Genomic DNA, 130,267 nt, shown 5'->3' on the forward strand with positions numbered 1-130,267 from the left:
GGGGGCGTCCGGGTGGCGTAGCGGTCTGTTCCGTTGCCTACAAACACGGGGATCGCCGGTTCGAATCCCCGTGTTACCTCCGGCTTGGTCGGGCGTCCCTACAGACATAACCGGCCGTGTCTGCGGGTGGGAGGGCCGGATGTGGGTATGTGTCTTGGTCGCTGCACTAGCGCCTCCTCTGGTCGGTCGGAGGAGGCATGTGGTAGTCTGCAGCCCTCCCCGGATCGACAGAGGGGGTGGAGCAGCAACTGGGACAGCTCGGAAGAGTGGGGTAATTGGCCGGATACAATTGCCGGGGAAAAGAGGTTGGTTGGTTGGTTGGTTGGTTGGGGGTTGGGATGGAAAAAAAAAAAAGCAACCGATAAAGAATAGTAGTATCGATAAAATGCTAATGATACCCTCCCAACTCCTAACGGTATTCAGAAAAGCACAAATGTAAAAGGGAGGGTTCCCATCTCATTTTCAAATATTTTAAGAATGATTAGTTTCGGGAAGAAGAAAAGAAAACATGTCAACTAACAGCGCAGGTCTCCGTCCCTCCGCTCCGCTGTCTGTCTCTGTGTCTGGAGGAGCTGAGCTTTGGCTGAGTCGTCAGCGCAGTCGTCCGTGGTCTGGGAGACGGAAACCCTCCCTTGCTACAATAGTTTATTGAAGAACACTTATTTCAACACTTTAATATCTTAAAATTAGAAGTACAGTAATAACAAAAAACAGGATTGTTATGCCTATTTCCACATTTATTCAAATACAAATAATTTTGCTGCCTCAACAAATACAGGGCTTTCTGCACATGTCTATTATCCACTGATGAGAAGCTCTGCTCAATGAGGCGACCTAACGTTACCTACTACAGTTAGAACAACTATTTGGTCTACTGTAGGCTATATCAAACGACTTGTAGCCTACTAGTCCAAATCATAATTTAAATGTGCTTATAAATAAATATGAATAATGCCCTATAATATGTATTATTGTATTAGGAAGTCGGGCGTTGCGGAGAAGTATGTAGGAGTGGTGCAGGATATGTATGAGGGAATTGTGACAATGGTGAGGTGTGCGGTTGGAATGGCAGATGGGTTCAAGGTGGAGGTGGGATTACATCAAGGATCAGCTCTGAGCCCTTTCCTTTTTTTGCAACTTTCACAAATCAGAGACGGCCCACACGCAGAATCACTGAGCAGAGGCAGGAGTTAGGCAAAAGAGTGACTTTACTGAATACATACAATCAGGGGGGATACGAAGCAGGCAGGGAGCACAAACTACGATCTGGCAAACAACAAGGGCCAACCGACCAGAATATATACTGGGGTAATGAAACAGACAAGCAACAAGTGTGGCAGAATGAACAACTGATAGGCTGACAGATAATGCAGGGGGCGTGCCAGTGGATGGAGACAGTGTACTGGTGGGAAAACTGGCAGGTGCTGATTGGAGAATGAGCGGAGGGGTGTGTGCAGGAGAAGCAGCAGGAGGGAGGGGGCTAAGAGGAGCAGGAACCTCCAGCAGAGTCCATGACAGCAATGGTGATGGACAGGTTGACGGACAAGATCAGGCAGGAGTTTCTGTGGAAAATGATGTTTGCGGATGACATTGTGATCTGTAGCGAGAGTAGGGTGCAGGTTGAGGAGAGCCTGGAGAGGTGGGGGTATGCACTGGAGAGAAGAGGAGTGAACGTCAGTAGGAGCAAGACGGAATACCTATGCGTGAATGAGAGGGAGGACAGTGGGAATGGTGAGGACGCAAGGAGTGGAGGTGACGAAGGCGTATGAGTTTAAATACTTGGGGTCAACTGTCCAAAGTATGTATGAAATGACTGCCATGTTTTGTATGTTACATAAACACATTGTTAATAAACACTTTTGATACACAATATTAAGGGTATTTAGTGTTTTTCATGTTCACATGTAAGTGCTAAGATCTGATAATTACTCTGGAGAAAAAAAAGTTTGGCCCCCTTACCATTTACATTTGAATAAGTTGGCCCTCATAAGAAAGTAGTTGACTAGCCCTGACTAAGGGCAACGCACTGCAAATACTCATCAAACTTGACCACAACGCAACCCGTCTTTTCTTAAGGGCACATGCAGGCGACATAAAGAATATAATAGTCCCTTAAACAGTCCCCTTCCCCGGTAACATGGTGGCATAAACTGCTTAGAGTAAAAGTGGCCAGACAAACGAGACAAAACAACCAACACTAACAAAATAATGAAAGCAGTCGTTTGAAAGACTTTGCTTGCCCTGGGTTCGAGACCCTCCATCGGGGTCTGAGCGTTGGCGCTCGTCCGGCCCTTGCCAAAGCTTGAAGTGGGAAGCATGCCGGTCCGTCGCTAAGAGGTCTTCACATGCAGCAGGAGAGCCTCTTACACAACCTGAGAAGTGGCTATCGCACCCCTAATTCCCCGCCTCAACTAATCTGGGCTATCTGGCCCTGGTCCACCCAGGAACATCGACCTACGCCCGGCTACCTGTCTTCACCGTCGGCAGCCCTAAATGGCATGCGAACGGCACCTACCCCAGCAATGAGTGCCCTGTTGGGCTTGACTGCCAGCACCAAGGGCCGCTCATCATAATCACCTGCCTGCACCCAGCTCTCTCACTTTCAACACTTTCTAGTCCATCCTCCCAGTCCTCACCTTGCATAGGGGCAGCCCTTTATTCCAATTAATATCCGCAGCAGCTCCCCTCCCTGACCGCAGTCACTCCGTTACACTATTCTTAAAATGATTGCCTATGTACCATGCTTGTTTTTAAGATATGACGGGCAGTTGTAAATCCTGTTCCCTGCATTCATTTGTTTACCATCTACAACATCAGCAGCAAGGGTCAATAGGCACATTTGTTTGCATCTTCAAGATTTTAGGCATAGCAAAAATATTAAACTACTGCGGAGCCGGACCTGTAAAGCACAACTCAAAAAAAAATTTTTTTTTTTACTGAATTACTGTTTTTTTAGATAGATCCTCTAACAAAGATACGTTGGCAACCAATGTGTGAACATAAAGGTTTATGTTCAGTTAGCGAAATGCCAGATTTAAACCAAAGGGCCTTCATGTTGTCTACTGTTAGTGCCAGTCATTAAGGACAAAGCTGGTAAAGTATGCAGCCTAGATAACTACAGACCTATAGCTCTAGCCAGCATACTGTCAAAAGTCCTAGAAAGAATACTGCTGGATAGAGTGCATGAATTTATCAACTCCACAGATAACCAATTTGGTTTTAAAGCTAGACATGGCACTGACTTATGTATTGTAGCGACTTCGGGGGACAACGCAACCACAGGAACTGCCGCGGCCGGGAAGCGAACCGGTAGCGCCCGCACCGCAGGAGACATCGCTAACCGCTCGACTAAAGGGTCAGACCCGCGAGCCAGCGGCCAGCGTGTCTTCTTATCCATGCACGTTATAGTATATATGCCTTAAAGGAAATTGTAAACAAATACAGAGGCCAAAACTCGTCGGTTCTTATGTGTTTTATTGATGCTTCTAAAGCTTTCGATCGTGTTAATCATAGAAAGTTGTTTGTTAAATTGAGTCAAAGAGGGGTCCCTAAATACATTGTGAGAATTCTGGCTTATTGGTATGCCCACCAGACTATGCAAGTGAAATGGGGTAATAGTGTTTCAGCCCCATTTGGGGTTATCAGTGGTGTCAGACAAGGGTGAATTATGTCTCCGGCTCTCTACAATTTATATATTGATGATTTGTCCAAGCAGCTGAAAGCCTGTAACACTGGGTGCATGACTGGCAATACCTTGGTGAACCATATTATGTTTGCAGATGACCTTGTCATTCTTAGTCCCTGTAGCGCTGGTCTCCAGCAGCTCCTTGATATATGTTCTATGTATGGTGTGAAGCATGACATCAAATACAATGCTAGTAAGAGTGTTATCATGATCTGCAGAACCAAATGGGTCAATCATCTAAAATTTCCTGATTTTAAATAGTCTGATAATAATCTTGTGGTATGTAATAAGGTGAAATATTTTGGGCACTATATCATTGAACAAATGACAGATAATGATGATATTTATAGGCAATGCCGCATGATGTATGCACAAGCAAACACTCTGCCACACAAGTTTGGTATGTGTTCAGTTAGTGTGAAGATGTCTCTGTTCAGAGCATACTGTACAACACTCTATACTGCACGCCTGTGGTCAAACTACAGAAAAGCAAGTTTACAGAGGCTTCGAGTAGCTTATAATGATGCTATGAGAATACTGCTAAAAAGACCTAGATGGTGTAGTGCAAGTGAAATGTTTGTGGCTGCAGGAGTCAGTACCTTTCAAGCTCTTCTAAGAAATCTTATGTATAAATTTATTTGCCGGCTTAATGACTCTGATAATGTAATCATCAACAGTTTAACTAATGTAAGATTCGGTGCCGCACGCTACCAATCCCGGCAGTGGGACCACTGGTATAGCTGCCTTCTTTTAACACACTGACTTGTTCCATTTATGTAATTTTATTGTGTTTACTCTGTGTATTGTCTAGGGATTGTCTTTTACCTATTTGTCTTTGTCTGCTATGGACCCTGAGTCTGCAATAAAGTTTGAATTGAATTGAATTGAATTCATAACACTTTGGTTGAATCGCCAGTCATCGATTTATCCTGGTTTGACTAGCTTTGCCTGCGTGCGCAGGCTTATAATTCAAGTTTGAATAATAGATTGAAACCAAACGATTGATTCAGGTTTGAGATTTATTCCTCTAACCTTAACACTATTCTATGGATCGACTGGCATCTTTTGGAAGTAAGTCGTGTCAATAACCAAATCAAGATGAAAATGAACATACAGGCTGATCCTCTGCTAGGTTGCTTGTGGCTAGCTACGCTCCAGGCGTAAATGAAGCTATGCGAGTTAGCTAATGTGTTGTTTGTGTGAACGTTGCCTGGCGATTTTAACGAAACACCAGTCCATGGCTGTGTTAACAGTGAACGACAATAATTTGTCGGCCTTAACAAGGAGGCTGTGGTGATATTGTTTTAGATATCTGATGTGTCACGCATCCGTGTGTGCTTTATTGAATAAAAATGTGTTCATATCCATCAGGCTGAGGCACACCGATAACGTATTGACAATCACAGCTTTTATTATCACTGCTGGAGTGGTCACAGTGATTGTTAGCTCGGCACAGTCTGCTTACATTTGCTATACTGAATTAGGATGTTGCCTTTGGCTAAATTACGCAGCATTTTCCGCATTTAGGAGGGGCTTTTGGTTTTGATATACTTTATTAATCCCCATGTGGAAATTATGCTCTGCATTTAACCATCCCGGCTTGTGTAGCTAGGAACAGTGGGCAGCCGCCGTGCAGCACTCGGGAAAAGCTTTAAAGCTTTTGTTAAAAATAGTTGGGGGGGGGTTAATGAATTAAGCGAAATGAGTCGTTTGCATTTTAACATTATGGAAAAGTTGATTTTATTTTCTCAGGCATAACTAGATGTTCATCTTGAACATCTATACATCTATATGTAAAACCCCAGTGCTTTATCTGTGTTTTAAGCATACAAATGCTTCTTGTTTCAGATGATCCTTTTGATAAGCCACCATGCAGGGGCTGCTCATCATATCTTACTGAGCCCTACATCAAATGTGCCGAGTGTGGACCCTCACCATTCCTGCTATGTCTTCAGGTAAGTGGAGGCCGTTGTACAAGTATCATAGCAGTCTCTGTTGATTAACCAACCACTTGTTCTTACTGTAAAGTATTCAAAACATTTTCTTTAGTGTTTCACCAGAGGATTTGAATATAAGAAACATCAGAGTGATCACAAATATGAAATCATGGTGAGTAAACAAAAAAGGCATTGGCATGTCTCTTGTTGTTCTCCAAATTAATACACACATATACACTCGGGGACATACTTTCAGCGCATTTACCAATCTGCTTCTATCATGCAGACATCAGACTTCCCTGTACTGGACCCTGGATGGACAGCACAAGAAGAGATGGCCCTGTTGGAAGCAGTTATGGACTGTGGTTTTGGAAACTGGTTAGTCTGCTCTTTACAGACTGTTACAGACTGAGGCTAGTCTTTCAAATGTGTCACCAGGACATCCTCTAGTGATAGGCCAATGTCAAGCTATTATTCAGGTGAAATACAGAATGAAATACAAATTTATATATATCATCCATGGATTAAATTGGGTCAGGGCCAGCCAGGAGCTTCACCACCTAGGTTTCCAAACATCATCAGATGGAGCTTGAGCCCTTGTACATCAGGATATGAATGATACAAATGAAATTTTACATTTTGTTGAAAATCTTTAATTCTTGTATTTATTCAGAATTTAAAAAAAATGCAATTAAAGGCTTTATATATTATTTATTATGTTATAGGTCTGTATACAATTTATAAAACATAATATTCAGCATCCATGCACATAGCCAACCCCCTTGAAACAAGGCACCCCCACCTCACAAATCCCATTTTAACCTGTGATGCCATCTAATATTTTTTTAATAGGAACTGGCAATTGTAAAACAGTTTGCACATTGAAACTGTTATAATGACAATTGTATTTATAATTACATTTCTTACTCTTTCTTAGGCAAGATGTGGCTTACCAGATGCGCACCAAGAGCAAGGAGGAGTGTGAGAGCCACTACATGAAGAACTTCATCAATAATCCTCTGTTCTCCTCTACCTTGCTCAGCCTCCGACAAATGGAGGAGTCTCGTTCTGCAGACAGTGCGATTCCCTTCAAATGTCAGTATACATGTAAACCACTAGCTTTAATTGTGTTTGTTGAAAACTGTTGTTTCATAAATTGTGAATTTGACGAAAAGAATATGAAGTGATTGTATTCTCTAAAGGACTTAATACCTTTGTAGAATTTCAAGAGCCGTCAAACTGAGGCATTTAATTGTTACGGAGATTTGTCTCCAACTCTTAGTATTTATCATAATTGCTGTATTTTAGACTAAGCTTTCAAGTTAGCATGTTGCAGACTATTGCTAACTAGAGTATCTTGTTTAGCTGGTTGACCATGCATCATCTCTGAAAGATAATAAAGAAAAATATCCCTTTTACCTAAAAATTACTAGCCCATCATGATGGCTGATCAATATGTCAGCCAGTAGTTTGTGCCAATCTGCCTCGGTTCTACATCTGTAAGTGTTTATTTGCCTGACAAACCATCCTCAGTTACCAAAGACAGATTTCAAACACAGAAAGCTAAGCAATCATTAGAACAAATTTGACATTTCTAAATATAGTATTAGGTCTTGTAAAATCAAGTGTGCCTCAAAGGAAGTAGGTGATACTGAGAGATGTATTAAAAATCTTTAAATATCCTCTTACAGTGTACCTCATGTCCATTCTGACATTTCCTGTATACCTGAAATTTTGTGGGTTTTCTTGAGTTTGTTTCTTCACAGTACAGAGGACATATTAACATTTAAATGTGTACATACTTTCTCTGGTCACAGCTACAGATGATCCTCCTAGGCCCACATTTGACTCGGTGCTGTCTCGGGATATGGCTGGATACATGCCTGCCAGAGCAGACTTTATGGAGGTGAGGGGAGATCTAGATTTCGGATTAAGTCATACGTCTACTACGAGAGTACTTTTTGAATGTTATTCCAGTGCCAAAGTAATGCGATGATGAATTGCCTGCTTTATTCTGAAGTAATTTGGTGATGTCATGTTATTTGCTTTAAAGCTAAGACATAGATAGCCACTAGATGGCTCTATATTGTCTCATTTAAAGACCACATGAAACATAATTTAGAGTGTTAAGGGCTTCCAAGATGTGAAAAATCTCCGGAAGAAACAAGCAGTTGGGCTAGGATTTAAGAAGGGACGGATGGTGGATGTGATTGGGATTCTAAAGAGAATTGAAATCGCATTACTACTGGACATTTTTCTTGATGCCCACCCACAGCTGTAAAAAGATGCAACTATGAATTTACTGTCTTTAAGCAAGAGAAAACATGAAAACTTTTTTGTGTGAATCTTTTGGCAAAAAAAATCCACTACTACTACTTTCGGCTACTCCTGTTAGGGGTCACCACAGCAGATCGTCCGTTTCCATGTCTTCCTGTCCTCTGCATCTTCCTCTGTCACACCAGCCACCTGCATGTCCTCCCTCACCACATCCATAAACCTGCTTTTGGCAAAAAATAATGACGGAAAATTGAGAACTTGGTGCAGATAAAGGGGTAAAATGGAATAAAATACATTTTATTTCATGTGGTCTTAAAATGTTGACACATACCTTGCCTTACCCTTGCTGTTGTCTTTGAAATGAGTGATTCAGTCCTTAACCCTTTGAAAACTTGACTTGGGGTGTTCATCATGGTGGACGGCAGTAAAAACTCCACTGTTTCAGATAATCGCTCTTATTCTAAGACTATTTAAACGCTTTTTTGTTGGCCTATGTAGGAGTTTGACAACTATGCTGAGTGGGATTTGAAAGACATTGACTTTGTGGATGATGATTCAGATATCCTACATGGTGGGTATAATCTTATTGTTTGTTTGTTTGTTTGTTTGTTTTTAAATGGGAATATTTGTGAATGTTCTCATTCCTCCAGGTCATAGTTATCCAAAGGAATTGAATCAAGTGCAACTGGACTTTGTTATATATTCGTGTGTCAAGTTGCACTTGATTAAATTCCTTTGGATAATTGGGAATATTGGTAATTAGTTGTAGGCAGCTCCTTTACTAACCCCCTGCATTTTGTCATGTCTTTCCTCTTTAGCACTCAAGGTTGCAGTTGTCGACATATATCATTCAAGATTAAAAGAGAGACAACGCAGGAAGAAGTACGTTTTTTTCACTTATTTTCTTATGATGGATGATGTAATGACCCCAGTCTATCAATAGATGGCAATATAAGACAATGCTGTTTTTGATCGCTCAAAACAAGACTTGCTGAATAACATTTAAGTTGTATTTTTGAACATCTATCTATGCCTCTAGAATGTGTCTTCCTCTTTCTAGAAATTAAATAATTCCAGAAGTATCATCACTAACAGGGGAAAAAACCAATAGCACTATTAGAAAAAGCATATTTGAGAAGCTCAGACTGTTTAAAGTTAAACTTTACAGCTGTTATTACTGACACTGAGCTTTTTAAAATGTCCTATACCATCTACATGAGCTCTTGTCCAACACATTGATAGTTTGACTGGGGAGAAACATGTCCGCCCCTTCATAAAATTATGCTTGCACTTGAGAGTAAAGCACCGAGTTGGTCAGTTGTCTTTAAAACACAGTTGCTGTGAACTCACGCCAGCGTATGATATCTATTCAGAATCCGGGCTGTACTCAAACTGGTTGTAGACATTTATGACATATAGTGAGCTAATTTATCCGATTAAATTGGATGCATTTTTCTATTAAACACTTTAAATTATATTAAACATTATGGGTTGGTCAGTCACTTTAAAGGGGGCAATGTGTAAGAATCAGCCAACTGTCGAATTCATACTCCAAACAAATAGGGGGCAGCATATTACCAGAAAGTTGGGGTGAAATTCACAGTCCCTCCCAAAGGGACTTCACTCAAGAGGTTTCCTATGGGAATTTAGGGTGCTTTCACACTAGAGCTTTTTTTATTTTTTTATTTCCCCCCCTTTTTCTCCCCAATTGTATCTGGCCAATTACTCCACTCTTCCGAGCCGTGCTGGTTGCTGCTCCAACCCCTCTGCCGAATTGGGGAGGGCTGCAGACTACCACATGCCTCCTCTGATACATGTGGAGTCATCAGCCACTTCTTTTCACCTGACAGTGAGGAGTTTTGCCAGGGGGACTAGCACTTGGGAGGATCACGCTATTCCCCCCAGTTCCCTCTCCCCCCATGAACAGGTGCCCCAACCGACCAGAGGAGGTGCTAGTGTGGTGACCAGGACACATACCCACATACGGCGTCCCACCCATAGACACGGCCAATTGTGACTGTAGGGACGCCTGACCAAGCCGGAGGTAACACGGAGATTCGAACCGGCGATCGGTGTTTGCTTGTATCAGAGAGCGCACATTAGTGAGTGTGCATGAGATAGATATTGGTGTCCGTCTCTGGTCAGGCTTGGGCTGAGAATTGCAGACTTTGTTGGCCTGGGGCGGGCTAGGGCTTGATCACCACGGCCTAGTGCTGGGGTTTTTGGCCTGTGCAGGGCTCTGCTGTTCATGTACACGTCCACTTGGTAATATATTCAAGCCTTTAGAGTGCGTGGGACAGAACTGCACTTTTGCCATAAGGGTTTCTAACTCACCACTGTTCAAACAATTTTGCATGCATTATACACAAAAAAAAAAAAAACATAAAATATAGGAAGATTTGTCGAGCCACTCGCAAAGAAAAACTATCGGACCTAAAGTTTATCATTTTTTGAGATATGAGTGTTCAGAGGGTATGCGTCCCATAGACTAACATTACATGACCATATATGGTGCACTCTGACACACTAAGTCTTCCAAATTTCCGATATTTTTACATCGCTGTAGCATCCTCAATTCTTTGCGGATGACATTGTGATCTGTAGCGAGAGTAGGGTGCAGGTTGAGGAGAGCCTGGAGAGGTGGGGGTATGCTCTGGAGAGAAGAGGAATGAAAGTCAGAAGGAGCAAGATGGAATACCTGTGCATGAATGACAGGGAGGACAGTGGAATGGTGAGGATGCAAGGAGTAGAGGGGACAAAGTCGTATGAGTTTAAATACTTGAGGTCAACTGTACAAAGTAACAGGGAGTGCAGGAGAGAGGTGAAGAAGAGAGTGCAGGCAGGGTGGAGTGGGTGGAAAAGAGTGTCAGGAGGGATTTGCGGCAGAAGGGTTAAAGGGAATGTTTACAAGATGGTTGTGAGACCAGCTATGTTATATGGTTTGGAGACAGTGGCACTGACGAAAAGACAGGAGGCGGAGCTGGAGGTGGCAGAGTTGAAGATGCTAAGATTTGCATTGGGAGTGACGAGGAAGGACAGGATTAGGACCAATTATAGAGGGACAGCTCAGGTTGGACGGTTTGGAGACAAAGCAAGAGAGGCAAGATTGAGATGGCTTGGACATGTGTGGAGGAGAGATTCTGGGTATATTGGCAGAAGGATGCTGAATATGAAGCTGCCAGGGAAGAGGAAAAGAGGAATGCCAAAGAGGAGGTTTATGGATGTGGTGAGAGAGGACATGCAGGTGGCTAGTGTGACAGAGGAAGATGTAGAGGACAGGAAGAAATGGAAACGGATGACCCACTGTGGCAACCCCTAACGGGAGCAGCCAAAAGTAATAGTAGTAGTAGTAGTTGTATACATCAAAATTTTTGCTGGCACTCAACGATGTAAAAATCTAAGCTGTGCGATCTACAGTTTTTGAGATATGAGCATTTGTTCGGGGGGGTGCCTGCCCTTACCCTCAGAGAAGCGCTACTCCCTCATCCTCTCGTGTTGGACTGAGGGCAGACTGGATGCTACACTGACTCACTATCGCTTCTTGAGGTACAAAGTGGTATTACAAGATGGTACGGGCCAGGGTTAGTTGGTTAGCATGCTAACTTCAGTAGATATCGCTGCAACACAATACATAGACATGTTTAACATAACATTTCTTCACATTCTGTTGATAATTTTATTTTATTTTTTAAACTAAAATAATCACATATTTCCTCTTTAAAATAATCCCTTTCCACTAAATTGTTAGTCTTGGTTGCACTTCCTTCATTAATACATACATTAGTAAATCATCTCTAATTATATCCTGCTCCCAGGGCACTGTGGAATGGTATGTCTGGCTGGGAAGGCACGTGTGTTGTCCAGCTCCCCTTTCCATCCAGTGCTCCTACTGTTTTCTCTCTTAGCTTGCAACCAAGTCAAAGTACATCAAAGCGGTGTAAAAGCCCAGTCCAGAAAGCTGAAGTCCTAACCGTGTATTTGATTCACCCATGTACTAAACCAGCAGATCGCACAGACTAGTTTCCCACATCAGCTAGCTCCCTAAATTGATGGAGTAAAGGCACAGTTAGGGTTTTTACTTTCTGGACTGGGTTTTTAGCAACCCCAAGTGCTAACCTGTGAGCTGTAGAGTGCAGTTTTGGAAGAGCCACGAAAAGTCTCTCAGAGTAATTTGCCAGTCAGTTAGACCATTGTGACCCTTTTTGAATTGCTCAACACCTTTATTACTAAATTCGTTTTGTTAGCCGAGCTGAATTGTTTGGTCACATTAAATCTAACAACTAAAATGATAGATGAAGAATAAAATAAACTCCATGCTGAGGGGTTTATACCTTGGAAAGGTGATTCTATTAAGGTCACCAGAAACGACACTAGAACAAACAAAACCGATAGGAGCACCAAACTTTGGGAGAAGACCAGAGTGTCATTTAGATTGCTTTAATGAACAGACTTAATATTTCAAAAAGAAATTATATCTACACAAGCTAAGTTTCAGTTTGTATAATTTCAGTTACAAGGCTAGACATACAAGTCTGGTATTAAAAGTTTCTGTTGTCTTGCAGGATAATTCGAGACCATGGACTAATCAACCTGAGGAAATTCCAGAGTAAGTCCTTGTCTGAAAGCTGCTTGCGCTTGGCTGCTGTTGCAATCATAACCCCTGGGAGAAGCATCTGATATCTAACAGAGATTAGTTTTGTGTTTGTTTGTGTTTCTATGGCCGCAGTGTGTTTGTGTTTCTCTGGTGCAATAACTACCATTGACCTCCATGGCCCCCCTGGGTAGCTCAAATGTTGGTGTCTGACAGTGCTTGTGTTTACAGTCGAGACTGGGAATAGTCCACGGGGCACCTGTGCCAGCATGAGCTATGAAATGATTACCTCACTATGAGTAGATCCCTATGCAATGAACACCTCAAGTCTAACAGGAGGGACCTTTATGAGGTTCTATTGATCCACACCTCACAGGTTGGATTTCATCCAAGCCTGGTAACGCTTCCATGCCTTGGATTTATGCACTGGGGGTCAGACGGCAAAGGTACTGCATACTATATGTATGTAGTCATCCAATTTGCCAGGTTTTTACCTCTAACTGACAAACCCTTTGTTATCTCCAGGTGTTGCCCTGTGAAATTGGTTGTGGTTTTGGGGATTTCAAGAGCACTCCCCTCATGTTTTATTTATCCATCCTCCAGCCTCCAGTCAGCCCTCCTCCCTCTCTCCCTCCTTCCCCTTATCTCTGTAGTGTTTCAAGACAAAAGGGAACCTAAAGTAGCTTTGGAGCTGCAGACTGGTTGTCATGGAGACTGTCAAGAGTGCATAAGTGTGTGTGTGTGTGTGTGCGCGCACGCGCACACAAATGTAAATTGTGTGTGTGTGTGTGTGTGTGTGTGTGTGTGTGTGTGTGTGTTCACATTTATGTCATACACAATAATAGAAGGAGTATGCCAGTCTGGAAAGCTCACGGTGTCATGCTTTGGCTATTGCTGGAGGCAGTTTGACCGACAGTGTTATTATACTCGCAGGGCAATTGTCTATCTGAAGCCCATTGTGACTAGTCTGAGGCCTGTCACATTAAATGATTCAAGTCATTGTTTTGGTCCAACAGCACGTTGAATCCCCTGTTGCTTTTATTATTATTTATTTCCTCTCAGCTGTGCAATTGGTGTCCTGTCACACAAGAAGTTGCACACATTAAAAGATGCCATTCATGTCGATTTGGTCAACTCCTTCAGAGGTTGAGCTCTGTACTTTATTCTTCGCCTACTATTAAGTGTCTTTGTTGCATTGCAGAGTGCAAACATGACTTTTATGGGGGGGGGGTGCAGTCAGACGGCGATGATAAATGCTAGTTAGAGCATGGATACAAAGAGGCTAATGAGAGAATTTGGCAGAAGCTCAGGTCCATTCTTCTCATCCATCCCTGACAGCTTTCCTTTTTGGCTTTTACACTTTTCTGTTACTCAGCAACACTGGTGATGCTTTTGAGTCCAGCACGTAAGAGGGGGGTTGTGGCGGGTTGGTGGTGAAATGCCCATTGGGGGAGCTTTTACACTGTTACCAGCCTCATCAGGGTGCGTATGACATGCAATAAGGTTGCTCGATAGAAGATTTTAACTTCTCCTTTGTGTTCCTTGGAAGGCCTCTTATCTAAGCTAAGATGAATCAATATGATACAGTGTACCAATACAGCAGTTACCATGTTTCCCCAGGCCCTGTGTTCCTTTCCATCACCTGCTCAATACCCTACATGTGTTTATCTGTCTATCTCTCTCTATACTCTCTTTCTCTTGCTCTCTGTCTCAGTACTCGAGCGATGCTACCCAAAGGAAGTGCAAGAACTGTATGATGTCATGAGACGATTTGCAAGAGTAGTTGGGCCTATTGAGCATGACAAATTCATCGAAAGTCACGCGTGTGAGTATAAGCTGTGTACACACTGTTATGTTCACAGGCTGGTTGAAAGCTTGACATGAATGCCTACAACCTGTTTTTATTTCTACAGTAAACTAATCACCACGCTGTGAACCTGTTGACTAATTATCCTAGCTGCAGGCTCCAAATATGTGTGAATGTGTGCAAATTATTATGTGAATGTGTTTTAACTCACATACACAACATTAGCATGAATTGGTTGACGTGAGCTATTTAGCTCTGATAGATCATTTTTGTTTGTGGCAGTTAGTTTGTGTTGTAATAATGAAACGAAGGGCAGCACGGTTGTGCAGTGGTTAGCGCAGTCGCCTCACAGCAAGAAGGTTCTTGGTTCAAGCCCCAGGGTAGTCCAACCTTGGGGGTTGTCCCGGTTGTCCTCTGTGTGGAGTTTGCATGGGTTTCTTCCGGGTGCTCCCGTTTCCTCCCAAAGTCCAAAGACACATGCAGGTCAGGTGAATCGGCCATACTAAATTGTCCCTAGGTGTGTGTGTGTGTGTGTGTGTGTGTGTGTGTGTGTGTGTGTGTGTGTGTGTGTGTGTGTGTGTGTGTGTGTGTGTGTGTTGGCCCTGTGATGGACTGGCGACCTGTCCAAGGTGTCTCTCCACCTGTCACCCAATGACTGCTGGGATCGGCTCCAGCATCCCCGCAACCCTGAGAGCAGGATAAGCGGTTTGGATAATGGGTGGATGAATGGATTAATGACACAGTTTGCATTCAAAGGTATATATTTCTTTATGGAAATGTTTAAATTACACAAACACACAGGCACATTGTGCCATCATGTATTGTCAAGCCCAGTGGAAAGGATCTGCTCGAAACAATGCTTGAGGTGTGTTTGGTTCTGACATCAGTAAGCACATATCTAAAGCTCAGGTGTCCTCTATCTTTGCAACGGTGTGTTCAGGTGCACCTCTGACTGCTGCTGTGTCCATCTCTTTCAGTGGAATTTGACCTGAGGAGAGAAATCCATAGGCTGCAGGAGTACAGAAAGGCTGGGATCAAGTCTTTCTGCAGTAAGTTTAGCCTCACTTTTCATGCCTTGCCATCACTGTTTTTACTGTGAATCAAATCACTGGCCCATTCAGAAGGCTCCTACTTATAGTTGTCTGACTGAAGCTACGTACCCAAGCAGAGTGACATTTGTGTTTTCAGACGTGGGCTTCACAGGTATTTAACTCCTAACTTATTTTTCAGCAAAAGCTCCCGAGGCTAAAGTTTTTGTTGTCAGAGCATTTGGGGTTGAGTATATTCTGTGGGTTGTGGCCCCTTAAAAAAAGCACTTGCTAGCTTTGCAAAATTGGCATTCAGGTTTCTGTTACAATGCATGAGTCATAGTGGAGCAAACAAATACTCTATTAAAAGTTGATCATTTTTAGACACATTAGGGGATAGAGGAGAGGACAGCTGACATCTAATGTTGGTAGTGTCGTGTAGTTCTGGCTCTACTTTGGGCTACTTTTGCTGAAGTGCCAGAGAACAATTAGCCTAGTGTATAAAAGATAGAATACACAGGGTGTTTTTAACCCTAAATCGTCCCATCAGGACCTCTGGATTACCTGTCAACCAGGACATCACTCTTCTAAGTAGACCTAGTGCTTAGAAGTAGCTAGCAAGGCTAAAATAGGGGATAGTAGCAAGCTTTAACGCTGAGGTAGGCAACTGTCTTTCAGTGTTATTTGGCAAAAAAAAATCATATCCTTCTTACAGCTATGAGTTATTTAAATAGTCTGAGGAAGAAAAAAATGGTCTGAGAGAAAATCAAGCCTCTGTGTTTAACCCTATGTATCTACTCAGCATCTCAAAATCTCACCTGAGCTCCCCTGATTGGTTGAGATGGCCCTCAACCAATCAGGGGGGTTCTCTGTGACGGGGCGGTCCTACTGCCTGTCAGTCAGTCATGTACACAGCCTCACTCAGATTTTTTTGTCACCATGGATCTTGCAGATGTGAATAGACTAAATAGCATTCATCTAAATAGTGTTCATCTTAATAAATACTTCACCTACTTTAACCATCAATCTAAGAGTAACTAAAAAATATAATTTTTACATGCATAGATTATTATTGATGAAAATACAAGTTTTGTCAGTGATAACTTCCAAACTTAGGAAAGCGTGTGAACCTGGTTTGCGGGAGGGAAGGAGGAGTTATTGCAAAGGGTGAGAGGATTTTTTTGGGGCGGTTCAATTTCGAAATTGCTCACTTCTCCAAAGTTGCCTACCCCAGCTTTAAAGAGTAAGCACTCGTTTGTCACTCACAATTTGGAAAAGGCCAGAACATGTGTTTAGATGAAGAGGACAGTGATGGGGGCTGAAGCTGGTAGTGGTGTCATTAAACACCACACCACAGCTTCTCACAAGTCCACCCAGAGAGTTTAGTCTGCTAATGCTGGCGTGTCTCGTTTCTGCTAGACTCATTTATTGGTCTAACGCGCTGGACCCCACAAGTGTTGGCTATGCAGTATTGAGAAGCATCATCTTTTTGTTGACTTTGTCACCAAGCCAATCTGTTTTACCACCCTAGGGAAAACTTAACACACTTGGAGGTCCAAAAAAAATGAGATTAAAGGTTTACTATGCCTTTAAAGAACTGATTAACTGTTGTTTTTTTAAATGTAGAGATTTGAAGGCTTCCATCCTCCATTAACCTCCAGGCACTGTGTATCCCTCCCTGGCAGGTGCCAAGGTTTATGAGCGGGTGAAGCGAGTGCGGGAGGATGAGCAAAGGAAGAGAACCATGTTGTGTGATGTGCTACAGTACATCCAGGATGGCCGGGCATGCCAGCAGTGGCTCAGTAAACAGGCTGCAATGTGAGACCACACTTTTTTTTTTCTTCCAGTTTTAAACCGTGTGTGGGATAGAGGGGCTAGTGTAGCCTTGCTCTCCGGAGATCCCAACTACTAACTTCATATAAACACTAGATTTGGTAAGATGAACAAGGCTAGATTTGGTTCTTATGTCTCAACTCCACTGTAGTCCTCTCCTTGTGCAACATTTATGCCCAAATTATAAATTTTGTCTTTTTAACACAATGCTACTCTTGTAAATTATATTTTTCATCCAAAGCCTTTTGTCTGGTTCAGTCTTTGCAGTGGTTCGTGCTCAGGTAGGAGGAGGATGCCACTAAGTGAGAATAACAAACAAAGTCTGAAAGTGGTGTGCTTATGTTGGTAGCATGTGTGTGGCGTGCATTTGCTTAATGTGTAGTGTCAGTAACATTTTTCCCTTTGAACACAGAGACGCTGGCATCACTCCTGTTGTTACGACCATCACCATGTCAAGTAAGTAGCCTCACCCTGACTCCCTGTCCCTCAGCAGCTCCCTCCCAATGCTCTCTGATCTATTTTCTTAGCAAGGTACTCAGGCAGGCACTCTTACATTAATGTATTCTCAGAGATATTAATATTTGGGAAAATGGGTTTGGCATGCATGTTTATCTGTTGTTGTTTTCCCCTTATATTCGTTTCTTCCCCTTAACCTGAAGCAAACAAATAGGATACTTAGACCCCAGGTATATTAACACGTTTTGCGCAGCATAAATATTTGTGCCAATGTCATATCCAACAAAGGGATTAACAGTTTATTTTGTCAAGCCGCCATTATGTTATCTGAGGTGTGGACCAGTGTCGCTGGCCAGTTCAGACTGTTTTATCAAATTGCTGTTCCACAGCAACAGGTAGAAGAAGCGCCCCTCCCCTCAACCTGACCGGACTTCCAGGAACCGAGAAGCTCAATGAGCGTGAAAAAGAGGTACAGCTGCTTTTTCTTCTCCGGGTTTTCATACTGAAAGTTTAGAGAAGTGCACCATATGCTATCATAACTGCCACTATGTCTGTATAACCTCCACATTTGTCTTGTGCTTGTAGCTGTGCCAGGTAGTACGGCTGGTTCCAGGGGCCTACCTGGAATATAAGCAGGCCCTGCTTAATGAATGCAGGCGGCAGGGTGGCTTGAGGCTAGCACAGGCCCGGGCTCTGATCAAGATTGATGTCAACAAGACACGCAAAATATATGATTTCCTTATCAAGGAGGGCTACATTAATAAGGCCTAGGGCCACTGGAGGATGTTCTGTGACTACAGAGACGATTGGATTCCAGTTGGCGGTACATGTTTTGTGTTTTTGTTCTTTTCACTGATGTTGTCATTGTGATATTATGCTCTATTTTGTCCTGATGAGAGGTTTCATCGCTGCTGCTTCCACTGCAAGATTTGAACACTTGGATCAATCTTGTATGAACTTACAGGAGTCATAAAACCAAAACTAATCTCTTTGCAATTTCCAACATCTTAGAATCCCACACAAAATGTCATCATTTCGCCTGTAATAATAAAAACACATTTCCATAAGAAGAATTAATGGGTGTTTTATTATTTATCTCTATCTCTATTTTATGCTGTTCATTCTACTAGGATTATCAACATCTGCAGAACCATTCAACTCTATATTTCATTACACTGCAATAAAAAATTTCAATGCATTTCTGATAAGAACCTGCTGGAGAAAATGTAAAATTGAAGGAGAGGAGGAAAGAGAAAATGTTTATTCAGTTGTGAGGCAGGGCAACAAATTTTGTCAGCTCCAAGTGCATAACATTTATTCTACACTCACCTTGAAAGCGTTCTGACCCTTAAAAAAGGAAAATGTCTGTGCACTTCAAATCTGGAAGCTACTTTACACTATGATGAATCTGAAGCGAGTTCTTTTCGTGCTTGAATCATTTAAGCACACATTGCAAAGAGCAAAGCATTTATAAAGAAATGGGTCTTTTTTTTTAAACGTTCACAGTCAAAATAGAGACCATTACGAAGTCCCTTTCACTGATGTACAATGATGAGGTTTATTGTGAAGCTCATCTAGATGCTGCTGTAATTCAACAGCATCAGCGCTGAGTCAAATCGTACAAAAGTTTCCCCCATAGATGCCCTCATCCTTGGCATCTGTCTCCTCCTCTCCCTCTCCGTCGGTGGAGTGTGGGTCCGGTGTGACGTGGGATAACTGTGACTAATGCTACGCAAGCAGGCAGGCAGCTATACCAGTCCCTGACAGCCTTATCAGAGCAGTGCCGAGCAAATGAGTCAGCCTGAGTTAACATCCTGATAAGGACATCAGATGCAACCTTTGATGATAAGGCCAAGATGGCACGGGGGGAGCCTCCACGATGTAATTCAGGACCTCTATCTGGATTTGGGAGCATGAGGAATACAGAAATTGACAGATGTCATCTCCCCCCACCGCCCATATATTTCAGTGTCGTACTAAACCATGGTTCAAAAAGATGAGACTGCTGACATTGCTCAGTCACTTGGCTCCCCTGCTTGTGCTCTTTTTACAGAATAATGGTTTCCTCGTGTTACACTTGACTCTTTTTTTACCCCACATCTTCTCTCGCTAGTCTTGTAAGCTTGACCCTGCTAACCATGAGGTCAAACAGCAAACAGGGATTTAAGAAGTCAGTCCTCCCAGCCGTTGTATGACTGATGGCGATGAGCGAAGTTTGGCGTGTTCATTAAAGGGAGTCACGGGCTATACTCGAGTTACATAGAATAAATACGACCTCCACATTAAAAGTGAGCAGTGGCATATGAAGCAACGCCGTCTCATACAATACCAAAAGAGTTGTGGTTAATATGTGGCCTTAGCCATTTTTTGGGGGGACCCTTGCAGAATAAAGTATATGTCCTTTAGGCTACTCTTGTAGGATGCACATGCTGTGTAAAGTACCTTGCAAAGCTCAATGTATTTCCCCCCGCACGGTGTTGTTTTGGACGCGATGTAATGTCATTAAGTTGTTCGGCTCGGAGGCTCGCTGGTCTATTAGTGTACATCAACGGTGGCAGCTAGTCTGATCACGTGTTCCCCCCCTAAGGACGCGTGTTAGTGTGCCACCTGCTTCGCTATACCTCCTTTGACAAGACATAAGAGAAGTGTGAAAAACAGGAGCTGATGTCGCATGCCAGGACCAGGTGCTGTAAGTCTAGAACAAAATTAATGAAGCAGTATGGAGGATAACGTGAGAGAACTACACATTTGCATTTACAACCTCTTGCACCTAATGGCTTTTAAACATAAGCCCATGTTTTATTTTGTCATACTGTTGTGTGTGTGTGTGTGTGTGTGTGTGTGTGTGTGTGTGTGTGTGTGTGTGTAGACTAATATATAAATGTATCGTAACATACCTGGACAGACTCCTTGTGCCGACACCTGCACCTGACACGTGTAACGGCATGGCCCCCTCTTCCTCACTTCTTGTCGTTTTCTGCTGTGGCAGATGGAGTACGTGTTGGTGTCGATGCTCTGTGTGGGGCCTGGGATGCACTATTTCTCACCCGTCCTGCACAGCAGCACCACTCGCCTGCCTCTCTTTTCCGTCGCTCCGTCTCCCTGCAAAGTTGAACAGTCCTACCGACAAGAAAGCCTGTATCTATGTGACTCCATTACAGCCCATCAAATGTGTGTGTGCTCCTACAGCTGACAGACCTACGCCATGTCCTCGTCTACCCCATTAACCATCTGTGTGTTTTGCATAAGGTGCTTAAGAGTACTAATTTACAATTTACACATTTTCAAGATGTGTATCAGGGTCATACAGTTTTATAAAAATGTGAATAAGAGACAATTTCTGACCAAACTTACGTGTTTCCTATATTGTTTTACATGATCGTCTTCATTATTTGGGGGGGGGGGGTATAAAATGCACACTATACAGGAGAGAGGTGACTTGGTAAAGGTTGTGATCTGGACACAAGAACAAGCTAACAAAGTCACAAGTACATAACATGCTGTACAATCTATACTAGTCTGCCTGGATTCCCCTTTCCATAGAAAAATTGTGTTCATTGAGTCATTCATTCATCTTCAGCCGCTTCCCCAGGATTGGGTCGTGGTGGCAGCAAGCTCAGTAGGGCACTCCAGACGTCCCTCTCCCCAGCAACGCCCTCCAGCTCCTCCTGGGGGATCCCAAGGCGTTCCCAGGCCAGATTGGGCATGTAGTCCCTCCAGCGAGTTCTGGGTCTCCTTCCATTTGGCCGTGCCCGGTAAACCTCCAAAGGAAAGCGCCCAGAAGGCATCCTAACCACATGCCCGAACCACCTCAACTGGCTCCTTTCGACGCGAAGGAGCAGCAATTCTATGCCGAGCTCTCTCCGGATGTATTTTTGTTTGTTTGTTTGTTTTTACCAGAGATGCCAAAGTAGGCTGTATCTTAGTGAGAACACAGCTTCCTAAAAACCACAATTCCCCTGATGAAAACAGGGCTACTGGTGCCAGAGTTCCTCTTTGTGCCTTACTGAGTTTTAACTACGCCGCTATTCACTGTGACATGGTGGTGGGGGTATTGGGGCAGTTGCTGCAAGCCATCCTGTCCTTGTATAATCAAAGTGAGGAGCTGTGTCCGCATACTCGGCACAAAGTCAAACACATTTTCGGTGGGTGCCGGACTCCGCCAGGGTTGTCCCTTGTCTCCTATTCTGTTTGTGATATTCATTGACAGGATCTCAAGGCGCAGCTAAGGTGAGGAGTGTGTCCGTTTTGGAAACCTCAGAATTGCATCTCCGCTCTTTGCAGATGATGTGGTTTTGTTGGCTTCATCGGAACGTGACCTCCAGCACGCACTGGGGCGGTTTGCAGCTGAGTGTGAAATGGCCGGGATGCGAGTCAGCACCTCCAAGTCTGAGGCCATGGTTCTCTACCAGAAAATGGTGTATTGCTCCCTCCGAGTTGGGGATGAGTTGTTGCCTCAAGTGAAGGAGTTCAAGTATCTCGGGGTCTTGTTCACGAGTGAGGGTAGGATGGAGCAGGAGATTGACAGGTGGATTGGTGCAGCATCAGCAGTAATGCGGACGTTGTACCGGACCATTGTGGTGAAGAAGGAGCTGAGCCGGAATGCAAAGCTCTCAATTTACCAGTCAATCTTCGTTCCAGCCTTCAGGTATGATCATGAGTTTTGGGTGGTGACCGAAAGGGTGAGATCGCGGATACAAACGGCTGAAATTAGTTTCCTCTGTAGGGTGTCTGGGCTCAGCCTCAGAGACAGAGAAATTGTGTCTTCTATGCTTTCGTTATCCTCCTTTTTGCATGCTTCAACAGCAGTAGTAATACAATGATGTTTTCCTCTAAAGGTCTGAGATCATACAACATACAGGAGGGGATTTTATAGAAGGAATGTTTGGCGTGATTGTTAGCTCAGTGGTTACACAGTCTTGCTCTGAACTGTATTTTTTGTGTTTTTGTTTGTTTGTTTGTTTGTTTATTTTTTTTTACCAGAACTACCAAAGTAGGCTACTGTATCTTAGTAAGAACACAGCTTCGCTAAAACCACAATTCTCCTGGTGAAAACAGGGCTATTGGTGCCAGAGTTCCTCTTTGTGCCTTATTGAGTTTTAACTGCACCGCTATTCAGTGTGACATGGGGGGGGGGGGGTATTTCCTTCTACTTGGTTACCGAGTACACTGCCGGCAGGTTCCTGACATGTCTCCTGCCGCATCTTTGCAGTAGCCCGTTTAACACTAGAACGACCGGAATTTTACTCCTACCTAAAATGACAATGGGCCGTCAAAATGACGGCCGGTTTTTAAACTCTAAATTCTGTCAAGATAAATACAACATTTAGATATCAATGCATTGCGTATGTTAGTTTGTCTGTTAGGAAACGACTGGCCCCGAAATTAACATTTTAACAACTATAATACTATTTTTAAACAATTTAAACTTCAGAGAGACATGGTCGAACTGGAATAGCAAAATTGAAAAAGTCAAGTCAAGTCAGTTTTTTTCTATAGCCCAATATCACAAATTTGCCTCAAGGGGCTTTACAGCAACACAACGTCCTTAAACCCCCCGGGGGGGACGAAAAACACATATTGCTAATCTAACAAACGTAACAAGGCCTATAAAACGTGAAATGTAAAAAAAGAACTGAAAATAACAATCAAAACAGTCCCAAACAACGACCGGGACTTAAAAACTACTAGAACGACCATGGGCAGTCACGATTTTTAAACATTCTGTCCAGATAAATACCCAGTTGATCTATTAATGCATTGCAAATGTTAGTGTGTCTGTTAAGAAACGACTGACACCAACATTTAAATCGCCGCTGTCCAACGACGCCTCGGTGGACAGCGAGGCAAATCAAGCTCAGCCTATTATTCTGCACTGGAGAACGCTCGTGCTTCTAGAACAGAGTAACGAATTTCGCGAAAGAAATGGTGCGACATGACGCGCACGGTCATGAGCAAAATACCAGCCGTCTTTTTGACGGCTCATGTTCGTTGTGCTGTTACAGCTATAATATTGTAGCGAATTCGGGGGGGGGGGGGGGGGGACAGTCCGGGAACCGCCACAGCCGGGGCGCGAACCCGTGTCTCCCACTCCGCAAGCGACAACGTTGGAGTGGGAGACACGGGTTCGCGTCGCGGCTGTGGCGACGGTTCCTGTCGTTATCCCGAATTCGCTACAATATTTAGTACTTTCTGCCATCTAATGGTGGATTCTAGTCATGCAGTTTGCCTACAGTTGCCATGACACAGGACGTTAAAACCAGGAAGGATGTGTATTTACATTGAGATGACATGTTGACGGACCTCGCCGCAATCCATTATATCTGCTTTCATCTTTCGTCTTTCGTGGCATCGTCTGTGTGTATATTCTTGTTTTGATACTTATCTTTACTTGCATTTAGATATTCGCTAAGTTTATACCATTCAGTCACCATGCTGTTTCAATAATTAGAACATAAGGAGGAACCACGTGTGCGCTGTAATCCAAGTTAACTGTTATTATGCACTGCTAGTGTGAGGCTAGCTTTCATATTATTTAGTGCTGCAGTGAAAAACTTATTCATGTACAGGACTATGAATGAGTACGTTCCAATAATTTGAGATTCGTGTTTCTTTTTGTAGTTTCACAACTTCCAACTTTGTTAAACCTGTGGACAACACTAACCGTCTTCAGAGTCGTAATGTAAGGAAGGTGTTGGCACTTGCTGCCAGTGCCCTTGCTCAGTAGCGAGAAGAGGGAAAGACAGTACAGTCGTTTCAGGTAAGTCTTATAGTAACTTTTTTTGTGTGCAATTGATGTTAAACTCGTTTGCAATTTTAGGCGCATTCAGCGAGCGGTAGGTCTACCCCCCCCCCACAAAGTTGTTAAACTTTGAAAATCAAAACGGTCAAAATGACAAACTCCAGCTACTGCTCCCCCCGCATCTCCACCACAAGCACCACCCCCCTTCAGCCATTATCGTCAGGCAGTGATTAACACAGAGGTAAACCTGTCTTCTATTGTCAACAAGCCACGTTCCCTTGGCAACCAGGTCTCTGGCATTCTGAAGTCTAAAAGAAAGGTGGGCTGAGGGGGAGAGAAGGAGAGAGAGACACACACACATACACACACATGCACACACTCTCTGATGCACGCACACGCGCGCACACACACGCACACACACTAACTCACACTTCTCGCCCTGTTGCTCATCTGTTGGGCAGAGGAGTCGTGACTAACTGGAGCGGTGCACAGAATTGAAGTCTGCTGTAGCACTGACCCGGCTCCCCTCCCCTCCCCCATCTATCTGTGTACGTGCGTTTTCTCACTGAGCTGCTCTCATCAAAGAAAAGCAGGGGGAAAAGATGCAGCCCATTCAAACGCTTGATAAGGTTGGTATTAGCTTCTTCCAAGCCCCTCCACCCCAGCCCGCCGCATATTCATCCGAACGGCACTGAACACAAAGCAGGGATGTCAGAGGAAGCCGCCTCTTCTTGAGCCGTTTGATTCGGTCGAGGCATCTCAGGTTCCTTTGTGCAATGGCAAATGTGCGTTTGATGTGAGAGCAGCGCTGATTAGAGCGACGGGGGGACTCCATGCTGCGCTCAGCTGCTCTCCTGCTCTTGCGTGTTGCCACAGCAAACACTTAGATCCCACGTCTATTTACCACTGTCACAGCTGGAGCAATGGAGCCGCCTGTGGGATCAGGAGTAGCTTTATTTAGACCGACCCCCCTCCACGAGCCACGTCCTGCATCTCTGCCACTGACCACAAAACACTTTCCAGCCGTTTCACCTTACCAGCTCTCTGCCAAATTGTAGAACCCCTTGACGCAGCCTAAAATAAAAGGCTCTACAATTACGGTCTCGCCTGAGACATTTTCACTCAGGCAATTTGCAGTGCATTTTTGGACCCTGTTGTTTATTTTCCCAGGTTTACTAATTCGTTAAGCAATTAGCAGCTGGCATGGATACTCCACCCAAGCTGGAAACAGACACCCCTGTTAAGTTCTCAAGGCCAGTCTCCTGATACAGCAGTCTCTTGCTCCACTCATGCCCAAGGAGATTTCCTCCTGGCCGGAGAGGAGGCGGAAAGCTCTTATGAGGTTTGCACGTATGGGACAACCTAATTTCTCTTAGCCGGTACCAACCTTTCTATCTACCATGCAGTACTGGGCGATATGGAAAATAGTATTGTCAAAATAATCATATGGAATTTGATCACCGTATCTGCATAGATACACAGATGGGTGACAAATTAAAGGAAAGACCTGAATGCTTGACCCCTACAGTGAGGGGGTCATGGGTCTGTGTTAAGCTGTGGGGACATTTTCCTGGCATGGTTTGGGTCCACTTGTCCCCTTAGAGGGAAGGGTCACTGTAAATCAATATAAGGTAATTCTGAGTGACCACCTCTATGATGAAAGATCTCTTTCCTGATGGGAGGGGTCTCTTCCAGGATGACAATGCCCCCATCCACAGGACACGAGGGGTGACTGAATGGTTTGATGAGTATGAAAATGATGTAAATCATATGACCGGATCTCAACCCAGCTGAACACCTATGGAAGATGCTGGACTGACGTGTCAGACAGCACTCTCCTCCACCATCATCAAAACACCAAATGAGGGAATATGTTTTGGAAGAATGGTGTCCATCCCTCCAGTAGAGTTCAGACACTTGTAGACTCCATGATAAAGAGCACTGAAGCTGTTCTGGAGGCTCCTGGTGGCACTAACACCTTACTAAAGCACGTCATGTTGGTTTTTCCCTTTAATTTGTCACCTGTCTGTATTTACATATATCCAAAAATAGAATATTTATGAATACAAATGAGGTTCATCACATTGGTAATGGAAAGCATAAAGTACAATATCAAACCAAAACTATTTTTGAAATAATACTCTCAAAAATTCTTCACGTCATTTTTGTGAGAACTTTTAGTTCATAGATTCTTGTCATCTTTAATCTCTAGACAACAAAATTGTGTATCAGGATATGAAAATATCCAAGTTTCATCCCGGTACAATACCATTTAAAGACTATGAATAATAATTTTGAGTTATTGCCAAGTCCAACTACCATACTTTGTAATTTCTTTCATTTCTACTTGCACTTTCACACCGAGACACTGACATGTTCTCATTGTCACATTCAGCATTCTTAAAGAAAGAAGGGAATTATTGCAACGAATGTGTTCTTAATTTCCTTATTTGGATAAACACATTTCTACTCTAGGTTATCTAAAGTAGTCATATCTGTATTGCATGGCTTATTAAATGTCCACATAGTTGAATAATGTGTAAGGAAAATGAAAATATGCGGTGGAATCATTGTGGCTCCTCCACACTGTCAAGCCCATCAGTTATCCTGTTTGAGAGGCGGTCAGGGTTAATCAATGTCACTGCCCAATCATTTGGAACAGACAGCTCCGTTAAAACATGGCTGCAGGTGCTTGTTGTTGGGGTGATGGTGTCATTGTAAATTTTCAGTCCTCCATGATGAGCGAGCCATGGCACCGTATTAAACAGCAGCATCTTACCAGAATGCTTCTGACTCATCTGACATTTCAGTCTCTCTCTGGTTCCTGTCCCTGCAGCCTCAAGCTCTCGCTCTCTCGCTCTCTCTCTCTCTCTCTCTCTCTCTCTCTCTCTCTCTCTCTCTCTCTCTCTCTCTCTCTCTCTCTCTCTCTCTCTCTCTCTCTCTCTCTCTCTCTCTCTCTCTCTCCCTATATTTTTTTGATGCTACACTTCCAGGCTAATGCTTCCTATGGTACATCTCACCGTCCACATCTCCCCGATTCTATTTACAGATATTAACTATTCCCCTTGCTGTCACTGTGTGCTCCCCTCCTTGCACATTCATCAGGTGATTTCTAATCAACGCTGACACTTAGCATAAGACATTATCTCTCTTCTGAACGTAGCCTGTAAAATCATTCACAGCACATTGCAAGTGCAGGGATAAAGATTAGAGTTATTGACTGGCTGTCTTTCTCATCCCTGTTTTTTTTTTTTTTGTGATTCTATCTCTTTATTCTCCCTAGAGAGGCAGCCGTCCTTGCATTAGTTTTCATTTTGGGAGGGTATGGGCGTGGGGGTGGTGGCGGCGGTGGAGCTGTCCGGTGCACTGTTTGTTTTCAGTTGATCAAATGTGAAATGTAATTAGCAGTGACTGTGAGGCAGAGGCCATGGGTTTATGGATAGTATAACAGCTCCCTCAGGACCTCATTGAAATCGGACTCACTTTGGAAGGCATTTCTAATTATGGTTTTGTACACGGATGCAGCTTCTATGAGCAAGACTTTGTGGAAGCTTTGCAGGGGGAAAGGCTCTGAAAGACTTCAGCCACATGGCAAAGCAACTGTGGGTTGTGCACGGCCCACACACACTGACCAGTCCTGGCGCACAGCTTGAGCTCAATGGGGCAATCATGCAGTTGCTCACAGCCTCGGCATAATAAGGTTTGCATCAGTAGATGTAAGTACGGAACATTTGGCTGTCTTCTTCATCCTGTTTGGGCTGCATTTCTTTGTATGCTCTCTGGATAAACCTGGATCCTGTCATTCAAATCAACTATTTAAGCAAATACTAAATCAATAGGTCTAGTTAAATATCAGTTCAATTCAAGCATATATACCAATCAGGGATTGATACATACTCTGCCCTAAGTCAGTGGTTCCCAAATGTGAAAAGGGTCTTGAGCAAAATGAGTATTAGTTCAATCTAATTGAGTCCAAGTTGAGCCATCTTTGCAGGAAAGACTATTCTGGTGTTCAGAGATAGCTGAGCAGTGTCTGCCAGAGTCACGTGTGTGTTCTCTGTTCATTTTGGATCAAATCCCACAAGGAACTTTCTTTTTTTTTGCCCATCCCCTATTTTGTCTCCCTCTCAGCCTTCCTGCAGTCTGAAGGAATAGATAAGAAACACACAGGTGAAGGGACTGCCCATGCTCCATGAAGAAAAGAATGACTATTCTGATCAAGTCATTTTTTTGTATAGCCCAATATCACAAATTACAAATTTGCCTCAAGGGGCTTTACAGCAACACAACATCCTCTCCTTAGACCCTCGCATCGGATAAGGTATAACTCCCTAAAACAAATAAATAAATTAAATTAAAAAAACCAACCCTTTAACAGGGAGAAAAAATAGGAAGAAACATCAGGGAGAGCAACAGAGGAGGGATCTCTCTACCAAGATGGATAACGTGCAATGGATGTTGTGTTTACACAATTTACAGAATACAACATTGAAAGGGTAACAGAATTATAATGCAATTATAAAATATATGAAGAAAGTTTTCCTGCTTCCTAACTTAAATGCAGTTGGATAAAAAACATAAAATACAGGCTTTCTCAAAAGGAAAAAAAACCCTTATCAGATCGGGTTCTGTGGTCTGAGATGTATTTATATCAGCGTCCTTCACATAAAAAAGTCTATGGCGTTGATCTATGACACAGTACATGGGCACTGACAGTATCTTTGTCCCTGCCTCCCAGTTCAGTATGTGAATTTGATAGGTTCACAAAATGCAACATGATCACACAGCCCACCCAGGTGGGTTAGTTGGCAGCATTCAAAGAATATTCACAGACAGCCCACTTTGTATTTGAGACTTGCTGAAGCTATCAGGTGTTCCCATGACCTTTTCTCCGTCTTTGTTTTCTTTGATTTCAGGAAACTTGTGAGCGACATACTACTGATGCAGAAATACCAGTTATATGTTCGGCTGTTGATTCAGAGGGTCTTAAATTGAGGTATGTCTATAGTGGCAGCTTTCAAGTTTTTTTTTTTACAAAGAGATCTGCTTTACAAAATTGTCCCTGTGTGAGCTTTTGAATGGCTGTTCGTTTCAAGCTACAACGATGTTATTGGGCCAGTGATCATTCATTCATTCATGTATTTTTCATAAGGTAACAGACACCAGGTAATTCCCATCAATTGGACATTTTTGCATATTTGTCTTCTGCGCACACACACACACACACACACACACACACACACACACACACACACATACGCACGCATATTTTTGTTTTTGAAAATTCATAATGAAAATTTATAAAGCTTCGACAGGCAGAGCAAGGTCACTGGCTACAGATATCAAATCTGCCCCCACCCCACACATGTTCAAATCCTGTTTAAAAGCCCGTCTGTATTCCTTTGCATTTCAGTCTACTTGTTTGTCCTGTATAGTCTTGTCCTCGCTATTTTTGCTGCCCTATATATTGTTATAGTAGAGCATTTTGTCCACTTTTTTACTTGGATATCGTTTAGATATTAATGTATCTGGTCGAAATTGGTTGTTTTTAAATGTGCTCTATGAATAAACTTGACATGACTTGATGAAATACCTTGTTAAAACAAATAGCTTCTTAGGCTATACTGTAGGTGTGCTATGCACTATGTAGGTAAGTTAGAAAATCAAATGCAGCACAATGACAACATAAACTACGTTATCTTTTGACCTTTTGACATCAGTATTTACGGCTAGAAGTAAAATGCACACTTCCCTCCATACTCAGAAACTGCAGGAATCATAGAAATAACAGCAGTTTTCTTTTTCAAAATTGTCAAGGGTATCACCGAATTTCATGAAGGGGTTATAAATGGTTATAACTCATTCATTAACGTGTTAGTAATCAGTACGTAATAAGATGTTTATAACACATCAATAACACGAGTTTTTGGGTTGCCAGGTTGTGAGCTCATATTTTAGCACGAGTGCCTTCATAAGGTATTTTCTCTGAAACCACGTGACCGGCAAGACCTTCACACATTCTCGGGAAGTGACGTACAAATAACACGACGTGACGGTGTTGTAGAGTGTATATGCAAAAGTCAATTTTTTGCAGAAGCGACAGCGACTTTATTGTGTCTAAGTTCAGGCTTAAGGTTAGGTAATGGTTAAAGGTAGGGTTAGGTAGCGGTGTGTGGCGTTTCTATACATGCGTTCGGGTAGCTTCGTTTAATCGTGTCAATTTCCGAGGTCATTTCCTCCAAGATTTCCCCACGTGGGGCTCTCAAACCTGGCAACCCAAACGTATTGTAACGTATTTTCCAAACGACGGTTGGTTTACGCTGCAGCCTTCCATGGGGTTGCATTGCAACTGTTGTCAACGGGCTTAAAGTCATAGCGTAAACATGTCATCGAAAATAATTGTATGTACGGTAACATTGTTATAAACACGACAGCCTACTCGATTATCCCGTTTGTGACATGTTCAGACATACACTAATTGAAATCGAAGCTTTCACTTAATTCTCGCTGAGCGTTTTTGAACTCAGAATTAAACGGTTACGAAGCAGAAGTTAGCCGCTAAGCAAACCTAACGTTCGCCGAATCAATCAATTGCCATGGTTACAAAAGCAACGCCGCGACCGGCGCATGAATTTAGAACCGTGATTAAACTTTAGCCGAACTACGTGTGTGTGTGTTATACGGTTTCAACGCGCACAATCCAGCCAATCAGAAACCAGCTATACTCCGCGACCAACGGCATACTTACTGATAAACCCCGAAAAAATAAATGTTTACATGTGCTCTCCAAATAATAATAATAGTACTACTAGATGGAAGCTAGTTAAAACTGTCATAACGCATCCGTTTGACGAAACTGAATATTTAAAGAAGTGTTGCATCCCTCTGGAGTAACCCCTCCGCACCCTATTTGTGTAGAGATGGCGAAGAAATAAAACGCACGCCACGCCGCGTTTAAGCGTGTTCGCACCGTAATTGCCGACATATAACGCATGAATAAATGAGTTACACGCATTCACGAAGAAATAAAGAAATTACAAACCACATGTATGTATGTATGAATGTATGTATGTATGTATGTATGTATGTATGTATGTATGTATGTATGTATGTATGTATGTATGTATGTATGTATGTATGTGTGTGTGTGTGTGTGTGTGTGTGTGTGTGTGTACGCCTTATCATCCAGCGCTGTGCCGTGTTAGACATCACTGATACGTTCAGAGCGCTCGGAGTGTCCTGTGTGCCCGGTGGGGAGGCGCTTGTCTCCAGTGCGGCTCGTTTCTCACTGCACGCCGTCTCCGCTGGCGCACCCCGGGCGGAGATGTTGACATTACGTCGCTATGTGCAACGTTTTCTGCTCTCCGCGGTCTCTCGTTTTCCGTGGGATCGCCCCTGTTGTCCGACGAGCTGCTGCTAAATGTCCAGAGAGCGACGAGCAACAAACCCGAAGCCCACCGGAGTGCTGCGTGCTTTAAAACACGCTTTGAAACCCACCACCTCGGCCGAAGTGAGGTTTGGTAAGTTGATTTTCTTTTCTTTTTTTCTTTTCTCTTTGCCCGTCTTTGACGAAGGCTAGTTTCATTGTCACATTTCTTTTGACCAGAAATGACAAAACAAACACATCTGGGTAGTTTTTTCTTTTCTTTCAGGACAATAATGAGTGAATTTCGCGAAATACGCAGCAAAAAAGTGGTCTGCTTGATGATGGGCTGGTCTCCGTAGGGAGGAAATGGTCTCACCTGCCTCACTTCTCAATACTGCGAGAAATGATGCATGGATTCAGTTGAATCTCGTTGTGTAATTTGACAGTGTAATTAAACAGCAGCTCGGAGAGAATATTTAATCCCATTAGTTGTGCCAGAGGCTCGTCCACACAGGGGACCTGCAGAGGAACAGCTGTCATTCATGAGCACAACGTTCACTGTTAAACTCGCAGTCATCCTCTACGGCTCCGCACCCTGACACGCTGGGTCCGCAGAGAGGACGGGGCTTGACACCTTCCAGCAAGAAATAGTCTTTATCCTCTTATTGAGAGTTTCTAAAACAACCCCCCCCTCCCACCCCTTCCCCTCCGAAGCGATATAATTACATTTAAGGCTTGGGTAAGGGGAAATTAATATCACTTCACTAAGTAAAAAACAATATTTAATGGTGTCCAATGCAATACATAAAGATATGCTCTGATAACCACGTTACACTCCATTAAGATAGACGATGCAATTCATATGCAGAGGTTGAAGTCGAGGTTATGGGTTCGGACGGGTAAACTCTGATTATCATTGACTTGGGGAAGGGATATCTTGACTTGTGTGTAATTCTTTGAAATTCTCTAGAATGATAATGAATATATACTGTAAGCGATCTGTTAATACCACAGTCGTTAACTGTCACAGACTTAGAACAATAATCAAGATGTAACATCCTTCTACTGAATGATATGATGCAGCATATACTACATACACTCCCCCTGCTCGCACTACAACATAAGCAGCTGTAGGTTTTGTCTCGCCTTCCTGTACAGTAACAGTTGAAGTGGACCAGTACGTGACAGCCTGTCTGGTTTAGGTTAACACTGTAGTGTTAATGAGCAGCCAGTCAGCTGTTCCAGGAACTACCACTCTGTTGGGACAGCCTAACCCTGTCCTCACGTGGAATTTGTCCTCTCGGTTGGTAAAGCATAATTAAACCCACTGTGTTGTACTTGCTCAACTTCTAACTATCCATGCCATGTGGAAACGTTTCTCTAATAATAGCTTTTTGAAATAGTGCGCTTAACCCCTGAAAAAGAACAGCACTGTCATCACTGTTCATTTGCGCCTGATTATTTTCTTCATTATAGACCATGTAGTTGCTCCTGGAGAACACAAATGTAAGGACTGCATTCGTTGCAGTGGTTTGACAGACAGTACTGCTCACACCTTCTCTGCTTACTTGCACCTTTCCTTATTTGACCCAGGCAGCCTCCTGCTGATTTGAGCAATCCAATATTTTCAAACACGTCTTATTCTGTGCTGCAAGTGTTGACGAGGAATGAGCTGCTAACCCAGTCAAATGAGTCCAGGTCGGATCAGATACCCGAGTTCCATTTGGTGTGTGGAAGAAAGGATGCTTTGGTTTCACTGCAGGTGGCTCACATTTCCGATACGGGTTAGTAGAGGTGAAACCAGACTCCTGTTTGATCTCCCCATCGAGAGAGAACGGATCGCAGATGCGCATTAGGAAGATTTGTGAAGCTGGCCCACCTGTTGACAGATAGAAATCTGCCCCGAGTGATGGGGCTGCATTTTCGTAATGTAATCTGGTGAGGAATCTGTTGCTGCTATGGCTGGGGTAAAGCAAGTTTCGACACTGTCAGCAGCATGGCTTGATATTTCACAGAGGGAATGCAAATATGACGCCAAACACAGTGGAAGATGCCGGTCACTGGTCAGTGTCCCATTGTTGCTATGTACCTTTCTCAGTGTTTATTTGGAAAGATAATCATCCGAGCAAATTTGATTGACAGTGAACTGCAGTATATCTATGCCAGCATACAGTAGATTTTTCTGTGGCGACAGCCTCTGCATAATTCTTCTTCCTCCTCCTCCTCCTCCTCCTCCTCCACTCTGTGCACCCTCGCTCCTTCTGCCCAGCCTTGGGTATAAATAACTATGTGGATGGAGTGAATCTCTGCAAAGGCAGTCCTGTGATACATCAGCACTCTGGGAAGGGCAAGAGATTATTTTGTTCTCTTATCTCGTCCATCTCATTGTTGTATTGGCCAGCATAGTCTCACTCTGGTCAGTAGATTGCTGCAGCCAGTGGGGAGTTTTTCTCGTCTCTGCCAATGGATTATATTCCACCATGAATGATGCATAAAAAATGTGCCCTAACAGCAACAGCCTGGGTGAAATTAGATTGCTCTTTCTCTGATAAATGCAAATACATAGCCAACGTGACACCCTCCCCCTCTTCCCCTAGTTAATGCAAAATTATCCCCTCATTTATCATTTTTTTGGAAAATCTCATGGGTGCCACCAGTGTTCCCGTGTTTTACCTCCTTTAACTTTTACTTCAAAACTTTGGGAATTACCATATCATAAAGATCAATTGGTTCACCATACTCCACTCGTGCGCTGCTGCCACCAAGATCGCTAAAAACCACATATGTTCCACCACCGCCCAAGGCCACGCCCCCCCTTCAGTCTTTTTCTGTAATATATGTGTTCTTTATCACCTACTTTGCATAATATAAAACACAACAGCAAGAATAACTTCTATGAGATTTTTATCATGCTAATCTTTTACACACAGCCAACGTGTGCATATAAAATCAGAATCACCATTGCAGAGAAGCAACTCAGAAAAGGGGTTCTGCGCCGCCGTAGCATACATGTTAGGTTTCCTGAAGTGGTTCAGGAAAACCAGTGGGCTTCCACACTGAAGCAGCTCCCAGTGTCCCTGTATTCATGGTCTCATCACCAATGGCAACTGCGCGGAGGAAAGTGGAATCGGCTGCACCGCCGTGTGATCCATGGCAGCCATTTCAGAGGCAAGGTGCAGAGTGATTGGCAACCAAGAGCAAGCACAGGATACGGTGTCTGGAGGCAAGGAAGACACTTTTTTATTCTGTGCTCATTCTTTGGGATGGAGAGGCGTAGCCATACAGAGCAGGCAGGCAAACTGTGCTGACGAGGAGAAGTGGGCATGAGGTAGATAGGCAACTTGCACCAATATGAATGGGTTTTCCACCAATGGAAAAGGAAATGAAACAAGCCAAAATAGCCATCACACTCAACCACACTTTGTTTACTTAATAGTAAATCCTGAACAGTAAAATAATAATCATAAAAAAAATCACAACCATTCCACAAACCGGGACGAACGTGTTGATTAATGTAAAGGCAGCGTGGACCGTTGGGGAGATAGGCATTTATGTTTTGTATAAAAAGAGGGATGTTTCTGCTACTCATAATGAAGCTTATCTTTTCAGTAGCGTGCCAGTTGGTACCACAGTAATATTCATCATTGCAATGTCATAGCTTTAATTTGTATTTGGCATTTCATAAAAATATCCTGTAGGGCCGTGGATAAATGACATTTGTGTTCTGATAATACTCAAACACCTCAGCGATCTGACCTTTTACAAGGAAAAAGAGGTTAGATTCAAAACCCTTTTGTTGATGGTTAAGTACCTGAGCACTACTGTCATATTGGCCTTATGATTCTGATCCTCTCAAATATCACCCGATCACCGTGATGCACGTTCAGTCAGCACCAAATACTATGTTCCCTGGCCAGGGTGCAAGTATCACAGTGAAATATGAAGATATAATGGGCACGATTTAATGGAAATGTTCAAGAAATACAAGGAGCATCCAGCCTCCGCAGGTAATCCCATATCTTCCACATTCTCTTGCAGGATTTGGGGAATCAAAACTACAAAAGTGGGGATTTGAAACATGAAACGTTGTAGCGGATAGAAACTCTCTAGGCAGGCAGGGGGGTTATTTTTTTTATGGTGTGAGGTTATTTAAATTACTTATAAGAATCAGATTCATGTTTATTGGCCATGTAGGCTTGCATATACATGAAATTTGCCTCTGGTTTTGTGGCTCTCTCGGTCTACTTAACATAGCATAATAACACTACGACACAACAATCTTCAGATATATACATAAGGATTGACTATATACAGGTGAAATAAGAGGCGATAAGGTGCAGTGGTGCAGAGAATATATCAGAGATGCTGAAATAGATGTTAGCAGGTTACTTACATACATGCCTGAGGTAGACGGACATGACAGAGCGTACCAGTATATACGTACAATGTACAGTATATGTACAAAATGGTTGGATTTATGATGATGACGGATTGATGCCTAACAATTTTGTTCCACACTGAGTATAAAAATGTACTTGCTGGCAGCCATTAGAAATTGTGGGTTAAGTTTTGTCAGTTTTGTGCATGCATATTATTTAAACTACATTTCTTGCTGCCAGTGTTTTCAGTTCATTTTCAGAACTGGTGACATATTTTGGATGTGCAACAAGCTGAATTTTGATGGTCTTTTTTCTTTCAACAGCTACTGCTTGTATTTGTGTTTATGTGCTTGGCTGCCGTAGGTAACAGCGACTTTGAGCTTGAGGGTGATAGCAGCTGTGCAGAGATAGCAGGTTTAATTCATATTTAATGTGGTTGATTCGTGTGGCTTGTTAACCACACTATGGCAGGAAAGAAGAGAAATATTCCCGCCGACCAGACTAGTGTGTAAGGTGGGGGTGATGCATGACAAGTGCAACAGTGTGAAGCAGTGCTTCGAGGTGTGGGGCCGACCCAGATGAATTAAATATTAATACAGATTTCTGTTTAAAAAAAAAAAAACAAATCGCCAAAATTGATATCAAAATGTTTTGCTTTTGACCTTAAAACTGTGATGCTGTTACATAATTTGAAAATGATACAGACAGTTCTGATAATTCAGATCATTGTTTTGGAAGAAAATACTACAGCACATACTCAATGTTAAAATCTGCAAGCAGCAATCATGCAACAGTGCTTAAACTGTCATCATGGGACTACAGCATCTAATGGCCAATAACCGAATATTTCATGTCTACTCTTTGACTTGATCATAATTAAATTTGGCTGCTTTCCACCCTCCGACCTGGTATCATTCAAAATGACATTACCAGTGGCATACAGGTACCACCCAAATTGACATTTACAGTGGCGGTAGCCGGAGGGATGAGAAATGTGATCTCCATGCAGGAATCACAGATGGATGAGCACGAGATGAGATGCGTGCATGCCTCCTGGGGATGTGCGCCCCCATAGCAGAGGGAGGCGCATCTTATAATACACTGGGTTCCAGAAAGGGCAGATAAAGATGGGGGCTGCAACACTGATGCAGGTTCACCTGTCATCAGAACCGAGTTTCTATTGGTGCCCATAGTTACCCAGACTTTCACCTGGTTATCTGTCACTCACAAAACCCCATACCTGCATTCCCTGTACATTTTGTAAGAACACAAGAATAGGTCTTTCATACAATTCTGTTTTGTAAAATGTGAATAATCAGGCCATGGTTTCACAACAGTACATTTGTGAATTAGACCATTTAAAGTAACATTATTATAAGATGAGTTGTTCTAAGTCTTAACACACAGGACTGACGGGGTTAATCCGGTTTCTATTCAAGAATTTGCCTGTGAAACATTCCTGGGTTTCTGGCTGGGACAAATAGTTCACGACAGCATTTTCCAGAAATGACTGTCTCAGCACAATGCAATCCAAAAAAAAAAAAAAAAATCCAACACTTTAATTTTATCGTCACTGTGTAAAGTGTTGTTGGGTCTCCTCCAGCCTAGAGGCTGAACCTACAGTAAGGTTGATTGCATTTTAGTTCAGTTTGAAATTGAAATGTATCTCTGCTTGGTTTTCAGGCATGTCCGGCGTTGTCTGATCCCTCCACACTGCTATGACTTCAAGCATCTGAAGATCCCCCCCACCCCCCTTCGTCTGGTCTTTATTTTCTGTCGCTGCCACACCCACCCGTTTCCTCAATGGGTTCCCGTAGCCAAGGTTTTTTTCACCACCACCATCGTAGCACCTTGGTGCCCACAGCAGTTCCCAGACTACTGCCAGAGAGCAGCAGTTTGCTGGGGGGCATCGCACAAATCACCCCCAACCTTTTCCTCAGCAGAGGGAATGTGGCATCCAATCGCAGCCTGCTCCTGTCCAAGGGCATCACGTGTGTGGTCAATGCCACCATCGAGCTACCCAATTTCAACTGGCCCCATGTGGAGTATGTCAAGGTCCCCCTAGCAGACATGCCCCACTCCCCCATCTCATTGTATTTCGACAGTGTGGCCGATAAGATTCACAGCGTTGGCCGCAAGCGGGGGGCGGTGTTGGTGCACTGTGCAGCAGGGGTGAGCCGCTCAGCATCTCTGTGCCTGGCTTACCTCATGAAGTATCACCGTGTGTCCCTGGCGGAGGCCCATGCCTGGGTCAAGGCCCGCAGGCCTGTCATCAGGCCCAATGGGGGTTTCTGGCGCCAGCTCATCGAGTATGAGAGGAAGCTGTTTGGCAGAAACTCTGTAAAGATGGTGCAGACACCCTATGGAGTTATACCTGATGTCTATGAGAGGGACCGCAGGAACCTGGCTCCATACTGGGGCCTGTGAGAGAGGCGTGGAAACTCATTATTGTGGAGATGGATATAGGAGGAACGTGAACAGAGGTGGTGGTCAGCTCTGTCGCATTCTAGTCCTTTTTCCTCTCCCGGGGGCTGCAGATCAATGTGTGTTCTCCCAACCAGTTAGGCAAAGTGAGTGTGTGCGTGTCCCGTCTACTGTATGTGAAGCTTAATTAATGAGTCCCGCTGCATTTGGACGGAGAGAGTTTTAATAATCACAGTGCTGCTCAATGGAGGTTGATGGTAGGCTGCTCTGTGCCCAACCGACCCACACTTTTACCTGTGAGAGAGAGAGAGAGAACAAGGTCCCTCTTCGCCCAGAATCCTTGGGACCAAAGGATGGATGGGATCACAACGTTGGCAGACACTTGAGCCGGATGTGGTGCTGGGAGAGAGTGCAGAGGGCGCTGCTCTGTACCTCCTCGTTTGCTTTTTCCATTGAACTCTGACGAAAGGGAGCATTCTGGGAAATGGGTTTACCTGAGACTCAGCATTTCTGACAGTGGTGTGACTGAAGTCCTCTCCCCGACGTAATGTCATGTGATGGTATTGTGCCAGTTTTGCAGTTATCTTTAATGTGGGGGGGGGGGGGGGAGTAGGCTCTCAGTTTATGGGAGCATTGAAGATACTTAAGGTAGATATAACTGTGTAAAAATGATGACAAGTTCTCTTTTTTTGGACTGTATTAATGTTGGGGGAAAACCTGGTTATGGTGCACTTTAAATCAACATTTAACAGTGTTCCTATATCCACCCCTTAAGGTCTCAGTGATCTAAGCTGTAAATCAAGGATTAGGGAAAAAAAATCCCCATTTAGCAAAAGGGTTAACTGTGTGGTTCTGTGATTATACTATACTAGAATGGATAAAATGTGACATGATGCTATATTAAAAAGACATTTGCTTTCTCCAAGGCGTGGGCAGCTCTGTGAGAGATGCTTGGGAGGATACACTATTTATTCTACCCGCTGTTTTTACCTTGTGTCCCTGTCCACTTCAAGTGAAAGTTAAAGAGCAGCGCAGTACAGCATAAAACTCAATAAATGATGTTATTCTATTATTCAACCGTCCTACTCTTGATGTGTGGAAGAGGCAGGAGTAAAGGACTGTAGCAGCAGAATCATGTCCTTGTCATAGGCATCAACAGCAAGCTGGCCTTAAGCTTTGCTGCATGCCCAAATACGGTGATATTTTAATGTAATAAAAGAGCTCACGCCACTGCTTGTGTTCAAATTTGATAGTAAAATAATAAAAAAAACACTAATATGAAAACGTTGTCTTTATTTTACCTGAAACACGAGTGCAGGCAATTACACAGAGAAACATATTTTGAGTCTTGAATAGCACTCTAGGGAAAGTCACCACAGCATCTATACTGCTTGCAAAAATATAGCTCTTTTATAAGCGCATCCTACATACTATGTCTATGGATGCATTGTCAGGCAAGGCAACCTAACTATCTGATGTCATTTTGTCAAAACTACGACTGACGGCATCCTTTGCAGAGTGTTTTCACATGGATGGGCTGCACTGTTTGGGTTCAACAAAGGACTATTGATGTTCCACATGAGCGTTTTCCACCAGAGATGTGTTCAGATGTCATAGAGAGATTCGCCCATTCATTTTCATTTGGTAGGGTTACAGCGCAGGGCACAGGCAATGATGACTGTTATTTTGCTTGTGCCTGCACTTCTAAGGGACCCCTGGTTTGGTCTACACAACAAACACCATTTCCCACAGTCACAGGGCTCATCTGACAACAGGCCAAGCATGATAGAGATACACAAGTGATGGGCCCAAATTATACATTCTGCACCATTTTCCCTGCGAGTGTTCTTCCTCTCTCACTGTTAATGCGAGTGCATGCATGACTCTTAGGGCATAGCAAAGCGCTAAGTGTAAACACATCCTTCACCAGTGGCAGGAATATTATCATCTATCACTGAACCAGTAAGCACAGCCATTTACATCATCTTTAACATCAGAGGCAGGGCAGCTGCCAAGCATACAGAACGAACTGCTGCGATGAACTTGGAGGAGATGTCATAAGGCAGCATCCTCCAAACAGGAAGGATATCAGACTCGGGCACTGACACAGAACTGGGTCTGTCCCTATTTTGGGCCAAGATTGAAGAGTCAAGATCTCCCTCGGATCACTTGTCATTCTACCGACTTTTCATCTCGACCGCAGGGCACAGTGCAAACATGGTATGCCAAGGTTTCTGTCATCAGTTAAAAAAAAGACTGTTTCATTCCTGGTGTCTTAAAAGAGTTATTAAATTTGAGGTACAATTTTATCCTCGTTTTTCCCCCTTTTAGGCCTGGAGTATGCTGCCTTTTGCAATTCATCGTAATTAGCATACGTACATATTTCATATCATGCATCAGTCCTTTAGATTTTAACAGCGCAAGTTATTGGGTGTGTATCAGACATTGTTTTTGGGCATCCTCACTGCTGCTTCAAATCTAGTTATATCTACAACATTATGGAATAATTTTCACCACCTAACTCCCCCAAACCACAGCAGCGCACCCAAGGAACCGTTGGATGCAGTTTAAACATTTATAAGTACTTTCCTCCCCTTATTAGACTGTGTACAAGAACTATTTCAATCTAAATAAGATGCAAAGCTGCCGCAGGCATTGAAATGGAAGTAACCCTGGCAAACCCTCTCTCTCAACAATGGTCCCGCATACATTTTAAGAAGCAGGTTGGAGGTCACGACGCAGGACATCATTGTGCACTGCTCAGTTCTGTTAAGGCTCGCTGGGAGAAGGCGAACATGTACTTCAGATGAACGTCATGATTGCAAATGGAAAGTATTGTGACCTCGATAACCGTCACGTAGGGCAGCCCGAGCGCTGATGTATGTGGGATTCGCTTAGTCCAAAGATAGTGAAAATAAAACAGATGTGAAAAGAATGCATAAAAAAAGGACATACGTGGAAAAAGAAACACGCCCTTTCAATGTCATTCATTCTCACAAAAGACCTGGGGCACAACCTAAGATGGGAAGGGAGACCTTGGGTAATACAATTTGGACAGTGGCAAAATAAATCATTCTTTCTCGGAGAGCAGTTGAATGAGCGCGATTGTGTCTTTTCTCTGGTGTAACAGTGACTCGACTGTCCATTGCCCTCAAAACCGGAGCTGTCTAAATTGATTGATAGAAGAGACACTGGAGCGGAATATCAGCAGTAATGGAACTGCCTTCTATTTGTAATGAACATTTCAACGGCGGGAGGAGTGTCTTGATAGTCTCATCCGGGTCATTAATAGTGAAAGTGCGGGGCAAATTTCATAAATCGTGTCGATACATTCAATCTAGAGTTACTAGTGGACGACACGCTGATGAAACAAAGGATGGGTTTTTGGCTGCCTCTTAAAATGCACACGGTATTAAATCCTCTGAATATCCCTCCACGCATCACAGGCTCTCTCTCTCTCCCCCTTAAGACCACCTTCTGTAAACCCACAGGTTTGCAATCCGGGCAGCTGCTTAAACGAGTTTTTGGACCTTGTTACTTTAATATAGGGAGAGATTGTCTTCTGGATAAATAGAAAAGGACACAATGATGGCAAAAGAAATCAAAGCAAGAAAACGGCAAAGAAAACTATTGACAATAAAGGGCGCAAGCAATCACTGGAGCCTCAGGTGAAAAAACAGTCGGGTTTAATCAGCGCTGTGATTGACAATAACTGTGAGATACCAAAGAGCGGGAATCAATACCAGGGAGTCATGCCAATCTCCTCTCTCTCTCTCTCCCAGAGTGATTATTTGAGCCGCGGTGCCACAGACAATAGGCATGAAGATGACAGGCGAGGTAGACGGCGAGGGAAGGATAAGAGATGGTCTGCATTTCAAATTACACGGCCGTATCCTGTAATTGATTTGAGCTTTTGTAATTTTCTGTAATCCCAGCGCTCACTGTGAGGGGAAAGGAATTCATTTTCTGCAGGATGTTCAATTAGGGAGGGGGGGAAGAGGAATAAAATGAATGTTGGAAAACATACCTGAACACAAGAGTGAGAATAATAACGAGAGTGGTTCCACACCGCCCCCTGACGCCTCATTTGATTGGCTGCGCCAAACCACCAACAAAAGCCCAGCAGGCCCATTTAAGGAGAATTTATTCCTTTCCGCTACATGGTGATGGAGATGAAGCCTCTCCGGCCTAAGACAATGCTTTATCGAGTAAAATGACAGCGGGAATACGTGAGACGATCTCTACACATTTGGAACATGAAGCCTCCCAACGTCCATCTCTGAGCAGAAAGGAAACGATCAAAAGCTACCCAATTTACATGGCAGCCTTTCTTTCCAGAGCTGTACCTTCACTCACATCGCCTCGTTCTTTTAATCACAGAAAACACGTCAAACGTGTGTGTTCACGTCAACAATACACAGGGGCGGATCTACAGGGTGGCAAGGGGTGGCAGCTGCCACCTCTGGGACACAGTCTTGCCACCCCTTTGCCACCCCAGGAAAAAATCTCTTGATCCACCACTGACAATACAGTTAACCTAACCCAAATGTTTTGTTGTACAATTGGATGTAACAGACAGACAATGTCGACAAATATTCATGCGAACTCATTTATTTACATTTCACTTTAGATTAATTACAATACTTAAAGACACTGTAATACTCAAAGTGCTGCAGCAATTTCACCTCTAGATCAGTTGACTTCACTCCAGACTCACATCTACCAAAGCATCATGATAAGCGCTACTGTGCACACCAGTATAGCAAGAGAGAAAAACACAAACGCAACTTGAATTGAGTTGCTAGATTCCATTTTGTTTCTTAGAAAAGCTTTAATGCAAACACCTAGATGTCCCATTTAAATATCCCATAAACCTCTGAAAGCTGGAGAAATCCCCACCAAACAACAAAACAACAAAAGACACCAACGCAAACATAAAACAGTAGATATCTCTGGCTTCCAGCACAGCAGTCGGTTTGAATGTTAAAAGAAAAAAAAATCTATTTAAATGTTAAGTATCATGGGACATCATTTAAGAGAGCAGGCCATCAAAGCGATTAAATTTCAGCAACAGACCGAGGATTTGACAGCTCTGGTCGAACAGGGAAAAAAGACAGCAGAACAGACTTCAAATCATCCTTGAATAAAATCCCTTTTAGCCAATCTCATCAAATGGAGGTAAAGCGATAAATGGTATAAAAGAAGAGTGAAGGTAAGTTTACATTTCATCGCACTTTAAAAGGTCCTCCTTCTGCCAGTGTCTTCTCATATTGCACAGTTCTAATAATGTCAGGCCGTCGGACATGAGACCCGGTCAGTAATTTTGACATTGACTGTTGTTTCATAGAAGATTATCACTAAAAACATTGCTGATGCAATATTCAGCAATAAAAAAAAAGGGTGACTTATAAGTATAGAAGTATTTCAGGGAGATGGATATACGGAGCAAAAGGGAAATAATGACACCACAGTGTACTTCACCACATCGGAAAAAAAGGCTTTGTAAAATACCTTGAATTTGAACAGACCGCCCGTAGTCACCGAGCACACGGCCTCAGTCCCAAACAGTTGAGTCCGCTTCTGTGTTTGACTGAGGAGAAGATAATGGGGTCAAATAAATAGGGGGAGGGGCTCCAGTGTCTCTTAAGGTCCTTCAATGTTCTTGCTCTCTGCCCAAGGTGAGAGTCCATGCAGCGTGAGGCAGCTGGCTGAACGCCGACGCGCCCTATCTGATGCTAACTGCCGTAAGTGCCCGTTGCCATGGCAGCAGCGGCCGAAACTCAGAGCAGGTCGGGCAGTATGAGGCCTGGGGGTTTAGGCTCCACACAGTTAATCCAGAAATTTGCACAGCTGGCATGGTACTGGTGGCCCCCGTAAAGCAGCTTGAAGTTGTCCGTCTCCGAGTTAAAAGCCTGTTGAAGCAAATCACGAGATGGGTTGAAACATTAAGGGGACCCATTCTGGCACTTGACACCCCATTTGGGTAAAAAAAAAAAAGAAGAAGAAAAAAAGAGGCAGGTACAGAGGAAGAAAAAGGCAGGTATATAGGGAAAAGAAACAAAAAGGAAACACCATCATGTCCCTATTAACACACACAAGGGCTCGGGTGGCACCGTGATAGGATGGGGTTCTCTTCCTGGCTATTCATTCATATTCATACTACCTTAACAGATGGTCACTAGCTGTAAGACACCCCTTGATGCATTTGCTTTCTTTGGTGTCAAATATAGGAGTAAAAGCACAATTGGTCATTTTGAACACAGTTCAGATTTTAACTTAAAGCCACATAACAGAACATAATTCACTCTTTATTTATATGCTCCTCACTGTGCTTACAAAGCCCATGAGTGAGACTGTCTCCTTTGAGAGAGAAAAAAAAATCAAGACTAAAACCTCTTACAATGTAAGGCATGAACGATAAATTGCACCTACTGAATATACTAAATTGAAATTTAGAGATGCATCAAAGTTTATATGTCAGTCTATAGAGGTGATACAGCTACAACACAGCCTGAAAACCTGCCCGTGTAGCTTTGAAAAGCATGACAGTCATATTGGTCATTTGCCAGTATTTTATTCATCAGATCTGAACCTAAAAGGGTTTTTTTGAGAGTTGGTCAGAAAATGCAAATGGGTTATACCACAGGCCTGCTTCTGATCAGATGTCATTTTCTTAAGCAAAGTTTAGGCTAGGTTGTTTCTCGATATAGTTTAAGAAGCTCAATTTTAAAGATAGGAGCTGCTTATTACTGCAAAGAACGATAACCGCATGAGTGCAGAGCTACCTTGTGTGCAGTATTAATTTGCCGTGGGAAAAAGGTGTAGGACAAGTCAGTGTTTCCATTATTATGCCTTCATGCCACGCATGAACAGCCACTGAGGATGCACAAGCCAGTGCATCCTTAGTGCCGGTCCCAAGCCCGGACAAATGGGGAGGGTTGCGTCAGGAAGGGCATCCGGCGTAAAATCTTTGCCAAATCAAATATGTGGATCATAAATAAGACTTACATACCGGATCGGTCGAGGCCTGGGTTACCAACGACCGCCACCGGTACTGTTAACCAGCAGGGTGTCGGTGGAAACTATGCTACTGTTGGGCGAAGGAGAAGGAGAGGGGGAAAGCATGTCCAGAGGCAGCTAGAGAGGAGGAAGGGTAGGCATGTGGAGGTGAGAGTTGGAACTTTGAATGTTGGCACTATGACTGGTAAAGGGAGAGAGCTGGCTGACATGATGGAAAGAAGAAAGGTAGGCATACTGTGTGTGCAAGAGACCAGGTGGAAGGGGAGTAAGGCCAGGAGTATCGGAGGTGGGTTCAAACTCTTCTACCATGGTGTGAATGGGAGGAGTAATGGGGTAGGGGTAATTCTGAAGGAAGAGTATGTCAAGAGCGTGCTGGAGGTGAACAGAGTGTCAGACAGAGTGATGAGTATGAAGCTGGAAATTGAAGGTTTATTGCTGAATGTTATCAGCGCATATGCCCCGCAAGTTGGGTGTGAGATGGATGAAAAAGAAGAATTCTGGAGTGAGTTGGACGACATGGTGGAGAGGGTACCCAAGGAGGAGAGAGTGGTGATTGGAGCGGACTTCCATGGATATGTTGGTGAAGGGAACAGAGGTGATGAGGAGGTGATGGGAAGGTATGGAGTCAAGAAGAGAAATGTGGAAGGAGAGATGGTGGTCGATTTTGCGAAAAGGATGGAAATGGCTGTGGTGAATACATATTTCAAGAAGAGGGAGGAACACAGGAAAGTGCACACAGGTGGACTATATCTTATGTAGAAGGTGCCATCTAAAAGGGATTGGAGACTGCAAGGTGGTGACAGGGGAGAACGTAGCTAGGCAGCATCGGATGGTGGTCTGTAGGATGACTTTGGAGACCAAGAAGAGGAAGCGAGTGAAGACACAGCCGAAGATCAAATGGTGGAAGTTGAAGAAGGAAGACTGTTGTGTGGAGTTCAGGCAGGAGTTAAGACAGGCACTGGGTGGTAGTGAAGAGTTGCCAGATGGCTGGACAACCACTGCAGAAATAGTGAGGGAGACAGCTAGGAAGGTACTTGGTGTGTCATCAGGACAGAGGAAGGAAGACAAGGAGACTTGGTGGTGGAATGAGAAAGTACAGCAAAATATACAGAGGAAAAGGTTGGCAAAGAAGAAGTGGGATAGTAAGAGAGATGAAGAAAGTAGACAGGAGTACAAGGAGATGCAGCGTAAAGCAAAGAGAGAGGTGGCAAAGGCAAAGGAAAAGGCGTATGGTGAGTTGTATGACAGATTAGACACTAAGGAAGGAGAAAAGGACTTGTAACGATTGGCTAGACAGAGGGACCAAGCTGCAAAGGATGTGCAGCAAGTTAGGGCGATCAAAGATAGAGATGGAAATGTGCTGACAAGCGAGGAGAGTGTGCTAAGAAGGTGGAAGGAATACTTTGAGGGGCTGATGAATGAAGAAAATGAGAGAGAGAGAAGGTTGGATGATGTAGGGATAGTGAATCAGGAAGTTCAGCAGATTAGCAAGGAGGAAGTGAGGGCAGCTATGAAGAGGATGAAGAGTGGAAAGGCAGTTGGTCCTGATGACATACGTGTGGAGGCATGGAGACGTTTAGGAGAGATGGCAGTGGAGTTTTTAACTAGATTGTTTAACACAATCCTGGAAAGTGAGAGGATGCCTGAGGAGTGGAGAAGAAGCATACTGGTACCGATTTTCAAGAACAAGGGCGATGTGCAGAACTGTAACAACTACAGAGGTATAAAGTTGATCAGCCACAGCATGAAGATTTGGGAAAGAGTAATAGAAGCTAGGTTAAGAGGAGAGGTGATGATCAGCGAGCAGCAGTATGGGTTCATGCCACGAAAGAGCACCACAGATGCAATGTTTGCTTTCAGAATGTTGATTGAGAAGTATAGAGAAGGCCAGAAAGAGTTGCATTGTGTCTTTGTAGATTTAGAGAAAGCTTATGACGAAGTGCCGAGAGAGGAGGAATGGTATTGTATGAGGAAGTCAGGAGTTGCAGAGAAGTATGTAGGAGTGGTGCAGGATACGTATGAGGGAAGTGTGACAATGGTGAGGTGTGCGGTTGGAATGACAGATGGGTTCAAGGTGGAGGTTGGATTACATCAAGGATCGGCTCTGAGCCCTTTCTTGTTTGCAATGGTGATGGACAGGTTGACGGACAAGATCAGGCAGGAGTCTCCATGGACGATGATGTTCGCGGATGACATTGTGATCTGTAGCGAGAGTAGGGTGCAGGTTGAGGAGAGCCTGGAGAGGTGTAGGTATAAACTGGAGAGAAGAGGAATGAAAGTCAGTAGGAGCAAGACGGAATACCTATGCGTGAATGAGAGAGAGGACAGTGGAATGGTCAGGATGCAAGGAGTGGAGGTGACAAAGGCATTTGAGTTTAAATACTTGGGGTCAACTGTCCAAAGTAACGGGGAGTGCAGTAGAGAGGTGAAAAAGAGAGTGCAGGCAGGTTGGAGTGGATGGAGAAGTGTGTCAGGAGTGATTTGCGACAGAAGGGTACCAGCAAGAGTTAAAGGGAAGGTTTACAAGATGGTTGTGAGACCAGCTATGTTATATGGTTTGGAGACAGTGGCACTGACGAAAAGACAGGAGGTGGAGCTGGAGGTGGCAGAGTTGAAGATGCTAAGATTTTCACTGGGAGTAACGAAGAAGGACAGGATTAGGAACGATTATATTAGAGGGACCGCTCAGGTTGGATGGTTTGGAGACAAAGCAAGAGAGGCAAGATTGAGATGGCTTGGACATGTGTGGAGGAGAGATGCTGAGTATATTGGGAGAAGGATGCTGAATATGGAGCTGCCAGGGAAGAGGAGAGAAGAGGAAGGCCAAAGAGGAGGTTTATGGATGTGGTGAGGGAAGACATGCAGGTGGCTGGTGTGACAGAGGAAGACGCAGAAGACAGGAAGAAATGGAAACGGATGATCCGCTGTGGCAACCCCTAACGGGAGCAGCCGAAAGTAGTAGTAGTAGTAGTAGTAGCCACGCATGAACAGATATACCTGAGCACCTTAAACTGCTACTTCTTCTGCTAAACAGCACTAACAACAAAGAAAGAAGGGTACATCTCTGCAACCACGTCAGTCTAACCTCCTAAGGGAAGGATCTGTACTAGGATCACCATTCTGTATAAAGCAATAAGACTATACTTTTGGTTTGACACATTTCCTTTAGCCTATTATAAAAACCTAAAAAGTCCTCTCACCAACACCTGAAGGAATTAGAGAAGAGAAAAGATTAACTCGGTAAATCTGACCTCCCCAGCAGAGTGCTGTGATGTGAGCTTGCATTTTTCTACCAGCCCAGCTGTGGCACACTGCATTTGCGATAAGGAGACGCAAATGTGTGTGTTATGCAGTTTAAGAGTTTGCTTCCCTGTAGAAATACTGGAGATAAAGCTGGAAAGCAAAATGAGTCATGTGTGGTGAATCATAGCCTCCCACACAGAAGGAGAGGGAGACATATGCATAAAGCAACAACTGCACGCAGAAACCCAGAAACACACCATTAAATCAAATACGTCTCAGCCTGCATGGATGCTGTCTGCCCCAAAATGCGCTCATAGTCGAAGGGCTTTCTTGTGCAAAGTGGGAGACTAATTTTCCCTATGCCACTCTCACAGAACTCAGATTTCACAGCCGTAGTCAATTCTTTCTTAGCGCTTTTGTGCCTCATCCTACTTTGTGTCAAAACCTGCACTTTAGACCAGTGTTTCTCAACCGGGGGTCCGCGGACCCCTAGTGGTCCGTGGTGTAATTGCAAGGAGTCCATGAAAATAAAATATCTTTAAAAAAAAGATCCTAGGACATTTATAGAAATAGGATTATTTTACTCAAATGTGACTGAGACCTTTATCTACCTAAACTATAAAGGGTAACAGGACTTTTTTCTCTAATTACATCTGTTTCACAAGTGTAATTTATTGTATTTTAATAAGAGATCTCGCTCCCGTTTGCATTGTTAAAAGTTACTGCATAAAAATTCTGTTGTTACATGTATCTGAAAGTTACTGAATACATATTCTGTTTTGTTACATATATCTGAAAGTTACTTCATAAGAATTCTGTTTTGTTAAATATATCTAAGTTACAACTGAAAGCTCTTATTTTTGCCCCAAAGAGTGAATAAATGCTATAATGCAATTTAAAATGCAGTTTCTACTGTTTCTATCAAATTGCAACCCCCCTCTCCCAAGATCAGGTGGAGGGGTCCTCAGGGTAGATCAAAAATACGCAGGGGGTCCAGGACCCCAAAAAGGTTGAGAACCACTGCTTTAGACCACTGGTTCATGGGTGGGGGAGAAACAATATATATATATATATATATATATATATATAGCAGCTGGGTAGCTCAGTAGGTAAGAACGCTGGCTTTTCCACTGGAGATCAGGGGTTCAAACAGATGAGTCTCAAGTAAGAGTCTGTGGCTTAGACTCCTAATGCTATACAAGCCAACTACATTAGACACGAGTGAGAGTAACACGATAGAGTTATACCATGGCTCGGACGTCACCCGGGTTAACAAGATCCGCACCAGGTGTTGGGGAACCACAACAACCTGATGAGAAATAAGCTACTGGAACAAGACATTCATGGACAAGGACCGAGAACCTGGAACTGATGGAATGCAACTTTAACAGCAGACTCCAGGAGAGGGGCTATATGCAGCATATGTGGGAACTGTGGACCGGTAGGAGATTTACTTCCACACTGACTCAGAAGCAGCAAGTGGCTCAGTGCTGGAACATCAATAGAAGGAACTATTGTCACAACTTGAGATGGAGAGGCTCCAACACGATGACTATAAAATTCAGTACCCTGAATGGCCACTCAGTAGGCAGGAGATACATGAGGAAAGATTCTAACCAGTTGAAACAATCCTACCAGCCATGACAGCTGAAACTATTGAGGTTCAAATGAGAATCATGGCCAGACTAAAGACAGTCAATCCCCAGGCTCGGCTTCCACGACTCAGTGACAAAGTACCATCACAAAGCCTGCTTGCGGATGTGAAAACAGCCTTATGCAATATTTTGACTGCCACCATAACAGAGACCAATGAGCTTGTATATGCCACTGCAACCATAATCCTGGAGATACTTGGGTACAGGATTAAGAACACAGGTCACCAACAGTACCCTCCACAGAAGAGAAAGCTGGAAGCCAAGATCAAAGCAGCATGGAGAGATATTTGCCAGTTAACAGAGGTGCAGAAAGGTGTGATGAAAACGGGCCCTGGTTGAGGAAGTACAGCAAGCTGTCCATAAGTGAGGCCCTGGAAGCTGCCAAACAAAGACTCAAAGCTCTGGCTGCCAGGCTGAAGAGATACACTAAAGAAGCAGAAGCCAAAAGAGTAAATGGCCTGTTCCTCAAAGAACCATCCAAAGTGTACTCCCAGCAGCAGAGTAACAAGGGAACAACATCAGACCTACCCAGAGCAGAGACGGAGCGTTACTGGAAGGATATATCGGAAAAGGAGGCATCAGACAACACCAATGCCCAGTGGCTGGTGGACCTAACAGCAGACTGCAGCAATATACCAGAACAAAACCAGTCATCATCACAGTGGCCAACATCCTATGACGAGTCTCAAACATGAAGAGCTGGACTGCACTAGGCCCTGACATGGATCATGCCTACTGGTTGAAAAAGCTAATGGCACTCCATGAACGCCTGGCGACACAGATGAACTAGCTGCTAACATTAGGGTCTCACCCTGACTGGCTAACACAGGGGAGAACAATACTGATCATGATGGATCCCCACAAGGGTACAACAACTTCAAATTACCAGCCGATAACCTGCCTTTCCACAACATGGAAGATCCTGTCAGGCATCATAGCCGCTAAGCTGAATCGGCTCATGAGTCAATATATGAGTGAAACTCAGAAGGGCAGCTGATGATTGTGTATGGGATGACATAGGCTTGTACTGTCTCAAAGAATTTACTTGACTCACTGGATTATGTATGTATGTACATATATATATATAAAATCCAGTGAGTCAAGTAAATTCTTTCAAGTCAAGAATTTACTTGACTCACTGGATTATTTTGCTCCTTATTTATTGAGCACCTTCCCTACCGTTGAGTGTTTATTTTAACAAAGTTTTATATATATAGTGCTTTTTTTCGGAAACCGTCAATGGTGTTGATAAAAGTGCTCAACAAAAGAGGAGCGGAATATTAAGAATATCTTAATATATATATTATTGTCTATATATAACCATCCGGTCCTTGTATAATCAAAGTGAGAGCTGTGTCCGCATCCTCTGCACAAAGTCAAACACGTTTTCAGTGGGTGTCGGACTCCGCCAAGGTTGTCCCTTGTCTTCGATTCTGTTTGTGATATTCATGGACAGGATCTCAAGGCGCAGCCAAGGTGAGGAGTGTGTCTGTTTTGGGAACCTCAGAATTGCATCTCTGCTCTTCGCAGATGATGTGGTTTTGTTGGCTTCATCAGAACGCGACCTCCAGCATGCACTGGGGCGGTTTGCAGCTGAGTGTGAAACGGCCAGGATGAGAGTCAGCACCTCCAAGTCTGAGGCCATGGTTCTCTACCGGAATATGGTGGATTGCTCCCTCCGGGTTGGGGATGAGCTGTTGCCTCAAGTGAAAGAGTTCAAGTATCTCGGGGTCTTGTTCACCAGTGAGGGTAATAATAATAATAATACATTTTATTTGTGGGCGCCTTTCAGAGCACTCAAGGACACCTTAAAGAACACAGTAAAAAAAACAAAAAAAAACAAAACAACAAGCAGCACTGTATCAGACAGCATAAAATCAAAACAAAGCAGGGTACACAATAAAAGTTAATACAACAGTTAAGTATAAAATCAACATCTGCACAAAACTCAGCGAAGCGTGGATCAGACTGAATATGCCAGTATGAAAAGGTACAGTGCATCCGGAAAGTATTCACACCCCTTCACTTTCCCCACATTTTGTTATGTTACAGCCTTATTCCAAAATGGATTAAATTCCTTTTTTTTCCTCATCAATCTACACACAGTACCCCATAATGACAAAGTGAAAAAGGTTTTGAAGAAATTTGTGCTAATTTATTAAAAATAAAAAACTGAAATATTCCATGTACATAAGTATTCACACCCTTTGCTATGACACTCAAAATTGAGCTCAGGTTCATCCTGTTTCCACTGATCATCCTTGAGATGTTTCTACATCTTCATTGGGTCCACCTCTAGTAAATTCAATTGATTGGACATGATTTGGAAAGGCACACACCTGTCTATATAAGGTCCCACTGTTGACAGTGCATGTCAGAGCAGAAACCAAGCCATGAAGTCAAAGGAATTGTCTGTGGACCTCCGAGACAGGATTGTATCAAGGCACAGATCTGGGGAAGGGTACAAAAAAATTTCTACAGCTTTGAAGGTCCCGAAGAGCACAGTGGTCTCCATCATTCGTAAATGGAAGAAGTTTGGATCCACCAGGACTCTTCCTAGAGCTGGCCGCCCAGCCAAACTGAGTAATCGGGGGAGAAGAGCCTTGGTCAGGGAGGTGACCAAGAACCCGATGGTCACTCTGACAGAGCTCCAGCATTCCTCTGTGGAGATGGGAGAACCTTCCAGAAGGACAACCATCTCTGCAGCACTCCACCAATCAGGCCTTTATGGTAGAATGGCCAGACGGAAGCCTCTGCTCAGTAAAAGGCACATGACAGCCCGCTTGGAGTTTGCCAGAAAGTACCTAAAGGACTCTCAGACCATGAGAAACAAGATTCTCTGGTCTGATGAAACCAAGATTGAACTCTTTGGCCTGAATGCCAAACGTCACGGCTGGAGGAAACCAGGCACCTCTCATCACCTTGCTAATACCATCCCTACAGTGAGGCATGGTGGTGGCAGCATCATGCTGTGGGGATGTTTTTCAGCGGCAGGAACTGGGAGACTAGTCAGGATCAAGGGAAAGATGAATGGAGCAAAGTAGAGAGATCCTTGATGAAAACCTGCTCCAGAGTGCTCAGGACCTCCGACTGGGGCGAAGGTTTACCTTTCAACACGACAACAACCTTAAGCACACAGTCAAGACAACGAAGGAGTGGCTTCGGGACAAGTCTGTGAATGTCCTTGAGTGGCCCAGCCAGAGCCCAGACTGGAACCCCATTGAACATCTCTGGAAAGACCTGAAAATAGCTGTGCAATGACGCTCCCCATCTAACCTTACAGAGCTGGGGAGGATCTGCAGAGAAGAATGGGAGAAATACCCCAAATATAGGTGTGCCAAGCTTGTAGCTTCATACCCAAGAAGACTTGAGGCTGTAATCGCTGCCAAGGGTGCCTCAACCAAGTACTGAGTAATGCGGGATTTATACTATTATGTCGTGGCAATTTATACCCGAGCGTTCACCCATTACGTCCTTGCGCCCCCCCCCTTACGTCCACCGCAAGGGCCTGACATGTGCCTCCCCGAAATCCTAGACGCATGTCGAGGCGACGTAGCCCGAGCGCAGCAGCATTGGTTGTGATTGGTCCACTAACCACATCCGCTGGAGGCCGCTTTTCTGGTTTCTGCTCGAGAAACACCGCCATTTTTAAACGTCTTCGAGTCAGCTGGTTGGTTTTGTAGCACATTGTTTGAGTTGTATTCAGTGTAGAGTTATCTTCTGCATTTGGAGCACATTCTTTCATTCAGCTATCAAGTCGATAGAATCCAGAGTATAGAATGAACAACTTGGAAGAGCGTCTGGCGGAGGAAGTTCGCAAGCACGCGAACTTGTACGAGGTGTCCGCGAGAAATTATAAGGACCATCAGATGTCCACCAACTCGTGGGAACAGATCTCTTAGAACACCGGGTTGTCGGTCGATGAATGCAAGCTGAAGTGGAAGAATCTGAGGGACCGGTTCACACGTGTGAAAAAATCAATGGCGACAAGCAGCGGTGATGCAGGCGGCAAGAAAGTCCCTAATTTACCATATGCTCTCCTGGATGGGACCGCATATCAAACACCGGACCACCTCATCGAAGAGTCTCGGTCGGTCGGTCAGTCTTTACAAAAAAAAACAACACAGCGCCCTCTACCGGTGTGGCATTGAATTGCATCTCGACACGTAAACCCCACGCAGAACCATCACGGTCTCATGACGGCGTCCAAGCAACGGCGTGGTTCTTATGAGGCCATTACGTGATCACCATGGACGACCATAAAACAAGCTTAAAGGGTGTGAATACTTATGTACATGCAATATTTCAGTTTTTTATTTTTAATAAATTTGCAAAAATTTCTACAAAACCTTTTTCGCTTTGCCATTATAGGGTATTATTGTATGTAGATTGATGAGAAAAAAAAGGAATTAAATACATTTTGGAATAAGGCTGTAACATAACAAAATGTGGGGAAAGTGAAGGGGTGTGAATACTTTCCGGATGCACTGTACGTTTTGAGATGGGATTTGAAGGTTGAGAGAGAGTCAATGTTGCAAATTTCTTGTGGGAGAGAGTTCTATAGGCGGGGGGCAGAATGACTGAAGGCTCTAGTCCCCATGGTAGTCAAGCAGGCCGATGGTGTAGTGAGTTGGAGAGCAGAAGAGGATCTGAGAGTGCGGGAGGGCGTGTGGATATGGAGTTCGGAAAGATATGAAGGAGCTAAGTTATTAAGGGCCTTAAAGGTGAGGAGCAGGATTTTGAAGTCAATACGGTATTTAACAGGGAGCCAGTGGAGTTGCTGAAGAACAGGAGTGATATGATCTATGGAAGGAGTTCTGGTACTGATACAGGCAGCTGAATTCTGGACCAACTGAAGTAGGATGGAGCGGGAGATGGACAGGCGGATTGGTGCAGCATCAGCAGTAATGCGGACGTTGTACCGGACCGTTGTGGTGAAGAGGGAGCTGAGCCAGAAGGCAAAGCTCTCAATTTACCAGTCAATCTTCGTTTCAACTATGGTCATGAGCTTTGGGTAGTGATCGAAAGGGTGAGATTGTGGATACAAGCGACTGAAATGAGTTTCCTCCGCAGGGTGTCTGGGCTCAGCCTTAGCGATAGGGTGAGTAACTCGGACATCCGGAGGGAGCTTGGAGTAGAGCCGCTGCTCCTTCAAGTCGAAAGGAGTCAGTTGAGGTGGTTCGGGCATCTGATTAGGATGCCTCCTGGGCGCCTTCCTTTGGAGGTTTTCCAGGCTAGGCCAATTGGGAGGAGACCCCGGGGTAGACCCAGAACTCGCTGGAGAGACTACATGACCAACCTGGCCTGGGAATGCCTTGGGATCCCCCAGGAGGAGCTGGAAGGCGTTGCTGGGGAGAGGGATGTTTGGAGTGCCCTACTTAGCTTGCTGCCACCGCGACCCGGCCCCGGAGAAGCAGTTGAAGATGAATGAATGAATATATAACTTGTTTAGCTAACAAGTTGTTTAGCCAACTTGGCAGCTGACGAGTGCGTGATGCATGAAAAAGGCTTGTACCGCTTTGTATTAAAAAAATGTTCCTAATTCTATCTTTACATATATATAATATATATATATATATACATACACACACACACACACACATATAATATTTGTATATATTAACTATATAATAATACAATAATATAATAATTGTAGCTTTAGTAGCTTTATTGACAGCTGATGATTGCTTATGGCATGAAACAGGCTTGTACTGTCTCATAAAGAATTTACTCGAACTTTTTATCAGAACGTTTTTCCCTGTAAGTATATTGATATATATATATATATATATATATGAGAGATATGAAAGGGATGCGGAATGAAAGGATAGTATACAAAGACAAACTGTTGCACTCCCCCTTGCACTGTGGTCCCTTCTATTTTCTATTTCACTCTCTACATAATCTTTTTCTTTCATTTTCTCACTGACCACACCCCAACTTTTACAATTACTGTGTTTGCATGAAGGACCACTGCCAAACAGGTCCAGCTCAGCCAACAAGGCTTTTTGCCATGACCAACTACAGTGAAACCTTAATGTGAATATCAATCCTGGCCAGCTGTCCAGATAAGACAAAGGTCAGCATTACTAATTCACCACAGTCTTTGCAGTTGTAGCTAAAGGTTAGGCTCTTCTCTTACTAAACAAAGACACTAAGACGTTACCTAATTACACAAGATCTAATTTTAATGAATAGACAGGTTAGAGTCTGCCATCCTGTACTTTCCTCCTAGCTTCAAAATAGTTAAAAATAAATTATGCATAATTACCCTCAACCTCCACTCATTGTCTTTAGCCAGTGCCTGTAAGTAGCACAAAAGGTGTCAGCATATTCTGGGACATTTGTGCATTGCCCGGAGCAAATAAACTGTGCAATGTGCAGAGAATGAGGAACAAGCCGACAGACAGTTCAATTGCTGAGGCAAGAGAAGAATTCCTGCAGAATGTTCAAGGGCCCAAACATGAAAGAAACCAAGATACCAACCCCACCACCACAGGGCTCCTACACATCTTCCATTTCCTTTTTCAAGACCTTAATTTCTTGTCTTGATTTTAAGATTTGGGTCCGTGTTCAGTGGAGAAAATGCTGATAAATGGCAGAGCAATTTAACCGTCAACTGGGCCACTACAGTCTATAATTAAGACAGTTTCTTTAAAGCAGCAAAAATCACAGGAAATGACAGTACACAACCAAATGTGAATGGAAGATTATTGTCCATCTGCATGGAAAAGCACCCTTTCCCTCAATTTTTCCAACAATATTTGCAAGTCTCAGACCTTTCAAGACCTGGAAATCATAGAATTCACTTGTTTCCAGATTTCCCAAATGTGTGTAGGAACCCTGTCACTCTATATTTTGTTAATGCAGGCAGTGATGGGCAAAGCGATAGCAATTTCCAGAATCCAAGCAATTTATGGAAGAAACAGGCCTTTACAGAGACTGAACTGATGAAGTTTAGGTTGAATAAACTACTGTTAGCAGTGCTTTTTCACGAGTTAAAGACAAAATTACACAGCCTCAACAATCAATATAAATCCTCAAGTTAGTTAAGAATCAAGCATTTCATATAAACAGTTGGAACTGCTAAATTATTCAACTAAAAATCCTTTGCAGTCCTTGTAATTGCCACATTAGCATTTATCATTCAGCGGAGATACTGCGGCATCATTGGCCCAAAAGTATCCATAACGACGTAACATAAAATGACTGACATCTTTGAGTCACAAACTATGATTAGATCTGGCTGCTGCCATTTGCCCATCCCTGCCCCACACCGTAAGGATGCAGGATGAGACACAATAGGTATTAGTTGCTCATTTGTTGGCATGAACATACACTTTGTGAGAGTGAGAACTTTTGTGAGAGCGACACTGTAAACATGTATTATGGACAGCTCAAATTCAAATTCAACGAACATTAGAAATATTGGAAACATTTTAAGGTTAAGAGTGCCATGGTGAAGGCAGTGTGCTGCAGAACTAATCATCATATTCCCAAATTTAACAGGTTACGACGACACTATTTTCTGCTGCATTGTGATTCTGTGCAACAGCCAAAACAGGCAAACACCTTGGGATTAGGTTCATTGGAGAGGACAGACATCGTCACCTCAGTACATCAGAGATAGCAATGACGGCCAATGCTACTTGCTGCATTTAGCACATTTCACTCCACACAAATCTTAAAACTCATTCTATCATCAGAATCAACTTTATTGGCCAAGTGTGCCTATGCACATGAGGAATTTGACTATGGTTCACAGCAGCTTGCATACCTCTCTCTCTCTCTCTCTCTCTCTCTCTCTCTCTCTCTCTCTCTCTCTCTCTCTCTCTCTCTCTCTCTCTCTCTCTCTCTCTCACTCACACACACACACACAAGGATCGTGGATTGAAAAAAGAATACAAGACCCTGCCTCTTCAAAAGAAGGACAATACTATTACTATTATCAGTGCTGTCTGCTGAAAGGCTTCTGTGATATTATTCTGCTCTTAGGGGCTGTTATTCTGCTCTTGGCTTTTGCGCTTTGCAACCAACTTGCCTCTGCCCAAATTGTAAATAAGACATTGATTACATTGATTATTAATCTAATGCCACAGGGCCAAAGCCAAAAAAAAAAGCATTCAATTCAGCAGCATGGCTCTGTCCACACTAGAGTGAGAGATGTGGGATTAGAAAGAAGGGGGGCGAGAGAGAGAGAGAGAGAGAGAGAGAGAGAGAGAGAGAGAGAGAGAGAGAGAGAGAGAGAGAGAGAGAGAGAGAGAGAGAGGGAGAGAGAGAGAGAGATCTATTAACAGCTGTACTACCTGCTTATGACTAATGTGTAAGGCACATCTGCTCTGAGCCTCAGTGAGCCATAATTTGCCATGGTCCCTGAATCTGGCAGAACAATATAAGGTGCATAAGAAACAATCAAAAAAACAATTTAGCCCTCTCAACCCCAGGCTCCAGTAATGGTGTTAATGGCTCATTCCAATAAGCTTCATAGCCACCAAAGGCAAGGGGTTGACATACAGCAATGCTGCACATATTGTGCCTGAGTCAATTTTAATGATGAAATGGACAGTTGTGAGACAGAAAGAGAATCCAAATGTAAAGACCCTGGACTGCTGTTAGCAAGACATGGTGAGGTGAGTGGTTGCCTTCAGATGGAGCCAACAAAGAAAGCAACCCTTTTCAATGAGGGGAGTTGTAGACTACTCACACCCAGCAGAAACCTCCCCAGAGTGCCACAGCGCAATCTCAAGTGCCAAAGTGACAACTCTGCTCCTCTCACATCAATTCTCCAATTGGTCTGTCCTCTTTTAGGTTCCCCCCCTTTTTTTTCTCCGTTCCATTCTTAACAGCCCGTGGTCTCATTCATTGCAGTTGCCATATCAACCTTGCTATTTCATCATCCTTCCACGTATAATGTCCAAACAAGGACAACCTACAACGATTATGCAGAATATCTGAAAATGGAAACATCATCTGTGTGTCACGTGACAGCACGTTCTTGGCAGTGAAAGAGGAGCAGTGGAGAGAAGAGAAACCTGTCACTTTGGCCCCCTTGCTGTGTCTGTCTATAAGTGAAGAAAAGACCCCCAAGGCCCCCAGTTGGAAAGATTGAAACGAGATTGGGTTGACAGTTGAAAGTCTCATACTCGTTTAAACAGACGTCCAATAGTGCTCTCCTCTTTATTCTGCAAAATGTTTCAAAGTCAAAAAAATTGTCATTTACAATGGGCTGTGGATAAACACATCTTTGTAAGAGAAAAAAAAATCCAATAAGAAATATTCGTTATGTGTGTGAGAGCACCGCGTACGCATGTGATTCACAAACCTTGCTGCGGGAGTCAACATTGAGCAGGCACACCCCACAAGCCAACTCCTTGGCATTCTTGATGCCATGCCGCAGGATACAGGAGGAGAAGTCTAGGGAGCTTTCATCAGGCTACACACACACACACACACACACACACACACACACACACACACACACACACACACACACACACACACACACACACACACACACACACACACACACACACACACACACATCACTTTCTGCTGCAGGGAAAGACGTAGTTAATCTCATTGTAGAAGCGGTGACAACATTTTTTCTTATAATAACAATCTATATATGTACGTATGTGCATCACCGACTTTTCCTCTACGTCAACTCTACGGGATAAAAAGTCATCCATCCAGCAACTGCTTCTTCAGCTAAAACAAGTGAAGGAAATATCTTCCTCATAGTGTTTCAATTAATGTCTGATTCAGACACTCAGACTCTTTCTTTCTGTCACCCTGTGTTCTTCTTTCACCCTCCATCGTCTTAACACCATGTTGGTATTATCTTTTGGTACTTGAGAAGTGATATTTCTCCACTTGCTAGCTCTGAGACTAAAGGAACATCCATTTCCTCTCAGCTTGTTTTTCATGCACTGTTACATGGATGACTGGATGACTGAATAAATCTAGATGGCACTTGTCATTCCTGCTGATGTGAACACTACCCTATTAAAAGGCCACAGCTACAAAATGAATGGGTTTACCAATTTAAATATACGAACTGACAACGGAAAATTCACTCAAATATTTATTGGTCACCAGTTTATTGGCATTTCTGCATGATGCCAGTCTCTGATTAGCACATGTGTAGGGTACACAAGTGTTTAATCTTCATCCATTATGTAAACATGTTTGAATCATACTGCAGGGAGTTTGGGAGACAACTAGGGGCATAAAACTATTTGTGTGTTCTTGGTTGTAGGAGTGTGTTCCATCTGAGCTGTATATGATTCTGTGCACTAGCACGTGTGTATGTTTGAGTGTTGGCTTACGTGCGGCCATCTTACCGCTAGGTTGGCCAGGGACATGAAGCCCATGAGGTTGTTCCACACACGGCTGATATCCTTCAACAGCTGCTGCAGCTTCTCGGAGCACACAGCCGTTGCCTTGATGCCCAGCTCGACACGCCTCGTAACACGATACACCTCTACCACACCTGCCAGAGAAAAAGGTGTGCATGCACGCACACACGGACACACAAAGAAACCCCCCCCCACACACACACATACACATATATACACTTTCATGACGTTTTCTATCTTCGTTTTGGAGGACGGCACAGAGAACGCACTAGATAAGTCCCTCACTGTGACATGTTTGCCACTACCAGCTCATTAAAAGGAGACAAACACTGAGGGGTGCAGGACCTTGTCAGGTCAGGAAGAGATAAGCCATCACATGTGGGCTGGCATCCACAGCCAACACCACTAATTCAATCTTTCACTTATCCAATATTTTCCTTTCACTGCCTCTGCATTTTGTGGATGAAAGGCTGCATATGAGGTTCTGGGAGAGGGCTACATGTGTGAATTAAAAGGCTCAGAAAAGCCTAGTCTTTACCAAGCGGTGCATGCTTTTAGTCTGTGTCAGCGCACACCTTTTGATAATGGCTTTTGGTGAATGTATGAGCTAGCATTTCCATAAGCCCGTAGGTTTGTTTGTCCTCACCCAGCAGATACTCCATGCCTTGAGCAGACTGGATGACCTCAGTGCAGACAGAGGAGCTGCTGATACCATTCAGGGTATTATTGGCTTTGGTGATGACCTGAAGATGAATAGACAAAGGCAGGCCTAAGTAACTGATTGTTATTATGCTAATTACACCCTTACTAATGATTAATACTACAACTAACAGTAATGTTAATCATAACAGTTACAGTTAATGTATCATTATACTTCTGGTATGATTCATTACCTTTTCAACATTTGTGCAATGCACCTTGTACTAAAGTATATACAGACATCACAACAACTGGTTGCACTTAAAACCAACCACCACTACACAGCAGCATAAGGTAACAAACAGGAGAACATAAACACACCTCCAGGGCACTTTTCAGACACCTCTGCCACTCGTACGCATAACGCTCGCTCTCCTAAGACAACACAACAGGGAGTTATTAAAATCAATGCAAAGGCAAAACAGGAAGAGAAGAGTCATTTCCATTTTGGAGAAGTAAACCTGTCTAATCCACAACCATTAGGACACATTGGTGCTGTGCCAAATACCCTGTACAGAGCATCTGGTGGATAATGACAGCGCCAACAGGTGGTGTAGTCAGCATGGCTGTAACAGAGCAGTGCTGAGCTGGCCTCACCTCCACCTCCCCAGTCAGATCCTTGTATTTGTCCCTGATTACAGGCAAAGCGGGCTTCTCATTTAGGGTGTTGGAGCGGTCCCTGAAGGGCTGCTCTGGGGCAGGCGATGGGGGGGAACGCCAAATCTCCTTCTCCCCCAGACTGTGACTTCGCTTGTGGGAGCCTAGAGAAAGGACAGGGGAGAGAAATTAGAAATGTTGGAGAAAACAGTTTATGTATACACACACAAACAAGTTCTTTTTTCTTTTTAGTAGTCATTTCAAAAACGTAGTGATGATTAACATGAGATATAGCACCTGTTTCTTGACCATCAAGTAACAGAAGGCTTTTATTTTCACTACCACTTTGACTAATACCACCCAGACAAGGACATTAACAAATACTCAATTTGCAACAAACAATAATTATGTACAAAACAGTGCCACAGCACTGCGGGTATGAATTATTCATAGGGGCTCATAGACACGAAGAAAATCCTGGCAGGGTACCACAACAAATGCAGGCACACATAGGCACACTAAGCCCAAGCTATTCCACTGAGGCTGGCAGTGACTTAGTGTGTATGTGTGTGTGTACGCGCGGACAGGACAGAGACAACTACTACCCATGCTAGCCCCCCCACAGGCATGCATCATCTTAACCACACTATGAGAGGGCTACCCCCCCACCTCATATCCAGAAGCCTTACTGATCAGATTACCTTTCCCGACTTGCAGGAAAAATGAGTAGAAGTCCTCTCACTCACACAAATTACATTCAAAACATGGAGAAAACTCTATGAGCCAAATGAGCTTTTATCACATTGGATGAAATGCTAATAAATTCTACGTGAAAAATAACACCAGAAAATAGTGTTTAAAAAAATGAACAGCCTCTAAGTGGTTACGGTTAATTTCTCTTTATGAATCTGCTGGCCAGTGCTAATCCATCTCACCAGTCAGCCATTGGAACAGGGATGTAGTCACAACACTGCCATCTAATGTCTGATGGCTTTACCGCAGATCTAATATAGCTGCAAGTGGGGACCACAGATGCTCTGCAGTCAGACATGAATGATAAATACAGTGATACTATGATGCATTACGGCCTGGGGCGAATGACTGCTAAAGTCAGTTGGAAATTTCAAAAATTAACAAATGGGGATTGAACACACCTTTGGTGTAACCTTCTCATCTAGTGACAGAGTGGGAGGACTAAAGTGATTAAAAAAAAATAGACTTGATATGCGTTTGAAGGTTGTGACTCACCTTGAACAGATAAATCAAAGGTTGCAAGTTCATTCTTGATCATCTCTTCACTGGACTTGACCTTGGCCTGAGAGCTGGCCTTGAGGAAGTCAGATTTGCCAAACTTCGGCTTATCCCCCTGGAAGGCCCCAAACTCATCAGAGGCTTCATCCTGGTTCCCCTCACTGCCTGCCTCAGTCGCGGCAGCTGGAGAGTCAGACTTCTCTGACACAGTACTTGCAAAGTCCCCAAAATCATCATCGTCATCGCCACCTTGCTCACCAGAGCCAAAGTCAGCGAAAGCTCCAAACTTGTGGCCTCCTGACAAGCCATCCTCTGTGGGGAAGGAAGTGGTGATCTTGGCTATGGAGGTGTTCGTGATGTTCTCGCTGCTCCCAAAGGACAGCTCCTTCCTGTGGGCAGGGGCCAAGGAGGAAAGGGCTGCCCCTTCCAGACCCTGAGGCTTCCTGGCCTCACCAGACAGACATTCCTCCCTGTCTGACCAATCATAGGTAGCCAGGCTGCTGATGGATGATGTTCCAAAGGGGTCAAATTTCATGTCGTCTCCTTCTGTAATGACAACACAAACATACCGTGGTTCCTAGGAATAGCATAGGTGCTGAAATGAATGAAAGGTTTTGGTGTAATGAACCTTGCCAAAGAAGTATGGCTTCTGTCCAATATAAACATCACCATGTGAAATATCTACCATTCAAGCGATGTTAGGTTTCATTTTGACGACTTGGTAGCATACCTACAGCTAAGACTACGAAACTAAACTCTACTGGCAGTCTGTGTTGAGCTAAATGCAGGGCACCCACAGGCCTGTGCTGTGTGGTCTACGATGTTAAACAACAAGGAACAATCAGAAACTCAGTACTTTAGAGCATAGACAGGAACGACCCCCCCCCCCACACACATACACACAATTCTCCAACAATTTCCTACAAAAGACTTTAAACTGCGAAGACTAACTTGCGCCAGCAACAGATTGTGTTACAAATCACTATGGAGATCTTATTTCCAGTTTGAAAATATTCATGAGTTTGTAATTGTAAGCTGTTTCATACTCTTACAGGCAAGTGATTATTAGAATGCATAGGCACGTGCGATTCACTTGCTTCTCCAAATCGATGTCTTTGAAAAGACATAATTTGTCTTTGAAAAGACATACTTTGTCTTTGCGATTTCTCTGCTGCTTGATGAGGTCTGAAAGAAGGATCCTGCCAACTGCATCTTATTGGGTACCGGCACAAAACAGTGTAGTGGACTGCTCTACTGCATGAGAATAGGTACCCATTGGAGGCAAACAGCCTCACTAACAATAATGGCAGTTGATCTGCTAAACTGATGGCAACATGAGGGATTCATTGTATGACACACTGCCAAGGCAGCATCCACAAAGGAGAATTTATTTTTCTTCAACAATTGTCTGTTTCTTCAAACGTTTTGGTCTACTCTAACTTTAGGGCTAATGGTAACTCACATACTTGCATAAGTTGTACACATTTATCAATGTACACTCACAATACTCCCGTTCTTCCCCTCTCATTCCTCCCAATTTGCACCCCCCCCCCACACACACACACAGGTAACCTAAACAAACACCAAAATAAATTGATGGAATAGAAGAGCCCTACTCGTCATGTTGCTTGACAGATTGCTCAGACACAAAAAGCAATTTGTGAAATTGACAAGGATCTAGTGCAGTTAGCCATGTGTTATTTAATTACTATCTGGCCACACAGGGTAAGAAAAGGAGGAAATGAGACGGTACGCATTTCAGCAATACCAAGAGCAATATTTTATTACGACAACACCAGCAGAGATATAGAAAGAGAGGAGAGAGAGAGAGAGAGATCACAAAATACTGTGAAAGAGGTCTATTATTACATGAAAGTTGTCAAACGTAACACTTGAAAAACTAAAGTTCAGTCATTTAGAATACAAGGGCATGCAAAGTCAGGGAAGAAGAGGAGAAAAACAATCAGCAAAAGGTCAAATAAAGATAATCCCAGAATATAGAAGCAGAAACCAGAATGAGAAGGCACATTCACAGACTTAAATTAGTAATTCTGGGGAGAAGACACACCGTATGTTTTACTATTAGGACGTAAAGCAACAGGCTGCTTTGGAAGAGAATTGAATACAGAACATTTGAAAAAACAGTTTGAAAGGATAATTCAAGAGGACAAGCTCAAAGCAGGATGCACTAACCCTTTGAGGGCCTGAGAAATTCTCTGGAATATAACTGATCGGACATAATAGGTCCATGACGTCTGTAGCAACTTGGGGAGCCATCACCTATCCCATAGGGCAGGGTTGCTTAAGCACCCCCCCCCCCCAAAAAAAGAGAGCATACTGCTTGGTATCTCTGAGTGCTCAATATTCTCTGAACAGGGCGGTAAACACTAATGGGCGTCAGCCCAAAACGGCACCCTTATGCTCTTTCTTTTACGGAAAAGGCATACATATATATTTCAAATACTGTCATACACCATGCAAATAAACATGGTTATCATTTGGACCCAAATCATTTCCTTTTTCACTGTGTTATTTTGGAGAGATCACTTCAACCAGCTCTTTGAATGTAAACATATGAAGTGATCTTGGTCAAGCTCTCAAAGGGTTACAGTAGAAAATAGGGCTATTCTTACACCTGACATCTAAGAAGGTCCAATCTTAAAATATGATATAGATTTAAAGAGACAGTATCCTTTTTCCACTTGCTACAGTCACTGTTTGCATTGCACACTAATGTGCACAAACTTGTATCGTCCCCTCAACAAATGTACATTAGTAGTACTCAAGATAAATCTGTTTACCTCTGAGTCTTATCGTAAATGATTTATACAGAAATTTCATCTGAATAAATAAGCTACAATTTATGAACATATTACACAATTGTCAGATCAAAACACAATCAGGGAGTCTGTCTTATCTCAAAATTAGAGTTCCTGTAATAAAAATACACTATCAAATCTGTAAGTACACATTTTCCCTTGGATAAAAACAACTTGCAACACTGTTAGGTGAAAAATGGCATCCTATAATATGTTCTTGTCAATTTCACAAATTGAAAAAGCAGGCACACTGCTGCAAAATGCAAGGCAGGAAGGGTAATATTAAGTTCAGTATGTTTTCAGAGAGCCCATCCCAAACTCACACATGGTAATTCATGCTGGCCAATGATACATCACAGGTAAAATACTCTATTTGTGCCGTATACTTAAAATGAACCTTACAAAAGAGATACTGTCTCTTTAATAAGACTAAATGTCCAGTAACATACTGTAAGCATGGTGAGGTGTTCATACAGATTGGCCTGCTACACTTTCTGAAACAATTTGTCCTAGAGCTCAGAACAAGAACAACGAATAAACAGTTGTGAAGGGAAAAGGTGGAGCAGCGATAACTGTAGCCTGAAAGCATCCTCGGAATGTGTCAATGCTAGACTGGGCAGCGTCTTTGTCGTATCAATTGCAGCCTATCTGTTTTTGCAGTTATTAAAACGTGCCATCTTATTCTCTCAGTTCACTAATAAGCAACAGCTTTTCTATTGCACAGAAACTGAAATAAGACATCAGGGCCATTAACATTTGATTCCTTGTGAACAAGAAAGTCAAACATCACTTTGTCGGGTGACGTGTCTGTGCCCAATTTTTCAGTGAGGATTAACTGATATGTTGAAAGACTTAAAGCTTCAAGCCAACTGAACTGCTGCCCATGCAGTCTGGTGCTCGAGTGTTTGACAAAACCATTGGAAAAAAAAAGATAAGAAAAACAGCATGTCTTGCACTGAGCACAAGGAATGACCTCAAATGTATGCCATTTCATCACACGTGATATGGAAGGCGAAATGCTTTGTGGATAAATGATGGCAATTGGAGAGGAGAGGAAGGTGTTTTGACATAGACGGGTGCCTTAATATGAACCACAGAAATGACACTCCCATTTAACAAATAATCCAACATTAGCTAAGTCTTTAGTGAGGTTAAGGTAAACTTTAACTCCTCTCACTGAGGTGAGGTAGGGGACAAAATGGCTGACATAATTGGAAAAGTAAATATTCTATAATCATTTGGCCACCTGATGATGATGATGACGATAATAATAACAATAACAATAATAATAACAACACAGGGATACTTTGAAAAAACACTGAAAGTCAAACCTAGCTAGAGACAGCTATGAGGCAGATATAAAAACACACACTCCCTCAGACACACTGGCCTACCACTCCACATACACCAAAGTTCCAACTATATTGTTCAGTTCACCTAACCCATTAGCTTTTTTGTGTCGAACTTTCATGTCACTTCAGTTTGAAGGAACTTGTTCCAGGTTTCGGTAACAAGCCATTTTTAAACTTGCCAAAACCATTTGGTTTGTTGTACATTCAGTGCAAACCAAATATCAACAGTTTAAAATGTGAATAACGGCTTTCAGATGGAGTCTGTGCAGCACTCAGTGTGTGAAGCCAGCGGTTGGGATAAACAGCATTTTTCCCCCTGAAAAGGCGCATCATCACACCAAGCTCAAGCATTCATCTGTATTCAACGTTTTCTATGCGCATCACTTAACACATAAACAGCACACACAATTTGAGAGCTGGGGGGAGGGGGTATGGAGACAAAAGGTATTCTGGGGGAATGAAATATGTCTGTTTTGGCAGCACAGACACGACAACACTGCGGAGAGGGAGTTGGGATAGGGTAGTTGCATTTTGGAACTGAGCAGACAGTAACTGGGACCTCTTGAGTAAACTATGACCTGCCATCAAATCTACATGATCCAATAATTATTTCTGAATAAATGGCAGGAGGGGCAAGGACTTGTCTTTTCTGTCTGCGATAAAATCCACAAACACATGCGTCACTCATAACGATAACAACGACTCATGCGGGGAGGAAGGGAAAGGGTGGGAAGAAATGGATGAACAAACGGATGAATGAACAAATAAATAAATAGAAAAATCAAATTAATAAATATGTAGAGATGAATTGTGGAATGTTAAAAGCGGCAATAGACAACTTTTTTGCTTTAACATATCATAATGAAGTAAATGTTGATCGCACAGTGTCATGGCTATAGAATGACGACACCATCAGCATTTAGACTGGTTCCCTATAAACCTCGCCTTCAGGCTTATAGGGAGCCAAATTTTGTCTGCCACCAGGTACCATCTTGCAGGAAAATGAAGGCTCAATTTATGGCACAAAGGAAGGCATCAACCATCGCGCAACCAAAATAGGAAAAGGATAGTGCTTTTGTTTTCCCTGGTAGCTATACCCCAGTAGTGGAAATGGAGGACAGTGGAACAACCGAAGTGACTGAAAACTCTACCCAGCAAGAGAAAAAGAACCCTGTTAATGGAGGAGGCAAAGAAGGTGAAGAGGGAGAGGGATAGAAATAGAGGTAAAACCAGAGTGAACGTTGGACTGGCATTCACTCGATGGAGTGAGCTCCAGTGTTGTATCGAACTCTGTTTTCCCTGTCGAGATCTGGTTCCTCCTAGCCAGACGAAAGCATTTGCATGGAAACAGGTTAGCTATCGGTTACGATTAGATTAAGGTAAGCGTTAGGTTAAGCTTAAGAGTTAGGTTGAAGTTAGGTTAAGGTTAGGTTGAGGTTAATCAAGCATCCCAGTGTTGTATCGAACACTGGCTAGGGTGGAACAGATCTCAATGGGGAAAAATAATAATAATTTTATTTATATAGCACTTTTCTAAAACAATGTTACAAAGTGCTTTACAAAGAAATAAAACCAGACAAGGCAAAAATAAGAATAAGACCAAATAAGTAAGAGTAAAAATAAAAACACTATAAATAAATAAAAAGAAATATCAAACATTTGTAAAAGCTTTCACAAAAAGAAAAGTTTTAAGACGAGATTGAAGCTAGAGACTTGATTAGTCTTAGTTTGACAGGAAGAGAGTTCCACAGTGTGGGGGCTCTGACAGCAAAAGCCTGACCACCCTTTGTGACAAACCAAGACCTGGGAATAACCAGCAGGGCTCCAACTGTGGATCTTAATGGTCGAGAGTGCGTATACCAGGTCAATAAATCAGAAATATATGTAGGAGCAAGACCTTTTAAGGCCTTAAAAGCGAGCAATAAAATCTTAAAATCAATTTGAAATATAACAGGGAGCCAGCATAGGGACGCAAGCACAGGAGTGATAAGGTCATGTTCGATACAACACCCTGGACTTTAGAGGGTTCCAAATCGACATTTAGTTGTCATTCTTTCTACTGGATCACTAAGTAACACAACCTGCCTACTTATTAATACTACCAGATGTTTTACTCTGCCTTTATCATAGCACTGAGATCGGGTTTCTAGTTCAAACTGGGGTTCTTAAGGTTCTTTCTTGCTTTGGACAGTAGCCAGGCTGCTAATAAACAGAAAGTAACCCAGTTGTCTTTGCAACATTGGCGCAAACAATAAACACACTTGGAATCGCTAGGGGGGAAAGTTAAAAAGTTGTCTATAGCCGCTTTAAAGAAAGACATGATGGTTCTATAGTGAAGTGCCATGGAGTGCAATGGTGTAATATATGTTTGAGCACAATTCATTTGTAATTTGGACCTCATTACTTGCCCTTTGACACCTGGTTTAGTGGGCACAATTGATCACTGAGGAGGACATCGAGGCCAACACTGGCCTTGGGATTGGTTGTGTTTTGACTGGATGGGGCCTCACCACAGCAAACGTACTAATTCCTCACCTGCAGCGGGGGGCTGGTGGGCTGAGAGGCCCGGCAGATCCAGAGAGCTGTCCGACATCACATGCTTCAGGTCTCCGCCCATGTCCGACAGTTTCATGTCCAGCTGCACTGACAGAGCGTCCTCAGAGTCGTCCTTACCCACACTGCTGCCCCCAATGGATGGGAGGTCCAAGGACTTGACAGAGGCAGAGTCCTCCTTGGCCTGTTTGAATGCTGCCACCTTGTCCACCAGGCTTTTTTCTGAAGCCCCGAGGGCTGTGCAGAACTTTGAGGATTGGAAATCAGCAAAGTCATCTGTGTCACTCTTGAGCGAGGAAAAGGAGCCACCGCCGCTCTCCTTGGTATCGTCATATGCCAGGCCTCCCTCCAAGGACAGCTGTTTAAACACATCGTACTTGTCCGAGCCCTGCTGAGGACGCTGTTGTGTGGTTGTCTCTCTACCAATGACTCTGCCCTCAGCTTTGGACTCTACACTGGAGCTGCCAAAGGCCATGAAGTCAGCAAAATCGTCCTGAGGGGCTGCCACACCCCCTCCAATGACGGGGCCTTGAGCAGCCTCGGAGGAGGCGCCAAATAGGGCAAAGTCCCCAAAATCATCTGCCCCTCCCCCCGAGGGCTTGGTTCCACCTGGGGGCAGCACTAGAGAAGGAGCCACAGACACTGGGGGGAATGGGCTGGATTTTGTCTCAGCAGGGGCGGGAGCAGAGGGAGCCATAGAAGAAAAAAGGTCTAGGTCTGCCATGTTAAGAGAGTTTTTAGGCTGAGAGAGAGAGGAGACTGCTGGCTGTTGCTGTTGTTGCGGGACTGGCTGTAGAGACTGAGAGGAAGGAAAAGCAGAGGGAAAGGCAGGCTGAAAGATCTTGGCCTGGTCTGAAGGTTCTAGTGGAGAGACACTGTCGGCGGTTTTAAAGTCTGTGAAGCCATCATCAGTGCTGACAGACTTGAAATCGGCGAATCCTTCCCCTGTGAACCACACAGAACGAATAAAAGCCATTAACAAAAAAGAATTCAACATTGCATCTAGACAAAACAGACATTGGAATGACAGAAAATAGCCCCACTCGCCACTGCTGGGATTTTTCATTTCAGAATTCTACAAGAGAGACGGATTGATTAGCTACACTTCAGTGGCATTGTGAATGCTCATAAACTTAAAACTGCAGGCTGAACTGAGCTGTCCGGGCCTGAGTGTCCAGAGAATGGAACAAATCACTGCACAAAGCTGTAGTCAACACACATGCACACACGCATGCAAACACACACACTGGTCAATGAGCTGTTAGTCCCAAAGGGGGACACGACATGATTACGCCATTCTTTTCACCAGTGAGTGCAAAACAAAATGTCCTTCTCAACAAGTAATTTGGTCTCAGATTCAGTCTTAAAAGCTTATTCTTTTTCAAATGACAGGGAAATCCATCTAATGGGTTTGAGACAACTGTCAATTTCTCTACAGAAAGCAGAATAAGGCAGTTCTTTCAGTTAGCTTGAAAATAATGACAATTGACTCAAGAACTATATCCCCCTGTTGGGAGTCTTTCACTTGTTTTAAGATTATGGTTTTAATGACCATGAGTTTAAGTTTTATGTCTTTTTAAGATATTTTTACACATAGAACAATCCTTGCACTCCACAAAAACTTCCAATTTCCAGCATTGCTACAATTTTGGAACAGACAGTCTCAAACCTCATAATTCTACAAAAACCACACTGACGAATCAAAGAGTATGTATTTTAAGATGCAGCAGCTACTAAACAACTGTAGTGAACCTGTTCCCACTGCTGCTGGGTGGTGGAAGAGAGAAAACTAATGGGCTCATTAAGGAGATGGAGCCTGGCCACACAAAGGAAAGGTCACTGCAAAACAGGACTTACTAGAGTTGCAAGAGCTGTTCCCGTCGGAAACTGCTCTAGTGAAACAGGGGCAGGAAATATACCTTCATTAATACTGAATGTTTGGAAACCAAACAAAAAGGCTTTTCTTGTGAAAAGTGACTGCGTAAGATGACACCATATCTGCCTGTTTCTCAACTATGCTTCTCAGTTTAAGAATAAGGTATGGGTTCTTTTTTTAGAATGGGTATAACTTTGCTCTTGTAGGGCTTTCCTGTCCTCTATCCATCTGTTAAGTGAAATGGACCATCTCAGAGCCCAAATGTCCTGTCATTTGGCTGAGAGACCAAGGAGATCAGGCTGAAATGGAGCAGCGACATAGAAAAGGAAATGGAAAATGTATTTGTAACATGTGTTTGTGGAGGAGCACGTGAGTGTGTCTGTAAGGGTGGAGAGACAGTTTCTTACCAACTGGTTTCTTGTCAGCAGGTTGCTCAAGCTGTCTGAAGACACTGTATTTGTCACCCAAATCTGCAACAAAACAAACCCAGGGGTGAGACGCATGCAACAAAGAGGCAGGCAAATGTTTTCCTAATGATTACAGTTTACTATAGAGAAGAGAAAAAGAGGTCTTCTGGGGAATCATAACATTGAGCATATAAATAATTCGGAAGATCTTTCTGAAACTGAGGTATACCGTCTTAAGCATACCCCCTGCCTCAGTTAACTTAAGGCTGGAAGAGCCTTTAACTGCCAACTAGTTCAGAATGCAGCAGCTAGGTTTCTCACTGGTCTCAACAGATAACATCACATCACCTCAATCCTGGCCTCTCTCCATTGGCTCCCTGTTTGTTTTAGAATTGATTTTAAGATTTTACTGATCCCTTTTAAAGCACGTCTGGACCTGGCCCCAAGCCACATATTAGAAATGTTGACCCCATATGACCCAGTTCGCAGCCTTAGATCCTCAGGCAGGGCCCTTCTGGCCTTTCCAAAGGTGACTGGGCTTTTGCCTTCAGGGCCACTCGGTTCTGGAACGACCTGCCTGAGGACGTAAGATTTGCAGAATCAGTGACTTCTTTAAAATCACTTCTTAAACCTATTTTTATAGACTTGCTTTTATGTGGTGTCTTTTTATTGCTTTTAATTGTATTTATTTATATTTAAATTTCCTTTTATTGTTTTTACTGCCTTTTTATCTCTTTTACCACCTTTATCTTTCAACACCCTCCTATTTTCTCTTTACTGTGTTTTTGCGTCTTTTGGCCTCCTGTTTTAACTTTATCTTGATTTTACCTTAATTTTGTCTTGCTTTTGTTTGGCCTTACTGTCTTTCTTTCTGCAGTTATATTGCTCTCTGAGTATTTTGCTTTTGCTGTGTCTGTCAAAGCACTTTGTAAACTCTGTTTTTAAAGGTGCTATATAAATAAAGTTTAATATTTTTATAATAATCTCCACCATACGACTGGCGCAGATTTAATGAATTTTAATATAATGTATGTAATCCTTTCATCAGGATTCACCTGGTGAGAGTTTTTCATGAAACGAGCAAGAAGTGTTTCTAGGATTGAGAGTTTGGGTCACTTTGGGGTACAGTCGGGTGAGGTGTGTGTGTACATGTTGGTGTTCGGGGGAGGGTACCTGAGGCTGTGGGTGTAGGCTCTACAGGCTGCTCCACAGAGAGCTGCTTGAAGACTGCGTACTTATCAGAGGACGAGGCGGAGGAGGATCCCGATACAGGAGTCAGCATGGTAGGTGCACTGCAGAGGGACACACAGGTCAGTAGCAGAGTTTTCCACCATCTCCTTTCTGTTTAATCCCTAAAAGTTGCCTGATCTGATTTAACACTAGCACTGAACTCTCAGTATTTTGACAGTGGTAGAATTTTGTTAACATTTAGACTTAGAGTCTGAGTCTTTCAGTTATGATTTAAATGCATTTGGCTCGAACAATTCAGTGACTTAAAAGGTGATTTTTTTTTAATTTTGAGATACTTTATTAATCCCTGTGGGTAAATTATGCTCTGCATTTAACCCATCCTAGCTGTGTCACTAGGAACAGTGGGCAGCCGCTGTGCAGCACCCGGGGACCAAGTCCAGTTCGTCTTGTCATACCTCGGTCAGGGGCACAGACAGGAATATTAACCCTAACATACATGTCTTTTTGATGGTGGGGGAAACCGGAGCACCCGGAGAACACCCACTACAAACACGGGGAGAACATGCAAACTCCACACAGAGGACGATCTGGGCTGATCCCCAAGGTTGTAAAACCCCAGTGTTTGAACCCAGGAACTTCTTGCTGTGAGGCGACAGCGCTAACCACTGGGCCACCGTGCCACGTGATGCCCAGAGACCCAGGTATAAGTGTATTTTTGTTCTCCTAATTGGGATCCCCAATAAAGTGAGCCAAAACAAAATAGACACATTAGTATTAAATAAAACATGTGGAGAATGTTTTAATGGATGTATCAAATAATGAGATTTTGTAATAACAACTGGCACCAGTATTCTAAAGTAATTATGAGATACTACTGGAAGATCTCATTTTCATTCCTCTGTTTGCTTTGAAACATTACCTCTTCGTTGACTGGCAATTAGTCTTTAATATTTAGAAAACGATCATCATTACTTCATTATATTTTCACGTAACGAGACTGTGAGGCTACTGTTTTCAGATGGAGATATACATGGATTTTAAGACTTCAAAAATTGCCCCATTGCGCTGTGTTGAAGCCCAGCAAAAGATTCAACCAAGAGTCAAGTTTTTAATACTGAATCAATCAGTGACGTTTTTGTCTCTATGATTCTAATGACGCCTGACAATGTTCTTATGTCTTTTAAAAAAAAAAAGTGAACCTATTGTAACCGGTTATTTTTTTGCCCGGTGCGAGATTCGATACGGGGTGTATTGCACCACAAGGCGACATCACTAACCGCTCGGCTAAAGGGTCAGACCCGTTAGCTAGGGACTAACGTGTCTTATTAGTAGTTTACACTATCCTTTTAGTTTAAGAAAAAGGCGTCTACTCTTTTTGACTCACAAGCTATTTTTAAAAGAACTGTTAATTAGGATTGTCCAGGATCATAATAGCACTGAAACTGCATTACCTAAATTGTGCAATGACACGTTTGAACTCACGACACTGGTAGTTGTTTTAGTATTGCTGGATCTTACTTTTCCCTGTGGCATAGCATAATTTGGTACTTTAATCGACCTTCTGATTTGATCAAGGCATGATCATTTCTAAATCATTAGAATAACAGAACTCTTAAATTTATGTCAAGCAACCTGAGATCTTCTGACCAAACCTTTCTTGTTATTCCACTTATGCCTCAGAAGGTTAAAGGTGATCTGTCCTGCCTTGAGGGTGATTGGTTTTGGAACAGCCTAAATGAGGAGCCAAACCTTGCATTGTCAGTATCGTCATTCGTCCCCTAAAAACTCATTTATATCTTTTTTTATTATGTTTTCTTTAGGTTTTTTTCTTTCCCTTTTGCTATCCTTCATTCTTTTATTTTCCCTTTGCTAAATGCTTCCCACATCACTGTTTTTTTCTTGTAAATTACTTCGTAAACTCTACTTTGGAAAGTCTTAAAGTTGTTAAGTTTGATTATAATCCTGATTAATTAATTGGCTAGTCCTGTGTGTTTGTCATACCTATAAACTATGACAAATGCGTTACAATTCTAAGCTGACAATCTGCACTGTAACAATACACTAATGAGCCAAAACATTATGACCACCTGCCTAATTCAATTCAATTTATTGTCATTAAAAACTATGTGCAGACACATGTTAAAAATGAAATAAGGGCTGCGGCTTCACCAAACAGTGCAAGACAGACACAGACAAACACAGCAAACACAGTATAAGATATACACAGATGAATACCAAAAGCTAAAAATAAGTTGAAAAAGAGCACGAGTACAAAAATATTTAAAAATATCCACAGACATTCAGTGGGTAGCCAGGTTCAGGTGGGCAACAGCTTGGGGAAAGAAGCTGTTTTGAGCCTAGTAGTGTAGGCTCTGATGCTCCTGTAGCACCTCCCAGAGCGCAGGAGGGAGAACAGTCCATGGTTGGGGTGGGTGGGATCTCTGCTGATGCTGAGACCCCTTCGAAGACAGCATTTGTGATAAATGTCTTTTATGGCTGGGAGATGGGTACAGGTGATATGCTGGGCCGCCTTGATGACCCGCTGCAGAGCTTTCTGGTCTACTGATGTGCAGTTGCCGTACCACACTGAGATGCAGCTGGTCAGGATGCTCTCTATGGTGCAGTGGTAGAAGTTGGTGAGAATTTTGGGGGATAGATGGGCGCTCCTCAGCCTCCTCAGGAAATGCAAGCATTGTTGGGCCTTTTTCACAAGGGCCTGGGTGTTTTGATGTCCAGGAAAGTCCCTCGCTGTTGCGGACTCCATGGAATTTAAAGCTGGACACACGCTCCACTTCCACCCCACTGATGTGTATGGGAGAGTGGCTGCAGCTTCTAGACGTTCTGAAGTCCACAATCAGCTCCTTCGTCTTCTGCATATTGAGAACAAGATTGTTGGTAGTGCACCATGATGTGAGGTGCTGAATCTCGTCCCTGTAGGCTGTCTGATCATTGTTGGTGATACGGCCAATGACTGTGGTGTCATCCGCAAACTTAACTATTACATTTGAAGGGTGAGTTGGCAGGCAGTCGTGGGTAAAGAGGGAGAAAAGGAGGGGCTCAGAACACAACCTTAAGGGGCACCTGTGCTGAGGGTCAGGGTGTAGGAAGTGTGGTCATCTAACCTAACAGACTGAGGTCTGTTGGTCAGGAAGTCCAGGGTCCAGTTACAGAGGGAGGGATTGAGGCCAAGGGAGAGGAGTTTGGTGGTTAGTTTGGCGGGAATGATAGTGTTGAAGGCAGAGCTGTAATCTATGAACAGCATCCGGATGTATGTGTTGTTAAGTTCAAGGTGGGTCAGAGTATAGTGCAGGGCAGTGGCAATGGCCTCCTCCGTAGACCTTTAGGGATGGCAGGCGAACTGATGTGGGGGGGGGGGGCAGTGTTTTTGATGTGAGCCAGAACCAGTCTCTCAAAGCACTTCATGGCAATGGGGGTGAGTGCTATAGGTTGGCAGTCATTCAGACATGTGGGTGTTGATTTCTTGGGGACAGGAATGATAGACGGTGGTCTTAAAGCAGTGGTTCTCAACCTTTTTGGGGTCCTGGACCCCCTGCGTATTTTTGATCTACCCTGAGGACCCCTCCACCTGATCTTGGGGGTGGGGGGTTACAATTTGATAGAAACAGTAGAAACTGCATTTTAAATTGCATTATAGCATTTATTCACTCTTTGGGGCAAAAATAAGAGCTTTCAGTTGTAACTTAGATATAGTTAACAAAACAGAATTCTTATGAAGTAACTTTCAGATATATGTAACAAAACAGAATATGTATTCAGTAACTTTCAGATATATGTAACAACAGAATTTTTATGCAGTAACTTTTAACAATGCAAACGGGAGCGAGATCTCTTATTAAAATACAATAAATTACACTTGTGAAACAGATGTAATTAGAGAAAAAAGTCCTGTTACCCTTTATAGTTTAGGTAGATAAAGGTCTCAGTCACATTTGAGTAAAATAATCCTATTTCTATAAATGTCAAAGGATCTTTTTTTTAAAGATATTTTATTTTCATGGACCCCTTGCAATTACACCACGGACCACTAGGGTCCGCAGACCCCCGGTTGAGAAACACTGTCTTAAAGCATGCGGGGATTATGGATTGGGACAGTGAGGGGTTAAATATAGTTGTGAAGAACTAAGCCAGCTGGTTGGAGCATTCCTGGTGGACCCGACCCGGTATGCCACCGGTTCGGCGGCCTTCCGTGTGTTCACTCTGTGCGGTGATTCTCTGACCTCTGCGGTCGATAGAGTGAGCACCTGGTTTTCTGGATGGCTGGGGATTTTTGTGGCTGGGTCACTACTGTCCTTGTCGAAGCGGGCCTAGAAATGATTTAGCTTGTCTGGCATGGAGGCATAATGGGCAGTGGGACCATTATTGGAGCTTTTGTAGTCTGTGGGTTAAGTATAGGAGTAGTACCTTTCCTAGACGGCCTTTTGTGGCATCCTAGACTGGTCTCCATACACCCCAGCATCATGTGAAGCCTAAAATATAGCCCCTTCATGATGATTGACCATCCGTGCATGGTGAAGAGTCACACCCTCCTCGCGGTAATCCTGTTAACGTTGTCAGGAGACAACAGAGCAGAACACTGCAGATCTAGAGGAGTAAACCTTGATAATAAATCCTGCTATTCCTATGGGTAGCAGCAATTCTAGGCGCATTCATCGATAGACTGATGTTATGGACCGGGGGAATCGTGGCTTTGCAGATGATCAATGCATCTTGACAATGGAAAGGCACAAAATCTCCAGTTAGCGGAGAACCACAGAACTGCATGTGGAGTTGCGCCCCATGCTTTAAACAAACATGCGCAACCGAAACCCTATAGGGGCATCCTGACAGATGACCTAGGTGAGGAGGTGAGTTGTAGTCTGTGATAGACTGAATACCTTGCCACATTCGCCGGGGATCGGAATTATTGTGAATGTGGTCCACTATTCATAGGAATAGTTGTGTTTGACTGTTCTGACGCCCTTTTTGAGGTTAGATCTGGCTGCGCTGTGGGCCTTGCAGTTACCTGACTTGAACACTGCATCCTGGGCTTTCAGCAGCTGCCAGACCTTACTGGTCATCCAGGGTTTCTGGTTTGGAAAGGTGCGGATTGATTTTTTTTTTGTGTGACACTCTCAAGAGCAAAGGTTAATGTAGGACAGCACGGCAGATGTCTGTTCATTAATGTCTATATGGGAGCCATGGGTGGCTGAATGTGCAAAAACACTCCAGTCTGTGTTGTCAAAACAGTCCTGGAGTTCAAAGACTGCTCGTTCTGGCCAGACTGTGATTGTCTTTACTGCTGGCTTGATCCGTTTTATGAGGGGTTTGTAGGCTGGGACCAGGAACAGGCAGAGGAGGTCAGACTGCCTGAGGTGGGGGCAGGGCGTAGTTTTGTATGAGTCCTTAATGTTTGTATAGAGATGGTCCAGGGTTTTTGTCCCCTAGTGGGACAGGAGGCATGTTGATGGAATTTGGGCGATACAGCCCTGAGGTTAGCCTGATTAAAATCACCACCTATGACAAAGGCTTTGTCCAGGTGTTTGGTCTGTTGTCTGCTGATGGCACATTGTAGCTGCTTAAGTGCTACCTTACCACTAGCATGTGGGGGATGTATACAGCAGCGATGGTAATGGCCGTTAGCTCCCTAGGCAGGTAAAAAGGCCTGCACTGAATCATAAGGAGCTCGAAATCAGCAGAGCAATGCCTTTCAACGACCTTTATATTGTTGCACCAAGAGTTATTGACATAAATACTCAAACCTCCTCCGCGGATCTTGCTGGAGTCCGCTGTTCTGTTGGCATGGAAGACTGTGCGGCCCACTATCTCGACTGCCAAGTCGGCCATGTTGCTGTTGAGCCAAGTCTCCGTAAACATCAGCAGACAGCAGTTCTCCAGTCTTTTCTGAGAGGATAGCCTGAGTCTTACTTCATCTATTTTGTTAGCTAACGATTGGACATTATTAGGGCCCTACCAAATTCACGGCCGTGAAAATCGCGTCACGGACCGTGAAATCAGCCTCTTCCCGTGTAATTGACCATTTGCCGTGAAATGCAGTGAAATGCAGAATTTAAGTGCGCAACTAGTTTGAGGAAATACTGTGCTGACATGATTGACATTTTGGATGCGCGAATAAAAGCATTCACGTGTCTAAGACTTTGATTCGTTAAATGAGCATCCGGGGTGGTCGCAATGATCATTTTTGTTACTAGCATAGTTTGAGTTAGCTGTCGTCAGCATGTTAGCTTAGGCCCTAACGTATTGAAGATGTCGAAATCTAAAACCTCAAAAAACACGACTGCAGACGACAGAGTAATTGAGTTTGGAAAACATATTTTACACGCTGATGGCGGGAAATTATTTTGTACGAGTTGTAATATCTCCTTAGATCACAGTCGACGAGCAACGATTCAGCGTCACTTGGAAAGTGAAACTCGTCTCAACAAAAAGAGGGCTGCCGAAAAAGAACCACAAGGTGGAACCAACAAGAAGCAAAAACAATTTCATCGATGTTTAAGAAAACAACCGAGAGCACTGAGTCTCGACATTTGGCGACCATGGAGCTTGTTGAGGCGTTTGCTAGTGCTAACATACCGCTGGAGAAGCTTGATCACCCGAAACTGAGGGACTACCTTCAACGTAATGTGAGAAATGCGGGCGGTTTACCCAGTGCAAATAAGCTCCGACAAGACTACCTTCCTAAGCTGTTTGACTCACAATTTGAAGAGGTAAAATCTATCATAAATTCATGTGAATCGTTTTCAATTATTTCGGATGAGTCCACCGACGAGCAGGACAATTATGTTTTGCATGTTATTTTCGATTTCATGTCGGACAAGGCCGAAGATGTTGAGACTGGAACTCTAACAGCAGTGCTGGCCGACTGTGCTTACTTGGATGCTGTAAACTATACCACTGTTTCACAAGCCATAATTAAAACCCTCACAAAATATGGTGCAGACTTTAACAAAGTATCTGCTTTCATTAGTGACAATGCAACCTACATGACGAAGTCATACAAATCTGTTCTCCAGGGTCTCATGCCATCTCGGTGCATATCACTTGCAATGCCCACATTATTTCTCTGGTGAGTGAGTTGTGGAGAGCTGAGTTTCCTAGAGTAGATAAGTTAGTGAGCTACGTCAAAAAAGTGTTTAAGCATTGTCCCAGTCGCAAACTACACTATCGGGAAAGCATTGCAGAGAAGTCAGGGGAAACGGTGGGGAAAATTGCCCTTCCACCTGAACCAGTGATTACGAGATGGAACTCGTGGTTTCGGGCTGTACAGTATCACGCAGCTCATCTGGAGTTTCACGCAGATTTTGTGGAACAGGAGCTCGCACTGACACCCCGAACACAGGCATTGACCGAACTGTTAAATCTTTTACACGATCCTCACCTGAATGAGGAGGTCAAATTCATTTCCAAAAATGCCACTAAGCTAATGGACTTGATCACTTGGTTTGAATCTCGACATGTATTAATTCACAAGGCGTACAACAGGGTCATGGATTTGCTCTTTTGGGCAGAAGCACAGGCGAATGAAATTCACTCCGAGTGTGCAGATTTAAATGCCAGTGCTCGTCACTTGTTTTCTGGCATGATACAAAAGATCAGGCAGTATTACTGCTACGGAGACGAGTCAAACGAGAACATTACGCAAAGTAGATTTAAACAACCAGCGGCCGAATTCCTGAAAGCAGTGCGCATTTTTGACCCTGCACAAATACTTATTTTGACGGTGGATTTAAATTCACTCAGCACGGACATTCCTGGATTTGACAAAAACTGTAGGCTGGAATTGCCGAACTACAAACACATCGCACAAGAGGTGGACACAACTTTACCAGTGCTAGCTTTTTGGAAATCCTCCGAATCTAGGCTACCACATCTTGCTAAAGTAGCGTGGCGCTGTCTGTCAATCCCGACGAACTCTGTGGACGCGGAGAGGGCCATGTCAAAACATGGACAAGTATTTTCATCGCAGAGACAGAGCATGAAGCCAAGCACCGTCGCAGGATGCTCAATGCTTACATTCAACCACTAGTACGGTTATGCTGTGTACAGTAGGCTGGGCTATTAAGGCCCTGTGTGAATAAAAAGTGTAATTTAATCATTGCCGTGAAATGTCGCATTTTTCTTATAGAATCCGTGAAATCTGTGATTTTCGAGAAACTAGGTCCGTGAAATTGAGCGAAATGTACCGTGAATTTGGTAGGGCCCTAGACATTATCCATGAAGATGCTGGGGAGGAAAACTTTGAAGGGAGCACTACTTAGCTTAGCATGTAGCCTGCCTCAATTCCCCCTCTTCTGTTTATGTTGCTGACGGGGACAGTGTTTCCAATGCAAGACCGGTGAGCGGATAATATCGATGGGGGAAATTGTCTGTGATGGTAGAGGGGAGTGAGCAATCTGTTCTGAGGTTTAAAAGTTCCTGATGGCTGAAAAAGAGCGCATGACCTACACCTGTAAATAAACTTAAAACTAACATATAAATAACAAAGAAAACATAGCACTGAACAGGGGGCCACAGTAGCTGCTGTGTCCAGCGCGCCGCCATCACGTGTGTTCATCTGTGGTGCTGGCAGTTCTAATATACTGTTGGTCCTCTGTGTGCTGCCAAAACAGCACCAACCCATCAAGGCATGAACTCTACAAGACCTCTGAAGGTGTCCAGTGGTATCTGGCACCAAATAATTAGCAGCAGATCCTTAAAGTCCTGTAAGTTGCGAGGTGGAGGTACCATGGATCGGACTTGTCAGTCCGGCACATCCCACAGAGGCTCAATCAGATTGAAATCCAGAGAATTTGAAGGCCAGAGCAACACCTTGAACATTTCATCATATTCCTCAAACCATTCCTGAAAAATGTGTGCAATGTGGCAGGGCACATTATCCTTACCATGAAAAGGTGTACCTGGTCTGCAACGTTGTTTAGGTAGGTTGCACGTGTCAAATGGACACCCACATGAATGGCTGGAGCCAGCGTTTCCCAGCAGATCATTGCCCAGAGAATCACACTCCCTCCACCGCCTTGTCATCTTCCCACAATGCATCCTGGTGCCATCACTTCCATGGGTAAAAGGCACACAAGTACACGAACATCCACATGAGCTAAAAGAAAATTGGACTCATCGGACCAGGCAACCTGTTCCAAAGTCCACGCTTGCATGCCCATTGAAGGTGCTTTTGACCATGGACAGGGGTAATCATGGGCACTCTGACTGGTCTGTGCCTACGCAGCCCTATACGCAGCAGGGTGCAATGCATTGTGTTGTGACAAATTCTTCCCCGTAAACATCATTAAAATTTTCCATGACTTGTGCCACAGTAAACCTGTCGGTTCGGACCTGACAGGACAGCCTTTGTGCATCAATAAGCCTTGGGTGCCCAACACCCTGTCGCTGGTTTGTGGTTTGTCTCTCCTCAGACCACTGTCGGTAGGTACTCACCACTGCTGATCAGGCACACTCCACAAGCTTTGCCTTTTCAGAGATGCTCTGACCCAGTCGTCTGGCCATAACAACTTGGCCCTTGTCAAAGTCACTCAGTTCTTAACTCCTGCCCATTTCTCCAACATGTTGACTACAAGAAATGATTGTTTGCATGCCATCTAATCTACCCAGATTTTGACAAGTGCCCTTGTTTGGAGATGATCAGCATTATTCGGTTCACCTGTGAGTGGTCATAATGTTTTGGCTCATCAGTGTATATCCCAGAGGTTTATAATGAAAGCAGCGATTGTAAGAAACAGGAATCAAAGCCCTGGAAGCTACTGGGGAGCTCACTTTTCAGCAAACGTCCCCTTTTTCAAAACCTCTCCTCTGCCAAACAACTGAGTATAGATGGTACCTGCCAATACTCTCTGAAAACATAAGAGCTTCTTCGTCTTACTTTTTATTAGAAAGTGATCTTGGACTTTATGGAATTCTTGATTAACTGCTGAAACACTCGGTGTATTGTTTTTTTTTGGCAGGGATAGAGGAAGGAATTGTAAAACACTGTGCTGCTCAGATGTGAGATACATTCTGCATTTTCTGTGCCTTGCTAAGAGATAACTGCATTTCGGCTCACGCTCACTTAGAAATGACAGCTCTCCACACAAGCTTGAAAGTAATATTAGCAAACGAGCTTCTCTGCTGTCCACCTAAATGAATTTATTAAAGAAGCCATATCATTGCTTTTTGTTTTTTTCCCCTTTCCTTTAGTGTTTTATAGCTGTGAGGTGCATGTAAAATGTCTGCAGAGTAACAAAGCCCAAAGTCCACGCCGAAGGGAATTATTTTCTCCGACAGAAAACACAGCCTGAAATGGCTCGTTTATAGTCCAGCGTTTTCTGCCGTTACTTATCTGTGTCACTATGTAACACATTTCCATAATCCCTGCTAGCGGCTAGTTTGGGCCGCCCTCAACACCGGCAAGAGGATGAGGCGGTGCCCACACAGACTGAGTGCTACCCCTCAGCAGGCTTCCGGAAGTTGGCCAATCAGAAGAAAACAGTGGACTTTTAGGGAGGGGGGCCTTAACTAGACAGTTAAAACGAGTTAAAGCAGCTTGTTTCAGACAGAGGATGAACTGAGAGCTTGCATAAAGGGCCAGTATAAGTTAAATAAGGATTTTTTTTTTTTAACTGTGCAAAGCTACTCTAGTGGAGCCCCAGAATAAAAAATATAGAGCTGAGATGAGCATGATATGGTCTCTTTAAGAGTTGACCTCAAGTCACTTTTATGCAGTGGAGGTTATTACAAGCTCTTACGAGACTTTGATTTGTTCGATTTTATGGTTCCAACGACACACAATGCAAGATACCCCAATATGATGAGTGACTTGATTATAAGTAACTGTTCTGTATTAATTATTAGGCACTTCTTCCAAAACTCTTGATAATACTAAAATATTATTCTGAACTAATGTTAATTTGCTGGGAATGCAAAGAGGTACAAAAAATATTCAGGAATATGACAATGAATTTTCTTATTAATATAAGCATCCATCAATGAATACCTCTCTTAGTCTAATTCCATACCTGCTCTGGGCCAGAGGTGCTGTCGTAGTGGGGAAGTTCCCCCCCGACTCCCCCTGGAAATCAGTGAAAGCCTGATCTCCTGCTCCTGCCTTTGGAGCCTCCTGGAAGTCCTGGAAATCGTCATCATCAGCTTTGGTCCCCTAAAAATATTAAGACTTAGTGACAAATGAGAAGATATATGATGTATACAGTGGTGCCGGCAGCCATAATCCTGTACCACTGTGCGTACAGGAATCTGTATGCACCATGCGCTATTAGCCAGTGATGTTAGCACCAATCATTGGCCTTCAAATGTATTTGTCAAGATAGAATGTTAAAAAAAAAAACAAAAAAAACGAACAAAATCATAAAAAAATGTACACACAGAGCGTACAGGATTACAGCTGCCAGCACCACTGGATGTATAGATTAGAGGCAGGACAAAGTTATGTTACCTGTACAGGGGGGAAATTGGTGATGAAACCAGTATTTGGGAGTGCTTGAGTGGGAGCAGCAGACGTCATGCCTATGACTGGTGGCGCTGGTGTGGACATGGCCAAGGATACTGGAGGCTGTGTCATTATTGGCTGCTGGTGCTGAGTTATGACAGGGGCCATAGCTATAGCCAGGGCAGGTAGGTTGGGCACTGGCGGAGAAGGGAACTGACTTAAGATTTCTACATTCAACGCTGGGAGGCCACTCTGAAATGGAGAAAATATTTGTGAGATGACATAAACATTTGTAAGACAGAGTACTATGCCGTCTATTACTTACTGAGACCTGGCTTAAACTGGGGGAGTGCACCCCTCTAGTGGAGCTCTGCCCACCCAGCTATAATTTTCTGAATGCACCCAGGTTAACAGGTCGTGGTCGGGGTATAGTAGCTGCCTTTAAGAACCATTACACCTTTAAGAACCATTACACTGTTACTTTTACTTCTGGTTCTTTTATTAGTTTTGAAGTCTTACTTTTAAAATTGTGTGTGACAACCCAATTTGCTATATAATCATTTATCGACAACCTCCCCATTCATCTACAGGTTTTCTTAATGAATTCTCTGAGCTACTGTCCTCTCTTCTTCTTAAATTTGATAGGGCCATTATAGTTGGTGATTTTAACATCCATATTGATAATCCTTTTAACTCATTTGTCATAGATTTCTTAAGCATTTCTAAATCTTTTAACCTTGTGCAGTATGTCACTGGCCCCACACATAACCGTGGACACACCCTTGATTTAGTTTTCACCCTGAACATGTCTCTTAATTTCCTGAATAAGACCAATTTTGTCTCTGACCATAAATGTATTACATTTGATGTGTCTTTTCTACCTACTACACTACCCAAGAAACATAATTAACTCTCACATCTTTAATAAGCAGTCAGCAGCCATGTTTTGTAGTTGTTTTTCCAGTCTGGCTAGCTGCCCTCCTCTCTTCACCAACATTAATGACCAAGTTAGTTGGTTTAATGATTTCTGTATATCTGCCCTTGATTTTTCAGCTCCATATACTTACAGGGCTGTCCCCGTTATTAATTCAATCTATTGTCATTACAAACAATGTGCAGTCACATGTTAAAAATGAAATGACAACCCCTTGGATCAATGAAAACATCGGCCAAAAAAGAAGGGAATATAGGAAGGCCGAAGGCAGATGGAAAAAAATCTGCTCTTGAAGTTCATCAACTCCACATGAAGGAGTTATCTGAATTGAATCAAACTATTAAAAATTCGAGAGCTACTAACTTCTCTGACTTGAGAGTAATGAACAGAACCCTAGGTTTCTGTTTAGTACTATCAATCAGCTTGTGAATCCCTTTCTTCCTACCATTTCTGTCTGTTCTGCTAATGACTGTGAAAATGTCTTGTTTTTCTTTGTTGACAAGATCAATGGTGTAAGGCCCAATTTTACACCCCCCCCCCGTCCCTTTCAGCCGTCCGATTTTAATATCGGAATTTGCTCCCATATCTCTTCAGTTCCTTGTTAAAACTCTAAACCTCATGTGTCCCTCCTCCAGTTCCTGTGATATAGTTCCAACAAAATTTTTAAAATACATCCTCCATGGCTTAGGTGCCAGCCTGCTCTCTATCCTCAACTGCTCACTCACATCTGGGTCTGTACCTGACTACTTTAAAATTGACTGTGTTCAGCCCCTCCTCAAAAAAACCCCCTCCCCTGATCCGACAAAGGTAGAGAATTATAGACCTATTTCCAAACTTTCTTTCTCATCCAAATCCGGCTTTCGTCACAAGCATAATACTGAGACTGCATTACTAAGAGTGTCCAATGACATTCTCATGCATGCTGATAAAGGTGAACACACTATTCTTATTCTCCTAGATTTAACTGCTGCCTTTGATACCATCTACCATGCCATCTTACCTGATAGGTTGGAGAACTGGGTTGGCATTTCTGGTACAACGTTACACTGGTTTCGCTCTTATCTGACAAATAGATATTTTAATGTTTGTATTAACAATCTTGTATCCTCGTCAGCTCCCCTACTGTGTGGAGTCCCTCAGGGGTATATCCTTGGGCCAATCCTCTGCTCTTTATACATGCTTCCTCTGGGTCATTTGTTTAGTCATTTTCAAGACATGTCATACCACTGTTATGCCGATGATACGCAGATCTATTTCTCTGCCAAACCCAATAACCTGAATCAACCGTCCTTCCTCCATGATTGCTTAGCTGCCACCAAAGACTGGATGTCCCTTAATTTCCTCCATCTAAACTGAAGTTCTCTTAATTGGTCTTGAGAACTTTGCCACTGCAGTTGATCAACTTATTGGTCCACTTTATTCAAACATCAAACCTACTGCTAAAAATTTTGGTATCATCTTTGTCCAGAATATGTCTTTCAATCAACATGTTACTAAGCTTGTCCAATCCTGTTTTCTTCAGCTACGAAATATTTAGTCTTTTAAGGATATCGAAAATTTAATTCACACGTTCATTTTCTCCCATCTAGTTTACCAGTAACTCCCTCTACTCTGGCCTCAACCAAGCTACTTTAAATCGTCTACAGTTGGTTCAGAATGCAGCTGCTAGACTACTAACTGGAACTAGCTGTAGGTCCCATATTACCCCTATTCTTGCATCCCTCCATTGGCTTCCCGTAAAATTCAGAATAATCTATAAGATCTTTCTGATTACATTTAAAGGACTGCATGAGCTTGCCCCCAGTTATATTTCTGATCTTCTCATTCCTCATTCCACTTCCCAATCACTCTGATCCTCCAACCTCAGTCTTTTATCCATTTCTCACTCCAACTGCAAAACAAACGTTGACCGCGCCTTTGCAGTTTTAGCCCCTAGACTCTGGAATAATCTCCCCCAATCCATTAGATTTGCTGAATCTTTGGACTGCTTTAAGCGGCTTCTAAAGTCCCATCTTTCCAGGCAAGCCTTTTTATAGATTCCCACCACTGACTTCTGCTTTATTTTTAGCTTGGTCTGTTACTCCTCATGCCATGTTTTTATATTCATTCAATTTATTTTATGTACCATTTATTCATATTTTGTGTATGGAGTGTAAAGCGCTATGTAACTGTGTTTTTAAAAGTGCTATATAAATAAAATTTTGCTTGCTTGCTGTTATCAATTATTATATATTATTTTTGTTGAAGTGGTACATAGAAACACAGATTCTGATGTCATAATAACTCATCAGACAGCCAAAGCAAAGCAGCTCTCCTGCCAACTGGATTTCAGTTATAATTCAAAGGTATCAGGACATAGGGACTATTTAGGCCCCATTTTATCTAATCAAATCATCAATTCTGTACTCATGGAAAAATGCAGTAGTCCTAATTTATACAGTTGAATGATGCTATGGCCCATCATAACAGATGTCAAGGAAGGATTTAGACTTTTTTCCATCTAAACACAAAAAGATGCAGCTTCCTGCACTAGTGTTTTAAGACTCTTTAGGATTTATATGACAAAGGGTATCTTATTATTCTCAGCGCAAACACTGGCATGAAGTTTGTCGTGAGCTGCCTACAAATTAGCATACTCCCAGGGGTGATGGTGACAGACACAGACTGAGGGAGATAAGAGGCCTGCTGCCAAACTGAGGGCTGAGGGGCACTCAGTCATACTCAGCTGGGTTTACGTCACCTCCCACAAGCCTGCGGTACAGCACCGTTCTACATTTCTACACCCCATTTAATTTTCATATGGAGTTCAATACTTAGTGAACACAATGGGGTATGATTACTGAGGTAATTTTAAGTAGATCAGTTGGTTTGACATTGGTATTTACCTGTGCCACACCAATAAGAGCGAGTACAGTATACAGTTCCTCCTTGGTTAGCATGCCGGGTGTTGTGCGGTTGGCTGACGCCCAGATCTGCCCTAGCGCCTCCCTGGGAAGACCTGATGACATGAGGATGGGATAAAGCTTGGCCGTGTCTATCCCCGCCGGAGTCATGGTGAACTCAAGGACCTTTTTGAACATCTCTAAAATTGGAAAAAAGAAAAACACCTGGCATGAGAAATGGAAACTGATTGAACAGAACAGATGATTGATTGTATTAAATTACAGGGCAAATGTAAAACAAAAAAGAGAGATAGTTGCTTCATTTCTTTTACCACAATATACAAGTGTCAGATATTGAAAGGAATGTATACCAGCTTTTACCTGGAATGAGGCTGTCATTGTAAAGCCAGCCAGGCAGCATTGGCTGGATGTGCTCTTGTTGAGGGTACACACCAACACCTGCTTTTAAATACACAGAAAAGAAATGAAGAGTAAGTTGTTATGGCATAAGCTTTGTCCTGCGGTAGCACTTTCCAAGTCTCTTGGCAGCTGAACCCTCCTGGTACTCATAGAACTCTGAAACTAGAATAGCTTTCTCAACTGCTGACTGGAAGACTCGGTGAAGATTTAATGCATCTCTGCACTGACTCAGTCCTGGTGCCTCAGATGTCTATAAATCAGTCTCTGAGCCATAACCAAATGTTCTGGTAGTTCCTTTGGGAGAAGAATGCATAAAGTTTAAATTTACCTCATAAAACAAATAAACAATACTCTCACTTGAAAAAGTGACCTAAATTTTCTTTGCAACAGAGAAGGTTTTTTTCCTTCTTGATGGCTGTATATTAAGTACAGTGGCTTCAGCAAGTATTCAAACCCCTTCATTTTTTGCGCACTGTGTTGTAGATTTAATTTTAAATGGATAAAATTGCCATTTTTGCCCATCAATCTACACTCAATAACCCATAGTGACAAAGTGAAAACATGTTCTTAGAAATTTTTGCAAATCTATTAAAAATCAAAAACTCCAAACTGTCACTCCAAATTGTGGTCAGGTGCATCCATTGGCTTTAATTATCCTCGCACTGTGTCTAGAACTTGATTGGAGTCCACCTGGGGCAAATTGAATTGATTGGAGATACTTTAGAAAGGCAAACACTTGTGTATATAACATCCCAAATTCATACTGCATATCAGGCCAAAAGCCAAGTCAGAAAGTCCAAGGAACTCTCTGTAGACCTCCACGATGAAATTGTGGTGAGACATAGAGCAGGACAAGGGTATGAAACCATTTCTAAAGCTTTGAGTGTTTCCAGGAGCATAGTGGCTTCAATAATTGTGAAATGGAATAAGTTTGGAACCACCAGGACTCTTCCTTGTGTTGGCCGTCCAGCCAAATGGAATAATTGGCAAAAGAAGGGCCTTGGTCAGGTAGGTGACCAAGAACCCAAGGGTCACTCTAAGACAGATTCAGAAATCCCATGAAGAGATGGGATAACCTGCTGGAAGGACGACCATCTCAGCAGCACTCCATCAATAAAGCCTTTATGGTAGAGTGGCTAGACGGAAGCCACTCTTGAACGAAAGGCATATGACAGCCCACTTGGAGTTTGCCAAACGGCATTTTAAGGACTCAGAGCATGAGAAAACAGATTCTCTGGTCTGATGAGGCAAAAATTAAACTCTTTGGGCAGAGCTCCAAGCTCTATGTCTGGCACCAGGCACTGCTCATCACCTGGCTAATACCATCCCTACGGTGAAGCATGGGGACACTTCTCAGCGACAGGAAGAATGAATGCAGCCAAATACAGAGGGGTCCTTGAAGAAAACCCACTTCAGAGTGTATATGACCTCAGACTGGGGTGACGGTTCACCTTTACGCATCGCAATGACCCGAAGTATACAGCCATGACAACGCTGGAGTGGATTCAGGACAAGTCTCTGAGTGGCCCAGACTTAGACACCATAGAACATCTCTGGAGAGACCTGAAGTTGGCAGTTCAGATGCTTCCCATGCAATCTGAAAGAGTTTAAGAGGGGACTCTGCAAGGAAGAATGGGATAAACTGCCCAAATACAGGTGCTTGTAGAGACTTACACAAGGAGACTCAAAGCTGTAATTTCTGCCAAAAGGGCTTCTAAAAAGTACTGAATTAAGGGTTGGAATAATTATATAAATGAGAGATTTCTGTTTTTGATTTTTAATAAATTGTCAAAAATTTCTTAAAACATGTTTTCACTTTGTCATTATGGGCAGAAATGGCAATTTTATCCATTTCAAAATTAATGAGGCACGTGTTTTGAGCCATAAACAATGATATGACTGCACAGTGGTGAAAAACATCAATGCTGGTGTTAATATTGATATTGCTTATCAAATTTATAAAATCTGGTATTTCATGGGTTAAAAATGGCTCAACACACAATCTACTATTCTAAATCAGCCTTGAACCTTGCAAGGCCAATATTGACATAGTCTACCGGTTGGGACTTATCTACGTCATGAAATAAAAAACAAATAAAAAAAAAGAATGCTAATGTGCTCTAATCAGAGGTGGGCGACCCACCTCAACCAGCCCCCGGGCCTTTGAGTCATTTCACAGGAAATGACTTGCTAACCTTGCGCCTTCACAACATTTTCTATAAACTGTTTGGAATTTCTCTCTATTTATTTCATCATTTTCAATTTTGTCACAATGGTTCAGATGCGTGTTTGACAACTGTAGAGGCACCACTGGACAACTGGGTTGGGCAGGCTGACTTCGTGCTGAGGCTGTGGGAGCCAGTTCCTTGTTGTCCATCGTCTTGCAGGGGCCCCTTCACATCTGTGTTGCGGCGGTGGAGGCATCTTCATGGGCCGGTGGAGGGGACTGGGTACGGCAGTGAGCCGGCAACATGAGCCGGGCTCTTCTTGCGGCTCTTGCCAGCTACTCCTACTATATATTCGTGCCCATGCTCCTGCCATCCCCCACCCTGTCAGCCGTTCCCCGCCCCCCCTCTCAGCCCCTTGCCCACTTTTTAGCATTTTTCAAAATCATGCGGTGGGTGGAGTTAGGCGGCACGGTGGCACAGTGGTTAGCGCGTTCGCCTCACAGCAAGAAGGTCCTGGGTTCAAGCCCGGGGGTAGTCCAACCTTGGGGTTCGTCCTCTGTGTGGAGTTTGCAAGTTCTCCCCGTGTCTGCGTGGGTTTCCTCCAGGTTCTCCAGTTTCCTCCCACTGTCTGAAGACATGTAGGTCAGGTGAATCGGCCGTACTAAAATTGTCCCTAGATATGAATGTGTGTGTATCGGCCCTGTGATGGCCTGGTGGCCTGTCCAGGGTGTCTCCCCACCTGCCGCCCAGTGACTGCTGGGATAGGCTCCGGCATCCCACGACCCTGAGAGCAGGATAAGTGGTTTCGATAATGGATGGATGGGTGGAGTTAGGCTCAGAGCTAGAGGAGAAGTTACACTTTAAATCTACAAAACAAGTGTGCAAAAAGTAAAGGGGTCTGAATTTTTTCTGAAGTCACTGTATATAATTTATTTGGTAGCTCTTAAGCTATTTCTTAAAAGAAAACCAAAAACTATGGGGATAATAACAGTGCTATAGCTTGACTTGAGCCCCTAACATGAGAAAGATGTTTACTGAAGGTGTTACTTTGCCCAAGACAGAGGAGCCTGCCTGATGCGGTGGATTGTGTGCAGTTAAATGACTCTTGGTACAAATATCTGCGTTCTACATGATGAACCATCATACTTCCCTGGATGACATAGAGGACATAGAAACAAACATTCGAGAGCACAGAAGAGTGGCATGCAGAATCAGGCTTGAAGTACATTTGGTTCCCAGTGGCAGTGGCCAATCCATGCACATCCCTGTTAAATCCAAACAGTAAGCAAGCGCCAGAGGTCAGTCTCTGGGAGAGTGTTACACAGCAAGGGAACAGACGGCAGTTTATTGAGTCAGCAGGTATTACCCCAGGACATTCACAGACACAGTCTATATCCATATTTTGAGCAGAGATGGCCAACATCAGAGCCTTGTAATGAGATTTGACCCAAAGAAACAGAATTACAAAACTAGAAAAGACCTGGCTTATAGAAAATTTGTAAAAAGACCAGGCAGAACACCTTGCAATCACCACAAATCCATACTAAGCCATGAGGTGAGGAAACTGACCAAGTGGTACAACATTCAGCATCACATAGACCATGAAAGCATGATGCATCACTACTGACAGTAAGTTAAAAATCCAATCCAATTATTCCCAAAAGGAGTCAGAGAAACTAAGTTGAAATAAAGGTTGTTAATTTATTTTGTCAAGCTTAGGAAGAGGAAAATCATTTTCTGTGGATTAGAAGGAAAGCACAACCACATGCCCTACACCAATGACGTGTTAATACAGCAGCAAAGCTAAAGAGGAAGAAGCTGTGAAAGGCAAATAAACAGTCACTTCTCTCACCGCTGTCACCATTGGATTGAGGGGATGAGTCAGCAGCTGATGAGGGGACAGCAGGAGCTGGCAACGGGGCCTCAGGCAGAGTTTCTGTGACAAAGGCAGAACTCAAGTCCTCGGGGGCTTTAGCCCAGTTCCGTGCTTTGGTGCTGGGTTGAAACTGGGCTGAAACTCTGGCTCTCGGTGACATTTCAGCCAAAGACTTTTGGGGCTTAAAGCTAACCTGGGCCTTCTTATCAACTGTGAGATCACATGAAGAGAATAGTTTTTCTTCCAGGGATGGGCCTAGAGGAGTAGATGAGGACCACAGTTTCTTGATATCCTATTTACATTATTCATAGCAGTGTCATTTTCTTCTGTTATTTGACCTTACCTTAACAATAGAAACTTGCTTCTACGTTTCTGGCATATTAATATTTACTCTGCTGTCAAAAACACACCTTGTCTGCACTACATATGAGGTGAACTGTTAGATCCTGTGCCACAACTAGTGTGTCAGTCCTGCACTGTATTACTGTTTTGTATAGTGTCAGCATCTATTAACCAGCTCTAATTGCTTAAGCACCCATTATATAGGGAACAATTCAGTTTCTGCTATATTTCAGCCCGGAATGATTCACATATTAAGTGGCATGATATCACTTTTCAGGTCAGAGGCAAAACATCAAAGAGCTGCCATCTTGGGGCTGTCTAATCTTCTTATTCCAGATGTTAAACAAGTAGGTCACAGAACACCTTAAAGGGCTGAGGATGACATTTGATGGCTAGCTTTGAGGCTTCCCAGCAAGTGTTTCTTAATTGAGGGAACAGCAGAAGTTGATCTGTATGTTATTACTGTCAGTCATAACCCATTGGCCAAGGGTCTGTCAGAGCACCACACACACAAACACACACACACACACACACACACACACACACACACACACACACACACACACACACACACACACACACACACACACACACACACACACACACACACACACACACACACACACACACAAAAGATCCCACTGCTGTAACTGCTGTAACATGCCACCTGTTCTAAAACAAACTGGCTTATCGGAATCAAAAGATGACTTGATGGCGATGGTTCAAACTAACAGAGACATCTGGCAACACAAACTTTAAGCCATTCTTAATTTCTCACATTGAAGGGTGTTGTGTGGAGGGGTTTATCCAGGATAATGCACCTTTGTTGTTTGCTAAGATAAAAGTGCATTCATTTTTAAGGCTTAGGCAACAGGGCCATCTACTGCACCGCATGCACGCTTTTACACAGCAAAGCGGGCCAAGACCAACCATAAATCCTGATACCGGTAAATCATTCTGCACCGATAGCTGTAGCACGACTACTAAATGTTAAAAACAAGATGAATAGTCCTCCAACTTTATGTGCAGTGTTACTGACCAGCTATGAATTATAGAGGAGGATGGGAAGGAAAAACGAAACAAAAACAGCAAAAGAACAGTTACCTTGAAATGCAGATTGGGAACTGGAGTTGACAGCAGAGTTTTGCGTGGCAGTGGGAATGGACACAGAGGCGGGAAGTGTCTGAGAGAGGGGGGAAGTAGACGAGGGGGAGGAGGATGAGGGGGTTAGACCTGCCCTTAGGGAGGGGGATGAAGGCTGGACGTGGGCCTGAGAGGAGAGTTGGAAGGTGGAGGAAGAGGAGGGAAAGGAGACAGAGGCATCTACTGGCCCCTGAATAAAGTCACTAAATTCATCATCGTCTTCAGAGAAAGCAGTGGGGGGAGAGTGAGGGGTGACAGAGTGTGATGGCGATGAGTCTGCAAAAATAGAGAAATAATGATGATGGCACAACCCATGACACAAACCACAAAGGAGGATGAATTGTGAGAGGAAAAGGCTATTTAGTGCAATTACAGAAAATGTAGCACTTTTTTCAATTCAAACATTTTGACAAATGTTATATATGATGTGAAAAAAATGCATAATCATTGATACTGACAATTGATATTTACATTTGAAACATAAGTAATTATTATAAAACATCTACAACTAAATAATGATTCAATTAAACATTTACTTGTAGCAAACTGACATGAACTGCTACAATTTTCTAAATTGCACAGAACAAAAAAAAAATTCCTAAAATGCACTAAGAAGACAGAAAGCACATAGTTAAGGTTTCACAGAAGGGTCCTCTATTAAACACAGATGACGATTAAAAATTCAAGACACTACATGAACTTGAGGATAATCAGAACGATGGCAGTTTAACAGATGAAAAGGGAAATTGAAAGATGATACTGAATAGGGACAGGAATCCTGGATGTGAATAGGAATCTGTGTAGTACATACTAACTTTGCCTTGTGTGGCTCCAACCAACTGCCTTCTTTCTCATTTTTATTGCCAGGAGCTAGGCTACAGGCAACCGAGCTTGTGTAGAGTCCTAGTTGAGATGCAGGAAAAGTAGTAACCAGGTAACCAAGTAAAAGGGTTTGGATGTACATATGTACCTGGTTTCTTAGCCTGTGAGGAGGGAGTGGGGTGCATCTTGGCATCTCTGCTGAAACCATCCAGGTTTCCTTTGATAGCCTCCAAGGCGTCATCACGGCTCTTCTCCCCTGTCTTTATACAGGATAACAGCAGAGTCCAGGAGGTTACACAGACAGTTTCATTACCTTACTGACTCTGTCTGAACAGCAGTGAGCACAACAGGGTAGGCTAGAAGAGAAAGGCTTACCTTCGGTTTGACACTGCTGAGCAGCCTCAGTTTCTGTTTCTGTTCCTCAAATTGTCTCCTCTTCCTGTCCTCTTCCAGCATCCTCTGCTGCTGCTCCAGTCGCTTCCTACATGACAAAAAAGCAGCAGAAAATAGGTAGTAGTGAGTGAGCGAAAAGGCAATATGCAACCATGCAGGAACACATGAACATTTGTATTGCATAGTATAGGTAGAGTAATACAGTAATGTTATGTTCACTCCATTTTGAAACAGAAATGGCATTTTTAGCACCTTAGCATTGTCATTATAAAATAATGTTCTTGGATTAGTTTTGAACAAAAGAAACAACTTGTGAATCACATCCACAATGTTCAGTCGAACATGTTTGGGTACTTACATGGCACAGTAATTGTAGTTAAAAACCAAAAAATTTTGAAAAGGCCAAAATTTAAAGAGTTAGTCAACACTGATCAAATTTTGAATTTTCTCTAATGTTACGTTTGACTACTATCTGTATAATCCACCAAAGTTTGAACGTTCTGAAAATAAAATAACACAGCTCTCAAGTTTGCAGAATTCCAATGCGTGAGATTTGTTGACAGACGGCTGGATGGACGGACAGGGCGGTCAAAAATGAAGAATACAATTATTGTTTATTTATTCAATTGTTTGTTTGTTTGTTTGTTTTATTAACAAAAAACGAAGAATACAATTATTATGTATTTATTTATGTTTATTTTTTATTAACATATACTACATCTAGACAACAAAAGTGGTCTGTAATTCAGAGAAAACTGCATCATAAACAAGAGCACACACACAGTACAACCACAATGCGCAGTGCCAGCATATGACCGCAAGGTGTCCTTCGTGCTGCACAACATACAATGGCCAAGTAAATAAGCAGCAGAGTAATAAAGCTGAATTACTTACATGATCTATAATAAGGAGGGCTGCATGGACGCTGAAGTGGATTGTGTCGCTGTGGTCGAGCTTTTTGTGTTATTATATTCCCAGGTCACCTTCTTAGCCTTTTTTAGAAGTTCTCGATCGGGTGCGAATTTAAAACGGGGATCCTTGTTGTTGACCTTGACCGTAATCACTGAGCTGAGTGTTCTGTCCATGTCAAGGCTGGTACCAGGTCCTGACAAAAGTTTTTTAAATATAGGGGGGGTTTTAACATGGTCCAAGACACTACTCTTGATAGGTCATCTACTAAACACACAGTCCTTTCTGGCTCTGCTAAGGTTATGGCCTCCCACGTTGAGCAACTGGGCTTATCTGACCCCTGGAGGTTCACCTTCCCATCAACCAAAGCATACTCATTCTTTTCCCAACCACACCAGACATACTCACAGATGGATTTTTTTCTTGTGGATGATAGACTTTTATCAAATGTTAAGTCATGCGAGTACCATAGTATTGTTATATCGGACCACGCCCCTACCTCTATGGAGATAACTTTTCTAGAAACTATGTTCCTTCAAGGCAGTGGTACTTTAATCCCCCAATGCTATCCAATAATACTTTTATGGAGTTTCTTACCTCTCAGATTGGATTATTTTTTAAATTAATAAAACCCCCAATGTCTCTCAGTCCACCGCGTGGGAAGCATTTAAAGCCTGCCTACAAGGTCAAGTAATCGCTTATATTTCACACGGCAAAAAGTCAGAAGCAGTCAAACTGAGATCTCTGATGAAATTTTACAATTAGACAATCAGTATGCAACAGCTCCAACCTCTGCTCTGTATAATAGATGCCTTCACCTCCAGACTGAGCTTGATATGTTATCAACTAATAAGGCTGAATTACTTCTGCTTAAATCTAGACAACATATTTTTGAGTCAGGGGACAAAGCGAGTAAATTTCTTGCATACCAAGCTCGTTCAGCTGCAGCTTCTGGGTGAATCACTAAAATAAAATCATCCGCTGGTATTGTTCTTTTGGACACAAGAGACATAAACAAAACTTCTCTAAACTTCTATTCTGATCTTTACTCTTCTTAATGTCCCCCAGATATTTGGGACCACAACAATCCTCTTGACAATATATGTTACCCTGTACTAGATAAAACGTTTTCCGGCAGCTTCGGTGGACCAAATTCACTTCTTGAGATCCAAGAAGCCATAAAATCCATGCAAAATGGCAAGTCCCCTGGGCCTGATGGCTATACAGTGGAATTTTATAAAGCGTTTTCCCATCTTATCTGCCCTGAATTACAAAGCATGTATAATGAATCATTTTTGAATGGTAGGCTGCCAGAAACACTATATCAAGTTTCTATTTCCTTGTTGCTTAAGAAGGATGAGGACCCACTTCTTTGTAGCAGCAGGTGACCAATCTCACGTCTGAATGTGGACCAAAAGATTTTAGCCAAAGTGCTTTATAACTGTCTTCGAAAAGTGGTCCCATGCCTGATATCGACTGACAAAACAGGCTTTATGCAGGGGAGGCATTCTCTTTAACACAAGGCGATTGCTTGACATAATTCATACACGAAGCTCTAAATCCCCCGAATTCGTCCTTTCGTTGGATGCAGAAAAGGCCTTCGATAAGGTAGAATGGACTAACCTTTTTTTTGTTCTGGGAAAAACTGGGTTTAGTAAAGATTTTATTTTGTGAATTAAACTTTTATATTCAGCCATTGTAGCTTCAGTTATCACCAATGTGCACTCACCTTTCTTTCTTCTCAAACGTGGCACGAAATAAGGTTGCCCTCTATCCCCAATGCTATTTGCGATTGCCACTGAACCCTTAGCTATTTGGCTTCGTAGGGAAGCAGGGTTTGAGGGTATTAGGAGAGGTGGGATCACCCACAAAGTGTCCTTGTACATGAATGACTTACTCTTGTATATATCTAATCCAACCTCTTCCATTCCTGTGTCCTTGTACACGGATGACTTACTCTTGTATATATCTAATCCAACCCCTTCCATTCCTATTATTATGTCTATACTGGAGCAGTTTGGTAGATTTTGAGGCTATAAACTGAATTTTCAGAAAAGCCAACTTTTTCCTATAAACCCAATTGCCACAAGAATGCCTCATTCACTCTTTCCTTTTAAATGGAGGGATAGTGGGTTTAAATATTTGGGCATTTTATCACTAAATCATTCCCTCATATTTTCAAGGAAAATTTCCTACCTTTATTAGAACGTTGAAGAGAAGATTTTAGCCATTGGTCCACTCTGCCCCTTTCGCTGGCTGGCCATATTAACCTTATCAAAATGGTTCTCCTACCCAAATTCTTATACCTCTTCCAAAATATCCCAGTATTTTTTAGGAAAAGCTTCTTCACAAAATTAGACCAGACTATATCCTCCTTTCTATGGGGAAACAAACCATGGCACATTAAGAAAGCGTATCTCCAACGGCCTAAGTCAAAAAGTGGGATGGCCCCTCCAAATTTTCTTAATTACTATTGGCATGTAATATTCAGAAGCTTCTCTACTGGCCCAACCTAGAGAACACCCCTCTTTGACCACAAATGGAGATGTCCTCTTCCCAGCAGTCTCTTTATTCTTTCATGTGTCCAGGCTTACCTATTGTCTCTGTTGTCAGCTCTATGCCCAAAGTTATGCACACTATAAAGATCTGGACGCAATTCAGGAGGCACTTTGGTCTTAACAGGCCATCCTCTCATTCCCCAATATGTCGTAACCACTTGTTTAAACCATCATGTATTGATCTCACCTTCCAAACCTGGTTTGACAAGGGAATCAAAACTGTCGAAGATCTGTACAGCAAAGGGACTTTCTCATCATTTCCAGACCTGTGTGAAAGATTAAATTTGCCTAGATCTCATCTATTTCGGTATTTCCAGGTTATACATTTCTTACAAAAGCAATTTCCAGAATTTTCAAACCATCCTACTCATTCGGAAATTGATTCCATTCTCTCTTTGAATCCCAATGTAAAGAGCCTAATTTCAATTATACATACTGAAATAGATTCCATTAAGTCCGAGACTCTTAACCATCTTAAAGTTGCTTGGGAGCAGGATTTGGGTGTGGAGCTGACAGATGGGACGTGGGACACTGTGTTGGGGCTAGTTCACACTGCCTCAATATGAGCTAGACATAGTCTTATACAATGTCAGATCTTACATCGCGTTCATTATACTAAAGCTAGACTAGCAAGGATATTTCCTGGTAAACGTGATGCATGTAACTGTTGTGGACAATCACCTGCAGACCTGCTTCACATGCTGTGGACCTGACCTCGCTTATTTGAATTCTGGAGAGACATTTTTAAATCCTTTGGGGATATATCTGATGTGGACGTTCCACCTGGTCCTCTTACGGCCCTGTTTGGCATTCTCTCTAGGACTAACACTCTCCTGTGTCTTAATAGAATTGTCTTTCACCTCTGTTTTAGCTCGATGTTTATTACTTTTGAAATGGAAACATGTATCACCAACCTACCCACAGTAGATGGAACAAAGATGTGTTATATTACATCAAGTTAGAGAAGATTAGATTTTCCCCGAAAGGTTAAATGAGAAACTTTGAAAAAACATGGTCACCTTTTCTGGACTATATAAAGACCTTAACAGTTGCTCCAGACAATGGGGATAGCTAAAGCCACAGAAGGTTAGAAAGAATATTCTGCATACATACACATGCATGCACACACAGTGTTGCCCCCCCCTTTTTTTCTTTTTCTTTAGGGGTCCATACATGTACTGCAAGAATCCTATTGTTACTGTAATGGCATGACTTTGAACGAAATTCTGTCTTTGATATGATTGTTCCCAGTACTAAATTTTTTCCCATGGAGGGGAGGGAAATAGGGAGGGGATGCATATGCTTGATTGTTTGTGTTGTTTGAAAAAATGGCAAAACCCAATAAACAGACTTTAAAAAATGAAGGCAATCTTTGATAGGATTACCCAACCTCTTATGTATGAAAAACTCTTTTAATCCCTCCTCACCATATACGCCTTTTCTCCCGCGCAGAAATCCACTATTAAGCTCTTGATGTACAAATTACATCAGATTCCAGCAGTTTCATCATGTTTTGTTTTGGGTTTTTTTACCCCAAATAACGAACAAAAAACAGCTTGAAGGGAAATTGCATGTTTTGGTGGGATTTACCTTTAAGGCCCAAATATTGCTGTTAGCAGCAGAGTTCTTGTGAACATTGCCAGATGGCTACCATAGTGGTCCACGCAATGCACAGTTTTACAAGTCTGTTTTAAAATACCTGATTTTAACAATATTAAAATAAACAAGTATTTTTAAAGGTACTATTTAAAGGATTATGCATGTTGTTTCATAATAACTATCACCTGATAAAAAGTACTGCACAAAATCTTTGAAAAACTGATAAACTCGTTGCTTTGTACTTAATCGGTACTCATGCCCATACAGATGAAACTTTGGTTAATATAAATCTGCTTAGAGATGCAGTTATGTGCAGAGACATTAATTGTAAATATGAAGCATAGGAGGGATCTCTGCTGCATGTACGTTGGTATTGTTAGTGCTTTGTATGAGGGCAGTAAGCCCTACTACAAGTATAAAAATAAGACACATACATCAGGCCTGGTTGGAACAGGTATGTAGTTGGGTATCATGAAGAAGCCCGTGAAGCCTTTAAACCACGGGCTATGGCAGGTATACCCAGACAAGGGCCTGCACTTGAACACGTGAAGCTCACTAATGCAAGATACATGTATGCTATTCGCTTCATTTGTAAAAATGAGCAAGCCACGAGGGCAGATTCCATGGCTAAGAAGCTGCTAGGGAACAATGCTGCTAATTTTTGGAAAGAAGTGAGAGTTCTCAACAACTGGAAAACATCTCTACCATGCACTGATGATGGTATCTCTGGTACAGACAATATTGCTGAGTTATGGCGACAGCATTATCATACCGTATTCATCTGTGTCCAAAGTGATCTCTATAAGATGGGCAATATTGAGAGGGATGATTCAATGGTGATCATGTCACATGAGGTATACCAAGCTATAAACAAGCTGTCTGTTAACAAGGGAAGTGGTTTTAGTTTAGTTTAGTTTAGTTTAAGTTTTATTCAGTCACCAACAATTAACAAATGTTTACAATACAAACAATGTACTCAAAACAGTGACTGAAAAGGCACAGGCAGAAGCATAATAATTATATTTAAGCCTGTCCTTTAGATCATATTACTACTGAACACTTTGATTTTGCCAGTCTGAGGATAGCTCCTCTGCTTGCTGCGTGTCTTACTGGCTTTATGATCCATGGTTTGTTACCAGACTCAATGTTGTCTGTTCTGTTAGTGCCAGTCATTAACAACTATCTTTAAGCTGGTAAAGTATGCAGCCTAGCTAACTACAGGCCTACAGCTCTAGCCAGCATACTGTCAAAAGTCCTAGAAAGAATCCTGCTGGATAGAGTGCATGAGTTTATCAACTCAAAGGATAACCAGTTTGGTTTTAAAGCTAAACAGGGCACTGACTTATGTATATATGCCTTAAAAGAAATTGTTAACAAATATAGAGGCCAAAATCATCAGTTCTTATGTGTTTTATTGATGCTTCCAAAGCATTTGATTGTGTTAATCATAGAAAGTTGTTTGTTAAATTGTGTCAAAGAGGGGTCCCTATTGTGAGAATTCTGGCTTAATGCTATGCCCACCAGACTATGCAAGTGAAATGGGGTAATAGCATTGCCAGCCCATTTGGGGTTAGCAATGGTGTCAGACAAGGGGGAATTCTATCTCCAGTTCTCCACAATATACACTGATGAGTTGTCCAAGCAGTTGAAAGCCTGTAACACTGGGTGCGTGACTGGTAATACCTTGGTGAACCATATTATTTAAAAATGCGGATGATCTTGTCATCCTTAGTCCCTGTAGCGCTAGTCTCCAGCAGCTCCTTAATATATGTTCTGTGTATGGTGTGGAGCATGACATCAAATATAATGCTAGTAAGAGTGTTGTCATGATCTGCAGAACCAAAGAGGTCAATTATCTAAAATTTCCTGATTTTAAATTGTCTGATTATAATCCTGAGGTATGTAATAAGGTGAAATATCTTGGACATTATATTACTGAATAAATAAAAAATGATGATTATATTTAAAGGCAATGCCGCATGATGTATCCACAAGCAAACACTCTCTCACGCAGGTTTGGTATGTGTTCAGTTAGTGTGAAGATGTCTCTGTTCAGAGCATATTGTACACCACTTTATACTGCACACCTGTGGTCAAACTACAAAAAAGCAAGCTTACAGAGACTTCGAGTAGCTTATAATGATGCAATGAGAATACTACTGAAAAAGACCTAGACGGTGTAGTGCAAGTGAAATGTTTGTCGCTGCAGGAGTCAATACTTTCCAGGCTGCTCTAAAAATCTCATGTATAAATTCATTTGCTGGCTCAATGACTCCGATAATGTAATCATCATGGGTTTAACTGATATAAGATTCAGTTCCACAAGCTACCAAACCCGGCAGTGGTACCATTGGTATAGCTGCCTTCTTGTAAGACACTGATTTGTTCCTTTTATGTTATTTTATTGTGTTTACTTTATGTATTGTCTAAGGTTTATCGTTTACCAGTGGTTCTTATCTTTTGTCTTTGTCTGTTATGGACCCTGAGTCTGCAACAAAGTTTTGAGTTGAGTTAAAGTTTAAGCATAATGTAAATTATATAAATGGAGAAACCTGTATGTTTTTCAAATCCCAATGACTCCCATTTATATTAGACAAAGATAAAAACGTTTTAAACATTTTAAAACATTTCCATTTCAAATAATTTACTACACAATACTGGACCATTTCATGCAAGCTTAACATATAAACTCAAGTGTGAAGAAAATGTTTGATGGTATTGACTTTCAAAATCTCACTGTGCTCCATTGTGCTTTTGTGTGTGTCTGTGTGTGTGTGTGGGGGGGGGGGGGGTCCTTGTGTCCTTTGTCCTTGCGTTGATACCTGTCCTTGAGCCAGAGCACAAGAATTTCATTATATTCTAATACATGAATACATGACATACACACTATGCTGAACGCACTGTACCTGTCACACACACACACACACACACGAGAATACTGCAGAATTATGAGAGCTGCTGCCAAAATTTCACAAAATCATGAATATCAATAGGTTACTAATGATTTTCACCCGCGCACTGTGTGAGCACGATAACACCCTATGCTATCGTAGAATTGTTTTAAGTCATCGACTAGCGTATCAAATCCCACAATCCTCCCTCTCCTCATTCTTCAAAGGACATCTAGGTGAAAGGTACTTAAGAGTAGCATAGCTCCTTTAAAGAATAGGGCAACGCGTATATGGCAAGCTGTTTCAACATTTATTCCTCAAGAATTACTAGTAACTATTCTAAAGTTACTAGTATTTATTCTTTAGTTACTAGTAACTAATCCAATCCTGACTAGTATCTATTTCAACTTTACTAGTTTTTTGTTTTTTTTTACATGGTGATGCCGGTTGCGTGGCTTGGGTCCTAGGCATCTGGACACTGCTTGGTATCCTGCACATCATATTCTTCATAAATTTCATAATTCCATTACAATTGCGTTATCCTCTTTCAATGTTGTATTCTGTCAATTGTGTTAACACAACATCCATTGCACGTTGCCTGTCTTGGGAGAGAGATCCCTCCTCTGTTGCTCTCCCTGAGCTTTCTTCCTATTTTTTCTTCCGGTTAAAGAATTTTTTTTTTTTAGGGAGTTGTTCCTTAGCCGATGCGACGGTCTAAGGAGAGGATTTTGTGTCGCTGTAAAGCCCCTTGAGGCAAATTTGTAATTTGTGATATTGGCTTATACAAATAAAATGACTTGACTTGACTAGTAACTATTTATTAGATACTAGTACTTAATCTTTAGTTACTAGTAACTTCTCCAATGGTTACTAGTATCTATTTCAGTTTTACTACTAACTATACATTAGATGCTAGTACTAATTCTAGTAACTATTCCATTTTACTAGTACAATGTTTTAGATACTAGCACTTAGATTTCAGTTACTAATAACAATTCAGACGAAAGATATCCCAAACCCAGTAAGTAAAGGTAACATTGACAATGTGATAGCTACATGGCATGTAAACTGGCTGCTAAATATTAATGAGGACCACACCACACTAAATACATTGTTATGTCGAGTTCTGCCTGCCCGCTGAGAATTGCATGCACCTCACAGGACATACACCTCTGACGAATAACGCATTCACTCTGTAACTTTATTTCTAGAAATCTATGAATTAAATGGTTTTATCAGCACATATTTGGGGCTGTTTTGGCTTGACAGTGTGAATTTCATACATTTAATAATGACCCAATCTGAAATAATAGGGGATGCATTATTCAGCAGCAACAATCAGTTCTGCCAAATAACGGATGCACCCCTTATCACTCAGTAATGACAATTCAAATCAACGTTTGATAGGAATCAAATGGTTTTATCAGCACATACTTTGCTTGATCGATTTTGACAAGAGTGATTTGACACCCCAGATTCATTTTTCTGCATTTAAAAATCTCATTTTAATATAACCATCTGAAATCCTATTCTTAAAATTTCATCGACAAAGAACACAGGAGAGTTCACCCTAATAAATACTGAGAGAATAATCAAGGAAACCTTGTACATTTCAGACCAATCACCCCACAGGAGAACAAGGCAGATAATCAAGTCAAGCCAATTTTCTTTGTATAGCTCAATATCACAAATTACAAATATGCCTCAGTCGGCTTTACAGCAATACAACATCCTGTCCTTAGACCCACGCATTAGATAAGGAACAAAGAAAAACAAAAAACAAAAAAAAAAAAAACCTTTAAAAGGGAGAAAAAATAGACAAGTTCCATTAATTTTATAATGGACATTTGTGTTATGATATTTAAATAAACCATGCACCAACAGGGAAATAAAAGCCTCTTGTCTATGAGACCGGTCTCTTGAGATCTCCAGCCAGCTCACAAAGGGGGGGGGGGTGTCTTTGAGCATGACTATTGGCTGGTCAGCAGTTTGTAGAGCTTTTTAACTCCGAAAATGTTGGGAGTAAATTTGGTCTGGTAGTTTTTGCTCCCACGAGGTGCATGCAATTCTTGGCGGGCAGGCAGAACTCAGCATAACACCGGACCAGGAGAGCATGCTGGATGTCTGCCTCATGTTTATGCATTGAGCCATTTGAATAAAGATATCTCCAAATGAAGACAGCGCCAAATAGATTCTTACTAGTTGTTGTTCGAGTTGAGGATATCTCAAATTTAATAGACACTAGTCATTATTCTGGTCTAAGATATCAACTATTTGCTTCTGACAACTCACTAATCAAATCTTGACTAGTGTCTATTTCAGTTTTACTAGTAACTATTCATTAAATACTAGTACACATTCTTTAGTGACTAGTAACTATTCCAATAGTTACAAGTATGGATGAAATGGATGAAATGATATGGAACTCCACTGTTCCACAGAGAAAAAGCAACAGCACCACAAGGAGAGAGACAAAAAGGCTCAACCACCACCACTTTCCCCTGTCTACACTGCACCAAAGTATGCGGATCGCGGATCGGCCTCTACAGCCAACTCAAGACCCACAAGTAGATAACCCAACAGAGAGGACAATCATACTCGCGTCGAGTGACCACCGATGATGATGACGGTGGTGACAAGTAAAACTGAACTAGAAAAATGCTTTTCCACAGAAAAAGCGTGTGAATGCTGAGCTGCTGAAAGAAATCGCGAAAGCATTGCTGAAAATGGATAAATAGGAAAAGTCAGAAAGTCACTAACCTACCTGAAATACCTGGAAACTGAAATGTGAAATGGCTGAATATTTCAAAAGTTTTAAAGGTATAAAAAACTGAAAAATTTGCCATAAAGTGCTAAATACGTAAATAGTTTGATTGTTGAACGGTTTCTGTAGTTTAAAGTATGAAAAAGTGGAAGTGGTGCCACTAATAAAGAACTGCAAAGCAATAGTGTGAATGCCCAGCATTCACACTAATTAGGCTGGTAGTTGAGTTTCTAATTGATATGTGATGTCACAATAGGACTGAACATTCTAACAGGCAAAGTGTATGGCAGAATTGCTAAACTTTAGAGCTGAATCGTTCAAAAACTATAAAATAACTTTAAAACCTGAATAGGATTCTGAAAGAGCTCAATGTCCTGAACTGTTTAAGCTTTAAATGGGGTTTCTAGCTCAAAAAATGAAGGAGATACAGTTCAAAGGTGATGAAGGGTTTCAACCTTTCCCCATAGACTTCCATTGTTTTGAAAAAGTAGAAAAAGCTTAATATGTCTAAAAATATAAAAGATTTCAAAAAACTGAAATGTGAGCCCTAATGGGCTTAAAGAGATGAATATTTTGATACCTGAATGGTTTCAGTGGCTAAAAGTATGAAGGAGTAAAAGAGGTGGAAAGGTTGCAAAAGTCCCCCATTGACTCCCATTCAGAAAATGGCTGAAAAAAGTTGAATATTTCAAAAAGTTCAAAAGGTATGAAAAATCTGAAAGGGGAGCAATAATGTCCTTAATGAGTTGAACATTTTGATAGTTGAATGGTTTCAGTAGCTAAAAGTATGAAGGAGCTACAAAGTGTCAAAAAATGGGCGGAAGAAAACTAAATAAATAAATAAAGAACTGCAAAGCAATAGCATTCACGCTAACTAAAGAACAAGTACTAGTATCTAATGAATAGTTACTTGTAAAACTGAAATAGATACTAGTAACTATTGGAATAGTTACTAGTAACTAAAGAATAAGTACTAGTATCTAATAAATAATTACTAGTAAAACTGAAATTGATACTAGTCACAATTGGAATGAGTAACTAAAGAATAAGTAACAGTAACTTTAGAACAGTTACTAGTACGTCTTGAATAATTAATGTTAAAATGGCTTGCCATAGTGCGTAATGTGTGTGCATAGCGAGTGTGTGGTTGAACGAGTGGTTGTCAAGTGACAGTGAAACATCAAAATTAATGGTTGTAGTTGGTCCACAGTGGACTTTAGAAACTTTTATCTTTAAGCTTTTTGGATGTTGTTTATTTATTATCTGCTCCAGCTTTTCCAACTTTTTGTACAGAGATATGGTAATAATAATGGTCCAAAATGATGTGAAATTGCATATTTTTCATTGAAAACTATTAAATGTTCTTGGCGGAGGACCCCCAAACCTCCGCCACATTCATGCATTGAAGTCTTCCAAAAACCTAGGGAAAACACTGAAGTTTTAAGCTGTTCTGATGCCCGTGAATATGAGCCGGCGTCACATGTTTGTGGACCAATGGCGCACACAACAGCACCGCTGCTGAAAAAAATTATAGGGGAAATGCTGCAGAGCTGGAGAATCGTGATAAGAAAGAGAACAAGGCTTACTGGTGTTCCTCAGCCATCTGCTTCTGCATGTCAGCAGTGTACTGGGGCCCAGGGGCCCTCATGCCCATGAACTGTGGCTGGCCCATGAACTGCATCCCAGGGGTCTGCATCCCAATGGCCATCCCACCCTGGTTAGTAAAACACACATACGCAAACACACATACACACACAAAGTGGTTCAGCTCATTATTATTCCAACCATGGTATTCTTTTCATTCAATATTAAGTGTTCACAGCAGCAGGAAACCAGTGCAATTCAAAGTAACATTAATGGACAAAAATCTCATTAAAACTTAGCAGCCTGCAAGGAGTGCTTTTTATGCACTGATGTTCAAAGCAATTTGTAAGCAGATGAATTTGGAAGCAAGCACGGTCATATGACCCCTAAAACCCTGCATTTTGCTTTGAATCTATATCACCCTGTTTCAGGTTTAGGTCTATGTATTCATTAATGGCAGCCAGGGTTTTTAACCACTGCATATTGATTGTTATTTTAGAAAACAAGATTTAAGCAGTATTTCTGTGACAAAAAACTGAATTTCATCAATTAAATGCATTTTGCAATAAACAGCATCTGAAAAGATGTAGACTTCAAGCATTTCTTACTTTTCAAGCTAAAATCCGATGATGTCTGTGACATTTATGTCTGACAATTCCAGCATAAAACAAGTTTTGAATATATTTTGCATGCTTGTAAGGAGTTTAGTTGCTTCTATGTTATTTGTAAACACAGAACAAAATACACCTTTCAAAATCCAAAGGAAGAAAAGGGATAGATTACCCCGCTCAATAATCTATGTATGCATACCCTTAACTGATAGTCTCAGCATAAGTTGGGGCCTTAGGTGATTGTATTGCCCAGATTGTATATTAGAATACAATCCGGGCAATACTCCTTAAGCAAGATGGCTTCTATGTACAGTTTTGATGCACTTTTTTACTTTCGTCTGCAAAAAAGTCTAGACAAAAGAACACTAAAAACCAATGCCACCTGTTATAATTTATAAATATGAATAAAGAATAAACAAATATCATAACAACATACTTTTTTTTTCAATAAGTGCTTGCCAGAGTTTCTGTTTTTTCCCTCTTAGTTGGCCCAGAAATGATAAATGTGCAAATACAACTTCCAAGTTTTCATTTTCTAGCGTAACTTGATTGATGGGCTCATTTACTTTACATTGCATTCACAGAAATTTGAATCAGTTCATCTGGACACAACATTTATTGAGAGAAATGTTTCATCACTCATCTAAGTGACTTAGATGAGTGATGAAAGATGGATTATTGAGCATGCACAGTTAGGAATTTATTCACAAAACCCCCCCAAAAAACAAACAGATGGAAGGCAAAGGAAAACAAAAACACCTTGTTAAGATGACATAACATCACCTAGGGACCCAATAGGAAAAGATACTCCCAAAATAAATAAATAAACAAATAAATAATAACAATCAAGATGATAAACAAAAGAAATCTCTAAGGTGTATTTAATACCAACTGGCCCAGGTCCCTATTCCTGTCTCAAACTTTAAGGAATCAGAGCATCAGTGAGGTTTAAAACAATTAAACAGCTAAACTGCTTTTTCAGATAATTGTATGTTTGCCAATATACGATCCATATCGTCACCTTAAAATAACGGCCTAAGTCATATTTTCAAGTTTTTCAAAAAACAGAATAAACTGAAACGTCATATTTTCAAGTTTTTCAAAAAACAGAATAAACTGAAACTGAAACAAAATTTGTCAGTTTATTCTGTTTTTTGAAAAACCTGAAAACATGACTTAGGCCATTATTTTAAGAAGATGACAATATCATACTCAAACCCATAAACACTGAAAACTACCTGCATAGGCATGGCACCCGGAGGCATCTGTCCCCCAAAGTTCATCCCCATCATTCCTTGCATGTTAGGCTGCATAACCTGGACCATAGGGAAGCCCTGCTGCTGTTGCTGTTGCTGCTGCATGGGTACCATACCTGCAGAATACACACACACACACACACACACACACACACACACACACACACACACACACACACACAACAGTGTAAATTAGCCTGCATCAGCAAAAATAAATGGCACAGAAAAATGTAATAATGTCCTATCTATCTTAAGCTCAATCCATCAAAAATATATTCAAATGAAAAAAAAGATTTGATGGAAGCCCTCAGACTCGGGACTGGAGTGAAACAGTATTACAAACCAATTCCGTGGACAGCTGGGGAGAGGACATGGGCTCAACAGCAACCCAATCTGTTTTATTGGTGAGGACTGTGACAACTCTGAGCAAAACAAATAGGGGTCAGGGGTAGAAAAGAAGTGGAAAAGTGTGTGTTTGTTTTCACACATGCTCTAGCTAACAGGCAGAGTTGAGCAGCCAAATCCTTCTGCAGCCTCCAGATCCTTCACCATGTTAGGTCTCAACCAGGCTGAATAAACGGCTTGTTTAGGCTCCATGCATTTTAATGTGACTCACTAAAATGACATTGCCAATGGGAGCATGTAATGACCCCTGAGAGATGTGGTATAAGGTTTAAGAGGGGCATTACTGCAACTCAACCAACAGCCCAAATAAGGTGAGTATGGCAGCCTAAATGATGCAACAGGACATCTCAGCAAACTAATATACATCTGTGAACTTGGTGTAACAAATCCACAGCGCATAAGCTCAAAAGTGTCTGAATTTACCAATGGGTACTTCTGGGGTTAGTTATGCCAATGTTATGCTACATTGACCGAATGTGTATGAAAAAGGCCAATGTGAAGCAAAACAGAAACACATTCTCTCTGTTTCTGGACTATGTAGCGGAGACAGTCTTAACTCCACAAACATCAAATTGTAGTCGCTGAATGGTAAGCCTAGCGTCTGAGAAAAACGGAGCACACACTTAAAGCAGAGCTCCGGGCCAGGGGGAATACAGAAAACCTCATGTTGACTGAAGGCTGACTCACCTTGTGGTGGTCCCAAGCCCCCTCCGACAGGATACATAAAACTAAAGGAGAGAAGGAAGACACAAATCATTATGATCTTGTAAAGAAGATCAAAGAATGTGATAAGCAGGTTAAACATTCTGACACATGAAGACGGGGTGATATTTCAGTGTTGTGAATTTACTGTTTAAGGGACAGGGCCAGCAAATGAGTTCAGCATAGCGGAGAACAATGCAAACAGGTACCTAGGATTTTTTTTTCCACCGTAGCTATTTTTGGAAGTGTGAAAGGTGATCAGTTTCAAAATGGTACATCAGTTGAGAGTCATACGAGCTTTGAGCAATGTTAAAACACTGAAAATAAATAAAATGAACATGATTGATAACTACTACTTCAGCACTTTCTCATAATGTGTCCTTCAAAAGCTGGTATAAATTCATGTGTTGTGAACACTTGATCAAATATCTGTCCTTTTGAACTACACTTCACAAAAAAATGGTCACAGACGTGCTACATTATTTAAAATAATGCTTCAAACTCATAATTGGAGCCTCACATGATGTCTCACTTGCACTTTTGGCTCTCTTTTGTGTTGCTGAATCCCAGTCCATCCCTATGCTGTTGTGACTGTGTTGAACTTGTTTTAACTAGATTAAGACTAATGTTGCCTTGTTTGTTAATTATTAAATTATCTGTTGTTCCAAGACATGCTGATACTTATTTTACTGGTCAGTTTTAATGCTTTTTGTTTGGTCATTTCTGTTGTGAGTCAGACTGCATCTTAAATCGGTGTGGACGTTATTGTTCCAACTCAGGTGCTGCGTGAATAAATGGTGCATTGACCAACAAGCATAAAGTCTGACAGGTAACAAGAAAAATTTATCCAATAAAAATACAAATAATTTACCCCTAGTCCTGTCAAATTTGAAGTTTGCCACAGTACACAACTGCCACTTGCTTAGGCACTCACATGGGGGCATGGCAAGTATGCTCATGACACAAGAAGGTGAAGCTGTTGACAAATGTAATCAAAGATCTGCTTCAGCAAATGAAAGTTACGCACCCTTTCTGCATTGGTGAAGGTTTGCAAAACTGCAATGCCTACTCAAATCAGTACTGCCTACGTTGCCAGACTCACAATCTTCCTCTCCATAAACATTGCAGTTGTATAGAAGAGTACAATATATGGGTACATTGCACACAATTGTTGTTTGAGCCAGAACTTGGGAGGCAATTCCCGGGTGCCGCACTGTGTCACCCACTGCTCCTCATAGTAGTGGGATGGGTCAAGTGTAGAGAATGTGTCCCTACGGGGATTAATAAAAACGTTCTATAAAAAAAAACCTTTCTTCCAAAGTAGCCTAAGGCTTGCACCGACCCTACTGCATTTACAAATAACCTTAAAAACAAGAAAACGGCGCATAACCTCCAACATACCTGAATTTGAGTCCTGTGCGTAGGTGGTTTTGTTTGATACAAAATCGTATGTTTTCAGAATAGCATCGCTAACGTAACTGTGCCAATTCAAAACTGAGATATAGCTGCAAGCAGCAATTAAAAGAGCCGAGCACAAATGTAGAAAATGTGATATGCAGTGGAGTTCATGTCAGTTCAAGGCAGTGGACATTGTTAAGTGAAGAGCATGCAGGCAACCCAACCGAGGTGAAGTATTCATAAAGACTGCCATTTCCATTTGGCCGAAGGAGACGAGCATACAGACTTAAAATGTTGTACAGCATTAACATTCTTTGTTGCTGATGAAGTGGATGTAACTGAAATCTCACTATTGTGTAGAAATGTTAGTTCATCCTAGTTACACATGCTTTTTTACTCATCACACGTTTACATGTAGGACACCATTTAGTGATAAAAGCATATACTTTCATAGGAAGTAAATAATTTTCCTGTTGGCGCGGTGTGAAACAGACTGCGTCTACAACATGGATACATAGGGACTATGTACACAAATGTACTTTGGGGGTTGCCCCACTAAATATGCCGCTATTTTTTTTATCTTCTCAAAAAATATTTCAAGACATAAGAAGTAATTTAGCAGGAAATGCAAAATAGCAATGCATAGCAACCTAACCCAAACATCAAATTAATTTTGTCCCGTTGTCTTAAAGTGGTGATCTTGAAGATTCTGGTTTCACTCTTTTTTGGCATACGCTTCTCAGGAGACATTTCAAAAACTGCTAAAACTAGTTTGTGTGCCACAACACCAAAACACAGAGCGTTTGTTCCGTCTATAGTCTCTGATGGACCAACTGCTGCTAGGTGACAGAAAACATCACCACCTGTGCGGTGCTTGGGATTTCTGGTGGGAATTTTGCCACAGACACTTTTGTAACTACAAATGCAAGGGCTATCATCAGTGCCCCGATAGGCTGAATTGTCTTTTGAGTCACCTCGTTCAGTGAAAGGTCGTAATTTAGCGGACATTTATTTCAGTGAGAATCTTCAAAATTGCTACTTTAAATTAGCCAACAGCTTTAGGGACAAAGATACTGCAAGACACATGCTTTCTCTCATGCAAACTTTTAACACACTGGAAAACAAATGGGGAAAGGGAGGCTTGTGAGATGACCAAATTTTTGGATTTTTTTTGCCCCCCTTTTTCTCCCCAGTTGTATCCGGCCAATTACACCACTCTTCCAAGTTGTCCCGGTCGCTGCTCCACCCCCTTTGATGATCCGGGGAGGGCTGCAGACTTCCACATGCCTCCTCTGATACATCTGGAGTCACCAGCCACTTCTTTTCACCTGACAGTGAGGAGTTTCACCAGGGGGACATAGCGTGTGGGAGGATCACGCTATTCCCCCCAGTTCCCCCTCCCCCCCGAACAGGTGCCCCGACTGACCAGAGGAGGCGCTAGTGCAGCGACCAGGACACATACCCACATCCGGCTTCCCACCCGCAGACACGGCCTGTGTCTGTAGGGATGCCCGACCAAGCCGGAGGTAACACTGGGATTTGAACCACTGATCCCCGTGTTGGTAGGTAACGGAATAGACCGCCACGTCACTTGGACGCCCGAAATTACCAAATTTAAGTCAAACTTAGTTAAAGGCATGAGCACCACCTTTATAACTGATGTCATAGCACGGCAAAGTCAGTGGAAGCACACAGCCACACAGTAGACAGCTTGAATACTCTGGCCTATTTAAATATCTCATACATTCACTTCTGTCTAAACTGAATAGGTGACACCAGCTGGTCAATGAGGAATACCCTAAAGATAACACAAAAAGTTTATTCAACATGTATTATCTTTGTTTTGAGTATATTTACATACACCATTTATGTAGGATTTAACCTCGATTTAGCTAATATTTGATCTTAAGGATGTAGTGACATGTCTTTGAAGTGAACCATCTCTGTCTTGAAATCTTGGACACTGAATAAGGCCACGTTTACACTGCAGGTCTTGATTCCTGATATAAATTCTTTGTTGAAATCCAATCTTTTTTTCTATATTTACATTACATGCCCTGTATTTGGACTGTATGTTTACGTGGTCATGCATCTTATGTGACACATATGTGCACACAGCAACATGTGATGTTGGCATAGCAATGTAGGTGACAGACAGATGCTAAACATGGAACCCAAGTGAGCTGACATCTTTTCCAAAAGGTTTTGGGAGCGAGACGGTAGAGAGGGGCTTTCATATTACATTTCTTTTTTGTATTTGCTACAGCAATTTCCACCACCTCTGTCAAAACGCCTGCAGATTTTTTGTCTTATGATACGTACAAGAACAGACTGGTGCAAATAACCACCTTTCACCCCATCACGGCTCATACACTTTTGCACACACACATTGGGTGGATGGGCTCACTTATATTAACCATAATACCTCAAGCAAACTGTTTCACGGATCAAAAAATAAAATGTGAATAGAGTTTTTTTTTTCCATTAAGTGGTTTTAAGTGGATAAATAATCTGTGCAGGATACAAAATGACTGAAATAGAAAGTGTGAAAGTTTTTCAACAAACAAGAACAGAAAACAGTGTATGGAAATTGAACACTGCACAATGAGACAAAACTCAAATCTAAAAGTTAAGCACATAACAATTATATCAGCAGTCCCAGCAGCAGCGGTCATTGGGCAGCAGATGGGAGACACCCTGGATAGGCCGCCAGTCCATCACAGGCATCACAGATCACAGATCTTTATTTAATAGAGTTAAAACCAGTCAAATCCACTGTCCATTAAAAGTTTTTGGGTTTTTTTGCCACAGTAAGGGCAGAAGAGCTCTTCCTGCTGTACACAGAACATTTATATTAGTGAATCCATTTACATTTTACAGTTTCTCATTCAGCATATGCTTTTATCTAAAGAAACTTAGGAGTCAAGAATCAGCAATTAGGGGGGTGTCCGGGTGGCGTGGCAGTCTACTCCGTTGCCTACCAACACAGGGATCTCCGGTTCGAATCCCTGTGCTATCTCCGACTTGGTCGGGTGTCCCTACAGACACAATTGGCCGTGTCTGCGGGTGGGAAGCCGGATGTGGGTATGTGTCCTGGTCGCTGCACTAGTGCCTCCTCTGGTCGGTCGGGGTGCCTGTTCCGGGGGGAGGGGGAACTGGGGGTAATAGCATGATCCTCCCATGCGCTATGTCCCCCTGGTGAAACACTGTCAGGTGAAAAGAAGTGGCTGGTAACTCCACATGTATCGGAGGAGACATGTGGTAGTCTGCAGCCCTCCCTGGATCGGCAGAGGTAGTGGAGCAGCGACCAGGACGGCTCAGAAGAGTGGGGTAATTGGCCGGGTACAGTTGGGGAGAAAAAGGTGGAACCCCCCCCCCCCCAGAAAAAAAAAGAATCAGCAATTAGCAAATTAAATCAAGTAGCCTACAAACACGCTCAGTAGTTATCCTATCACTGGCAGCAGCGAACAGCAGGTAGATAGAAGTATGTCTCTTTTCTGGACGGGACTTTATTCCTCTTTTTTGAAGAACGGACCGAGTTTGGATTTAAAGCTCAGCTGTAGATGGCGGGTCAGAAAACTCAACACAGGATTGTAATTACACAACACTAACTCTACTGTACTGTAATATATGTGTACTGCAGACACACATCCGAAATGCTCTTTACTTGGAAAATAGTGTAACCTACTAAAGACTCGCTACCCGATCGGTCAGGGGGTCGACCCCCTTTAGTCGAGCGACCATGTCGCCCCACGGCGCAGCACAAACCCGGATTGAATCCCGCAGCAGGCGGAAAAAATGCTTGGCTACATTGGTGGCAGCGGTGGGATCCGGAAGCATGCAGATCCTCACAAGTCTCTTCAGAGCACGGTTTTAACGAAGCACGAGGGCGCACTTCCGGGAGAGGGTGATTACTGTAACCTACTAAAGACTTGCTGGCTGATCGGCCAGGGGGTCGGCCCCCTTTAATTGTGCAGTTAGCGATGTCGCCTTGTGGTGCAGTACATTAAAGTCGAATCCTGCAGCGGGCGGAAAAAAATGCTCAGTTACAATAGAAAACTAATTTCTAGTGTTTCTCTCACAAGCGTAACATTTAGTGAATGTTTCATCCTCCCTGAGCCTGTTCATGGTTAAACCAGTTCAGAATAGTTTTACAATTATATCAACAATATCAAATATGCCATCATAGTTTAAGATGGGAACGCAAAGTCAGTCTAGTGAGTTAACATACACACAGCGTGTACTGGTGTGTGGCTGTGTGAGCAGTGGGACTGTTACGCACTCATCTGAGTACTCCCTATGGCTGGAAAACTTTGCTTTATAATCATTTGGCTGCATCCAAAATCATGTACTAGCATACTATTTAATATGGCAAAATACTATGTGAGTGTTTTCAGTATGTCTGAAACCAAAGTATGCATTAAACAGTATGTGAAAAATACCCAGAAATCATACATCAGATGGCACATCCAGGAACTTTGGCTTGCGACATGTCTCTGCCCCTTTTTGAAGAAAACAAATGACACTTGCCATAGACTTTAATGTAAAATAGTAGTACAAAACAAAACCAACAGAAAACCACCAGAATTAAATTGGTTTATAAATTACCCATAAACACTATGTCCGGTAAATATATGTCCACTTTGCCTGCCATAGAACGCGCAAGATATATCAAAAAGATTAATTTGATCCATCTTCAGTCATGTCCCTTCAGTCTCCCAGCATGACGCTGGTGCAATAACCCCACTCAGTGGCCAGAGGTGTCCTACCTGGACATCTATTTTTACCTTATTGAGTCTCCAGGTAAGAAATTACTAGTCAAGTATTTTACTTTTCAGTCCCACTCTACAAACAGCATGCTGGCTAGCAACAGCACTGTACTCTGACAACTGACCTAGTTACATTATAGCCTATACGGTCAGTCTAGCCTGAGCCCCAACCAGTAAATGTCAGTAGTCTATAAAGAACATTAGGCTACAGCTGTTAATATTAAATTCATGCAAGTAAAAATGGTTTGTCTTTGCGCCTCTATAATAAGCTAAGCGTACAGAGTCAAGTAACACAGGTGACTCGTTTCACAAATTGGCAAATGAAAGGCACAGCAGCCAACACGCAAGCCTACCTTAGTGGCAGCCTTGTCAATAATGCCATCCCAACTGTGTCCAAAGCCATTAGAACGTCCCTTTCATTTTCATCAATGCCAGTCTACTCTTTCTGAATTAGGGGTAGGGTTAAGTGTGTGGAGATGCAGGGTCCGATAGCTTCCCGTTGTCTTTAGCCCTTCTATCGTGATCTTTTTTAGGACATAGCAGGTGAACAAATTAGAGATCAGTGTTTTTGGATTTATTGTTAGTATAACCAACTACACAGCAACTCTCCGGTATAGCGTTATTAATTTAAACCGTTTTTTAAAAAGTGTTTACACTGTTGCCATCTACATGGGCTTCTTTCCCCCGAAAAAGGGGCATGGTGATGAGAGCCTATTCTCGATGACGTATTGCCGGTCTGGTGTAGGCTACATCTAGAGTGCAAACACTGGACAATATACTGGCACAGATATCCTACAATGCATTGCGATACTTCATGACAACAACCAACAATGGCGTAGCGTAGGGCAATAAAAAACCCGATCGGCAGAATGGTGTAACAATTTTAATGTTAGCATTACTTTTCACAGTGGCCAGCATAATCTGGTATCTCAGCACAGAGGGGGCTCAATAGTTATAGCTACTCCAGTATGAGAGAGTGATATAAACAGAACACCACAATGATGATGCCATACTTGAAGGGATTCTGGTTCACATCTGCTCACCCCAAGATTTGCAATTTAAAAAGCTTTCATCAGAGCAGAATGGCTCTGCCTCCTACATGTAGTGCAGCAAATAACGGGTCATGGATTAGCAGATTAACAAAGGAAAAAAAAAAAGATCAGCAGCGATAGCAGCTGTGGCAGCTTGGCCTGCCACTGTGTGGTAAAGGATCTGTACTGATGAAAAAACTGTCATGCGACTGTTTTAAATGCAAGTGATAGCAGAGGCATCAGAAAGGTAAAACAAACTAAAATCCAGCTTTACAAACAGGAAAGGGCAACAACCCATGCAACTGAGAATCCAGCCTTACTACAAAAAGCACTCCTTCAAAAAGCACTCCTTTAGAGGGAATACTTTGGCTTGTGGAAAGAGGAATGTGTAAAATTCATATGATATTCTGAGAAATATTATTTGCAGCAGCCTGCCTCCTGTTAATTCAGTAGCCACAATCCACCCAGGCTCCCTTAAGGCCACCACAAAGCCAATCTGACAGAGAAAATTTGACCTACATTCAACTCTCAGTTTTTGGTCTAAAGCTGTTGTTTTAAATACTTCTGTTTCACATTGTACCAGATTAATGCTGAAACATAAAGGAAAGGTTTCGGGGAATAAATAGAAGTTAAAAGACAAAATAAAACAAACAAACAAAAAAAAGCTCATTACCAAGTGACAAACTTCAACAAGAAGTAAAAGTACAATGACCCATACAAAGAGCAAATGAAGAATCTATCAAGCTGCTCCACTAACTACGCAAAAGTAAAGTTCATTAGGGTGAAGTTTTATAGTATTTTTATCTGTCACTTTTGGATGATTAAAAGGTATATTAGTTATTTTATCAGAAATGTTTTCTCCAACTTACCAACCATAATTTCATTTTCAGCAGGATAACACCATATTGTATATATTTAGTAACTTTCTGTTCAGAAATAAATTGTACACATTTCAGTAGCATTGCAATAATTAAAAACTTGCGTTTTCTTTTATTCAGTAGGCCTGTTTGACAACTAAAGTCAGTTGTCTAAATAGGCGGTTCAACATAGTTACATTTAAGATACAATACTGAAGGTAATTTTTAACTTAATGACACCTATGGTGGTCCTATTAACTGGATTGGTGTTTGATCACGCCAAATCGTAGAGATCCATTCAAAATGAGACATTTGATAGCTAGTGCTGCTGTCTCAGCACCTTCCAGAACTTCACTTGTTCTTCTGCATTTGGCCTCTATGGTGAAGCCATAAAACATGATGATGTACCATATCATTTTTCTCAGGATAATCCTGGCCAACCATTAAAATGTGCAACCACAAATATGTTCGTGATTTGGATACTTGTGGATTAGTGAGTCTTAAATACAGCAGTGATAGAAATTATCAGAACAGGATTTGTTTGCATGCAAAACTTCAGGATTGTAGCTTTAAACTGATAACAAGGCCTGCAAAAAAAGGGACTTCAGCGACCAGTCAGACCCACTGAGTGTAACACAATTTGTTTCAGTTCTAAATAAGGGAGGGGGGAAAAGCCATTACAACCATGTATGACTAGCATTTATAACATTCACATAACCAAGCTTCGATTAAGTTAAATCTGAAAGCTGTTGAATCCATTCAAAAACTTCACAAGTGCTCCATCTCCTGGCTTTCTATGTTGGCATGGGCTGGGAGTACATTTTGGTCTTACCATATAATGTATGTTTTTTTGGTGGCTGCCCTCTACATTAAAGGGCAGACAACAGAGTCAGAAAGAACCTAATAATGACCTTGATCAGGTCAAGGTTCAATTTCTTATTAAACCAGTTATATTCCACACAATACAAAGTCAAATTTTGCCCACACCATAATCAGTTTCATTATAACTTGATTCGGGTGCTAAAAAGGACAATATCCTCTGCTTTACTATCATTCAGGCTTACAAAGAGCCACGAATGGAGTCCCTATTTATTATGCATTAGAAAATGAGATTATATAGGTCAACACACTTAGGTTTAGTCAGACAGACACACTGGCAAAATTCACCAGCTGTGATCAATAATATGTCTAGCCCACAAAAAGGGAAAACAGCTAAATTTATGTTAGCACACATGCAATAAACTCCTTGTCGACAGACATTAGAGCTTGCTTAGGCCAGCAGGAAAGGTTACTCTTATCTGAGATCTTGGATTCAGTTTCACCTGTGGCATCAGTATCACCTGGTTAGTGGGGAGGCTTTGAGCCAGCATATTTATAATTCAGTCTGCCCTGGCCACGCTAAAGCTCAGCCTGTCAGTCATGAGTCTGATTATAAGAAAGAGGCCAATCATGTTACAATACTCAACATGATGTGAAATACTCTTAAATTTCCTTAACTAATATCAAACCTATCTAATGACTGAACAGGGATGTAAAAAATAAACAATGATGCAGGTCTGGTAGTGATAACTTAATTTTGTACTAAAGATTACTCAGCAAACAGTCAAAAGAAAATCCGGAAATACAAGAAAACACTTCTTCCACCTTTAGGCGAGCTCCTCATTGGGGACAGTATACAAGCTACCAGCTGGAGTGTAGAACAAATTTTAGCTAAAAAAAAGAAACAAAAAAAACACTAACAGATCAAGTTTGAACACTGTCTTCTTAAATGTTGAGACAACAACAAATGTGCCACAAAACGAAATCATTGTGAATAAGATAGCCTTACTTTTACTGACATTTATTGTTGTTTACTGGTGGCTGACAATGCTAAATGACTTAAGACTTACCCCTGCTAGATACCAGGTTGTCATTTTGAATTGGCGTCAATCTCAATTTTTTTCCTTTTTTACAATTAATTTCGATAAGTGTCTACAACCTGACCCGGCAGACTGACAGGGAAGTCAGGAGAGGATGAAGTCCAGTCGTAGGACAAACTAGTAAACCTCGTAGCAGAGCCTGATAAAGCTAACTAAAGAACTAGCATCGGCTAGCTTTGACACCTGACATCCAGCCATCTCATCAGCTTAGCCTCGATAACAAAGAGGCCCTTCCTGTTTTGTCTTCCTTCGTTTCGGATACGGCCATGTAAGTGGGCGTCAAACATAGCTCTATTGTGAACCAAATGCAATATTTTTTGGAGACGTTTGATTTTAAATTACAAAAATACCTGCCGCCTCCCCCAGATCCTGGCCGTAGCGCCATCTTGATAACAGCAGTCCTGAGCAGCGATGACGTCTGCGGTGACGATGCGCTGGCGCTTCCTGATTTGTGTAATGCCAAAGATTTGCCACTAGATGTCAATGTTGTAGTTAGAAGCCACACTGTCAGTGTGGAAGGGCCCATTGGGGCCCATTGGGGCCACCCATTTTTCACACGCAGCCTCCTGCCACGTTCATTGTTTTTGCAATATGCATGCAGTGTTTATTTAAACTGATAATATGAGCTTGTATGTTCCATATAATGGTTGATGAGCACGGTACAATACTGCAAGACTACCATTTCCACTAGAGGGTCTTGTAAGCATAGTAAGGACTGTCATACAGCACTATCACAAAGTTAAAAAGCACTTTATTTCTCTATTTTTTCCCTGTTTTTCTCTGTTCTCATTCTCTGTGTAATTCCTCTGTGTATTTGCACAACAACCTAACTTTGCATATGTGATAAATGTTTTTTTGGATGCAATTTAATATGGTGTCTTACAATTACTTTGCACCTTACTCTCTTCTAAGGATGTCAAAAAGGTGATCATACACCCAGCCCTTTGCTCCATAGTAAATAGAGCATTGTAGTAAATTTCTTAACTGCGATCGTTAGCAACATGTTTTTTTTAATTCTATTTATTTTTTTAATTCTTTGTTGTTGTTGTTTTGTGTGTGTGTGTGTGTGTGTGTGTGTGTGTGTGTGTGTGTGTGTGTGTGTGTTTCATTGCAACTGCACTTAACCCCTAATTATTTGTTCAATAGTTTTACTGGCTACTAAATGTTCTGAGGTGATTGTGTGGCCTGACACATAAAGTGATTCAGCTGGAACTTCTTTGTTACACCAGTGATAAGGTGGAGTAACAAGGATGTGCCCTTCTCCCATTGTCTTACTCTGTGCTGTTGTGAAAGATTTACAGCTTAATGAGGGTAGTGTTGGGCATTGGATGATATCCCACACTACCATCCATCACCAGCTTTACCCTTAGTCCTTTCTACATATCTTGGGTCTATTCAATAGACACTTTCAGAGTCCATATACATGACAGAGGGGCCAATGAAAGTGGTTAGGCCTCAGAGCGACACCATCTCAACAGCATTTTCCTTTTTTAAGTTTATTTTGAATACACACCCTGCCACTTGAAATAGACTACTGGGTGGCCATTCCTCGCTGATTTTCCCTCTATAGTATAGTTAGTGTCAGAATAAAATGATGAGACATCTTTCTTCAATTATTATTTTTTTCTTACTTTGGTTGTCTGAAACACAATGCTATATATTCGGGGGGGGGGCGCATCTAGATGAATCCTCCAACCCAGAAAAAAAAATGTAAGCGTCTAATGTGATAACATTATGTGATTGTTTTGATGGTTTTCAAAAGGTTGCTAGAAAACCATAGGTGGTACCATAGGTGGTACCCGAGGACCTGATTGAGAACCTCTGCTTGTAATGGCATCAATGACACAGGCGCTCACTTCTCTGTCAAGGTAATACGCTAATAATGCGGAATAGCCCTCATCTGGCAGTTTTATTTGTGGGAGTGAATGAAGCCTGTTTGAATTATTTCTGCTTGTCTTGATTGCTTCCATTGATACTCGTGAAAGTTGATTAGCCCCTCGTCAGTCTCCTTGTCTCCTCAATACTCCTCAGTCCTTTGAATCCATTCAGAGGCCTCGGAGAGCAGAGTGTGGGCTCCCACCCTGCTGTGTGCACTGGGTTTAGCTGGAGGCCAGCCGAGCCAATCATGTCCCCCTGATGTTTGGGTCTGGGCTGGCTGTGGGCAGACCCCAGAGGAGGTCCAGCGGGAGAGGTTAACATTAACCCGAATCCCATTCTGGGCATCCAACTATTCTCCATAAATCATTAACCCCTCCAGCATCACGCCTGTGACAGCATGACAACGTCAATCTGCAAGGATTCCTCTATAGCAAGGATTCTTAAACTTTTGCAGCTTGAGATACAAAAAGAGCAAATGTCCTTTCGCTACATGGAGGCTAATAATAACAGACTTGCAAGACCAACAAGATTTAACTCAGTCCTAATATGGACCTAATTTAGTTTTCCATAACGGTTTGACGCTGCTCTGCGCTGCAGGAATCTTCTATGGCATAAAAGGAAAAGCAAAACGGCATTTAAACGACAAACACAACTCTCATTCTCGGTGCAGTTGATTCTTAATTGTGAGATTTCTCGAGCAGGGGAAAGTAGGTACCCTCCTTATAATCAAAGGTTTCATTAAGGCATGCACAGGTCTTCTGCACAGCTGTATCGGGTACGTTTTAAGCCTAAATGAGGTGTGTTGTCAGTTGATGTCCTTCAACACAAGAAGCGATCACACCTTTGTCATCAAGGGGAGAAAAAAAAACATACCGAAATAACTTTGGCTGACCAAATAGAAAACATCCCTGAGAATCCCTTCGAGGCTTGCGTTCATGTTATTATCTTTTTAGCCTTGGACCTTTATTTAGAACCACAGTCACAATCAGAATCTGTTTTATTTGCAATCTCGTTTTTCACATAGGAGAAATTTAGATGTATTGTATATTGCTCATGAGCACACGATGATATGATAACACAAGGTAATTGGGAAATCTGTTTTACTTTGGGGGGGGGGGTTCTGTCCGTCTACTTTGCATTTGTTTTATTTCCCCCTTTGTAGCAAAGACTTGTAACTGATTATTATTATTATTATTATTATTATATTGTTGTTGCTGTCGCTGCTATTGCTCATTTGCTGTTATTAAAGCAGTTTTAGTTTTGTGCCCCTTCTAAAATAATCCATAAATCACTGACACGTTGTGTAGAATTATTTTGCAAACTGCTGAGGAAATATGTACCACCCAGACGTGGTACATTTCTGAGGCTGGTGTGGTGCATTAAATAATAATGTATTATCAATGGATCTGTTGACTAAAATACAACTTCCAGTGACTCCCGTTTTTAACCCCCTACCCACCCCCCCAAAATGTGACTGTAAATCGATTGGAACAACTAAAATACCTTGAGATCAAAGGCCACCTACCTTTTCAGCTGTCTAACCTAGCTGTCACCGTAGGTGGTACTAGTGGGGATGTACGGTGAAGGGTAGTGATTGTTATAACCAAGGCCCGACTGATCTCCATGACTGTGCGAGGGCCCAACAGAGGCCTCCTTGATCAAGGGTTGTGATGGAAGACTCCTCTATCAAAGCAGCTCCATACATGTGTATGTATTTCTCCTCAGAAGGTTGGCGTAAACTCTTGTTCGCAGTGACCAATTAGCCCGGGCAGAAAGTGGCCTCCTGACCCTTGACCCCTGCTGGGCAGTCTTATCCATTAACCCCTTGGGCCCCAGCTGGAGTTGATGTAGTATCCATTCTTCTGGGACTGCTAAACACACGGCCACATTCACCCTGCAGCTTCCACTTTCTGTCTCTTTGTCCCTTCCCTCCATTCCCCGTGTGTCACCTCGCTCCTCATGTTGACCTCTGAGTCTGCCCTGCATCCACGGGATTTGCTCCATTCATCCCTATGCTAGATCAACAAGAAAGTAGTTTTGCCCCCTGAAAGAAGACCCTCTTCGTTTGACCTCTTTTTGGGGTTCTTGCATGTCAATTCATCTCTAATCCCTCTTTAGTGTCTTTTAATTATATATTTTTCATAAATTCTCTGTTTACATGTTAGTATGTACTTACTGTGATATGGAGATACTGTGACATAGTGTCACATGAGAAGAAGTAATTTCTACAACGTTATATACACATATTGTTTTTCAATCAGATAAACCTGTATTATTAACAATATTGTTTTCCTGGGAGTGTAATGAGAATTTCAGTTGGGAAAGTTTTAACCGCTGAGAACAATTATATATGCATCAAATTCATTACAGTGAGTTGGTACTAATCATATGAATGAAGTAGAGAAATCAGTCATTAACAGACACAATGTACTTAATTAGGGACCAGCAATTGTCCACAGTATACACAATCTCATATGCAATAACAATCAAATACAGCAGAAATGGTGGCAATAGCTACAAACTGAATTTATGCAGACATGTTTTCCCTTCTCAGATAGCGATGTACAGGTACATGTAAAGTACACAACATGGAAAATGTAATGTCTACGTCGGAGCCTTGAAAAATAAAATAACTGAAAATACACAGGAAGGCCTTGTGTTTCTACAAAGTGTCATGGTAGTGGCTAGTTGGTGATGGTCAAAGCATAGGGGCACGAAATCTTTCTGATGCCCCGTGCTGTTCGCCCAACATTAGTTTTCGGAAGAGTGTTGGCTGTCCGAGTGGGTGGGATATCGCCCATGACCTTCCCTGTACACAACCCTGCCCCACAGTCATGCACGTCTTCAACGGAGGTGGCAAACAAGTCAATAATCCTCTCTCCTCCCTGGAGGAAGTGCTGCAGTTGGCCCTTGTTTGGACCAAATATGCAAAACTAGGTATAGACATGAAGTTATGGGAACGGTGATTTTGTGTGTAAAATTGAGACAACCCAGACATTTGACCTGACTCCACCGAGGGTTTAGCCGCGTATGTCAAGGAGGAGAAGTTGTGGTGGATACTGCCACAAAAGGCTAAAATTACTCTTGCTAATCAGGTCACATGGTTACCTATGAGATTTTCAAAGATTAATTTTTGTATCATAACTAAAGGAATGGATATAACATCGCAGTAGAACAATAATTCTGAGCGTGTACATGAAATAACATCACCACTGTGACTTTTTTATTGACAAGAGTCGAACCCGAGACTCAACAGCATGAGGCAGCTGTGTTAAAGGATCACTCTGTCTTGAAATGATGCCCCCTACCGACACACTGCTGCCACACCGTTGTCCTTAAATGAGTGAAGGACGGCATTTACTTTGCTCCTGAATTTGGTAAAAATTCTTATTTTTGGTTTTTAGTTTGAGGCTGTAACATTTTGTATATATATATACATACATATACACATATAATTGCTCCTTATTTGTTGAGCACTTTCCCTATATAACCACTCAAAGCATTTTTTACTATGCACGTATGCCTCACATTCACCCATTCACACACACATTCATACAGTGATGAAGCCATGTAAACGCACCCACAGGTGGATCAGTGTGAAGTTAATGAGATGCATGTGGCCTCTCCTGCTGGTGTACAATAGACTGAATGTCCATACAAGTTAATTGTCCATATGACTGCATCAGCTACTGATTCTTTTAAGATGGCTCGGCTTGGTTGCTCCACTGAGACTGTGCTTGTATTTCTTTTTCTTTCTTTTTTTTTTTTTTAGTTTTTGTCATTATTGTGCACCAATTTCATCAGCACTGATTAACCTTTTCCATTTTATTCTTATTTACTTGTTGTTCTACTTCTTCTTGTTGCACAATTTTGGAATTTGCCGAAAAACAGCATTTCACTGCTCATTGCACGTGTTGTTTGTGCAGCAGCGTACGACAAATAAACCTTCGAAATCTCGAAATCCTGATGCGCTATAACCTAAACTACAGTACAGAGCACAGAACTCCCCAATGCACTTATTAGGCACGTTATTGAGTTGAGCTGTTATAATGTGTTTATTTCACACTTGAAATTAAATGTTCTTGTTCAGAGATTGCCATGCTCCATCCTGAATTGTGTGCTCCAAAACAGATGCAAATGAAGTTCTCAGTCTTTCTGCTGCTTTTGGGGAGGTGCAGTAAAAGAGCGGTGGTTGGATCTTCAGAGGTCTCCTGGGACTAAAATCAAAGGTCCCATTCAAAACCAAATAGGGCAACATCACTGGATTACAAGGCTTTCCCCAGCAGGGCGTCCCTATTGGAGGCAGTCAAAGCCAGGGCCAGAAAAGCTTAGTCAGGACATCTTCAGCAGGAATGAGACTCGTAAGCGGGTAAGTTCCTGAAGAGGGGTACTCACACAGGAAAGTCCTGACCCAAGCGATAGTTCTTAGAAGGGCTATGTGTTGTTTCACATGATGCCCAGCTAGATTGGGGAGTGGGTGTGATCCCGTCTCAGCAGACATGACCATATTGCCCTTTTGTCTACCAGGCTAGTCTGCAAAGTGTAATTATTTGTCTTTAGAGTCCAGTGGCTCTACTTACCTCGGTACCATTCAGGCCATCAATCATTTTGCACACTCTCTAGAATGAGAAATAACAAAATGAGAAGTGCTTGTGTGCTGCCGCCATTGAAAAGTAAGGAAAAAGGGAGATCTAGTTATGTTGGAGAGTTATATGATGAAAAGGGCCGAGGTAGGTGAGAAATAAAAAGTGGCATCAAACCGATTACTCAAAACGGCGGCGTCTTCACGGAGAGAGCTGTGATGTATTTTGGCATGTCAGAGAAAGTAAATGATGTCGAAAGCCAACGGAGCGCGGTATTTAAAGCGACTCGACCTAACGCCCCCACCGTGGCTTTTCTTTCAGTCACAAAACTTAACATATTTCACGAGAAGGACTATAATATAACATGTTTCTACCTTGATTGGTATTATTATTCCTAATTGTTAAAGCTTAGAAAAGGGAACAATTTTCCTGCTGCATAAAATACAAGTAGCTTACAACTATGCTAACATGCTAAAGTGGTATGGACTGCACATTTGTTTCCTTTGATTTTTTTTCTTTCTTTCTTCGCAGATGGTATCTCTTATGTTTTTATAAAAAGTGCGGACTGTTTAACAAGAGGCCGCTCTTCAATGTTCTTCAATTATCTGAGATGAGCATCAAGCTGGACTTGATGCTCATTAAATGGACTCATCAAGCCACAAATCTCATGTCTTCAGTCTCCATAACTTCCAATGGGTGAAAAATAATATGTTTAAAAATAACTGCAGGTTCCTCTGTCAAAAACAAAAATCAAACAAATTTTACCATCTGAGGTAAAACTCAATCAAACAGTTTATGAAAAATTCCACAACAGTACACCACTTGCCAGTATTCAAAGACCATCTTGAAAACAACTGTTTACGGCCAGAAGATACTGGAGGTAACGTCGTCTCTTCCAGACCTCAAGTAAACTCGGTTCTTCTACTTCCTTCATCTTAAAACAGGCTAAAAGCAAATCGGTGCACACGAAGGAATGACATGTACCTGCAGCTAAAGCCCAGCATGCAGTGTGTGCACAGTATAATTTGCTTTAAAAGTGTCACAGGTTGTCCTCCACAGTCCATTATCTGTCCCATGGAGAGAAAATGGCTGCTGTCTGTGGTGCTGAAGGAGTTGCCCCAGGTCAGTGACAGAAACACCCACTTACAAACTTACACACACACACACAAACGCACGCACGCACACACGCACACACACACACCACACACACACACACACATATACACAGGCACAATTGCACACCTACACTTACACCCACACACATACACATACAAAGACACAAATGCACACACACACACACACACACACACACACACACACACACAGAGGCAGAATTGCACACCTACACTTATACACACATCCACACACATATAAACAGGCACAATTGCACACCTACACTTACACCCACACACATCCACATACAAAGACACAAATGCACACACACACACATGCACACAGAGGCAAAATTGCACACCTACACTTATACACACATCTACACACATATACACAGGCACGACGGCACACCCACACACAAACACGCATACACACACACATGCACACACATTCACACATAAACACAAGCACAATTGCACACCTACACTTACACTCACACACCTACACGCATATACATACACAGACACAAATGCACACACACACACATGCACACACACACACACACACAGGCAGAATTGCACACCTACACTTATACACACATCCACACACATATACACAGGCACGACTGCACACCTACACACAAACACGCATACACACACACACACACAAATGCACGCATACACACACCTACACTTACACCTACACACACACACACACACACACACACACACACACACACACATGCACACATATACACAGGCACAATTTCACACCTACACCTACACACACACACACACACACACACATATATATATATATCCATCCATTCACCCATTATCCAAACCACTTATCCTGCTCTCAGGGTCGTGGGGATGCTGCCTATCCCGGCAGTCATTGGGCAGCAGGCGGGGATACACCCTGGACAGGCCGCCAGGCCATCACAGGGCCTAATAAATATGATTAATCATTAATAAAGTATATCAAAATCAAAAAATCAAAAAAAAGCTTTGAATAGCTGTCCAAAGCCACTATAATCTGACAGAAAACTCACAACAATATCCTGCACCATCATTTCCTCCTTTTGAGTGATGGCCTTCTTGCGGAAATCTATGGCGTCATTTTTGTGCCTCATTCCTGAGCGTGCGGTGGGACTTTCTCAGCACAGAATAATTTAACCTGAACAAACAAAAATCTATTCTTTCTTCAATAAATGTATTTCCGTGTTTGCAGTTATCAACATACACGCACAATAATGTCTGTCACTCAATATTAGTCATTTGTTCTCTCACAGATCTCTGCTCTGTGCGCCGGCAGACACTTGGACATGTGAGCGTGTATATAGTTAAATATATAATATATATATATACACTACCGTTCAAAAGTTTGGGATCACCCAAACAATTTCGTGTTTTCCATGAAAAGTCACACTTATTCACCACCATATGTTGTGAAATGAATAGAA

General features: G+C 42.4%; 3 protein-coding genes across 4 annotated transcripts; 2 read left to right on the plus strand and 1 right to left on the minus strand.

Moving 5' to 3' along the window:
• Positions 1 to 4,655: 4,655 nt before the first annotated feature.
• tada2a (transcriptional adaptor 2A) lies at positions 4,656 to 18,679 on the plus strand. The gene is made up of 15 exons (XM_056283651.1): positions 4,656 to 4,756; positions 5,534 to 5,640; positions 5,735 to 5,794; positions 5,909 to 6,000; positions 6,560 to 6,717; positions 7,440 to 7,528; positions 8,398 to 8,470; positions 8,718 to 8,781; positions 12,462 to 12,505; positions 14,205 to 14,315; positions 15,275 to 15,346; positions 17,011 to 17,143; positions 17,571 to 17,614; positions 18,004 to 18,083; positions 18,200 to 18,679. The coding sequence occupies exons 1-15, from the start codon at positions 4,732 to 4,734 to the stop codon at positions 18,383 to 18,385; spliced, it is 1,338 nt and encodes a 445-aa protein (XP_056139626.1). The 5' UTR covers positions 4,656 to 4,731; the 3' UTR covers positions 18,386 to 18,679.
• A 12,919-nt stretch (positions 18,680 to 31,598) lies between these two features.
• dusp14 (dual specificity phosphatase 14) lies at positions 31,599 to 39,801 on the plus strand. Its single transcript, XM_056283559.1, has 2 exons — positions 31,599 to 31,876; positions 37,785 to 39,801. The coding sequence occupies exon 2, from the start codon at positions 37,905 to 37,907 to the stop codon at positions 38,526 to 38,528; it is 624 nt and encodes a 207-aa protein (XP_056139534.1). The 5' UTR covers positions 31,599 to 31,876; positions 37,785 to 37,904; the 3' UTR covers positions 38,529 to 39,801.
• A 3,325-nt stretch (positions 39,802 to 43,126) lies between these two features.
• On the minus strand, positions 43,127 to 121,598 carry synrg (synergin, gamma). Of its 2 annotated transcripts, XM_056283061.1 has the most exons (23): positions 121,582 to 121,598; positions 111,243 to 111,283; positions 110,133 to 110,266; positions 108,286 to 108,413; positions 95,961 to 96,066; positions 95,734 to 95,845; positions 94,725 to 95,039; positions 93,255 to 93,533; positions 89,196 to 89,273; positions 88,818 to 89,014; positions 85,005 to 85,250; positions 84,571 to 84,710; positions 73,529 to 73,647; positions 72,356 to 72,418; positions 70,055 to 71,017; positions 63,346 to 63,894; positions 62,098 to 62,261; positions 61,822 to 61,875; positions 61,448 to 61,544; positions 60,787 to 60,935; positions 59,766 to 59,876; positions 59,587 to 59,625; positions 43,127 to 44,437 (listed from the first exon to the last, which is right to left on the minus strand). In XM_056283061.1, the coding sequence occupies exons 2-23, from the start codon at positions 111,277 to 111,279 to the stop codon at positions 44,306 to 44,308; spliced, it is 4,212 nt and encodes a 1,403-aa protein (XP_056139036.1). In that variant the 5' UTR covers positions 111,280 to 111,283; positions 121,582 to 121,598; the 3' UTR covers positions 43,127 to 44,305. The 2 variants fall into 2 exon arrangements, with proteins under 2 accessions (XP_056139036.1, XP_056139037.1); XM_056283062.1 differs by lacking the exon at positions 59,587 to 59,625.
• Between the last annotated feature and the right edge of the window lie 8,669 nt (positions 121,599 to 130,267).

The sequence above is a fragment of the Lampris incognitus genome, chromosome 7 (genome assembly GCF_029633865.1).
Source record: "Lampris incognitus isolate fLamInc1 chromosome 7, fLamInc1.hap2, whole genome shotgun sequence".
Taxonomy (NCBI): domain Eukaryota; kingdom Metazoa; phylum Chordata; class Actinopteri; order Lampriformes; family Lampridae; genus Lampris; species Lampris incognitus.

Coding starts and splice junctions, on each gene's coding strand:
- tada2a (XM_056283651.1), top strand. CDS start 4,732: ATGGATCGACTGGCATCTTTTGGAA. Junction 6,001..6,559: donor GACTGTGGTTTTGGAAACTG/GTTAGTCTGCTC, acceptor ACTCTTTCTTAG/GCAAGATGTGGCTTACCAGA. Junction 17,144..17,570: donor CTCAGTAAACAGGCTGCAAT/GTGAGACCACAC, acceptor CTTTGAACACAG/AGACGCTGGCATCACTCCTG.
- dusp14 (XM_056283559.1), top strand. CDS start 37,905: ATGGGTTCCCGTAGCCAAGGTTTTTTTCACCACCACCATCGTAGCACC.
- synrg (XM_056283061.1), bottom strand. CDS start 111,279: ATGTATCCTGTCGGAGGGGGCTTGGGACCACCACAAG. Junction 89,015..89,195: donor CAATGACAGCCTCATTCCAG/GTAAAAGCTGGT, acceptor TTCCAATTTTAG/AGATGTTCAAAAAGGTCCTT. Junction 61,545..61,821: donor GTCTGAAAAGTGCCCTGGAG/GTGTGTTTATGT, acceptor ATTCATCTTCAG/GTCATCACCAAAGCCAATAA.